Source organism: Phyllopteryx taeniolatus, chromosome 9 (genome assembly GCF_024500385.1).
Source record: "Phyllopteryx taeniolatus isolate TA_2022b chromosome 9, UOR_Ptae_1.2, whole genome shotgun sequence".
Lineage (NCBI taxonomy): Eukaryota > Metazoa > Chordata > Actinopteri > Syngnathiformes > Syngnathidae > Phyllopteryx > Phyllopteryx taeniolatus.
Genome location: NC_084510.1, coordinates 18,401,527 through 18,545,705, shown reverse-complemented (window position 1 = coordinate 18,545,705; position 144,179 = coordinate 18,401,527). Strand labels below are relative to the sequence as shown.

The 144,179-nt window shown below is 41.7% G+C and overlaps 3 protein-coding genes and 1 long non-coding RNA gene across 5 annotated transcripts in view; all 4 read left to right on the top strand.

The window, feature by feature from the left end:
• Positions 1-17,406, top strand: part of LOC133483404 (guanine nucleotide-binding protein G(i) subunit alpha-2-like) — a 64,551-nt gene extending 47,145 nt beyond the window's left edge. For both annotated transcript variants that reach the window (XM_061784589.1, XM_061784587.1), the window contains exons 5-11: positions 1,166-1,307; positions 4,003-4,163; positions 9,292-9,420; positions 10,792-10,921; positions 14,281-14,434; positions 16,339-16,535; positions 16,613-17,406. In XM_061784589.1, the coding sequence (XP_061640573.1) occupies positions 1,166-1,307; positions 4,003-4,163; positions 9,292-9,420; positions 10,792-10,921; positions 14,281-14,434; positions 16,339-16,529 (907 nt within the window). In that variant the 3' untranslated portion in view covers positions 16,530-16,535; positions 16,613-17,406. The remainder of the gene's footprint in view (positions 1-1,165; positions 1,308-4,002; positions 4,164-9,291; positions 9,421-10,791; positions 10,922-14,280; positions 14,435-16,338; positions 16,536-16,612) is intronic.
• Positions 17,407-22,594: 5,188 nt separating this feature from the next.
• On the top strand, positions 22,595-25,328 carry LOC133484065 (PAK4-inhibitor inka2-like). Its single transcript, XM_061786143.1, has 2 exons — positions 22,595-22,844; positions 24,148-25,328. Exons 1-2 carry the CDS (start codon positions 22,842-22,844, stop codon positions 25,126-25,128), a joined length of 984 nt encoding a protein of 327 aa, XP_061642127.1. The 5' UTR covers positions 22,595-22,841; the 3' UTR covers positions 25,129-25,328.
• Positions 25,329-33,546: 8,218 nt separating this feature from the next.
• On the top strand, positions 33,547-66,305 carry LOC133483073 (uncharacterized). The gene is made up of 3 exons (XR_009790007.1): positions 33,547-33,827; positions 64,483-64,683; positions 66,132-66,305. It is a non-coding gene; the product is annotated as an uncharacterized LOC133483073 (long non-coding RNA).
• A 9,433-nt stretch (positions 66,306-75,738) lies between these two features.
• Positions 75,739-140,889, top strand: col7a1 (collagen, type VII, alpha 1). Its single transcript, XM_061784845.1, has 119 exons — positions 75,739-76,108; positions 78,245-78,299; positions 79,295-79,367; positions 79,465-79,645; positions 79,745-79,901; positions 79,987-80,080; positions 80,151-80,309; positions 80,776-80,933; positions 81,185-81,314; positions 81,865-81,984; positions 82,950-83,105; positions 84,518-84,637; positions 84,713-84,862; positions 87,610-87,726; positions 88,368-88,514; positions 88,631-88,756; positions 88,848-88,994; positions 89,155-89,277; positions 91,795-92,061; positions 92,143-92,286; positions 92,399-92,530; positions 92,643-92,789; positions 92,884-93,009; positions 93,088-93,237; positions 93,999-94,135; positions 94,257-94,383; positions 94,470-94,613; positions 94,816-94,985; positions 95,064-95,105; positions 95,284-95,310; positions 95,393-95,437; positions 96,328-96,447; positions 96,516-96,587; positions 96,673-96,708; positions 96,784-96,837; positions 96,937-97,008; positions 98,051-98,164; positions 99,807-99,833; positions 99,933-99,986; positions 100,100-100,171; positions 100,950-101,009; positions 101,208-101,243; positions 101,324-101,368; positions 101,886-101,921; positions 102,006-102,050; positions 102,154-102,189; positions 102,324-102,359; positions 102,441-102,473; positions 102,550-102,621; positions 102,720-102,776; positions 102,980-103,015; positions 103,102-103,182; positions 104,293-104,328; positions 104,690-104,734; positions 104,840-104,911; positions 105,027-105,071; positions 105,159-105,194; positions 105,376-105,417; positions 106,346-106,426; positions 106,587-106,622; positions 106,720-106,755; positions 109,044-109,124; positions 109,235-109,270; positions 109,930-110,001; positions 110,098-110,142; positions 110,483-110,518; positions 110,800-110,835; positions 111,366-111,470; positions 111,961-112,026; positions 112,989-113,024; positions 113,097-113,132; positions 113,222-113,269; positions 113,353-113,388; positions 114,528-114,629; positions 114,706-114,915; positions 114,995-115,030; positions 115,194-115,238; positions 115,299-115,415; positions 115,511-115,582; positions 115,716-115,760; positions 117,271-117,306; positions 118,755-118,790; positions 119,262-119,306; positions 119,433-119,465; positions 119,570-119,632; positions 119,748-119,783; positions 120,232-120,312; positions 120,444-120,512; positions 124,308-124,343; positions 125,222-125,281; positions 125,368-125,412; positions 125,492-125,527; positions 127,037-127,072; positions 127,147-127,206; positions 127,307-127,432; positions 127,519-127,590; positions 127,671-127,706; positions 127,787-127,846; positions 127,936-127,980; positions 129,913-129,948; positions 130,077-130,112; positions 130,401-130,457; positions 130,554-130,625; positions 131,104-131,175; positions 131,310-131,345; positions 131,460-131,540; positions 133,242-133,295; positions 133,431-133,484; positions 133,560-133,622; positions 133,707-133,769; positions 133,854-133,970; positions 134,659-134,736; positions 135,575-135,628; positions 135,718-135,766; positions 137,283-137,474; positions 137,708-137,833; positions 138,517-138,675; positions 139,547-139,729; positions 139,807-140,889. The coding sequence occupies exons 1-119, from the start codon at positions 76,044-76,046 to the stop codon at positions 139,833-139,835; spliced, it is 9,441 nt and encodes a 3,146-aa protein (XP_061640829.1). The 5' UTR covers positions 75,739-76,043; the 3' UTR covers positions 139,836-140,889.
• Positions 140,890-144,179: the final 3,290 nt, after the last annotated feature.

Below are 144,179 nucleotides of genomic sequence, written 5' to 3'. Positions count from 1 at the left end.
AGAGACTCTTCTGGCAACTTCTCCAAGCAACATTGTTTTTGCTTAAAACAACACTGGTATCAAAACAGTGTTTAATAAGATTCAGCCAGAAACTTTCTCACCCATTTAGTTATTTTACCCATCGTTGATCAAGGTAATGTAGTCAGATGCCCATCCCCTGGGACAATAGCTTCCTATGATGATTACTTAGAATTCACAGATCTTTTGCTCATTTTCCAACTTCTGAGGACAAAGAAAGCACTGACATTCATTCATTCATCTTCCGTTCCGCTTATCTTCACTAGGGTCGCGGGCGTGCTGGAGCCTATCCCAGCTATCTCCGGGCAAGAGGCAGGGTACACCCTGAACTGGCCGCCACCCAATCGCAGGGCACATACAAACAAACAACCATTCACACTCACAGGCATACCTACGGGCAATTTAGAGTCTTCAATTAACCTACCCTGCAGGTTTTTGGGATGTGGGAGGAAACCGGAGTACCTGGAGAAAACCCACGCAGGCACGGGGAGAACATGCAAACTCCACACAGGCGGGGCCGGGGTTTGAATCCCGGTCCTCAGAACTTTGAGGCAGATTTGCTAACCAGTCGTCCACTGTGCCGCCGAGCGCACTGACATGTTTCCACTAACTTACAATGTCCTCAAAGTATCGCATTTAAGTTTTAACATTGACGTCACAGCTGCATAATTCATAATTTGATTAAGTCTAATTAGTCAATCAATTTTGACCTGCATCCATCAGACTATTCTCCATGAAAATAGACATGTATTTAAATTATCTGCTCAAAATATTAGCTTTATAATCCAAGGTTGTGGGCTCTTGATATGGAGTAAAACAAAGTAAGGTCACTTGCTTTCACTGCATTGAATATGGCAAAACGTGGCTTTATAAAACATGATGTTATTGGTTGTTTTAGCCTTGTTGTGTTTAACACGACACTGATTTGTTTATAAAAATCATCATAAAGTGGGTTTAAGATGTTGTAGGCATCAAACTTCTGGCATTTAATCTAATACCGCCACTTTTCATTGCCTTTTCGGAGTGTTAGAAAAATACATGATTATTTTAAATCTACATTTCATACAATAATGTTAACATTAAATTATATGCTTCCTTTTTCTTTTCTTTTTTTTTTTTTTACCTATCTTCTGGTTTTTGTTTACAGGATTATCCACGAGGATGGCTACTCAGAAGAGGAATGTAAGCAGTACAGGGCAGTTGTGTACAGCAACACCATCCAGTCAATCATGGCCATCGTCAAAGCCATGGCCAACCTCAAGATCGACTACGAGGAGGCTGCAAGGGCGGTAGGGCCAATCATTATTCAGTTTTGTATTATGGTTTTATAGCTGGCTTTTGGGAATATGACTACCTACTTTAAGTACCAGAGACCAGAGTAATGTGAGGCTGACCTGTTGCGTAATAAGAATGAGGCGTTAAATACATCTTCAGGGAACCTGCTCGAGTGCAGTAAAACTTAAATTTTCTGTCCAGCGATATAATCTTTTCTAATCGCCATCAAATCCGCTCTCTTGCATTCATCTTTAACACCCATATTGTACCCCATGGATTTTGTTCTGCGGAATTTACATAGCAACAATTCTCTCTCAAGGGAAATGTTACAGTCTCCACCAGGAAATCAAGTGTGAGCTGTAGATTCTTGAGACAGACTGCACGTTCTGTCCCTGCACATGTTCCTGTGCTGCTTTGAGAGGCTGTATAGGACAACCTTTCAACAGGTGACCACCCAGGGACATGATGGAAGAATGTAAAAATACACAGATAACTCAACAATAAATAAATAAAGGAGAAAATATATTGAACATGGACTGCTGCTGTGGCATGCTTTCACCTTTTTATGTTTTAATTCACCTGGAATGGTAAAACTGTAGTAAAACTTCCCATTTGATTTACACACTCACAATTTAGCATTGTAATAGAAAAAAAAACTTTCATTTATTCAAGCTTGTCATCCTAATTGATGACTGAACTGACATTTTGCGAGCAAATATTCACGCATCCACTGCATACATTGGGTCGCAAGGGCAGTAGCTTTAGTAGGGAAGCACAGACTTCCCTCTCCCCAGCCACTTTATCCAGCTCTTCCGGGGGATCCCGAGGCATTCTCAGGCCAGCCGGGAGATATAGTCTCTCCAGCGCGTCCTGGGTTGTCCCCGGGGTCTCCTCCCGGTGGAACATGGCGCGGAACACCTCTCCAGGGAGGCGTCCAGAAGGCATCCTAATCAGATGCCCGAGCCACCTCATCAGAATCCGAATCATCTTTATTTGCCAAGTATGTCCAAAAAACACACAAGGAATTTGTCTCCGGTAGTTGGAGCCTCTCTAGTATGACAACAGTCAATTGACAGGGAACACTTTTGAGACATAAAGACATTGATAAAAACAGTCACTGAGCAATAAAGGGTTGCTAGTTATCTGGTCCCCTCCCGGATGTCCGAGGGATCTTTGGTACCCCATACACCCGAGCTAATGCCACAGTGTGTCTCAGTTGTTTTAACCACGCATCAAGGTGCGAGGATCCAGCAGTGATCCACGGGCTAATTGAGATCGAGGCGCTGGGGATGACCACCCACGTCGTCTCTGCATTTGCAAAGTTTTGAAGAGTAAAAATGTTAATCATATTTGACTTTAAATTAAGTATAAAGTGGACATGTGGCAATATTAATAATTTAGCCACGGAGACCAATGATTTGTGACACACGTCAGTGACGTGATATCATCTGTCGTTGCGGTCTCCATTAAATTACGTCATCGAGGAGCGCTTTCTACAAACATTTGTCCTCCTTTCGCTTCGCTCCTCTGTCACTCTCCTTGACTCCTCGATGGAATTTATGGTGGGAGGCGCTAGCATGTAAACAGAGCAGTGAGGACATAGGAAGTTGCAAAAAGAGAAACAAGATGAGCCCACTGTGTTGGTGCCTGTTGACACAGGAAGTTTGTGGCTGAGTTTTTAATCACTACTTCCCTTTTTTGGTTCAATACAATACTTTACTGTAAGAACACATCAACCAACTTCATCCTGATTAGTTTGCCTATCAATTTGTTTTATGTATCTTACATGCTTAGCCCTGTAGTCCCATTTTTTGCACCAAGGATCAGTTTCATGTAAAGACATATTTTGATGGACCGGCTCAGAAACAAATAAAACCAAATGAATAAATATGCAGCTCACCATTGCCCTGTGAATTTAGTTGTTGTAATTACTGTAGTGCAAGCCCTGCACTTGTTTCTTTTCAACGAACAAGCCCCATCTTGGGGTAATATTTTTTTCTACTTTCAAAAAACTCCAGAGGCTTGTCTTTTAATGCCGGGTGCTTGGGCTCCATGTGTCGAAGCAGTTTTGATGGGGTCATTGCCTCATTTGTGAGCCTGTCGAGACATTATTCAGAGTAGGTTTGGTTTGGTGTGTCAACTAGTAGGTAGGACTGCCGATATTGTCCTTTTAAATATAGCTTTCTTTTTCTTGACAATTGCAGGCAATAATTTTATCTCCTTATTTGGCCTGTTTTCCTTTTTCAAGCTCTCCAAACAGGTTTGTTTCATTACTCGTTTTTGGTAGCTTGTGGACTTAGGTTTTCCCGTTTCATATGATTGAGGTGAGCTTTTTGACATAGACACAGGCACCGGCACCTGATTTTCAAAATCAAATTACTTTCAGACTCCGATAAACATCATCATATTTTTTGGTCAGTCTCTCTGTGCAGCCCAGTACCGGTCTGCAGCCCGGTAGTTGAGGACACCTGCGTTAGCCTACTCGCAGTGTGTTCAAGCTTTGTTTAAACTCATGAGGAAGCAAAGTGGATCCCATCGAGACAACAGTAGTAAAGCCCCCCTACATTCGCATTCTTGATTTGAAAAGCATCATTTGTCCTGTGTGATTGTGTTGCTTCATCGAGGTTGAGTCTCTTCATCCCAGAAAATGTGATCCTGCAATTCCTCAGTGATGATGTGATGTCTGATGTGTTTGTTTTGTGTTGTCAGGACGATGCCCGCCAACTGTTTGCCCTGTCTGCAGCCGCGGAGGAGCAGGGCATCTTGCCGGACGACTTGTCAAATGTCATCCAGCGACTGTGGGCCGACGGCGGTGTCCAGAGCTGCTTCACACGGGCCCGAGAGTATCAGCTCAATGACTCTGCTTCCTAGTGAGTGACCATCCATTTTCTATCACGCTTATCCTCATTAGAGTTGTGGGTGCACTGCGGCTAGAGGTAGAGGACACATATAGTCAAATAACCATTCACACCTATGGACAATTTAGTCTTTAATGAACCTAATATACAGTGGTGTGAACAAGTGTTTGCCCCCTTCCTGATTTTTTTGTTTGTTTGTTTTTGCCTGTTTGTTACACTTAAATGTTTCCATCCATTCGCTGTACCGTTAATCCTCACTAGGGTCGCGGGTGTGCTGGAGCCTATCCCGGCTGACTCTGGGCCAGAGGCAGGATACACCCTGAACTGGACGCCAGTCAATTGCAGGGCACATATAAACAAACAAACCATTCACACTCACAATAACACCTACGGGCAATTTAGAGTTTTCAGTTAACCTATCATGCATGTTTTGGGGATGTGGGAGGAAACCGGAGTCCCCAGAGAAAACCCACGCAGGCACGGGGATAACATGCAAACTCCACACAGGCGAGGCCGGATTTGAACCCGGGTCTTCAGAACTGTGTGGCAGATGCGCTGACCAGTCGACACCGTTCCGCCGAAATTGTTCTCATCGTGACACCGTGCCGCCTAAATTGTTCCCATCATGAAAAAAAAAATATTAGTCAGACAACACAAGTAATCAAAAAATCAAAAACATGACCCTCTGTGAAAAAGTGAGTTTCCCCGCCTCAAAACATAAAGTAACTGTGGTTAAGCATACCAGAGTTCAATTTCTCTAGCCACACCCAGGCCTGATACTGCCACACCTGTTCTCAGTCAAGAAATCACTTAAATAGGACATGCCTGACAAAATGAAGTGGACCAAAAAGATCCTCAAAAGCTAGACATCATGCTGTGATCTAAAGAAATTCATAATCAAATGAGGAGGACAGTAATTGAGCTCTATCAGTGTGGAAATGGTTATTAAAGCCATTTCTAAAGCTTTGGGACTCAAGCGAACCACAGTGAGAGCCATTATCCACAAATACCAAAAACATAGAACAGTGGTGAACCTTCCCAGGAGTGGCCGGCCGACCAAAATTACCCCTAGAACGCAGCGACGACTCAGAGGTCACAAAAGACCCCACAAGAACATCCAAAGAACTGTAGCCTCACTTGCCTCAATTGAGGTCAGTGTTCATGAATAAACCATAAGAAAGAGACTGGGCAAAAATGGCCTGCATGCCTGAGTTTCAAGACAAACCACTGCTGAACAAAAAGAACATTAAAGCTCATCTCAGTTTTGCCAGAAGACATCTTGATGACTTTTGGGGAAGTACTCTGTGGTTTGACTTGCTGTGATAAATGGAATCATGAATCATCTATCAAAAATTCCTGATTGAGAATGTCCGGCCTTCTGTTCGTGACCTCAAGCTGAAACGGACTTGGGTTCTGCAGCAGGACACTGATCCAAAAAACACCAGCAAGTCCACCTCTGAATGGCTGAAGAAAAATAAAATGAAGACTTTGGCATGGCCTAGTCAAAGTCCTGACCTGAATCCTGTTGAGATGATGTGGCCTGACCTTGCAAAGGCTGTTCATGCTTGAAAACCTGCAATGTGGCTGAATTACAGCAATTCTGCAAAGATGAGTGGGCCAAAATCTCTCCACAGCACTTTAAGAGACTCGTTGGCAGTTCTCGCAAAAATTTGATGGCAGTTGTTGCTGCTAAGTGTGTTGTTTTTCTCTCATAACAATAAAAAAAACTGGATTTTGTGTTTACTCGTGTTGTCTTTGACTAATATTAAAATGTGTTTGATGGGAATACATTCAAGTGTGACAAACATGCAAAAATATAAGAAATCAGAAAGGGAGCAAACACTTTTTCCACACCACTGTGAATGTGGGGGAAAAGTACCTGGAGAAACCCCACGCAAGCACGGGGAGAACACACAAACGACATACAGGAAGGCTGGAGCTGAAATTCGAACACCGATCCTCACAAGGGCAGACCTCCTAAACGCTACAGTCTAGACCATATGCAATATGATGCCATATGTTGGAGATATTCATTAAAAAGTCACACTATTAATTGGTTTTTACAATTGTATTTACATTGTGTGGCTTTTCAGAACATTTGCCCCTACTTCCGCTATCTTGTGCAGTAATACAGCCATCCTCAGCTCTACCTCAGTGACGCCCATCCATTATTGGAAGTGTAATAACGTCGCGCCTAAGGCAATAATAGTGAAAGGCTGCTAGTGATGAGAGATGCGCCGCTGCCTGAAATGGAGCAGAAAAAGGGGAATAAAAGGAACTCATCTTTTTTTCCCTTGCCCTGAGGAAGGATTTAACTGCACTCATCTCTGTTTAATACTCGAGGCCTGTGAAAATATTATGACTTCTTTGGAGCTAAAGCCGAGGAGACCTGAAAACACGTGTCCTCACATTTAGTAGCAAGGAAAGTGGACAAATGTTTCACTGTGGCTTCATAACAAGCCCACAGGGAGAGAGAGAGAGAGAATGGATCTGGTGTTGGATCATAACTTATATTGCAGCTCTGCAGGGAGCTGGAGAAGGCAAGCAAGGTGACGTTGACAGAGACCTTTCTGCTTTTTGAACAGATTCTGAAAATATGACCATCATATGAATTTTTGATTATCTTGGTTCTAGGGAAGGCTAATGTTAGCCTTTATTGTGACGAGAAAAAAAGGTCAACTCAATCTTAATGTTAGAACTTTTCCACGCTAAACCTGCAACCACTACAATATTGCTGTCACTATTTATTCACTATTCTTGACTGATTTGCTATTCTCTATTGGTACATCTAAATAAATGTGAATATTATGAAAACATCTTCAGTAGTTCAAAAGAAACTCTACATACAGAGAAATATTTCATTTTATTTTTTCACAATTTTAATGCAAAAAATCCCAAATTAGTTAAAAATGGGCCTTAAAAGTATTTTTCTGTGTTTAATGAATCTTTATAGTATGACTTTTTCAATAGAATTGCTTTAATGAAATGAATTAACCTTGCTGTATATGAGATTCAAGTGAAGATGATTTTTTTGTAAACAAATTTTAGTAATATCAAATGTTTGGCACAGAAATGAGTACTGCGTGTGTCTCCCTCATTTTAATGCTTAATCACCACGACGTGTCCTTGATCCTTGAAAAATAATGTCACTTTGATGGGAAAAAGTGTTGGGACATACCTTCTTATCATTTAAATGATCAATAAGGGATTACGCTATATACCCCTTTGTTCCCCTGAGTCTTAAGTCTTAATATTTTGGACAATTTATGCTACCAATTTTGTGGGAAGACCATTTTCAGTTCCATCATTGCTAACCCCCAGTGTATAAAGCGAGGTCTATAAATCCGCAAAGTTAGAATCAACGCAACTGGACTGTTCTTGTTTGTTGAAGACGTTTCACGTATAATCCAAAAGACTACTTCAGTCCAAATGTTGTTTATGCGGTGCAATGCAGTGAGGAGATCTCCACATCGAGGAGATGTAGCAACAGCAAGCTCATAGACGAGTGGCGCAGCGTCAAAGGCCGGTTCCGGACCCTCCAGAATCAGCGGTTCATTTCCATCTCAAGAAGAACAGGCCATTCCTTCAAAGACAACAATAAGAGAAGCCATCGATGTCAAACTGGAAAAGTCATCTCTAAACAGAGGAGGAGGTTTGAGACATTGTCTACATATAACAATGTCCTGGCAGCTCTCCCTCCAAAGATCGCCTCATTCAACGGGAAATGTGGCCCTAACGAGCTATTTTGCAACAAAACGTGTGAACAATGGATTAGTATGCAAGGCAGCCGTTTCACCAACCACACCAGGCAGCAAAAACAACCTATTGTTGACCGCCCTCAAGGAACACACCCGCGGAAGCATAAAAGGAAGACTCCACACCTAAAATTCTGCAACTGAACAAGGCTTTTGGATTAAAGTTGAAACGTCTTCCACAAACAACAACATGTCCAGTTGCCTTGATTCAGCCTTTGAGGATTACCATGACCTGGATGACCGAGAATCGACACAGACACAAGGTCTATAAAAAAAAACATGTTTTTATCATTTGTTGTCAATAGAACTTTCCTCCTCAACCCCATCAAACAGTAATGGACAAACATTCCCACAGATACGCCCCACGACATGTGACAGCATGCTTAGGAAAAAATTCCCACAGACACACTCAAATCTTCCAAGGAGAATGGAAGCTGTTACAACTGCTAACTCCTTCACTTCCTGTAAATGTAATGACCAAAAGTCCCAATAAACTGCCCACTTTTACTGTCAGCCTCTGTAACAGGATGTGCAGTTTGAACATTAACATGGCGCTTAAATAAATGTTTAGAAACTAACAGTTCTTCAAGATTAACTGCAAATGTGTTGTACTTAGAAGTTAAATTAAACTTAACTGTAACTGTACCTTAAAAAGCCGGTTCATGCTCGAAAACCCTCCAGTGTGGCTGAAATCAAACAATTCTGCAAAGATGAGTCGGCCAAAATTCCTCCACAGCGCTGTAAGAGACTCATTGCAAGTCATCACAAATGCTTGATTGCAGTTGCTGCTGCTAGGGGTGGCCCAACCAGTTAATAGGTTTCAGGGGCAATCACTTTTTTTCTCCCTTAATAATAAAAACCTTCATTTAAAAACTGCATTTAGTGTTTACTTGTGTTGTCTTTGACTAATATTTAAATTTGTTTCATGATGGGACACATTTAAGTAAGACAAACATGCAAAAAAATAAGAAATCAGGAACGGCGCAAAGACTTTCACACCACTGTATGTATACACGAATGAATATCCATTTTAAAAATCAAATGTTGCCTTTGAGCACAAAGGTTTGCCCACTCCAGCTTTAAACCATATTTCAACCTCTATTTGGGAGGTGTTGTGTAATCGGTACATGTAGATATGCAGTCCTGCAATTGGGTCATAAATTCGAACTGGACTGTTTGGTCGTCAGTGTTCTGCCAGTGTTGCTGCCCAGCCAGCATGAGCTCCTTTCAGTTTTTCTCAGGCCTGTGTGAGAGAGCACACGGGGCTTTTAACCTGAAGAAACCTTTCCCTCCATCCCAGAGCGCGCACACACCTCTCTTGAGTTGATGAATATTGAATCTCTTTATTTATTTATTTATTTATTTTTTGCACTCTCCTACCACAGCTATTTGAACGATTTGGAGAGGATAGCCAAGCCTGATTACATCCCCACACAGCAAGATGTGCTGCGAACCCGAGTCAAGACCACAGGCATTGTGGAAACACACTTCACCTTTAAAGACCTGCACTTCAAGTAATACTCCTCACGCCACACTATACACTTGTGTAGCATTTCATTTACATAATGCTCTTAAGTCACTCATTCACTCAGAAGGATGACCCCAGTAACAAAATAACGCAGTGGCGTGTGACATTGTTTACACTACGGAACTGGCTTCAGTAAAGATCATGTTCTCAAACACAAAGGGATGTTTTCTCTGTGCTAAAATGTTGATGGCCCGGCTACTTATTAAACAGTTTTTCTCACACCTATGAATGGCTTATATGCAAATGAAAAGAGATGTCTGGTTTGCAGTTAGTAGTCTGTTCACTTGAGTAATCCCAGAAAGTTATACACAATAAAATCCCCCATTGTGTCATCTCCACTCAATATGCTTTAATTTCTCAAGTAATTAAAACAAACAGACAACCTGCATCTCACGGGCCACAGCATTACATACACCATCACAAATTAATAAAATCTAATCCAGATGTATAAAAAAAATCTGCCTTTACACATAATAATGCTCAGGTTTTATTGTTTATTGTGGTTGTAGTTTACTGTGATGTAAACTGCACAGTTTTCCTCTCTCGTGCATCTAAATAAGAGGTTACCAAACCCCCTACAAGGGAGACATTTTTCCCTGGGACCACTGATCTAGACAACCAGAATATTAGAAACACCATCTGTGAGATTTGGTCCACACCGCTGCCAACTTGAAACCTCTCCAATATTGTCAATCAAAATGAAAATTTTGATGAACCCGACCCTACAAGGTGCTGGTTGACCTAAGTGTTGTGACCTGTGGCTGTATCTTCATTACACATGCATGACATTTGCACACTCTACCGGCAGGAGAACACAAACAAATAATTTTAGTCTTGTGTATCCCTATGTAATAATTAAGACTCATAATTCTGTCAGGATGTCTTATTTCGGAATGAGGACATAAAGCAGGTCCATGCAATGTTACTGTTTATCTTGGCTGAGGCTCTGCAAGGACACACACAGCTGAGCAGCTATAAAGCCTTCTAAAGTGTGTCAGTGTTATAATGAGTTGTGCTTACTCAGCCCAGAGCTCGTCTCTAACTAACCAAACTCTGCCCGTGAAAATGTCGTTTCATCAAACACCATCTCTGTCCTCACTTCACACCTTTTGCACAAAAGATTAGCACCCTGCATGCACACACCATCATGAATAAGTCAAATTGGTTTAAAAACTTACTGCCACAGCCTGTTTTAGGGTTGTTTTTTCCAAAGCAGCTTCTCACAGAAATCACAGAGCTGGCTGTGTTGACAATTCTGCAGAGGGAAACATGGAAGCCATGTTGTTTGGCCCCTCATGCCATCCTGTTTTTCCCCCAAAACACTTAAAGGTTGTGCGCGTGTATTGTGTGTTTGCAGGATGTTTGATGTTGGAGGCCAGCGCTCAGAAAGGAAGAAGTGGATCCACTGTTTTGAGGGCGTCACAGCCATCATCTTCTGTGTGGCCATGAGTGCCTACGACCTGGTCTTGGCTGAAGATGAGGAGATGGTGAGTTCACGACATTGGGAGCTCCAGTAGCACCCCAAGCGTCTGTTTTATTTATTACCCATAGGAAATAATGAAAATATACAGTGCTGTGAAAAAGTATTGGCCCCCTTCTCAAATTCTTACATTTTTTTGCAGTTTCCCTACTTTGTTTCAGATCATCATACAAATGTAAATATCAGACAAATATCACCCAAGTGAACTTAAAATGCTGTTTTTAAATGGTGATTTCATTTATTAAGTGGAAAAAAACAATTCAAAGTTACCTGGCCCTGTGTGAAAAGGTAATTACCTCCCTTGTTAAATCATGAATTAATTGTGGCTAATCCAAACGTTTGGTTAATTTGCGCTGATCACACCCACACCTGATTACCCCCAGACCTGTTCAATCAAGAAATTACTTAAACACAATCTGTCCTGTCAAAATCAAGTTGGACAAATAATCTAAAAAAGCTGCAACAAAACTGACACGATCCAAAGAAATTCCAGAACAAGCGAGAAATGAAGTAATTGACATCTGTCAGTCTGGAAAGGGTTACAAAAGGCATTTCTAAAGCTTAAGGAATCCAGAGAACCATCGGGAGAGCCATTATCCTCACATGGAGAAAACATGGAATTGTGGTGAACCTTCCCAGGAGTGGCCGGCCTACAACGATTACCCCAAGAGAACAGCAATGACTCATCCAGGAGGCCACAGAGGAACTCAGGACAACTTCTGAAGAACTGCAGGCCTCCCTTGCCTCAGTTAAGGCCAGTGTTCAGGACATAACAACAAGGAAGAGACCAGGCAAAAATAGCATCCAGAGTTCCAAGCCGAAAACCACTGCTGACCAAAAATAACATAAAGGCTTGTCTTAATTTTGCACACACACAAAAAAAAATCTGGGGAAAATATTACATGGACTGACGAGATGAAAGTTGAGCTTTTTTGAAGGGGTTTGTCTTGTTACATCTGGCGTAAATGTAGCACACCATTTCAGAAAAAGAACATCATACCAACAGTCAAACATGGTGGTGGTAGTGTGATGGTCTTGGGCTGCTTCTCCCATTCAGGACCTGGACAACTTGCTGTGATTGATGGAACCATGAATTCTGCTCTTTTAACAGAAAATCCTGTAGGAGAATGTTCAGCCATTAGTTTGTGACCTCAAGCTGAAGCGCACTTGGGTTCTGCAGCAGGATAATGATCCAAAACATACCAGCAAGTCAACTTTTGAAAATCTTAAAAAAACAAAATGAAGGTTTTGGAGTTGCCTAGTTAACGTCAAGGCTTGCTGCTGAGGATGGCCCAACCATTTATTTGGTTTAGGGGCCATTACTTTTTTCAAACAGGACCAGGTAACTTTTTTTATTTTTTTGTCCATAATGAATGAAATCACCATTTAAAAACTGTCTTTTAAGTTCACTTGGGTTATATTTGTCTTCTATTTAAATTTGTTGATAATCATAAACATTAAAGTGGGGAAACTACGCAAAAATACAAGAATTTGAAAAGGCGACCAATACTTTTTCGTTGTAATTCCAGGGGAACCTCTGCGGTCAAACACAATACATTAATTGATGGTGATCATCCTGTGTTATATTCACATTTAGATTAGTTTCAATTATATAAGATTTTTCCCATAGAAATGATGGCAATGGAATTCATCTTTTCCTGAGTTGCACTGTGACTGTCTCTCTTTAAAGACGCTCTAAAGTGAATTCAGAGAACATACATTATATGTGTTTGAAGATAATTGCAGAAAACGTGCAACGATTGAGAATTATGTGGTCCTCAATTTTGGAGCTGTAGTGTGAAACTGTTTTTCAACATTTAAGCTTTCCTTCTTCCTTTTTTGGGGGCGTGGTTAAAGCGGGGCCCGATGACACACTCGGGGTCTGTAGCGTTTAACGAAGTTGAGAGGGTTGCTCATAGTGTTGAATTAATACACAGTGCTTTTAAACAGTCTTAACTGTCATACAAGTGTAAAAGGTCAACTACTGTGTTATAAAGCTAAACAAAGGGTGGTAAAATGAAACTACTTACCTTTTTATGATGTGATGATTAATGAAGGCAAGTTGCTGTCATGCTTCACGCTCTAACATTCTTAATTATTGTTAGTAATATAATAAGTGTGTTCTTTTATTATTGAGACAAACTTGTCACTTTAGCCTTATTATACTGAGCAGCCAGGACTGCTGTTGCTTTCCTACATTTCAAAGTGATCCATTTCCTGTTTTATGGTCATTGTCTCACTGGTACCCTTCTGTAATGGCATCAGGAAAAAAAAGCACAATTGTGGAGTTAGTCCTTTAGATAACAGGTGTCAAACTGGTGGCCCGGGGGCCAGATCCGGCCCGCCACATCATTTTATGTGGCCCGCGAAAGCAAATACAAAATTGCTCATTGTGTTCTGGTGTAATACCTTTGAGATATTTGCAAGCATTTTTTTCGTTACCAATGCCCCTTTGAAAAGAAATTTAATAGTTGAAAAACATGTTTTTATAGGCTTCTGATTTCAAAACTGGTTATTCAGCAATGTGTTCCGTATACTGTATGTAATTACTGTATATGAGGTAATCTTTCATTTATATGGGTTCACAGTCGTAGCGGCCCTCCGAAGGAAGTCATAACTACAATGTGGCCCGTGACAAAAATGAGTTTGAGACCCCTGCTTTAGATCATGGGTGTCCAACTTGTTTTCATCGTTATAGCTGCCCTCAGGAGGCCACTTATGAAGTATACCTAGCGTTGTCGATATGCCAAAATTCACGGTTCGGTATGTACCTCAGTCTTAAATTCATGGTACAATAAGGGACAAAACAAACTGCTTATATTTTGTGTAAACAGGAACAGATTGAATGACATCTAAAATAAGACAGCTTAAATGTTTCTTTTTAGCAAAGTGGGGCATCAATACTTTATTAGGAAATGAACGATGCAGAAAAGTGATGCAATACTAGTGTTAGGATCTAACAATCGGGCTCATCATATTAGATTTTCTCTACATGTATGTGATTTGCTTCTCGCGAATTCACCTACAAGGGATTGGTGTTCTATCGGGTTGAGCTTCAGTTAGCCAGGCCATCGCCCTGTTTCATAGAAAAGGGGTGTGTTGACGCCTTATTTAGGGGGGTGTCAATTAATGCAGATTTTCACTATTTGCTGCAGGGGTCGCTCCTTGTTTTTTTTTTTTTTTTATAACGAGACGTTCTTCCTGAAAATGTTGGTCGCTTTACAAATTGTACTAAATTTATAAAGCTAAAAGTTTTGTACTAAGATGTTTCTGTCATATTTTCAATTTCTTTCATCCCAAGCCTTTTAGCAGGATTTCAAACTTGACTCCCCAATAACATCTCACCCTTGTGTGCATCCCGCCCAGAATCGGATGCACGAGAGCATGAAGCTGTTTGACTCCATCTGCAACAACAAGTGGTTCACAGAGACGTCCATCATCCTCTTCCTCAACAAGAAGGACCTGTTTCAGGAGAAGATCACCCAGAGCCCGCTGACCATCTGCTTCCCCGAGTACACCGGTATGGGAACAACACACACGCACATTGAATATGTCTGCTGCATAGAGGTGTTCCTAATATTTTGGTTAGCTACAGGATGGGAGCAAATGATTAGAAACGGCTCTTACTATGAGGCACTGCATTTCTACACCACTGCAAACTACAACCGCAGTAATATTATTAGTTCGACAAGTCCATTTTGTCAGTCAAAGGCAGGGTTCGCACTGCCCTTACGCCACCTCTCCCAGTGGCTAATTGAAACAGAATGTGGCGAAGCGAATATGGCCCACATTCGCCACACTGGCGAATCAGAATTGCCTGCGTCAAAACTCAAAAGCCCTTCCTGATAAAAGTTAAATTGAGCACGCTCATTCTGCCGTGCGTGAACTGTGTTAATGGTTTAGTTTCCCCCCCGCTTTGTAAAATGCTTCAATTTGCCATCCAGCCGCTGCTGGCTATAAGGAGTCAGGCTCACGGGCTTTCCCAGCTGCAGGGAGCGGCGCATCGGGGAAGACAAGACCCGATACCGCTTGGCGCCGAATTGCATGCATATTTATTACCGGGACGTACGTTTGAAGTGTGGATGGTCAATGTGTCCTGCAATTTACATCAGTTATCGCAGCTAGCTAGCTGCCTTCTTCATCAATGCACAAGCTGCTAATCCCACTTTGTTTGTCATGCTGAGCTGAATACAATGAATTACAAATCATGTTCAACCTATTTTTTATTGAAAACACTACAAAGACAAGGTATTTAATGTTCAAATTGATAAACTTTGTTTTTAGCAAATAATCACTAACTTAGAATTTTATGGCTGCAACACGTTCCAAAAAAACTGGGACAGGGTCATGTTTACCATTGTGTTACATCATCTTTTCTTTTAACAACTTTCAATAAACGTTTGGGAACTGAAGACACTAATTGTTGAAGCTTTGTAGGTGGAATTCTTTCCCATTCTTGCTTGATGTACAGCTTCAGCTGTTCAACAGTCCGGGGTCTCCGTTGTCGTATTTTACGCTTCATAATGCGCCACACATTTTCAATGGGAGACAGGTCTGGACTGCAGGCAGGCCAGTCTGGTAAAGAAAATTCTGTATAAAGTCTCTTAAGATCCTCCTTGAGGATTATCAAAAAACATCTCCACCGTTTTCCATTTTCCTTATGGACCCTTTCTCAGCTGAGTCTGGGGGAGAAGCGTAATACACCCTGAATTGCCAGGGCAGATATAGACAAACAATCATTCATAAATCATAAATAAATAAATAAATATCGAGTGCTTGAAATTGTTTAAATTGTGGACCCTGAATTTATAATCTAGGAAAGTTTAACTTTTTTAATGGAATTGTGGAAATAAATACTTTTCCATGATTATCAATTTTTTTCTGAAAGGGTCTGTATATAATAATCGTAAACTTTTTCAATCACTAATGCTTCTGATCCCACCTACCTTCAAAGAGGGTGTTTGCACAAAAATCTTAAATTTTTTAAAGTTCTTAAAAATGCCACAGGCACAACCTTGCTATATTTTCTTTGGAAAGCTTTGTTAGTAATTTGTCATTTGTTCTGCAATCGGTTTGAATCTCAGCTCCAGCCTTCCTGTGTGGCGTTTGTATGTTCCTCCGTGCTTGTGTGGGTTTTCTGTGGGTGGTCCGACTTCCTCACAGACTTCAAAAGCATGCATGTTAGGTTAATTAAAATGAGGGTGATTGGTTGTCGAGATGCGCCCTGCGATTGGCTGGTGACCAGTCCAGAGTGTACCCTGCCTCTCGCCTAGAGTCAGCTGGGATTGGCTCAGGTTTACTCCGTGACCATAATGAGGATAAGTGCTACCAAAAAATGTATATATTATTAGTGTGGTCCTCCACTTGGTTTGGTTATCCAAGCGTCAAAATAAAGCAGCTCAGTCTTCCCGTCATCCCCTTCAGGCCCCAACAAGTACGAAGAGGCGCAGGCGTACATCCAGACTAAATTCGAGGACCTGAACAAGAAGAAGGACACCAAGGAGATCTACCCCCACTTCACGTGTGCCACCGACACCAAGAACGTGCAGTTTGTGTTTGACGCCGTCACCGACGTCATCATCAAGAACAACCTGAAGGACTGCGGCCTCTTCTGAGTGCAGGTGAGAAGGGAGAGGAAGAACAAGCTCAGTGCTGAGCCAACACGTTGATGCAACTTTGTGTTTGTGTGCCTTATCAGGGAAGCGCCCGTGGAACTAAACACACATCCTGAACGACTGCACTGGCCAGCAACCATCTCGTTTTCAACCTGCAAGAGACTGCCAAGCCCAGCAGCTTTGCAGCACGTCCACTTGTTAACTCTCTTTGGGCTATGACCACAAAATGAGCATTTATTCTTGTTTATCTTCTATTTTTCTTCAACATTTTTTGTATGTAATTGCTTTCATTTTACTTTTAGAGTCCCATTATTCAATTTTTAATCACATCAAGCTTATTTTTAAAGAGATGAAGCACACGCATGGACTCCAGATATGATTCATATAGGATTATTTTTTTTAAATAATAATGTTTACATAGGTTCATCATCATCATTCATAGCTTGTATTCTGCATGACTCAACATGATGCTGTTAACTCTTATTAGTATTCTGCACAAATGATCTAACATTCCAACAGAATAAAAAGTATTAATAAAAAGCAGATGAGACCGCAAGGTTCTTTCTGATATTTAACCTTGTGTAGATTAATAATTTTCTGTCACTTTTTATACCATAGTAGCCGCATCATCGTGTGTCTGTGTGTGTGTGTCTGTGTGTGTGTGTGTGTGTGTGTGCGCGCCATGATTTCTGTTTATAACTCCTTTTTTCCTCCCCCATTCTGCCTTGCATCTATGAATATATATATATATAGTGAATATTAATGACACACAAATCTAATTCCGGAAAAAGTTTTTTTTTTTTTTTTCTTTTGGTAAATATTAAAAGTGCTTTAGAGTCAATATGATTTAATGTAAATAAAAGTAGAGTTCACTTGACCCTTGCGCCTTATTTCCCCCCCCCCTGACCGTATATATGTATGATTGCATTAGTATTATTGGTTGCTTATCTGGTGTATACAAATTGCTTGTTTATCATGCCAGGATGACCGTTAATAAATATTCCACAGGTTTTTCAATTTCTATTATAATTTGAAAGCAAATTGTATTAAAAGAGCACAAAGAGCTGATAAATATTGTGGATATAAATTGTACACACTCCTGTTCAGATAACGGGTTTTGTAATGTAAAATAAAAATTGATCACACCAAGTTAAATACTTTAAAAACTTTTTCCACCATTGTGGCCTATAACTTGTAAGCGTGGGGGGGGAAAAATAAAATTGAGAGGGCAAGTAAAAATGAACGGAGATAATGTGGTTGTGTCCTCTTAGCTGTATAAATGGGGGCGTGGTTGTTCAAAATTAACCAATCAAATCCCAGAAGAGGGTGTGGACACTTTTGCGACCCGATTATTTCATTCTTATGTGTGTATGATATATACATATATATATATATATATGTATGTATGTATTTATGTTTTTGACTTGGTATTATATGACAGCATTTATGTAAATTTAATTTTCCATGACAACCTAATTTATTGAGACATACTTTTGTCACATTAAGTGTAAAAAAATTTACACGTCCAACAGTGTTTTAGTTTTACATGCACAGTATGCACATGTTAAATTAAGTTTTCGTGGAGTTTTGCAATTTGTTTAATTTACTGGACCATGGAATGAAAACAAACAAAATTCCGAGCATGATTTATCCTCTTGGAGACCTGACTTTCCACAGGTTTCCTTGGGGCGTCACCTAGTGGACATGAGAAGTACGTGACCTAACTGCCAGCTCTGCCAGTGCCTTGACAATTCAGGGGTTCTCAAAAATGTTGAGGTCCAGAGAGAAACCTTTTCAAGCACGCCCTCTTAATCCTAACATCATTTAGGCATACAGTGGGTACGGAAAGTATTCAGAGCCCCTAAAATGTTATATTGCAGCCATGTGCTAAAATCATTTAAGTTCATTTTTCACTCATTAATGTACACACAGCACCCCATATTGACAGGAAAAAAACGGAATTGTTGTAATTTTTGCATATTTATTTAAAAAAAGAAAAACTGAAATATCACACAGCCATAGGTATTCAGAACCTTTGCTCAGTATTTAGTAGAAGCACCCTTTTGAGCTAATACAGCCATGAGTCTTTTTGAGCATGATGTAAAAAGTTTTTCACACCTGGATTTGGGGATCCTCTGCCATTCCTCCTTGCAGATCCTCTCCAGTTCTGTTAGGTTGGATGGTGAACATTGGTGGACAACCATTTTCAGGTCGCTCCAGAGATGCTCAATTGGGTTTAAGTCAGGGCTCTGGCTGGGCCATTCAAAAACAGTCACGGAGTTGTTCTGAAGCCACTCGTTGGTTATTTAGGTTGGATGGTGAACATTGGTGGACAACCATTTTCAGGTCGCTCCAGAGATGCTCAATTGGGTTTAAGTCAGGGCTCTGGCTGATCCATTCAAGAACAGTCACGGAGTTGTTCTGAAGCCACTCCTTGGTTATTTTCGCTGTGTGCTTAGTGTCATTGTCTTGCTGGAAGGTGAACCTTCGGCCCAGTCTGAGGTCTTGAGCGCTCTGGAGAAGGTTTTCTTCCAGGATATCCCTGTGGATAGGGTGGGTAGGGGGGTACCGCATTCATCTTTCTTTAGATTCCAACCAGTCGTCCTGTCTCTGCAGCTGAAAAACACCCCACTGCATGATGCTGCCACCACCATGCTTCACTGTTGGGACTGTATTGAGCAGTGCCTGGTTTTCTCCACACATACCACATAGAATTAAGGCCAAAAAGTTCTCATCAGACCAGAGAATCATATTTCTCACCATCTTGGAGTCCTTTTCTTTTTAGCAAACGCCACGCGGGCTTTCATGTGTCTTCCACTGAGGAGAGGCTTCCGTCGGGCCACTTTGCCGTAAAGCCCCGACTGGTGAAGGGCTGCAGTGATGGTTGACTTTCTAGAACTTTCTCCCAACTCCCGACTGCATCTCTGGAGCTCAGTCACGGTGATCTTTGTGTTGTTCTTCACCTCTCTCACCAAGGCTCTTCTCCCCCGATTGCTCAGCTTGGCCGGACGGCCAGCTCTGGGAAGGGTTCTGCTCGTCCCAAACGTCTTCCATTTAAGGATTATGGAGGCCACTGTGCTCTTAGGAACCTTAAGTGCAGCAGAATTTTTTTTGTAACCTTGACCAGATCTGTGCCTTGCCACAATTCTGTCTCTGAGCTCTTCAGGCAGTTCCTTTGCACTGTCTCCAGGGGGCGTTACAGTTCAACAGTTCCATTCACCTACTGCAACGTGGGACCAAAAAAGGCTTAAAACTATAACATTTCCCTTTTCCGGGGAAGCCAACAGTGAGATTGTTGCTGGTTCATATTGAATGAGATGAATTTTCATGATTAATTATCAGTGTCACGTAATATCCTTAATCCTCACTACCAGAAAGGCTGAAGTTATTATTATAATGTACGACTCCAATTCCAATGAAGTTGGGACGTTGTGTTAAACATAAATAAAAACAGAATACAATGATTTGCAAATCATGTTCAACCTATATTTAATTGAATACACTACAAAGACAAGATATTTAATGTTCAAACTGATCAACTTTATTGTTTTTAGCAAATAATCATTAACTTGAAATTTTATGGCTGCAACACGTTCCAAAAAAGCTGGGACAGGTGGCAAAAAAGACAGAGAAAGTTGAGCAATGCTCATCAAAGACCTGTTTGGAACATCCCACAGGTGAACAGGCTAATTGGGAACAGGTGGGTGCCATGGTTGGGTATAAAAGGAGCTTCCTTGGTATTGCTCAGTCATTCACAAGCAAAGATGGGGTGAGGTTCACCTCTTTGTGAACAAGTGCGTGAGAAAATAGTCCAACAGTTTAAGGACAATGTTCCTCAATGTACAATTGCAAGGAATTTAGGGATTTCATCCTCTACGGTCCATAATATCATCAAAAGGTTCAGAGAATCTGGAGAAATCATTGAATGTAAGCGGCAAGGCCGAAAACCAACATTGAATGCCCGTGACCTTCGATCCCTCGGGCGGCACTGCATCAAAAACCGACATCAATGTTTAAAGGATATCACCACATGGGCTCAGGAACACTTCAGAAAACCAATGTCAGTAAATACAGTTCAGCGCTTTTTTTTTTTTTTTTTTTTTTTGCTTGCATGGTTGCAATTGGGCTGTTTTGAGGGGGCAGCTCTGTCTCGATTGTAGGACTACTGGTCCTCAAAAGCGCATAGGTACGTCAGTCAACTGGTTCTCTGACCGTTGGTGGTCAACTGGTCCTCGTGTAGGAGTCAAAGAATCGTCGTAATTTACATCATTCAGGCATAGATTTTTATGAAATTTCATGTGTTAAATTTATAATATATAATAATTATCTACGCCGACCACAACAACCAACCAGCCAAGAACTAATAACACCTGCGAAGGATGGAACGATAACTTTTCAAGTCTTGTGGACAAGACCAACCCAGCATTGTGGAAACTCATTGAATGCCTCTAAAGTGAAGCTTCCACTGTGGCTGCAGTTATCTGCTCCAGGAGGAATGTTGCGTCCACCCAACCAAGCGTGTGAAGAGGAACGACACAGAACTTCAGATGCACCTCCACAACTTGGTAGTTGCCCTCGACGAAGGCAAGAAGACCGTTCCAGAGTTCCTCCGTGACATCAGTCACAACCTGCGTGTTGGAGAACCCAACATCTAGACCTGCTCTACATACAGTATATAGTGAGATTATATATAATTGTGATAAATCTGTGTATATATATATATATATATATATATATATATATTTGCTACATAATCACAATTGCTTTAGCAGCTGAATATTTCATGAATTGTCCAACTTGTGGACTTTTTCTTTAAATATTGAGGCCTTGTTAACGTAGTGAAATGAAAGCTGATTGCATCTACATTGGGACAGTCGTCGCAATGTAAATGAGGTGAATTTGTACGCTTGGCAGATAAGTGCAACACAAAAGGGACTGGCTGGCAATGTGATCATGTTCATGTTAGTGAGGGTCAAAGGTGATGCAGATGTGTTGCAGCTGGGACTATCTACTGATAGTGGTGCTTTTGTGCTCATGCTGCACTTGAATAATAGGCCAATGCGGCCCAAGTGTTCATCACATCAGCATAAAGAGTGAAGCGGTGAATAGCTTGTCAACGACGGTTAGGGATCAACATACCATTAAGGTGCAGATTAAGCATTTGTTTGGACTTGAATTTCAATGAGCCATCACCAGTGCAACTGACCCCCCCCCCCCCAAAAAAAAACCCAAAACAGGCCTGATGCACTTTATTACAATCTATTACAAGCGAATGTATAAAATCGTAGTCTGCAGCTACCCTTAAGTATACAGGTTTTATGTTGCCTTTATACACCACCGCAATGAATAATAATATTTAAAAAAAAAAAATCAAACAATATGACATTTAGCATTTTGGATTTTCAGACAGCCAGCATGTTGGAGTATGTTGGAGTCGTTGAATACTCCAGTGATCGTTGGTGTGCAGCGATACATCATCAGGTGTGTGTGTTTGTGTGCGGAAATGACCAGTTATTGGTCCAAAAATGTTAATTTCTTCACTCCAAATAATATATCTGTGTTCATCTATCTCCATAAGCAGAACAATTAAATGTTCTTCCACTAGATGGCAGAAGCAACAATTAAGCTGCGTATCCACCAGTTTCCATTCAAAGAACAGACGTGATGGCACGCACACACAAAGTACAATTGTGAGTAAATTAAGACGAGTTCGTTATTTGGAGGTTAGCTTGCAGTATTCATACTTTTTGAGACATGATTTGTTTGGTGGTGCGCTGTGAAATCTTTCTAATGTGAATTATCTATAATAATTATCAAATCATCTGCATAAAATGCCTGCATTTCATCTACCCAGTTTTTTTTCTCTCTCTCACTTTGTCGTATAACTACAGTTTAAAGTTAATATATGTGATTTATGTTTTTCATAATTTGAGAGGCGAAAGCTTGATAAATCACATTCAAGCGATCTGGTGTTCCCCTGATGGGACTATGCAAATGAGCTTCCAGCCCGCTGCGCACGGATTGGCTGTTTTGAGAGGGGGATTCTCCGATTGGCTGCTGGAACTTCGGCAGGCTGCGATTGGCCGCGCCGCAAAAGAGCCAAAAACGGGACGCGAGCTTCCTTTGGCTCACATCAGCAGCACATCTGCATCGCGCAGTCCGCCGAGCAGCTGGCGGCCACACCATCCGCGACACTCCTTTCCCAGTGCCACATGGCAGCATTTGTTCCACTTGGACCGCAGCGGAAGGAGGTGCCAACGTTTTAAACTGCAGCGTCGTTTGTGTTCTCCTACGCCAAGCGGAGGAAACGATATGGTAGGTTTCCTCCAACATCGAAATTCTGTGTATAACGTCAATGCAAAAGCGATGCTATTATTAATGGACTTTATTGGTTGGTCTAAATACTTTCCCATTTGTTTTTTGTTTGTTTGCCCGCCTCCCCACACCCACACCCACACCCACACACACACATTTCAAGTTCAATACCTCCTTTTATGATCACAGACTAGCCAAATAGTCTTCCACATTTACTTTTTGGCCCACATTTGCATCCCCAGCGTCAGCCTCCGCTCTCCCCCACACACGCACAGCATCACATGATCCTTCACACACTTGAAGTTGGAGGCATTCCAGCTCATCAGAGAAGTGTCCCTCGGAGAAAACCTTGCTTTTCAATTGGCCCGGTTCGTCACTGGTGACGTTCTTAAAGACACAGGAACCCTTTTTTGCGGAGTCACGTTTGATACGCTGCAGCTGTTTTCGCTTTGGAGACATGCAACACTGATTGTGTCTGGATTTCCCCTTGAATCGTTCCAGATTCAAAGTCGGTGAACGGACGCTGGCTTTGTGTTGAATGTTACTACCATTGACCTTCACATTAATAGAAAAGATGAGCAATTATATGCAGAAACTGGACCGTGTTACACTTTGCGGCAGCAAATTAAAAAATGTTGAAACGTTTCCAGACTGTTTCAACAGGTCCAATTAGGCCTAAATACAAGGCACGAAGAAGTGCCTGCCTATTTTTCCTTAGGCGAGGTCATATATACACACATTAAGAGGCAGTTATCCTCTGCCTTGTGCCACCGGCTCCCCCTCAACCAAAAACATCTTGCGTTGTCTCACAACACAGTAATAATACAATATCAGAGAGAGAGAGAGAGAGCGGAACAAGGTCTACTTTCATATCCTCACACTAAAACAAAAAAAAATGAAGTTATAATGAACACAGAGTACATTTTGTATGCAAAGGCACGTTTTTCTAACACTCAGCCACACCAACTATGGCGTTAAATCACACAGAGTAAAAAAACCATTTATTTTTACAGTGCTCACGCTCTGCCTGAAATGAGTCACTGACAACTAGAATGGGCTAACTCCGCTCCACTTTTGTGATTTAGCAGGAGAGTAATTTTAAATTTTATGACTGCTACTAAAAGTTCCGTGCAATAGTGGTCAAGGTCCAAACATCCGTCAAATCCATCAATATTTCATGGAAGGTGATAAAAAGCAATTTCTCTATTCGTTTCTGCACTTAAAAGTTATCCCACTTCTCAGTGACTCAAATACAAAGTCCCCCTGGGGCCACTGTCTAACAATGCATTTTGTCTCTCCTCAGCTGTGCCTCCGAGAGTCAGGCGAGTGTTTGAGGGAGCACATGCACTACATGATGAGGTCTCTCCAGGACCTGAAGCATCTGAGGAGGACGTGTCCCGCGGCCTGCAGACACGCTCGCCCTCCCACCAGCACCCAGCTCCCCGCCGTCGGCGTCGGCAGCCTCTCCGTAGCGCCGCTCGCCTGCCGGGGCAGAGATCAGCGCACGCGCCTTAGGATATCCAGCGCCAGCACGGCCAGCACCTACGACTCGGCCTGCTGCTTGGCTGCCCCTCTGGAGGAAGAGGAGGACGACGACGAGGACGACGGTCGCAGCAGTCGTCTGGGCCTCAACTCGCCCAGCAGCCACAAGAGTTTGGACTTGGACTCCGGGTACTCGGAGGCGTCATGGCAGGACGAGGGGGTGGTCCTCAGGAGGACGAGGAATGTGCGCGTGTCGTCCTCGGCCTGCCTCCGCACCAACAGGGCGGCGAACGGCCGCGTTCGGCCTAAATCGACGTCGGACGCTTGTCTGGAGAGGTGGACGTCCTTCGAGGCGGGCGACCCGGAGGACTGGGCCAACGCTTTGCTGACCAGAGGACGCAGCCGGCAACCTCTGGTTCTGGGAGACAACAGCTTTGCGGACCTCGTAAAGAACTGGATGGACCTACCCGATTGTCCCGAGCCCCCCGAGCCGAAATCCAAACCCAGACGCAGACTGGGAAGAAGCCTCTTGGGAAACATGCGGAGGAAGTTAGCCGGCTTGTCAAAGAGCGTGGAGGAGAGAGTGAGGATGAGGTCGGCGGACTCTCACCTCAGCAAAACCGCCAACGCGCCCAAGCGCCTCTCGTGTCCCGTCATCTCGTCCGAGCCGAGGGTCCCCTTTTTCCACCAGTCCCACTCGGCCATTCACGAGCTGGACACGGACTTTTACAACTTTGCTGCCCTCATGAAGTCGGGGAGCAGGCAGCCTATCATATGCAAGGACATCATTGGCTATGTCTGACACACAGAGTCACTTTATTTGTATTTGATGTCATGTTTCTCACATTTATATCACTGACTTGAAAGAATGAAGTCCTATTTAAATGATCTGCAGTCATATACAGTGAATGCTCCTATGCGAAGGACTGGAAGTCAATGTGTGCAGGGCTAGTTGAAGGAACAAACTGTACTGTTACACTGAAAATAAAATCGTAACGATGATCATTGCATAGTTTTTGTTTTTTTTGGGTTGTTTTTGTTTTATCCCTATCTCACAGTTTTCCAATTATGGAGTTTTCCCCAGGGAAGTTTGGTGGAGTAGTGGTTAGCATGTCCACATCGCAGCTCTGAGGCTCTGGTTTCAAATCTCTGGAGTTTGTAAACTCTGCCTGTGTGGCTGTGAGCGTGAGTGCTTGTTTGTCTATATGTGCCCTGTGATTAACTGCCGACCAGTCCTGGGTGCCTTTCTATACCACCGTAGTAGATTTAAAATAACATTTGATGAAAGTGGACGTATTCCGCTTAAATCCAAGAGCTTTCGCCGAAACAGATTTACCCTCACAGTCGAGAGGTTTAGGGCTCGAATCTTGGCTCGAGGCTTACCGTGTGGAATTTACCTATACTTGCGTGGGTTTTCCCTGGGTACTGCGACCTCCTCCCACATTCCAAAAACATGCTGGACCCTAAATTGTCCATAGGTGCGAATGAATGTGAGCGGTGCGTGCTCACCTGTGACCCAAATGAGGATAAGCTGTATAAAAAAATGGATGGCTGGACTGTCTCTGAATTTTAATGTTACACTACTTCTAAATTGTTAATTACTTTCACCCAAACCACTGATGGTGTTTAACAAGACAAAACAACAGAGGACACACAACTGATTTATGTTTTAAATACGCCTGCTTTCCATTGCACTTTTCTGCCTTTTCGACTTAAGCAATTACTATTATATTTTGTGTTTGACTAGTGACCAGTCCAAGGTGTACCCCACTTCTTGCCCAAAGTAAGCTGGGATATTATAATTCTTATTATAATTCTTATTTTACAGTTTGAAATATTTTAACTTATTAAAAAGTATTCTTTAGCACCAGTCACGCTCTCGCTGTTAAGAAATTGGATATCATATACAGACCTGTTCCAAAAAAATTAAAATATCATGGAAAAGTTTATTTCCATAATTCCATTCAAAAAGTTAAACTTTCATATATTATAGATTCAGGGCCCACAATTGAAACAATTTCAAGTATTTATTGGTTTATTTTTACATAATTTGGGCTTCTAGCTAAAAAAAGCCAAGAAATCAGTAATTAATAATAATAGTGTGAAGAAATCAGCCCAAATTTTGCAGGCCATAAATGTTTTAAACTGAGTGTCACACACTAATCATCTACTAAACTCAAAGCACCTGCACAGGCTTCCCCCCCAGGTGTCATTAAATTGCTTCAGTTTGGTTCAATTGTCTCAGTTGGGCTCAATATGGGGAAGACTGCAGACTTGACAACTGGCCAGAAGACCATCATTGATACCCTCCATAGGATGGGTAAGCCACAAATGTTCATGGCTAAGGAGGCTGGCGGTTCACAGAGTGCTGTGTCCAAGCATATCAATGGCAAGTCTAGTGGAAGGATAAAATGTGGCAGGAGAAGATGCAAGAACAAAAGAGATGACCGTGGGCTTCAGCTTGGGCTTATCAAATAGAGGAGATTCAAGAATCTAGCAGAGGTCCAGAAAGAGTGGAATGAGGCGGCAGTCACAGCTTCAAAAACCACCACAATCCGACGCACCCGGGAGATGGGCTACAACTGTCGGGTTCCTCGGATCAAGCCACTTCTGAGCCTGAGCCAACGTAGGAAGCGTCTCAACTGGGCCAAGGAAAAGAAGAACTGGACTGTTGGCCAGTGGTCCAAGGTCCTCTTTTCCGATGAAAATAAAGTGTGCCTTTCATGAGGGAATCAAGGTCCAAGGGTTTGGAGGAAGACTGGTGAAGAACAGAACCCATGCTGCTTGAGGTCCAGTGTGAAATATCCAGTCAGTCAGTCATGATTTGGGGTGCAATGTCCAGTGCAGGTGTTGCTAAACTCTGCTTTCTTAAATCCTGGTCACCGCAACAGTCTACCAGAATGTTTTAGAGGACTTGATGATTCCTTCTGCTGAGGATCTGTATGGAGATGCAGATTTCATCTTCCAATAGGACCTGGCCCCTGCCCATACTGCCAGAAGCACCAAAACCTGGTTTGATGCCCATGCCATCACAGTGCTTGACTGGCCAGCCAACTCGCTGTATCTCAACCCCATTGAGGATCTATGGGCTATTATCAAGAGGAAAACGAGGGGCACCAGACCCAAAAACAAAGAACTGACAGCAAGCGTCAAGGAAATCTGGGCTTCCATAACTCCCAAGTAATGCCATAGGCTGATTGCCTCAAAGCCACAGTGCATCGAGGCCGTGATTGAAGCACAAGAATTCACAACAAGTATTGAAGATTAACATATCATTTTTCAAGTACCATATTTCTGTTGATTTAATGTGACCCTAATTTTTTTTCTACAAAAACTGAGAAGTAAATGGTGATTTCTTCATAGTATTCAAATTTTTTTAAATTCCTGATTGTGTGCGTTTTATGAGCTGGAAGCCCAAATTATGTAAATATAAACAACAAACCTTTTACTTTTAGTTGAGCACAATATTTGGCTACTCGACCCAACTCTGAGTAAGCTTTAGAAAAAAAGGGTCTGACCCAACTTAATTAGTGCAGTAATACAATTTGGGGTGTGCTTTAGTTCTCGTATCCGTTTGGGAATTTCTGTTTTTCACTTAACAAAATCACTTAGTGCAACTTCAGCCCTGCCAGACAATGGGACTATTTACAGAGCTCGACAGACCGGCTGAGGTCATCTCCCGTGTGTATGTGCAGGGGGAGGTGAAAAGCGAAGAGGCATGCATCATGCTGACTTTATGGATGTCGCTCCACCTCATTTAACTCGTTCTTTATTTGACTCCGTGGCTTCACGTCGTACACGCACACACATGGCCTAATGGAAGGGGCGCGTGTGCGATTAGAGAGGAGGGACCGAGACAAGGGGGTGTTATACTCACCGAGATAAGCTAATGATCACTTCACCTTTGCTTTCCTTTGCCGTATTCACACGAATCCAGGCGAGAAAAATCAGCGGACAAGATGGAGATAAAGGGAGATTATTCCCATGCTCCCTACCTCACACATCATGTCATCATCCCATCACATTGTCTCATCGTCAAAACAAGGAAGAGAGATGTGTCTCTCTTATGTTGCTGCCTGGAATGTCACAGAAAAATAGAGCAAGCTCTTATCAGGACAAAGTTTTAATCTCCAGTTGAAGTGTGTGATAGTTGATAGATGATGATGATGATGATGATGATGATGGGGAAAATGGGAAAACTATGTGAAGTGAAATTGGGAGTAATGTGTCTGCTGCACATTCAGCAAGATCATTTCACTAATGGGGACGTATTATGGAAAATTGGCTTTTTAATTGATCGGATGCAAATAGTTGGGTCTCTTGAGTAACCCCCCCCCCCCCGCCCCCCCTTCCCAGCCATCAAGTGTGAAATTAAACTTGTAGAATTCAATGAACAGTTTGCGATTTAGGTCGTACTGAAATGTGGAGGTGTGCTTTACTACTGCCTTACATACAGGTTTAATTGGGAAGGTAAATTATTTTTAATACAGTTCTTGTGTTCTTGCGATGTCACAGATTGTGTACCTAATGTTGTGGCTGTCGCGTACGCGTGGACTGACCGTAATGTTTGCGACTGAGTGTTGGTTCAGGGTTTTGTCTTCAAAATGCAAATCTATTGAGCCAAATCTTTTAATTGGAAGGCTTTGAGGGTATTTGTTGTTGATTGATTCTCCTGGCTTCCATCTCATCACAGCAGATGTAATCATCCCGTGAGCACGCACACTGTTTGTTGAAACTCTGATTACAACTGCAACCAGAAAGTTATTTTCAGGATTAGTTCGCTCCCTATTCATCCTTAACACACTCAATGTGGCAGTTTAAGATGGGTGAATGTCCTTAGAAGTTCTCTCATTTCTCATCGACAGTTCAGTCAAAAACAAAACAAGGCGATACAGCATCTGCCTGAGATTGACTCCATACACATTACGCAACAGCATCTGTGAGAAAAAGATAAACATCTTCCGGACAGCTTACCGATATTGCTGGAAACTAAAGTTGACCACGTTTGAGGAATGATCGCTCAAATGACAGTTTTGACGTCATGCTGAACGAGAATCATGCGATGCGTTGTCTAACGAGTTATGCAAGACTTCCAAAAACAGAATGCACTCGATGGCTTCAGGCAGCACAGCGAGCGAGTGTGCAGCAAGTCTGCCTCACAGTCGAGATTCTTGGTTCGAACATCTCCTCAGGCACTCCTGTGTGGAGTTGGTGTGTTATCCCTGTGCTTGTGCGTTTTCTCCAAGTACTCTGGCTTTGACCCACATTCCCAAAACCTGTTGGGTCCATCACGTGAACGGGCATGTGCACACATAGACCCAAAGTGGTGCTCAAGCACCTGCCCTTTTGTCCTGGATGTCAAATGCATCCTTTTTGCTGCTGCCCATTTTTTTTCTTCTTCATTCATCAATATTTAAAAAAGATAACAATTACCCTCTGTGTCATTAATTCCACCCAAAGTTAGTTCCACCCAAAATAACCCATATACTGAAATAATTCACTCACAAATGTACTTACTGGGTTTGAAATCTGGGCCTGTTTAGTTGAACACCAAACGATTTGGCTGTTGTATGAATGGTAACAGTTAATTTTAATAGGTAACTTTCTGACCAATTAAGTGAAAATTTCCTGCAGCACAGCTGTCGAACTCCCACGGCACGTTAGTAGTGTGGCGTCATTGAGCCAGACCGTAAAACGCTGACATGCAGGAGTGCAGAACGTTTAGAGATTTTTTTCCCCCATCCAAGGATATTTAAAAAATGGATCATTATTTTCCCCTATAGTCAGTCAAGGAAATGTAGTTACAGTATATGCCCACAGGAACTCAGTCTGATGCATGTACATAAACATATGTGACCCCCTATTAGCCCAGCAGCTAGCAGAAGCTGAGACAGGAAGTGAACTGCGGGGGTTGTTTGGCCTGTTGGCTGACACAAAGATGAATGTTATTTTGATGGTGTGCCTTTTTCTGGAACCTTAATACCAGGACTCGAAAGATAAACAAGTAGATGGCACATAGGCATGCAGTATATACTCACTTCCTGCACTTGCCTGTTAAGATTTAAATTAAACTAGCAAAAGTAACCAAGCATTTCTTGCGATCATTCAATTGTTTGTGTTTGATGGTTCCTGTGATCCAAACAAAACAGCTTCTTCCCACTTTAAAGTGGACCTCATGGTTCATGGGAAGGATAACAGTGGAGATGACACACCACCAATATCCCAGGATATTTTTTTCTGTTTTGGTTCTCATGGTCAAACGGAGCCTCTGGGGTATCAACACACATCCTCTTCACAGTATGGCAGTGTAAACATTTGAAGCTAATTAAAGGATAGATGGATAATCTTGCAATATGTATACACAGTGGCCAAAACATTAGGTACAGCAGTCCAATACAAGAGGCATAAAATTCTTTCAAATTACTGGATTTGAAAATGATCCTAATATATAGTACAGTGGTGCTTGCAAGGTTTTCAAGATATGAGCTGTTATTCGGCCGATTTTTATTTTTTGCTTTGACCTGGGCGGCACGGTGTACAACTGGTTAGACCGTCTGCCTCACAGTTCTGAGGACTGGGGTTCAATCTCCGGCCCTGCCTGTGTGGAGTTTGCATGTTCTCTCCGTGCCCGCGTTGGTTTTCTCCAGGCACGCCGGTTTCCTCCCACATCCCCAAAACATGCATGGTAGGTTAATTGACAATTCTAAATTGCCCGTAGGTGTGAATGTGAGTGCAAATGGTTGTTTGTTTGTGTGTGCCCTGCGATTGGCTGGCAACCATTTCAGGGTGTACCCCGCCTCATGGCCGATGACAGCTGGGATAGGCTCCAGCACGCCTGCGACCCTAGTGAGAAGAAGCGGCTCAGAAAATGGATGGATGGATGGATGCTTTGACGTGCGTGCAAAAATTTGAGATGCGTGTCAGTGAACTCAACTCAACTCAACAAGCAGCAGTTCGGCAGATAGTGAACAATTCTACAAAAAAGAAGCTTCAAGATGTTTAATGCCACTCCCAGTTGAAGTTTATGGTAAAACTAAACATAGAACAAAGATAATTTCACTTTGTGTATTTAAAACAAGCACATATCCATGCATCCATCCATCCATCCATTTTCTGAGCCGCTTCTCCTCACTAGGGTCGTAACTTTGCCTTAAAGTCTGCTAACACGCTTAATGTTAACACACAATAGGAACTGTCATAGACGGGTTAACGAATAGCAATGTGTCTCTGTGTTATAACCTTTTAAGCAACTGATATTTGATCACAAACAGTGTAGCAACACACGTAGACTGACAATATAACAATACTCACAGGCATACATTCTTTATCCTCCGCGAAGAACAACCAGTATTACTGCGGCTTACTGAGGAGTTGCGATTGTCTCCATGTACAGTTTATCTTTTTGTTATTTGTGTTGTGTTCTTTTGTATTGTATTGCAACATAGGGTACTGAAATTTTGTGATCTGTACAATAAATGTTCTCAAAATTACATTATATCTTTGTTTTTATTTTTCATAGTTATTTTTTAAAATTGATTTAAAAAAAATCAATGTAACTTTGCTGGACCATATAACCCATTCAGAAATCCTTCCATTACAATTTCTACACTAATGCTGATATCGTGATCTTTACTGTTACCGTGAAGGGATTCAAATCACACTGAGTTGTGAATTTCACAGTCCAGCTTTTTGGAAGAAATGCCTGAAGAAGCAAAACACATCCAGAATGACTCATTTGATGCTTCCCGAGCTGAGGTCTGACCAGCAGTCGTGTAAGATGGCCGTTATGAGCTACCTTTTGGTCAAAATATGGCAAGTATATAAGTTATACATTTAATACAAAATATTACAGAATCATTATGCAGTGTTTGTCATGTACAAGTGCAACTTGCATCACTCTGTACTCCCCATACACATCCATTTCTACCTGAGTTTCTTAAGTCAGTCCACTCATATCAGTTGCCCATCTTAAAACATGAGAAAACATCCATCAGTGGGCGGAATGTGGTGCAAATATTTGTCACGTGTTCGTTCCGTGAGCACAATGCACCCACATGTGGGTGACTCTGCGTTCCGGGCCTGTGCACAGCTTCATCCGTGACACGTCTCTGCCTCTCTGTTGGCTAACAGGGAAGAAAAACCGCAGTAATGAGGATGGAAAAACAAAACAATTCTCCTCGGGCTATTTTTTTCCCCCCCCAGTTTCATGATTCAACTGTCTCAAACTGCAATTTTCCTTTTGCTGACTCAAAATAAAATGTTGTGTCTCTGCAGGTATTGTATTTATGGAGTGTGTTTTATCATTACAAGGCTCCGGCTTTAAAAAAAAAAAAAAAGGCAGTGCAGAACATAGTGATGTTTACAACAAACACCCTGAAGAATGGTTTCCAAACAACCCATTGCACCAAAGCCACATGTGGAGACAAAATGGATTCTTTCATGCCTTTGCTGTTGGAAGATGCGAGTGTAAAATGTCCATTCACCAACACGCAGTCGTGTGTGTGTGTGTGTGTTTGTGCTTACAATCTCACACACAAGCACACTCCAACAGCCCAGGTAAGTCAAACACACACTCTCTTTAGCAAACACAAATATTCACTACCTCAGGCATGTAAACATTGTCACCGAGTTTACTTTGACTCAAATAGTCAGAAGCGGTCACCATCCATAAAGCTGCAACTTTCTCCCCAGTGTCCTCATAAAAAGTTGCTCTCCACTCAGCACCATTTCTCACGATGTTGACCTTTACGGCACCACCAAGCTATGCAAGCTTTTTCCTGTGCAAATACTGCACTCAGCGGATGCATCACACACTCCAGCAGTGTGGGAGCGAGCGCTTGCCTGGCTCGTGCGCCAGAGATAAACCAGAGACCGCCACCAAGGCCGAACAAGCACGGCAGACAGCGGTAGATTGTTCCCTGGTGGAATAGTGTAAAAGAAAACAACCGAGAAGCCGAGCTCTTTAAAAATGTCTTCTGTTCTTCATAAAGAAAAAAAAAAAGCCCAGTTGTAAATGCTGGGTTGTGAAATGTTCCACTCCAGTCCTACAGGTGTCAGTAATGTGCAAGGGCTGCCTCATTCTGAACAACAGAGCGACAGTGTCGCCATGTCTTTCTGAGGCTGCATTTGAAGGCAGATGATGTCACAGGGTGACCCAATCTGAAGGCTCTTTCAAATGCTGCCTTAGTTTCCTTTTTTTTTTTTGCAGGCTGCATAACAACTAACATTCGCAAACCTTGCACTTATCTCAATATCCTTTGCGTGCCACACGCAAATATTAAAATAGCTATTGTGTTTCAATTGAACATCCCACGCCATGTTAGGCTCGACATCCTGGTTTGAATATGTGAATGTTTGTAATGCTAATATGTAGCCACCTAGCATTGGGATGTAAATGTGGGAAATGTAATGCAATCAGCAAATCTGCTGAAAGGGCGCAGCTCCTCAATTGGAACCTTTTTTCCTGATCATCTTCCTCCCCGGCCGATGTGTCCCCTGCCGGTATGTACAAGTTTTGTTCCGTTTGTTTGAGAGCGAATTGTGACTGAAATCATTCTGAGGTGAAAAAATAAACTGCTATTTGTTAGGTGGAAGTCTACGTCATCGTTCATGGAGAATGATGTAAGGCGTATATGAATGAACAGGGATTCTCCCATTCTGCATTCTACCCATGTTGGTAGAGGTCAGACATATTTCCTGGATCCGAATCCCACAATTTAATTGCTTCTTCCTTGGCCACACTCCTCCACAAACTTTCATGGAAATCAGTTAAATAATTCCCAAGTTACGCTCATGATAAAAACAGTTACGAGAAGTTGCAACAGACAGCAGTCGACTGTTTTTCAATTCTGGGGCAGGGAGCAACTGACAGCATGACTTAAAGAGAGGAAATAAATCCTGTAATAAAAAGTGGGAAATTAAAATGAAGTGCTGTTTGTTATCTATAAGGCTACTTCATGTTTCATGAAGAATGACATAATACATATGAACGTTTAGGGACTCTACCACCCTACAGTATATGTAGGTAGCGGTTGTAGGTTCGGAATCAATAAAGCCCTAGTTTGACGCTCCAATCAATCATTTCCTCATGTCCATAACAAAAAACTCCAGACGCTCCACTTAGTTTGATTCTCAGTTTGCTTCAAAATTAAAGCAATGGAACAAAGTTAGCCCAAAGTGACAAAAATGATTAATGAGGTTCATAGAATAGCAAAACGAGAGCGATCGTGAGAGAAATGGAGTGATAAAGAGGCAAAAAACAAAAAAAACCCATAAATAAATCAATAAAAACTGTGACAGACTCCACTCCACATATTTGTCAATATTATGAAGCCTTTAAAAAAATATTATGCCCTTTTCATAAGCTACACAAATGAATAAATTAAACTATTTACTTATTACTCACTGTAAACATAAATTATCAACATTCAATTAAGTAAATAATGTAAATAGCCTCTTTTTGTAAGAATAAACACCAATCACCTCTTAATATTAATTAACTTAAATTCCCACTGAGGTAATACATATTTCCTGGATGTGCATCCAAAACTGTCGTAGCTGGAAATCTGTCTGTCTACACTCAAACCTTGTTCCGTCTGACTGCGTTTCCAATAAAATATCTCTAATAATATAAATAACAGCGGAGGGCAGAGGGAGTAGAGCATACTCCCTGTTGCACAGAAAAAACTGTTCTGGCTTCAAAGGCACACAGATACTCTATTCTGCATGGTCAAGCAGCTGAACTGGACAGGCGAAAAGAAAAATCAGGAAACCAGTTGAGCAATTTCTGAGTTCGACTTATGATGAACGCAGTTCCGAAAAGTTACAGTCGATGTGACCTGCAGAATTATCTGGGGAAAACCGAAAGGACTCAATTCCGGGGCATGGAGGAATTACCATCATGACTCAGAGAGCGAAAAATTCATTTAACAAAAGTTTAAAAAAAAGAAAGAAAGAAAGAAAGAAAGAAAGAAAGAAATGCCCTTTGCAGGCTATTTTCATAGAGAATGATATACATAACCATATATTGTGTATATATTGTCTTTGAAGTGTATTCAATTGGTTGAAAAGGATTTGCGCATCATTGTGTTCTGTTTTTAATCTACATTTTACACGAGGTGCCATCTTAATTGGAATTGGGGTTAGTTTACTGTAGTTTGCAATGTGAGGAGGGATGGAAGGAAGAAAACATCTGTGGTGGATGATGCAATGCAATAGAGGAGCGGAGTGATGTCGGCTGCACATACGAGTGACCAAGAAGCCATTTGGGGAGGTGAGAATGACTAAAGAGTCACAGAGCGAGGCCTGTGCGTTCGCACAATCGCTCGTTGTGTCAGGCAGGAAGCTGAGGTCAGAGAGGCGACCTTGATAAGGTCACTTCCTGTGGAGCTCCTCAGCGTGATGTCCCGCTCGCAGCTCCGGCGGCGCACGAGACCCTCGGCACAATGGAGTCCTTCTCCTCTAGAAGATGCTCTCAAAGATCGCTGTCTCCTGCTTCCTCCCTCCCCTTTCTCATCCTCACTTCCTGTTTACATCCCCCGTCTCTTCCTCTCTATCGTACGCTATTTATGAAGCATTTGCATCTCAACTGGGTCTGTTGAGTACCCCCCACCTCGACAGATATTTGTCAGTAAAGACGAGCACGCTATTGCTTTGTCTGCTTTATGCGACGTTCTCACGCTGTGTCTGTCTATGGAACATTTGTAAGCATGTTTGACCACCTCTTGTCTTGATGAATGCCAGAGACGGCTGAGTATAAATACAAAAATGCTTAGATAAAAAAAAAAAAGAAAAAAAGTGAGGGTCACACATTCTAATCCATCTAATGATACCCTGCAGACTCTGTGTGTGCCCTCGCAGAGATTAATCTGCAAACAAGACAGAATGAGCAGAGTGTGGTGTGATTCTAAAAAATTAACCTCACTGTTAACCTTGTTTAAAGCATCTTGGATGGGTTTCACCAACGTGGCCTCAGTCCCGATATTAAAAGCAGATGTTCATGAGTCATAGTGATTAAGCTTAGTCTGAAACGCTTCCACCATTGTGTGGCAACGCATTAATAACTTCAAAGAGGTACCGCTGACAAAATACAATTGTTTAAACAGTTTTTTTTGTCATGGGACCAGCACTGGAAGATTTTCTGAGAAAGAAACGCATGGACTCCAAGCATAAAATATCATATAATATAACAACAAATTACTGCAATATGACCTAGATTTGAATGTTGTTGATGTTTTTTCTTTTTCTTTTCTTATTATTAAAATCCAAGCTACTGCTGTTACTGCTATAATATTTTTTTTTTTATTGTTTTAGGGTATATAGGAATAAGTGTGTATATATGAATATTTCTGACTTATTATTGTTATATTATCATATTAGAATACTATATTGATGTTATATAGGATTATGAGGAAGTAGAGACGGGAAGGAGTGAATAAGTTTTACTTCTTCCTACTCTTTCTCAAATCATTTTTGGTTCAAATCTTGTTTTGTTGTTCTGTTGCTTTTTATTTATTTTTTGTTTTGTTTTACATGTTCGAAATATAGAACTCAATTCAAAATATATAAATATATCGGACGGCACTCGGTTGTGTACACGCTCTCAATATGTGGCCCGCGGGATGCCTATTTGTGGCCCCTGAACTGTTATTCTTTCACTTGTCTCCATGCCAACGATATGCACACCGCCTGTGCAAAAACGCTCATTCATTGTTAAGAAAAGTATGTTTATCTCTAATGTCGGTACCTTAAAGAACCTGTAAATTGAATTCGGGGATTTGTTTGAAAATACATTATACATGTTTAAAAATCATTTATAAAAAAACATGCAAAGACTGAAAACTATGTAGTACAGTGGTGCTTTTAGATATGAATCTAATTTGTTCCGTTACAATGCTCGTAACTCAAAATACTTGTATCTCAAATCATCTTTCCATATTGAAATTAATGGAGATGCCATTAATCCGTTCCAGCCTCCCCTTAAAAAACAAAAATATAAGTTTGTTTTTTTAATAAGGCCGCTGTTGAGGCTGCTCGTTCTTTTTGGAATCTTTGTGCTGGCAAAACGTGGTTCTCGTAAGGTATGAATGCTGTACTCAGCTTTGTGTTTTTGTGTTTGGCAAAGGTAATGACTGGATGGAGTGCATTCAACAGTCAACATTAGATGTATTGGGACCAATACAAAAATTCTGCCTTTAAAAAGATATTTATGCTCCTAATGCTGATGGGACGCAGTAGCAATCAAAGCTTCAGTGAAGGTAAAAGCTTCTGGCTGGTAGCGAGGGCATCCTGCTCGTGGCCCCCTGTGTCAACAAGGCCCAGTGGAGGTGGGCTAGCGGGCACCAGATGGTCTGCTCTACAGCACCTGGACGACTGTTGATTTTAAACACAGCTGTCGGTCCTAAATGCTGCATGCATGACTGACCGACCACCGCTGATTGGGTCAAATATTAAACATTGAGTGTCCAACCCTACCTCAACATTTTTTATGCACGCCATGAACAGTGTGCACATTGTGGTACCTCTGGTACTACCAGTCGTTCTTTTGACATTTTGGGACCCACAGAAAGTGTCTGGCTGGGAGTTTAAAACCAAGCAGAATTTCATTACCTCCATCGTTGGCTCATTATTATGTCAGTCGTGAGTTGCAGCACAGCTGATTGGTTAGTAATGTCCCTCAATCTTCATATAAACATTCATCAGTCTGCTTGTCAAAAATGACAGTTTACGACCTTCAACACAAGTTTACAGTAACACCAAATATTTGTTTTTCCTTTAATGGCCTAACGTAATTACAGTTAATATAACTGTATTAGGGCAGCGCAGTGATGAAGTGGTTGGCACGTCTGCCTCACAGTCAATATGTCGTGGGTTTGAAAGCTGGCACAGCACTTCCTTTTTTTTTTTTTTTTTCTTCCTCCCACATCCCACAAACATCTATGTTAGCTTAACTGAAGTCTCTGAATTTGTCACGTACGTGGTTAGGGCGAAGGCGAGTAACGCAAGGCAAGAACATGGTGGACCCAATTGCAGGGAAGCACGGAGGCAAGGCAGGAGTGCGGGAGTCTCAAAATAATAATATTTAATCTTCAAAAAGGGAAAACTGAACAAAGTCCCACAACAAATCAAAGTAACAAAGAAACACTCGAATATCAAAAACTGGAAACAAACTATGACCTGTGAGTAAGACGTGGAATAGAAAGGGAAAATGACACCTGACAATGACATACCACAATGATAAAGACAACTGGCGACTATGACATGGCAAAGACATGTGACAACGACAATGAACTGAAAGAAACCAGGGAACTAAATACAAACAAATTGACGAGACAACGAGGAACACCTGGACAAGACACGAGTGGCTGGAGAGAGCTGATTGGTCGACACAAAGTAGACGAGAACAGGTGGACACAGCAACCTAATGAGCACACGACAAACATGGAACCCAGGAAAACATGGAACAAAACTAAACACAACCCAAACCAAAACACAGACCATGACAGAATTGCCCAAAAGTGCAAACGTGAGAATGAATAGTTGTTCCATTTGTTAATTGTGCCCTGCGATTGACTGGCGACCGGTGCAGGGTGTACCTAGCCTCTTGCCCAACATCAGCTGGAATAGGCTCCAGCTCACCAATGACATTACTGTGGTTATAGAAAATGGATGGGTGGATGCGTGGATTGATGGATAGCTAAACTACACTACTTGGCCATAAGGAATCTTTTTAAAGGATGCATAAGGCAAATCCCACCAGGAGGACTGAAAGCAAAATGTTTCAACCCACGTAGAGTTTTGCACACAATTCACAGTATCCATTGAAAGTTTCGATCAGTTTTGGATTGTTTCCAGTGTATGTGAACTGTTCAGTGTTGCACCACGCAGATATTATATAAACTCACCAATGTATGAAATACAGTGGCTATGAAAAGCTTACACACCCCTGTTCAAATGCCAGGTTTTTGTTTTATAAAACAATTTGATCAAGAGAAATAATTTCAAAACTTTTTCCACCACTTATGTGACATATAATCTGTAAAACACATTGATTTTTTTTTCTTTTCGGGAAGAGAAGTAAAACTAAACAACTGAGATAATGTGGTTGCACATTTATTCACATGCTTTTATAATGGGAAACGGGTGTGTTCAGAATTAACCAATCACAGCAATTCCAGCTCATGTTAAATAGGGGAGTCAGCCCGCACCTGCCACCATTAAAAGTTCCTCTGATTAACGCCAAATACATTTGAGATGTTCTAGTAGGGCTTCACGGTGGCCGACTGGATAGCACATCGGCTTCACTGTTCTGAGGTCAAGGGTTAAAATCCGGGCTCTGGCCTTCCTCTCGAGTTTTCCGGGTCTTCCGGTTTCCTTCCATGTTCTTCGCCTCTCGAAAGTAATTTTTTTTCAATTGAATACAGGTCTACATTAATAGTGGAAAAAGTCTTGAAATCCTTTATTTTAGTCGTGTGTCTACGGTTTACATCCACTGTTGATATGCATGTACTGTACAAGTCAAAGGATCTATGGAAACGCATCTCCCACGGCGATACCTTCTGTATCTGCTCACCTCAACCTTCAAGTGCACATTGTGACGGTGGTGCTATCAGACGGCATCAAAAGTAAGGGAACAAACAATGACATTTCACACACTGCTGTGTTAATAGGCAGATTCTTGCAAGTAGTGGCCACTCGCCATCTCCACTGGGTCACATGCTTGGCTATTGGGGCAGAGGTAAATAGAAAGAAGCACAAAGTACGTTAATTGGTCTCATCTGACTAAAGTAACTGATTAGACTTGTTGCTTAATTTAATGGAGCCTGACATTACTGTGACTGTCACATGATGAGTTGGAGACTGCATCATGTTTGTAATAAGAAAAAGATTGAGAAAATTGACACTGAAAAGTCTGGTCGTGCTATACAGGCTATATTATCTTCAAACATGTATACTGTATTTTGAAACAAATCTCTGAATTCACTTTACAGAGTCTTTAATTCAACGCTGAGTAGAGCCAAAATTGCATCTAGAAAGTCTGACTTTTGGGCTGTTTATTTTCATCATATTACTAGCGAATTAGCTTTAATGTCATTGGTCACAATATTTGTATATGCGTCGTAATCAAAGGGAAAAAAGCCACCAAACAAGTCCACGCATTATGACATTTTACGTAACACTGATGCGTGCCCCCGATGTTACTGTGGTTGCTGTGGTGACCTGCTTCTGTAGCCATATTGTGAGCACAACTTTTACATGTGACATCACAAGCTCGCCACACTGTGTGTAATTACTTTGTTGTGGAGTTCTGTCACCACGTTGGACCCTTGTGACTTGTCAGCAGCCACCCAACCCTCCCCCTAACACACTGATGCCCAGGGGCATTGAACAGGGGGGCAAAAGGGGCCAACTGTCCCGAGGCCCAGAGTCTTATCTTATCTTATCTGTGCTGCTGTTTCTCCTTCTACAAACTGGAATACAAACACTGAGCAAATGAGAGCAGATAAACCAAAAAGAGAACTCAACTGATGCTCTTGGATGCTTTTCAACTACGTGTAGCATTGCGAGGATGACTAATGTGCCTAATTTGAATTCCTGTGGAATTACAACAGCGGCAATACAGTGGCGCTGGATGTGCATGCATGAATTGAATTAAAATGGATCGATCTAGTTCCAGCTGCATTGGTAGCTTTTGGTTGTCATCTTAAGTGATCAAATTAGTCTTTATGATGAAAAACTCTATCAAACAAAAGCTTCAATCTAAGGTTGGAAGTAATGGAGCCCAACCCCTCTGATGGGTGAGTTTTCTTCTCAAATATAGAGTAGAAAGAACTCCTAAAACAGTGGCAAGGGATTCCATACATTATTATTATTGAGATTTAAGTTTCAGCTCATCCAAACAGAATGCAACTAAAACCCACCAATACCATACTTGAGGTTTACGGTTTACGCACGTCTAAACATCTAAAAGTGATTTACCGTGTCTTGATGGTTCCACTGGTGGGAACAGCGCAGAGATGCAAACAGGAAAACCTCAAGTTAAACCAATGCAGTCGACAGAGGCCACATCTATGAGGGTTGACTCCTTCTTATAAGGATAGAAAAGATAACTGGTTATTCCAAGCTAACCATGATGACGCACTGTGCCATGCTAAACATGATTACGTGCGCAGTTGGGTCGAGCTATGGCTATAGTTCAATGAAGACATCAAATTGGACAGCTACCATTGTTCCAGTGTACATGCACGAGAGAGAAATCACATGATCGTAATTAGTGATGCCCCCCTCCAATGCCACAGCTGGCCATATGTCCGCTTTTAGCCTCTTGACTATTAAGAATGAAAAGGGCCTACTATTTCCTGGAATATGCTCGCAAGCTTGCAAGTGGCAAACATGTTAGCACGGGAACAATAATTCTATGTTATTTGGCATGGGCTTTCCTTTGTATTTTGTATGAAAGCAGTCACGGCTTCAGTTAATTGTACTACTTAGTACATAGCTGTCAAACCCAAGGCCCGGGGGCCAGACGCAGCCGGCCACATCATTTTATGTGGCCCGCGAAAGCAAATCATGCTCGTCCACATCTGTAATTTTTGCTAAAATCTGTACACAAATTCCAAATTGTCATAATAATAAACAACAATGTTGAGATATTGCATTTTTCTGTTACCAAACCCTTCTTCTACAGTAACTTAAACAATGCTTGAACAATCTATTATCCTTGTCTTCTGATTTTAAAACTAGTTATCCCTCAATTTGTTGTGTAATGGTAATAATATCATTTGGTGATTAAACATTTATGTGGTTTCACTGTTCTAATGGCCCTCTGAGGGAAATCATAACTACAATGCGGCCTGCGACAAAAATGAGTTTGACACCTCTGACTTAGTAAAACCTTTTTGGTGTCTATGTGGTGCATCAACAGACCATCTTAGGCCAGCCACACACCGAGTGACAGAAACTTGCTGCAATTCAATATTTGAATCACAGGTGAACGGCATCGCAACGTCACAGATGTAACGGCCAATCAAAAGTGCACATGACCTTTCGCAACAAAAATAGGTTTCTGTGTATGAAGCCATATCCAGCTAGCCCCTGCCAAGCCAAACAAATGAAGTATCTACAATATCTATGGCTTTAATCCAATCTCATCATATCTCCGTTCCGCTTCTTTCAAAATTTGACTTCTGACGAAATTATTCACATTAATTGTTCAGCTAAAAATTTCAATGATCCAAGAATAAAACAAGTTAAACATCGACAAGACATCAGGATCGATCATCACATGGCCTTCCTGGCAAATTTCAAAAATTGATTTGTTCAGCTCGCACAGGAGTTATGCCTTTGCTCGATCAGATAATTAGATGTGTGACAATTTCAGTAAATGTCTGGGACAGCGACCATTGATTCCAACACAAAGTGCCATGGTCAGTAAGTTGCGGGTGTTACACTTCACACTCCCGGTCGCGGTCCCCTACACACAGTTTGTTTTACCGAAGCTGGTTAATTCTGTTATTGACTTCAACCACCCACCCTGCGGGAACCTTACACACGGGATATAGGGACATAAAGTAGCTGGTGTACGGTCAGTGTGAAAGAAGCTACAGTCTTGGTAAACTTGACTGTTTTAATCCACTCATTTACGTAATGCAGTGGAACCTCTAATGCTGATCACAATCCCCGTGTTTCCTCTTGGGACCATCACACCAAACAACAAACACAAAGCTGCCTGCAAGAAAATATTCACTAGGCCTTAAGATAACTCCAAATGGTCTGCTCATTTTGGCCTCTGACAGCTAAATTACATATGGACTATATGCATTACGCTGTCATTGTCCTCAAATTCCTGCCACCGATGTAAAGATGAAATATTTAGAGTCTTAAAATGATTGCCATTTTAGAAACCTTTGCCAGAGATGCTGACTGTACTATAGAGCCATGACAATGCAGTCTCACATTGAATACATTCATAGTTGGATGTTTTTCCACCAATGTATGCACAAACCTGCAGCAACACACAATAGTGGCCACAACATAAAATGCAAAAAATACAAATAAAGAAGAAATCTTTTGATCATTCAAAAATGTTTCAGATGAAATTTCTATCTATTTGAAGTGGACTAAATGTCAATTTTCTACAAATTAGTATTAGTACCAAATTCAATAACATTCCTCACACTATATATATATATATATATATATATAATTCTATTTTCAATAGAAAACAGTTTTTCAGTAACATTTTGACGTACATAACTGTCATACAAGTGTGAAAAGGAGCTAGGACAGAGATACGTATGCTTTCATCCCCCTTTGCAAAAATTCTAATTTCATGGCCTATGGTCATCATCAGATTTTTCCTGTTTGGCTTGCCATCACTGTTACCCTTCTGTGATGCTACCTGAGATCTTAGATGAAGTTTCATGTGATCAGATTCATGACAATGGCTTGAGCTCTGGATTTATGGATTTTAGGAGCGTATTTTCTCAAAACCCAATGTAGCACTATGGGGGGCACAAGCCAGTGCAAACTGTAGGCCGGTCCCAAGCCCGGATAAATGCAGAGGGTTGCGTCAGGAAGGGCATCCGGCTTAAAACTTTGCCAAACTTTGCGTTCATCCAAAGAATTCCATACCGGATCGGTCGTGGCCCGCGTTAACAACGTCCGCCACCGGCGTCCTGCAGGTTGACTGGCTTGTGCCCCCCATAGGGCTGCATTGGACTTGAGAGGTTTGTGTTTTATTGCCAGTTGTGAGTTTCTAAGCCTCTGGGGTGCATTCCATCATGCACAAAAATGGAATGGAGATGTTTTCTCACTGGATGCCTTACTTCACTCATTGTGTCTCAGTGTCTCAATGTACATATCCTGTGAGATGATAGGCTTGTTCAAATTAAAAGCAGGCATCTCATAGGTGCGGCACTTTATGACCAGCTCATCAGTCTGTCATGCACTTTGCATGTGTGGCTACTGCCATACTGCACTTGGTTAGTTGAAACATCTGGTTTGGGGTGATACTCTTTGGTCTTTAATGGTCTCTGCGAGAGGCCACATCAATGGCAGGGATGATAAATCTGAACAAGGAGAAGACCAGTAAAACAGTTTGCAGGGCTGCCATGGGCCGGGGGACAGGAAGCGTAGCTCCTCTTGACCCCTTTGACTCCTGAGCGAATTGCACCCTCCATTTTCACGGTGTGACGCCCACATGTTGCAGACAACCGGATGTATGCCGATAACCTGGTAAAAAACTGGAAGATTTATTTAATTTATGTACAGATGACAATATTGTCAAAATGATTCCTGTTTACAAAGACCTGAAGAAACAGCAGAAGATACTGATAGAAGCATGCCAGCACAGTAGTTGGTGATGTGTTCCCTAACAAATCATCATTTGAATTAGGGCTGCACAATATTTTGTCTGAGCATCGTCATCGCAATGTACGTGTGCGCAAAAGTCACATTACAGGGTCTGCTGTGATGTTGGTGTACTGTAATATACAGTGAATAAACTGTAATATTAAAAGTGACCAGCAGAGGGATCTGTTTGGACATGCTCCAAAGATTTAAAGACTGTACACCTGTTGTATTTCCTATTTCGCTCTTCAGAATGAAACTAGGCAGGCACGCGGCAGCTGCGTGAGTGTGGGACGTGTGTTCGGGGACACTGCGTAAATGGGAGTCAATGTGTTCTTTTGTAATACAGTACATAATTGTAAAAATGGATTACGAGGAAAATTATTTGCATCAGAATGCTTTCGTTAAAACACTGTACGATCACACTGTGATAAAATGGAATTTCTTTTGTTTTGTAATACAAGAGGACATAACTTATTTTCATATAGTCAGCCAGAGATGTGAGGAATGCAAAGTTATCAATATCCTTTCACCATCGTCATACTGTGTTGCGTGTTTTTGTTTGACATTAAGGACAAAAGCCCTGTTTTTGTTTTAATTCCTCATTTTAAAAAACACCATTCAAGCAACAAGTTTTTCCTCATGTTTTTGAGATTGTAGGGGGAAAGCTGCAGCTGGCTACTAGTGTGGACTAAATGGGTGACAACAATGAGAAAATGAAATGCCCGTATTTTGAAGGTAATTGCCCATCAGCAACATATTGAAAAAAAAAAAGAACTATAAACTATTTGAACCGGTGAACTTAGTTCAAAATTTTGAATTATCAATTATGAACTGGGCCTCACAGTTCTGAGGACCGGGGTTCAATCCCCTGTGTGGAGTTTGCATGTTCTCCCTGTGCATGCGTGGGCCTCATCAAGGATGGCCTCATCAAGGACGGTGACGAGTCTGCATATCGACAGGAAGCGGAGCGGCTGGAGCTGTGGTGCGGCCGACACAACCTGGAGCTGAACACGTTCAAGACTGTAGAGATGATCGTGGACTTCAGGAGGCATCCTTCTCCACAGCTGCCCCTCACGTTGTCCAGCTGCCTTGTGTCAACCGTCGAGACCTTCAAGTTCCTGGGAATTACAATCTCCCAGGACCTGAAGTGGGCGACCAACATCAACTCCGTCCTCAAAAAGGCCCAGCAGAGGATGTACTTCCTGCGGCTTCTGAGAAAGCACGGCCTGCCACAGGAGCTGCTGAGTCAGATCTACACAGCGGTCATCGAATCAGTCCTGTGTTCTTCCATCACAGTCTGGTTTGGTGCTGCTACAAAAAAGGACAAACTCCGACTGCAACGGACAATCAAAACTGCTGAAAGCATTGTTGGTACCCCCCTACCCACCCTTGAGGACTTGCACGCTGCCAGAATTAAGACAAGAGCGTGCAAAATCCTCTCGGACCCTCCCCACCCCGGTCACCAGCTCTTCCAGCTCCTTCCCTCAGGTAGGCGCTACCGATCAATGCAAACTAGAACTAGTAGACATTCCAACAGCTTCTTCCCTCTTGCAATCTACTTATTAAACAGCTAACCTATAATTCCATTACAACAAGCTGGCAATTTTTTGACTTGAGTTCGTTGTCACATTTCTGTGGGGCCAATTATGTATTACTCGTGCACTCACTGTAGTTGTCTCGCCGTGCTGCACTACTTGCATATCTGTTGTTTACCAATACTGGCCACTCATGCCAGAGTAGCATCTGCTCCATTTGCACACTGATTGAGGAGTATCTGCAACATTTGCACAATCAACATTGTCCCAGATTATCGCGCTACTAGTCACTTTAAACTGCAAACTCCTTGAAGTCTCAGTGCCCTTTGCACAATGGTCATTGCACCGGACTATTGCAATATTAGCCATTCGAACTGCTCTAAGTGCTAGAGGACTCTGCATCTTTTTGCACAATTGTTTTTTGTCAATGTCTTTATGTCTCCAAGGTGTTCTGTAAATTGACTGTCTGTTGTACTAGAGCGGCTCCAACTACCGGAGACAAATTCCTTGTGTGTTTTGGACATACTTGGCAAATAAAGATGATTCTGATTCTGATTCTGATTCTCCGGGTACTCCGGTTTCTTCCCACATCCCAAAACATGCGTGGTAGGTTAATTGACAACTTTAAATTGCCCATAGGTGTGAACGTGAGTGCGAATGGTTGTTTGTTTGTCTGTGCCCTGCGATTGGCTGGCAACCAGTTCAGGGTGTACCCCGCCTCCTGCCCGATGATAGCTGGGATAGGCTCCAGCACGCCCGCGAACCTAGTGAGGTGAAGCGGCTCAGAAAATGGATGGATGGAATTATGAACTGAATTAGTTCATTTTTGGAATGATGAACTAAACTTTAAACTAGTTCATGTAGGAAATGAACTAACACTGATCCTGTATTAATTCACATCACAATATATGTCGCAATGTCATTTTTTTTCCAATATTTTACAGCCCTAATTTGAATACTCTTCATTGGCATAATGTGAATGTAGACTTTGCTAAACACAGAAGCTATGCTGTAAATATACGCTGGCGAAACGTTACTGTTTTAACTGTGACTTACTTTTGCAATACCAGACTAAACACTTAATTTCTTTGAAACAGTTTTTAAATGTTTAGTCAGGTGTTTAGAACGGTGTCACACTCCATTACACTTTGATAAGTAAAACAAATAAATAAATCTCATGAATTGCTATGGACATTTACTAGAAGAGGCATTTACATTTGATAAGATAATAATGTTTGTCTTTGTCTTTCCGCATGGTGAAGCAGCATGTGGCTCATTATCCAAGGTATTCTAACACAGAAACTATAAACGATTGCATATTTGTGATCATGAGGTGGCTCAGCGTTTAGTATAAGTCTACCGTGTCTTCTTTCTTGCAAGAAATAAACTAGAAAGACAACTCTTGGTGGTTCAGATAAACCATCGTTCGTTCCTCACACGACAACACAACACGAGTACAACTTGGATTAGCAATTTAAAAGCAAATATTGTTACGCGAAAGGATAGGCAATTCAAGTGTTGACTCCTATTTTATTACAAAGTGGGCCCTGTCTTATGTATACACAAGGTGTGCAAACCTTCAGATCTTCAAAAAGAACATTGCACTTTCTTGAGGCGAAACCAAGATATTCAGATCTTAAATTGGAAGTCAAACGATGGAATTTGCCACTACTCATGCATTGCAATATTTACTAGCACCCAATACAGAACAAAACTACTATAATGTCCCTCAATTTTGTCACAGTGCACTAGTATAACATTAGGTGGACCCACGTTCCAACAAGGGAGATGAATTTAAAAAAAGTTGCCTTGTTTTTAAATGCTTTTATATGTGGTACTTTTAATCATGTAAAGCACATTGGGTTACCTTGTGTATGAAATGTGCTATAAAAATACAGTTTCCTTGCCTTGACTTGTTTACAGTGTCATATACTGTATGCATTTAACATGCTGTTGTTGTTGTTTGCAGTGTAGTGGTGAGCTGTTCTTAATATTTTGGTTGGCTTGTTTTGCTACGAGTTGGAAAATATTAAACTCTCTGTATGAAGCAATGCAATTTCACATCACTGCAAACTGCAACCATAAAAATAAACAAATTACACAATGTCTTCATTAATAGTGCCAATCAAAGCGATGCAGTGCTCATATTTGATAATCGCCTAATATTGTGGCTAGTGAGTGGTACATTCAGTCTGTGTCCTGTTTATGGCAGCCAGTGTTCGCCTGAAGTCTGCCATTAAACAAAACAGCCTTGTTAAGACCAGTCAAAGAATTGGTTTTACAACAGTGCAGCACAATGAGAGCCAACAGTTGTACATGCAACTTCTCAATTAGTGCTGAGCAGATGTCATGGTAGCTGGGATAAGATCAATAAGGGTCATCCATGACAGACCGCTCCTCTGTGGAGCTGTACAATGCGACCATCGGGGGCTTGAACTGCTAATAATTTCGGAGTGCCGTGTGGCAATGTTGAGAGTCAAAAACAAAGGGCTTCTCACAAAGACAAAGGGGACTCCGTTACAGCTAAAAGGTGCCTGCAGCCGGTGACCTCGTACGCCTCCAGAAGTGTCCTCTCTGTGGGGTTCACCCACTGTCCACCACCCCTGCAGGAAATGTGATGCTGCAGCCAAACAAAACGCACAATTTGAGTCTATATAAGGAGAAAGGCGGCGAGGCAATGGGAGCAGTTAATTTCGACGAGTCCTCCCTATGGGCAGACGTTTACAGCAACTTGTCCAAACATTTGCAAGGGAGACGTGGAAAGGCTTCACTTTCTCGACAAGAGCCATATATGGAGCATGTGGACTTATCAGCTGTGGCTTATCAGGACATTTTGGATGTCGGACATTTGAGTACCATTAAATTTAGTTTAGTAAAATCAAACAAAGTAAAAATATGAATTTGCGAGCCACGTTATACAAACGCTCAACACAACCAGTTCCTCTGTTTGTGTCCAGCAACAGCTTAAGCTTCAGATCGCTTCCTAACAGACTCGTTCTGAAATCGATCAGTTTTACATCACAATCATGAAGTCTGTGTGAATATTGAGAAGGTTTATTTTGAGATTATCTGCCCTTGCGGTTGCACCACAAGATAATCACTCAGCATAATCTTTTAGAGAGATCTGAGAATCAGGCTTGTGTATCCTGCTTAAGCTACATTGGAAAGTGCATGAAGAAAAGTCTTTTTAAAATGTAGTCACAGGAGAAAATGCTTCCGCTCACACTTAAATTAAATCTAGCCTCAATTTAATTAGCAGTGTGTTTGCTGCCTTCCCCCCCGAATGATTAAGTTTTTGATTGACTTGTTCATTCTGCACTCTTTGTGAAACCCACTTTGCCACGATCTTCTGGGAAGCAAGCCCCTACATCCCCTGTAAAGCAGTGTCCTGTTTCAGCATTTCCATGTGTTCTCACACCTGAGGTGTGAGCGTTTGGTGCTGGGAGGTAATCACCTTCACACTGCAGGCCCTGTCCAATCTAGATAATTGGCAGCAGACTGCATGCTGCAGAGGTGGAGCTGAGCTTGCTTCCCCTCTCACGTCTTCATTAGAGGATAGTCCAGGCCGAGGCGGTGTACGGTAATGCTGTTTGCTAAGTCAATGCAAATTACAACCCTGCACCTTTAACGCCAACTAAAGCTGCGAGGAGCTATAATCAGGCCCTCACACCCTTGCACCCCGGCCGGGTGCTGGGGTACTGGCAGTTTGAGGTCCTAGCAGGTTGAGGTATTAGCACGCTGAAGTAAGCAAATTTCCCTCTGGCAGTAGGTTGGACACCACGCTGTAGGACAAGTGCAAAGGTATGGCCCATAATGAGTAAATGTGGGCAACACAAAAATGCAAGATGACCCGCAAATGCCCCCCAGGCCATATGTTTCACACCACTGCTGCATGCAAAAGTATGACCCATGCAAATGTTGGAAAAAGGTCTGGCCGCACAAAATGAGAGGACCGGCTGCAGATGGCGCCTTTCGTTGTCAGAAGCGCAAAGCTGCATCAAAGTTTATATTGAAAAAATGCGGGCCACACAAAAAATGGGGGATGGCCCCCAAATGCCCCCCTCGCCATAGGTAGGACACCACTGCTGTTGGGCAATTGCAAAGCCTTCTCAAAGGTTACAAACAAAAATGGGGGCATTTGGTTGTACAAATGGTTCAGGCAGTGGCAAGAGTTTTTTTTTTTCCCCTTTCCAAGTGAAAAAGGAATATGTGACCAATGGATAGGGAAAGTCTATCGACAGGGGAAGAAACGTGGTCAGCTGTGGGTGCCTAGCAAGCATTCCAAACTCTTTGCTGATCACTTCGAACCGGCGTGTTTTGAGATACACAGGTGTAGTGAGGCAGAGGCTGAAACCAGCTGGGGTGCCAACTATTTTTCCTACGGCCATCGGGACCTCAACCGCCAGCAAGAGAACTAAATCTCGCCGCCGCCGTGCCATGGCGCAGACAAGAGGTGAGGATTTTCTTGTATATCCCTATGACTCTAGTATGGTTATTATGCACTGGGCAGTAGGAAAAAAGCTCAAACGTATGCTTTGACGATGCCAAGTTCAGTTGGGTGCACCTGTATGTCGAAGTCCTCCTCCTCATATTCCAACATGTTGCTCGTGTGTTGTATTTGTCAATTGCAACGCCACTTCCGGTAGCTCTTACGGTGAATAGAGTAACCGCACACCGGTATCTCGAGCTTCAGGTATCTTCGGGGAGTGCTCAATACGTGTAATAAAAACCTGACTCTTGGTTTGACAATTACAGATTCTGACATGAATATACAGTACATGGGAATATTTGTTAGATCATAGTTATTAAAATGTTATCCCTTTACAAAAAAAAAATGGGGGATTTTTATGAGCGATGTCCTGATCCAACGATCCCATACTGATATTGCAGCCTTGAGTTTTGGCCGATATCGATAATCATACATATTTATTTTGTCGTATGGAATTTTAGAAAAGGCTTGATCAAGTGCTATTACACAGAGAACAATAATGTAGTATGAACAATAATGTAAGTATGAGAATAACTGACCCATTTATTATTGAACAATGGGTTACATAAAGTAACTTTAAACATAGGAATGTAGTACAATTGTATAAAATAAATGAAAATTACATTAGAAAATCCTGAAAAATAACTTCAATAAAACCAGTGATAACTAAAATATATCTTTAAATAGCAACATAACCACTTAAAATAAGCACAGTCCACATTTGAATAGATTAAAAGTAAAATAAATTAGAAAACCATGAAGAATTCTTATGTAGGAGTGGTAAAATTGCAGATCATTGATCCAGTCTGGTCCGATACTGTTTTTTTTTGTTTTTTGATTTTGACATTGGACTGATTTCTGGATTGGATCAGGACACCCCTAATTTTAATGACAATGTGCAGACTGCCAACACAATTGAAAAGGAACTTCCATCAGAAAATGGGTATGATCAAAATCTTGATGAGAAGATGCGTGGAAGCAAACATATCTCTAAACTAACTGCAGGTAAAATTATATGACTGCTTTTTAAAATTTGTATGCCTCTCAAAAGGTTTCACATACCAATGAAAACTTTGTCAAATCAATCCATGCTTGTACACACAAGAAAAACAATGGCAAATGTAATGCCAAGCCAGTAGTTGGCAATGTTACATTGGCATCAGCGTACGTGTCAGATGGTGCCATGGTGAATATCAGGTATTCCCTTGTGCATATGGCACCATCACTTTGGACGAAAATAATAATGGTGTTATTTTCAAAAACGATCTTTTGAATTTTGAAATGTTTGTATGAACTGTTGTCATGTAGATTAACAACCAAAATGGCAGCTTTATTTGCCTGAAAAAACTACAAGCTTCTGCCTCTAGATATGTTTGGCTTGGCTTTCCCCCTGCTTTCATACTCTATAGTCACGCTAGACTCCATCTTCTAACTTTATCGTCCTATCGTGCGTCCACAGCGAGTCCTAAAGAGAATCTATAAATCAGGAAGTACAATTACTAAATAACTCCCAGATGTGATCCAGGTGCAGCTGGCCCACACCTCATTACAGGTGTTACATAAAGGTGCTATATTGCACTGTGCAGCAGTCTCACCACCCATGGCGTCCAGGTGCATCGAGGGGCGCCACCAGAACCGATTGCGCAGTGATGTACCGTCAGGTTTGCACGGGGCTGATGAGATTAGCATGATAGAAAGATGCCTTGGTGAGATAAAGAGGGAGAATGAAAATAGGAAGTGAGGTGAAAAAAACCAAAAAAACAATGGTAGAGCGCTGCACTTTGGACGAGACCCATGTCTTTTCTATTGATGTGTTATTTATAGACGGGGGCATTTAATGGAGTACAAACTTCTGCCCTGCCTCATATAGTCATCACTAAGTATTACATAATAGAATCGTGTTTGGCTGTTTGTAGTGGCTTGAGTCAGTGATTCCCAATTGTATTCCATCCACATATGCCATCAAGAACAATTACACACTCTTCCAGTCCTGCCAGTGCGTCATCATTATGTCAGTGCTGTCTACACTTTTTGTGACATTCTTGTTTGGCGCGAGGCAGCATGGTGGTCGACTTGTTAGCACATCTGCCTCAAAGTTTTGATGACCCGGGTTCAAATCCGGCCTCACCAGTGCGGAGTTTGCATGTTCTCCCCGTGGCTGTGTGGGTTTTCTCCAGGTACTCCGGTTTCCTCCCACATCGTGGTCTATGTGCCCCACGATTGGCTGGCGATCAGTTCAGGGTGTACCCCGCCTATCACTCTGAGTCAGCTGGGATTGGCTCCAGCATGCCCGCGACCCTAGTGAGGATAAGCGGTACGGAAAATGGATGGATGGATGGGTTTGGAGTGAGATTTTTCTAATGTAAAATATGTGCCTTGGCTGGAAAAAATTTGAGAAACACTGCGTCGTCATGGTCATTTTGTCCTTGGGTCATACCAATGCTAGTTAAGTTATATTCACAATTTTTTGATTCATGCTATAAACAAACATGCAATGGAACTATTCAAGTTGAATGCGTCTAAGGGTGTGCAATTACAAATGAAATCAACATTTTAGGGAAAATATGCCTTTGTAGTCCGTTGCCCAAAATTTCAAGCATCAAATGTAAAATTGCATTAGCTTTTCTTTGGCTTTTTGTGACACCAAAGGAAGGACCAACCAGCGGTTTTAAGAGATTATGGACTTAAAGAGAGGAATGTATACATGGGTTTGACACATTGGGAGCAGTAGGACTTGTGTCACCATATGAATTGCCGCGTTAAGGGCAGGTTTTACAGTATGCGTGTCTGACCCTCAACTAAGTTATATTTAAATCAGTGCAAACAAACATCAATGAAAACATAACTTCTTGGCGGAGGTATGCCCTGGGACAGTGAAATGTTGGACCGCAGAGCCGTTTTGAAGGTCCAGTGTGTTCTGTTTTGTCGTGTCTCCCTCCAAAGTTTTTAATCAGCGGGCCTTTGCCAAGGCAAACAACCCAATGTGAACCCAAGTGGAGGTTGTGATGCTCATATATAGACTTGGTGAGGCTCTACAGATGCAGGGAGGACATTCTCTCCCTACATACTGTAGGGTCATAGGCACACACACTGAAACTGTCCAGGAATGTTCTTTGGCAGCGTCTTTCTTCTTGGAAGAAAATATGATTTAAAAACAACAAAGAAACACACACTAAACCATAGGTGATTGTGACATACATGGAAAAGTTTTCTTTCCCTTTTCATCGCCTTCAGCACATTTGCTCTGCCTCCAGTGGTTCCTTCCGTCCTCAGTGGCTTGTTGCACGTTTTGCGACATGGGTGTTTTGTGAGAAGTGTGTTTAATTAAAACCTGGCATGGTGGGAAAAGCAGAGATGTTTTGATTGATTTAAATGCTAATGAAGGCGGATGCTGTGCCTACCCACGTCTGCTTGCAGAAACAGCTCATGCCAGGTTGCTAGGTTACCTGCACCTGGAAGGTAAGATGAGGCCTGGCCCATCAACGCAGTCGGACAAAGGCGAAGAAGTGGGCCAAGCAGGAAAGAAGAGGATTAGCGATAGAGAAACTTAATGCTTCGAGGCAAAGATGCGGAATTCTCAATTTGGAAAGCATCAATTTATTCATTTTCTATGGCACTTGTCCTCTTTAGATGAGCTGGAGCCAATCCCAGCTGACTTTGGGCGAGAGGCACCATGGACTTGTCGCCAGTCAATTGCAGGGCACAAAAAGACAAACAACTAGTCACATGCGCATACACTCTGACGAACAATTTAGTCTTCAATACAGCAAACGTTTTGCTAAATGAGGGAGGAAATCCACGCAAGCACAGACAGAACATGCAAACTCTACATGGTAAGAGCAGCGATTCGAACAGTGGCAGATGGTCATTAGAGGGTGCTAGGGCGCGCCCCCCCCCCCCCCCCCCCCCACATATATTGAATACATATATTGATGATAAAATGCTAATATTTTTAATATGTATATCTATGTTTAGATAAGCAAAGTAAATAGTATATTAAAAGGCGCAGTCTCAGTTACGGGGTCTATTTCTGTATTTAACACACACATAAGGCGCACCGTATTATTGGGCACAGGCATGGTAAAATATACGCTAGCTTAAAGCATACGATAGCATGCATGCACGCTAAAACATACGCTAGCATGCATGCTAGCGTATGTTTTTAAAAAGGCAGCGGGAGCAAAACTGAGTTCGGTTGTACTTTATTGAAGTATTTAACAATGTACTCACATTATTTTTGGATCAATCCTCATCCACAAATCCATCAAAGTCCTCATCTTCTGTATCCGAAATGAACAGCTTGGCAAGTTCTCCATCAAACACGCCGGGTTCCCTCTCGTCATTGTCGGAGTCAGTCTCTTTGCCGGGGGGCTGTTCAGCAAGGATGCCGGCTTTCGCAAAAGCTCGGACAACAAGACGGACTCGGGCCACCTCGCCTTGTTTCCGCGTCTTCTTGACTTGGCGAAGCTCGACTTCATGCTTCCTCCACTTGCGAACCATGGATTCGTTGATTTTGAGTTCTCGCGCGGCTGCTCGATTCCCGTGTTCCTCCGCGTAACTGACAACTTGCAGTTTAAACTGTGCTTTGTAAGCGTGTCTCTTCGTAGGTGCCATTTTCGGGGGTCCTTAGCCAAACAGATGTTGTTTTGCACAATGCACACCCCTTTAGCGTCCTCCTTCACGTGCACGCTTCCCCCTTTACGTCCGCATGCTGTACTCAGTCACGTCCGCCTTTCCTCTATATAAGCAGACTGTCGGCAGGAAATGCTCCCAGTCAGTCAAGCGGAGCGCTCATCACACAACAACGTTTATAGATGTTTGAACGCTGTGCACACATAAGCCACCCCGTTCATTTTGGAGAAAATTTAAGACTTTTAAGTGCGTCTTATGGTCGTGAAAATACGATAGTTAATTTTGCGTAAAGTTGTTTCGTTCATCTCTGTTGTCTGAGGGTTAAGGTTAGGGTTTCAAACCCAGAACCTCAAAACTGTGGCAGACATCCTAATCACTATACACCATGCTGCCCAATTTCAAAATATTTGATTTAAAAAGAAAAAAAAAACACTTTATCAGGCAATTAATCATATTTGGTTAATTAAGTGAATGTTTGAGATGATAAAACCAGTTAATTAATACTAAAATTAGTTATAAAAATGTATCAGAAAGTACAATTCAGTTCAAATTCAAACATATATTGCACATGTACAAGGAGAATATGTGTTCATATTTTTTTTTCATTAATTTTGGGGTCTTATAACATTAAACACAGTATAATGCATTATAATGAAATGTAATCACAATTCAAAAATTATGAAAAATGTTACAAACTGTTTATTTTTTTAAAATGTTGCAATGTATTTCATTACATTTACATGTTTATACTATGAATTATTTTAAATATTTTAGTGACAGGCTGCTCGTTAACATTTGCCCAGAATGCATTACGAGGATTTAAAAACAGAGATTGCGCGTGAACTTGATGCAAATGGATGAGATTAAAAAAATGTCTAATATTAGAGCATATTGCAGATAGCTTCATTTCCATGCATTGCTTGCAGTGTGGGGGGTCCCAGCCCTGGCACACTTCCTTTGACCTGAGGGTTATCACCATGGTAATCCCGGCTTTACAGCCCATGTGAGGGATGATTGAGGCTACCGGCTTGATATACCTGCACTTTCTGAAGCAGCTGCTCCGTCCTGCATGGTGGTCGATGAGAACTGTTATTGGTCTCCTTGAAATGACTGGTAAATGTGTGTTTCTTAATGGCAAATTGATAAAAAATGCAGTGTGTACGCACAAATGCAGTTTAGGAATGCATGTTCTTCTCATGGGAAGTGAACCCCTTAGGTCTTCGCAATGCAAACAAGGAAGTATTGAAGAATGCATCCTTGTTCCTGCATGTGCACATGCCCAACATGTGTTTTTCTGCACCCTGCACTCGGCACAAAGCCTGTTTGGGTTGAGTCCAGGGTCACTAGGCTTTCTCTTGACACTTTTATACACTCAACAGATGAGCGTCTGCTCGCACGGCGACACGTAGACGATAACTTCCTCCCCTTGAGTGTTTAAAAGAGAGTGTGAGTGTGTGTGTCGCATGCTGTATTTACGTTTGGGCCCCCGCTAGTCCGTCTCACTGGGACTGCTCGGGCACAGCGTGGCTGGCATGGACCTCCTCCATCCAGCCATGACTCCCGTGTGTTGACATTTGTAAAGCCAAATAGTGAAACATGAACCCTGAGTGAGGAGAAGCAGGGGAGAAAATATGTACTTGTAAAACTGCACAAATAATGAAGGAAACAGGATTCAACTCCAGAGGGAGATGAGCTCGCAGGCTGCTATCTCCCTGAAGGTCTTCCTCTGCTTGCGTGCGCAGGCTGCTCTCAGTCGGATTTTGGCTTAAATCATGTGTTGGAGGAAATCTGTTTCCAATATGAGAGCTTCCTGTGAATGCAAGAAACGGCCCTCCGCTCGAAGCATGCAAGGCATCGCTGTGCAGTTACTGCGCCTCCTTTTGCCTCCCTTTCTACTGGTGACACTGCAGAACCATTAGGAACCCACCACTACGCTTTACTCAGCAACATGGTCTGCAGATGAAATTAGTAAACTTTCTGCTAAAGTTGGGGGGGGAAAAAAGTTGTGGAAGGTCCTATTTCTTCTTGTTTGTCCAACCACACCGTGGTTAGCAGTAGTTTCTGCAACCAGCAGCATGAGCTCTGACAAGAACAGGGCAGTAAAATGTGAAAAGCTAACAACCAACTCCTGTCGGAACATACAAAAATGTAGATAGAATGTAAGATTTGTGACGTTTCATTGTGACTCAAACAGCGAAAAGCTAATTATTGTGTCTGCTTTATCACAGTTGTGTAGTTCTGCCATCCCACAAACCTCTCGTCCTTTCGCCTGGCAAAAAGGAACTCAACTGTCTCTCGCTGGCATACATACAATATAAACTATATTTTGAGAACGTTAGTCTTTTTGAAAACACAGCAATGCACTCACAGCTTCATGTTTGAAGTCGGTTCACATTTACAACTGAAATGTGTGCAGTAAAATAGAAACACAGGCAGGAAAGAGAGGAAGGGAACGTTGTCCAAACGTGACCAGCTCAGTACTCCCCTGGAAGCGGCTGCCTGATCCGCTGCTGATCCAAACCAACATTGCGCCGCTGTATCCTGAATCCCGGTTGAGATTTAAAAAGCAGCAGCTGTAACACAATATTTCCCAGGGGAGGCACTTTCCTCGTACCCACCGCATACCACAACATCCTCAGCCGAGGGATGTGACAGGCTGCACTTTAAATCAGCCGATCCAATACTTACACTCTCTAATTTGCTTCACTGGCCAGGATTTGCCTTCTGAAGTTGAGGTCGGATAATTTGACCGTTTTACATTCGAAATAAGATTAGACAATATATGACACTTTTATCGTTTTCCCTGTGTTCCCGATGTGTTATGCTTTGACGGTTATTATAGGAGCTTACAGTCGGAGGCAGATTTGAAATGCTGGTACTACTGATTAGTTCAACAAATCTTTGCCATCAGGCCACAACTGGTTGATGCCTTACCTCAAATATTAGATGATCTACTAGGGAGGAATTGGAGGAGTGAAGTGGGGTGGGTTTGGGGGGCCAGGGGGGGGTTCTCTGTCTGGGCTCAACAAGCATCAGAACAGTCCTTTCCAAACAATGCTCACATTTTCTCAACAATGGTCGCTTTTATGTATCCTTTATGACATACAGCACTTTGTAAGGCAGTTAACCTTTTGAGTCAGGGCCCCCGGGGGGCCCGCAGGACCTGCCTTCATCTGGCCCCCACATTCAAATGCATTCACTGTCTCACTAATGGAAGGCATCACGTTTGTCATTGTCTCTTCTCTTAGTCTTAATGAGTAAATAAGGCCCAGTTCGGACCAAGGCACTCACAGGCCACTTCATTAGGTACACCTGCTTGAGCTCGTCTGCGTTTACTAGGATAAGAATGCTCAGCATTGATTTGGCAGGCTGTGGATTTGGTAGCTGGGCCTTAATACACCGCTATCACGTCGCAGTTATAGAGACCTTGACAAACGCAACAAAAAAAATAAATAAAATGCATCACACTCTCCATGCAGTGATGCTGATTATTAAATGTGTTAATCTGTGCCGACCGCTAGAGGTGTGTTTCCCACCAATCAGAGAGAGGAAAAATGCAGACGTTGTGGGCCAGCTCTGAGGTGAATCTGAAATCTTGTTGGTTAAAGAAACAGCCCCATTGCTAGTTTAAGTTAAATTAGCCAGCAAACCTCATTCTGAAGGCCCTGGGCAAATTAGATTCACATGGCAACACAGAGAGGTTAAAATCTGATTGGGGAAAAAAAAAATCAAACATCCACTGGAAGCTGTGCAGCCAAACGAAATGAAGACAATGGTCTGTTAGGAATAAATTACAATTAATTACAAAGACACAACGTGAATATGATCCAGAAAGCTTGTTCAGAGGAAGGTACATGCACACTAATGCTTCAGACGTCTGTTATACTTTGATTTTTACGGTGGTGGTGGAGAAAATACCTTTAGGCCACCGTCATCATTCATTCATTCGTTTGTGGTCTGCTGTCCTTTGCGGCTGCACTGTGTCCATCGGAATTGTTTATATGCTGCGCTGTATGGTTCCATTTCCATGTTGACTTGTTTGAAACCGAGAGATCAAGGTTACACTGGGTGATTTTAAAGGCATGTTATATTGCCAGGGTGTAAACCTAGAGTCTTGTTTGAGTGCAATGGCCCCGTTAAGACTGTTGCTTTCCTCCTTGGCTCATTAGGCCCGTGGAGATCAGCCAGGTGTGAACACTAGGGGAGCGGGAGCGGTCACTGCTGTGGTGTGCTGCGTGGAATAACTTGACACGCAGTGGAAGGCGAGCGTGGACGTGCTTGATCACTCGCTATGAGGACCGATTTACATTCGGCTACTGTCATTGCCATAAAACGTGCTGCGAGTGGAGAGATTTCAGCATTCAACATATGGAAAAATTAGCTCTCGGGAGACTGTCAACCGTTCACTTTTTCCATCAGAGCTGAGATTTTCCATACACGTGTGTGTGTGTGTGTGTGTGTGTGTGTGTGTGTGTAACAGGAATCCTCATGATCATTCCTATTCACACAGGTCATGCGGCCATCTGGATGCTGCTCTGAACACATTAGGTTAGGCAGTGTGGAGTAACAAAATACAGCAGCAGATGAGGAGCTTTTAGAAGGAGTGATCATTTGTCTGATTCAGGTATAAGGAAGAGAAACCTAACGTGCACACATCGGTACATCGTGTGTATCGTGTGACCTAAATTATTCAGGGTTTTTGACTTTTTGAAAGCATCCCACCATCAGTCTTATGGAAAGCCATTTGAAAATGTATTTAATAGCTTCCATATCCATCTTAAATTCTATATTGTACTAGTATACGTTTTGTCCTCACTAGTTGGGTTACATTTACACGATGTTCCCGGTAGCCATCGGAGCCCCTTTCAGGCCACCGTGGACAAAACAGCATGACTGTGAGACAAGGATGGGATTAGCAAAGATGACAAGCCGTGGATTGGCGTGGATGCCTGGTGAAATGTTTAAATTGTCAAAACATTGGCCATGGCAGTCATGGTGCGGATGAGTAAAATAAGGGTGAATTCAACTACACCCGGCAGCACGTAATAGTAGTGAGCCGAGAAACATTTGTATTCACACTCGCTACCTACCGACATCGATACTGTGGCAAACCTGTTTATAAAGCTTAATGTTGAATGTGTGTGTGTGTGTGTGTGTGTGTGTGTGTGTGTGTGTGTGTGTGTGTGTGTAAGAGAGAGAGAGAGAGAGAGACGCCTGCGCAGGTGAAGTCTGTATGTGAATAACGGGCTCTTTTGCATGTTTTGCTGTTAGAGACAAATCAGTGAATTAGTTGACAGTAAACTCTTGGTATCAAACATTTATTGAGCAGCACTATACATGCTCTCCCCCTTGCGCTGATGCCGACTCTGGAGACGGAAACGTGAGGGATCCCATCAGAACGTGACATGCCAGGAGAAAACTTATAGGCATCTATGGTAAACCCATGGCCGAAACATAGCGTTCCCTTGAGCCTCCTGGACTCAGTAGGCCGGTTCTCCCAGGGCACATCACTGATACCATTATAGCGATCGTGAGAAAACTTACCAAGACTTGGATATGGAGGGAAAAAAATGGCCAAAATCCCATGGCGGACAAGGTTTCTGGCAAATGGGGCTGCCGTGGCCGCTCCGAACAACGTGGAAGTGTAGCCTTAGACAAGTTTAGCATCCTAGTAGAACAAATGTGTCTTTCTAGTTATGTTTTTTTCCCCCCACTACTACTACTCCTTCCATTACTGGATGACATTTCTGCAAACTAGTATGACAACTTTAATATACTAGTAGGACAACTACTTGTGAGGCAAAACTTTGCACTAGTTGACATCTTAGCACTACGAGTACCAGCCTACTAATGAAATGCGAGATGATAACTAGTAGAATATGATGTCACTCACAGTACTAGTAGCACACAGTTGTCAACTTGTGCAGTTATGCCTCAATAGTAACGTAGTTGTCCAACTACAATCCCAAAGTTGTCCTACTAGTGAGAACAAAAAGTGTATTAGTACATAGACAATAAGCTGGATATCAAGAGTATCAAATAGACAGCTGTATGGAAAGGATGCTACTAGTGTGTGACACATGCCTACTATTTGGGACTAGTAGTGTTACTAGTGCATCACAGTTTACTGTGAGGTTTAATTGCATACTAGTAGGACAAAAGTGGTAATAGTAGCAAAAAACAAACTATATTTGTAAAACAATTGTGTGCTGAGTTGTCTTAATAGTGAGGACAAAAAGTGAAGTAGCACATGGACCTTAAGGTAGATATCAAGGATCATAATTAAATGCTCACACGGCTTTCCATACAGTTTTGCCTGACACTGATGGCTGCCGATGCGAGGAGGGTGTTGATTGACGGCTAATGAAAACCAGGTGAGTATCAATCAAGCGAGCCGGTCCCGACACAAGGTCATCAGGCCTTGGCCGAAGAGGTCGCCCCCACCTCAGGGGGGCCGATGGGGGCAGACAGGGCTGAAACTCCAGGAGTCGGTTTCCAATTAAGTCACAGCGCCACGTGTCCGAAGGATATAAGAACAATCGTCTGCTCTTTCCTCACATCAAACTCCTCATCCATCTTTTCTTATGAAGCTCGGAGGAATCAAAGAAGCCTCGTGTCTCTAACAATCGTGATCGACTGACTCGCTCACCCTCACTTTTTCCACATCTATCAATCACTCTTTTATCAGCCGGGGATACTCTTTATCTGTGAACCAAAATACACACACTCATAAATTTTTGTCTTTCAGCCCATTTAACGGCAATGCAATCTGATACAATAACGGCTTTATGGTTTTTTGTGGTCTATCCTGGGCAGTGGCCAATGTTGGGAAGATTACGTTGATATTGTAGTTGGTTACAATTACAAGTTACCCTTTTGAAAATGTGATCGTATTATGACTACTTCAATTACTGTCTCAAAGTAATGTAACTAATTACATTTGATTACATTTTGGTTATTTAATTTTGAAGGAATGCATGAACAGGACCCTTGAATGTTTCCTCTAAAAAAAGAAAAATCTTAGATCATTATTTTGGAAATAATCACATACTTATTCATTACACAAATAAAAAAACAGATACAAAACTGTAATAAGTGTGTTTGTTGTATTATACATGTGTATATAATATAATATACATATACATACATTCTACATACATGTGGAACACCACCATACCATACCATATTGACCTAATGACAAATCTGTACAATATAGACAATAATGCTTCTTATATAGAAAGACTGTTCATATGTCAATGTTTTTTTTTTATGTGTTCCGAAGTGTAACTATGAGTCTACGTTGTCAAACTCTCAGAAAAACTAATTGGTTACACCACAAGGTGGTGCTTTAAGGTCATAGTTGAAAATATATGTCATGTTGGAGACTGCAGCACAGTGGGACATGACCAGAGAGAGCCAATCACAACCGTAGGCTTTAAAAGGAGGAAGTGTTATGGGAAAAAAAATAAAAAATCTGGGCTTTTACAGCTATTTTTCAAATTTAACTAAAATTGTAATCATGGAAATTTGTAAAAGCCACTTTAACTACACGTTTTCTTCCATTAATTTAATGAATTACAATGACATAAATTCTGTAATTAAATTACATAGTTACATGTAATCAGATACTCCACAACACCGGCAGTGGCGTCGTGCAATGGCACAAAATTTCCACAGAAGAAAAAAAATTGAAGTTACAATGGTTGTCAATGCATCCATTTTATATGCAGCTTGTCCTTATTAGGGTCGCGGGTGGGCTGGAGCGTATCCCGGCTGACTTTTAGCAAGAGGCGGGGGGGAGGGGGACCATCGACTGGTTGCCAGTCAATCGCAGGGCATATATAAAGTAAATTAATAACTGTTCACACTCACATACAAAGCTAAGGACATTTTAGACTCTTAATGAACCTAACAGGCATGTTTTAAGCATGTGGGAGGAAACCGGAGTACCCGGAGAAGATCCACACAAGCACAGGGAGAACAAGCAAAATCCACGCAGGAGGGCTTGAGCTGAGATTTGAACCAAGAACCTTTCAACTATTATTAGGCAGATGTGCTAACTGCTATAACAAGGTGCCACCAACTAATAGTAATAATAATAATAAGAAGTCAGAGTTGGACTGGGTATCTAGCCTCAGTCACCTTGCTTGAAACAATGAGTCCAATTGGAAAAAAATATATTCAGCATCGTATTCCATAAAAACAAGCAGACATGACAGTTATTTGGGACTTTCCCCCCCACAAGGCTTCTGACAATATTAAAGCATTGCCTTGGCAGAACTCGTAATTCAAATTCACTCAGACGATTTTGATTTCAAGTATCACTCAGAGTCTGTGCAGTAAAAAGAACTTTATGATTCATTTAGCAATACAGCATGTTTATTTTCATCGTTGTAGTGTTTGGAAGTGTGGACCAGAACTGCATCACATTGAGGAGGATTATTATTTTCTTTAGTGTATTAGGCAAGAATAAAATAATAGAAACGTCTTTCAGTATGATATAGTACACAGAGTGTAGTTCTCCAGATCTGAAAGTGACAGTCACAAAATATATATATTTTTTTAAATGAATACTTTTGTGACAATTAAAGGAAGGCAGGACAATTAAAACCGGTTGACCTTGTTGATTATGATCTTTGTTGGATCCTGCTTTTGCATTGGATCTCATTAGATTGTGGGGGAGTCCCCAATGATGTACTGTATCTACTGTATCTAGTGGAATTTTCCAGAAATTAAACATTTCAGCAAGGACTGTTTCTTAACTTTGAGATATAAAGAGAAAGAAGTAGGTATAATTATACTAATGGAATTTAACTGACTTTAATGGAAGTGCCAAATAAATCTTTTTAACAACTGCAAAGTCTTTGGCCACCTTACCGCACCTAGAGAAGGAACATATGCTGACTCTGCTGCTTTCGTATTAATCATTAAAGTGTTGATAATTCAGTGTTGACCTCAATGAACCCAGAGACCCAAACGCCAGAATTGGCTCCAGGGATGGTGGCTGGAGAAGTCTTGCATGTGTACGTGCGTGCGAGTGTGTGTGTGTGTGTGTTTGTGCCTGTGCCTGTGCGTACATGTGTTTATGTGTGTGTGAGACTGGAAGCACCGCAGAGAAATGGAACCGTTTGTCATCTATGCCGTGCAGCAGACAGCCAGGCAGACCTCTTTCAGGGTGTGATGGCGAGGAGATGTGCAGGATGGAGGAGTGAGCGAGATGTGCACGAGGAGTTGAAGCACGGTTTCCTGTGTGTACTGCACTTCCTGTGTGTTTCGAGCCAGGGCCTGTTTCCTGTGCGTGATGGGTGCCAGGCCCCCGCAACCCGACACATAGACAACACACACCAATGTGAGGAACAGACCAGGCAGATGGTACAAACATCAGGACATTTTCACTGGTTTCTATATACACACTCATATCCATGTTACACTTCACAGGCACAACTCTTTCTCCACTTCTTTCTTTTTTTGTGCAAAAGAAGACCCCTGTCAGCTTCAGACACATCAGATCTATCTGGTGCGCTAACACTATATGGATACAAGTCCTCAGACATCTCTTTAAAATTAGTCAGGTGATTACTGTGCCCCAGCGCACAACGCAGGTTCCATGGGAAGCTTGGATGAGTTTAGTCTGGAAAAAGAAGAAGAAGAAGAATGCAAGCCCATCAAATACTTTTTTGGGATGAACTCGAACCGACATTGTGAGCATCAGTACCATCCGATGTCACAAATGTCTGTCTAAATTAGTGATTCCCAATCACTGTGCTGTGAGAGATCATAAGGCGTGACGCTGGAAATTATCCAGTTTCACTGAATTTGTCCGAAAATTATTTCCCCTAAATAATGTATCTTTGTTCACCTATCTATGCCTGCAACGTATAGGGACAGGCAGAACATTGAAATGCTTTTCTACTGTATGGCAGAAGGTACAACTAATCTGTGTATCCACCTGTTGTCGTCCATACAACAAAATAAAATGGCCCATATTTCAGACTGAGTAAGTAAATTTGCGAGAAATTTATTTGAAAAAAAATGGCATGATAATGTCATCCATACTGATAATTGATCATTTCCAATGGCAAGACCTGACAATCTGTCATGGCACACTATGTTGTTCCACGGCACAGTGGTTTCTAATTACTGTACTACATGTTATGCGTCTAATTGTAGTACTTGTGTCCTTCAGTGTTTTGTGATCTAGCACTTCTGCTATGTTTGACGAAGACGTTGGTCATATTGTGTTAGTGCACATGTGCTTGGACAAGTGTTTGTGTCTGCATGTGAGGATTAGTGCAGGAGCGTGAGAGGGTGACAAAAAGTCACTCAAGAAAACAGAGCATGTTTGCCAAGTAAGCAGAGCGGATTTAGACTCACAAGCTAGACAAACAAGAGCAGATGGAAGGCCACGCTTAGAGAGAAAGGGAGGAAGGAATACACTGAACATGACAGAGTTCAGACAAGTATGGACAGACACACTGAAACTGTGACGCAGCAAGTGGCTCCACCTGGAATTCCCAAACTCTGTGAGGAGTGTCTGCACATGTACAAAACGAGTTATGCTTTGTAATTGAACAGACATCACTTAGCGATACCGCCGCAGGGCCTCCCTCCAAACATACAGTATTAGTACGTTATTGTTGATGCACTGTCACACTGATATTGACTTGCAATCTTAAAAGGGCTTTCTGTACTCTGTAATCAGATCATATACATATACTTTTCAAATCCAAATGACCATTCGCACTGCACACATTCAGCCGTGGTCACCAATCAATGTACTGTACATCTTCTCTCCAGCACTGTCCACCAGATGGAGAAGAGCTTCCATTGAAGGAAATGTCCATCATGTTGAGTCCATGTATCCAGTTCATACAGCCCATTCAACAGACGTGAAAGGCCTGCATGCAGGGCTTCTTTGAAATTATGTACTGAAAAGACCAGGCTGGAGTCCATTCAGTGCATCCTCGAAGACAGAATAGAGCTCTCATCCTTGATGTGAAAAGCCTTTCGTATTTGGTGCATTTCTTTCTATAGAGCTTTATTTATCAGCGTATTGAAAGACGCACATCTCAATGTCTATTTATTTCCTCTTCCTTTTCACTGATAAAAGCGCAGCGGCAGCTCGGTTATCAGTTGTATGTTTAAGCGCTATAAACATGCGGCATAATGATGCATTAATAACCCAGACTGGGAGGCCAAGGGCAAGCCATTAAGCTCCATTTATTTGTCGTGTCACAAACTGACAGGTCTGAACATGGAGGTGGAAACTGGGTGAAAGCATCAAGGCTGGAAAGTGAAAACATTGCAAATGTATGCGGTAGTCTTTCAACAGTGGAAAACATTTTACTACTGAGTAAAAATAACCTAAACTCCACCAAATATTGATATTATTCACCTGAATTACCGATCCATTGAAATCATTTTAAGTATCTGTGAATCTGATATCAAACACACACACAAAAAAAAGTATTTGTCCGATGAGATTAGTTTCCTTTTTTTTTTGCATTCAAAAGGTCATGGGACTGAGCTTTTCCAATGAGTTACCAAAAATGTGTCATTCCCTTTAAGAAGCTTAATCCCCACAGACTAAACTAATCTTTGACATCTATAGACCCCTGTTTAGTAATTCTTATTGTTCTTTGTACGAATCTTTAAATTGTTTGAACAGTCATTAATATGATGGTACGATTGCAAAAGGTTGAGCCTGTGCCCCTGTGTAATAACTTATTACCAAACCAAACATTTGCTGCCATTTAAAAAAAAAAAAAAAAAACACTTCGAAAATTCTAAACTCAGATGGTGGCAACATTGTCGTGTGGCTCCCTCTGCTAGTGAAGATGTGCAGCTCAAAGGAGAAATCAAACCGGTTTCGGTATTTTATTTGTATTTATAGTGTATAATTTCATTTTTAGTAGTTAACCAATACCAAGTACCGCGGATATGAAAAGTCTACACACCCCTTTTCAAATGCCAGATTTTTGTGATGTAAAAAAAAATATGAGAACAAGATCAATCGTTTCATAACTTCCACCTTTAATGTGAGCTACCAACTGTACAACTCAACTGAAAAAAAAATTTGAGAGGGAAAGTGAAAATAAACTATTCATATAATGCGGCTGCACAAGTGCGCACCCTCTTATAATTTCAAAGTGGCTGTGTTCACAATTCCGTCACCAACCCGGAAAACAGGTCGGCGGACTTCCTGTGTTTTGTTACGATAAGTAGCATAATTAAGGGTTGATGACTTGATGGCTGTGAAGCCAAACTTGCTCAATTTTGTTTTTGTCTTCGGACAAAAGTTTAATACATGAATATAATGGATTCATACAAATGTGTATGCAAACACGAACGAAGCGACAACCTTTGGTAGACATCTTGTGTAAAACAAAAGACATTGTAGACGTTTAAAGTTTCTACGGATGCTTTGTCCTGGTTTGTTCGCCATTTACCTGAGCCGGAAGGAAGTGCTTCGACCTGTTTTGCCGAATACGGCTTGTTTTTTTTGTTTTTTGCTACTACCAGTGGCTACTATTCAAAATTCACGTGTGCAAGCCTGTGTTCCAGCTGCAGAAAAACAACTAGGTATATATGTATATTTTAAATTACTTTTTATTTTCAGTGTACGTAAATGTAAGGGTGCAAAAACTGCCGTATCTTGATTTTCATGGAAGCGCAAGGCACGCTGTTTGTTTGTCAAATTGGCAGACTGTCTGCGACAAGCAACGACGGGTGTGTCCTTTGACATGCGCCAGGTGCATGTGAAAATTTGGTGGCAGAAAGTCGGGCTAAACGTAGGCTTGCCACGTCTAAGTCTGGCGCAATAACTCTGTGACATTCTTCTGTCAAAATGTATAAGGGATGACGAATTGTAGTACAATTAATATCTAGTTTGAACTCTATTTGAAATTACTCAGGTTTTTTTTTTTTTTTTTGGGAGTGGGGGGGTCTTTCAATTTAAAAAAAAAAAAACCTTGCACCTTGGGAAACTCCTGTTCTTAAATGTTGTGCAAGTGTAAAACGAAGTTAACCAGTGTGAAAACATAATAGCAAAAACAGTCTCATGTTTTTAACATCCCATGTCGCAAATCCTGTGAGGGCCAAAGTAAGTGTTATAAAAACATTTTTTTAAATGAAAGAATAAGGACATGCATGTATAGTTAAACCTTTAATGCTCACTGCTCTTTTAAAGTCCATGGCGGTCTTATGTGAAATGCTGACTTGACTTTGTTCCTAACATCTTTTGTAAGTATTGCTAGTATTGCAAAAGTATCCAACTTTTAAGCTTCTATAATGTCATGAAAACAATGTGTACTTCTACTGAACAACACTAGATGCCATCAAGGAGTTTTGATTATTTGCTGTTTTAGTCACAACATTTTGATGTGTACTTCTACTGAACAACACTAGATGGCATCAAGGAGTTTTGATTATTTGCTGTTTTAGTCACAACATTTTGATGTGTACTTCTACTGAACAACACTAGATGGCATCAAGGAGTTTTGATTATTTGCTGTTTTAGTCACAACAATTTGAGACAGATTAGAAAAGATGAAAGCATTATGTCTATGACTAAAGTCTCAGTCATCTGTCTGAGGCTTAACAAGATGATTAGTCACTCTATGCTACACTTCATATTCCATCCATTCACAAATCCTCTCTAGATTACATGTTTTTGTTGTTCATTCTCATGGCAAACAACTCCAGGGATTATGTGTGTCTTGCTGCGAAACCTGACTGCAACATTTGATACAGTAGACCACAGTAGCCTCGTGGCCCAGTTACAGTACTCTGTGGGCATTAGTTGTAGTGCGCTGGAGTGGTTTAGATCCTATCTGGCAAACGGAACTACTGTATATGAGCGAACCTTGGTAGTTCTGAGTCTTGCTCGGCTCCGTTGCCCTACGGACTTCCACATGGTTCGATTTTGAGGCCACTCCTCTTTTCTTTGTTTTTGCTGCCCTTTGGTTCGATCCTGAGAAAGCATCGGTTTTCCTTTCACTGTTATGCTGACAACAGACAGATTCATGCCCCTCTGAAAACGAAAGATGCTTTCTCAGTAAAACCTCCGGTATTATGTCTCAAAGACGTTAAAGCCTGGACGGCCTTGAACTTTATAATTTTAATGAAAAGAAAACTGAAGTGACAGTGTTTTGTCGAAGTGGCTCTTATAAATCCTCACTTGTTGACTTGTGCCCTTTGACACAATACGCAAAGCCAGTAGTCTCGAACTTGAGTTTTAAAATGGACAATGCTTTAAAATTGGATCGGCAAATTGGCGCAGTAGTAAAAATCTGCTTCTTTTACATTTGGCACCTGGCAAAAGTAAAACCTTTTCTTGCACAAGAGCACTTAGACACTATAATCGATGCATACGAGCACTTTTCCTTTGCTGAGATAATACAGCCACCTCACAGGTGTGGCATATCAATATGCTGATTAAACAGCATGATTATTGCACAGGTGTGCCTTAGGCTGCCCAGAATAAAAGGCCACTCTAAAACGTGCAGTTTTATTGCACTGCACAATGCCACACATTTCACAAGTTTAGAGGGAGCGTGCGATTGGCATGCTGACTGCACAGCTGTTGTCTGTGATTTGATTGTTCATTTCTCTACCTTAAGCCGTCTCCAAAGGTGTTTCAGAGAATTTGGTGGTGCATCAAGCAGGCCTCACAACTCTAGACCACTTGTAATCATACAAGCCCAGGACCTCCTCATCTTGTATCTTCATCTCCAAGATCGTCAGAGAGCAGCCAGCCAGACAGTTGCTGCAGCAATTGCTTTGCGTAGCCAAATTATTTCTGCACAAACTGTCAGAAACCATCTCAGGGTTGCTCATCTGCATACTCGTCTTCCCTGTCGGGTTCCTAACCTTACTGTAGTTCGTCATCGTGACCGACTGAAGTGGGCGAATGCTCACATTTGATGGCGTCTGGCACTTTGGGGAAGTGTTTTCTTCATAGATGATTCCCGGTTTCCACTGTACAAGGCAGAAAGCGTGTATGGCGTCGTGTGGGTGGGCTGTTTGCTGATGTAAACCTTAGAGTGGTCCATGGTGGCGGTGGAGGCATATTTTATGGACAATAAACTCAAGTGCATTTTATTGACAGCATTGTGAATGCACAGCGATACCGATCCTGAGACCCATTATTGGGCTATTCATCTACGACCATCAACGCATTTCGCAGCATGATGATGTACAGCCCCATGTTCCAATGATATATTCTGTACACAATTGCCGGAAACTGACATCATCCCAGTTCTGGCGCTGCCAGCATATTCACTGGAGATGTCACTCATTAAGCATATTTGTTATGCGCTGGAGCGGCGTATACGACAGCATGTTGCAGTTCCTGCCATTAATCAGCAACTTTGCACTGTAATTGAAGAGGAGTGGACCAACATTCCATAGGCTACAATCAACAACCCGATCAACTCCAAGGTCGCACCTCTGCTAGTAAAGACACATGGCTCTCAAGTTAGAAAGGCATTAAAGAGGATGAAAAATGGAAAGGCAGTTGGTCCTGATGACATTCCTGTGGAGGTATGGAAGCATCTAGGAGAGGTGGCTGTGGAGTTTTTGACCAGCTTGTTCAATAGAATTCTAGCGCGTGAGAAGATGCCTGAGGATTGGAGGAAAAGTGTGCTGGTGCCCATTTTTAAGAACAAGGGTGATGTGGGAACTATAGAGGAATAAAGTTGATGAGCCACACAATGAAGTTATGGGAAAGAGTAGAGGAGGCTAGACTCAGGACAGAAGTGAGTATTTGCGAGCAACAGTATGGTTTCATGCCTAGAAAGAGTACCACAGATGCATTATTTGCCTTGAGGATGTTGATGGAAAAGTACAGAGAAGGTCAGAAGGAGCTACATTATGTCTTTGTAGATCTAGCAGGTGGAGGAACAGTTAGAAAGATGGAGGCATGCACTGGAAAGCAGAGGAATGAAGATTAGACAGACAGAATATATGTGCATGAATGAGAGGGGTGGTGGGGGAAGAGTGAAGCTACAGGGAGAAGCGATGGCAAGGGTGGAGGACTTTAAATACTTGGGGTCAAGTGTCCAGAGCAATGGTGAGTGTGGTCAGGAAGTGAAGAAACGGGTCCAAGCAGGTTGGAACGGGTGGAGGAAGGTGTCAGGTGTGTTATGTGACAGAAGAGTCTCTGCTAGGGTGAAGGGCAAAGTTTATAAAACAGTGGTGAGGCCAGCCATGATGTACGGATTAGAGACAGTGGCACTGAAGAGACAACAGGAAGCAGAGCTGGAGGTGGCGGAAATGAAGATGTTGAGGTTCACTCTCGGAGTGACCAGGTTGGATAAAATTAGAAATGAGCTCATCAGAGGGACAGCCAAGTTTTGGAGACAAAGTTAGAGAGAGCAGATTTCGATGGTTTGGACACGTCCAGAGGAGAAATAGTGAGTATATTGGTAGAAGAATGATGAGGATGGAGCTGCCAGGCAAGAGAGCTAGAGGAAGACCAAAGAGAAGGTTGATGGATGTCGTGAGGGAAGACATGAGGGCAGTTGGTGTTCGAGAGGAGAATGCAGGAGATAGGCTCTCATGGAAAAGGATGACACGCTGTGGCGACCCCTAAAGGGACAAGCCGAAAGGAAAAGAAGTTATACCTATATTATGGGTGCAAATTAGTATTTTGAGACCACACATTTGCATTTTATCTGCATGTTATATTTATATCGTGGTCAGAAATATTACAGGAGTACTTTTTTATTTTTAAGCTTTTTGAATGTATGAAAAAGGCTGCTGCACATCCGCAAACACACAGGCATAATGTGACCTTTAAAAAACAAAAAAAGAGCGTGGCAGCTCTCGCTGTCAGTCACCGTGCTTTAAAGCCTGTTGTTATAAAGAGTTATGAGCGGCCTGTAAAGGTAACGTGTGTATTATCCTGGATGGCCAAAATTCCAGTGAAAGCAGAGCCACACAAATGTGTTTTACTTCTGTACATCTGCAAGTAGTGTTGACAGTACTATACAAACACATTCTGTCACTCTTAAATATTTTATTCCCATTTTTCTTTCTAGAATCAATGTTGACTCTTTACCAGCAGCGCTATTAGTGAAGAAAAGAACGTCCCTCCCCCAAGTGGTGAATCATCACAGACACAGAGAGCCACACAACATCAGTGTGTTCAGACACGCTAGCTCTAGCGCACTGTTTTTGGTAGATCTCTATTAATGTCAGATGCTGCCTTCTCATTGTTTCCACTGAAGGTCAACAGGGACGCACTGCAAAAAAACACTTTACACAAGTTTAAGTGCAGCAATAAATCATCATTTGTTATGTACTTATCATCTTACCTACAGTGTCACCATTGTGTGTATACATTGCCAAAGTGGAATGTCGTTAGTATCGAGGTATATATTTGTATTATCATACTGGCATGTTCAGACAGCAATTTGGGATGAATGAATGAAAACATGAAGTCTGACAAGGAAGAATAGCTTTTTAACATAGTGCAGCAACTGTCAACACACCGGACTGATGCCAGCTGAGGACTTACTAAACCCATCATGTCTGCACACCTCATCAAGTCATTGCTTTTCTAAAGGCCAAGGTGTTTCAAATTTAAATGTGATTTAAAATGATACAAGCGATAATTACCTACTTTGACCTCAGGAAGTTTTTGTAACATAATGTATTTAAATGACATTTGCGTCACAAAATGAATGGGCCATGTATGTACAAATGTATCAAAGTAAATAAGTAGTATTAGTAGAAAATTAGTAGTAGCAAATTATTAAATTATCTGTCCTGCATAAACCCAGTTAACACCTCATGCAGCATAAAACATTATCATTAAACACATTTGCATAAATGGATGAGAGGGGGCAGTTTCATCATGACTCAAATGGGAAAATTGAAATGAAATGAAAATGAACAGCCCAAAAATCAGGAAAAAAGAAATATTGAAAAACAGTTTAACGCTATATCTCCACAACACACAGTACATAGTTGCCAGTCTTTGCACATTTTCAGCAAAAAAAAAAAAATCCAAAACAATCAGTGATTTCACTTTGCGGCATCGTGGCCGACTGGTTAGCACATCACAGTTCTGAGGACCGGGGTTCAAATCCGGCCTTGCCTGTGTGGAGTTTGCATGTTCTCCTCGTGCCTGCATGGGTTTTCTCCGGGTACTCCGGTTTCCTCCCACATCCCAAAAACATTGATTGAAGACTCTAAATAGGTGTGAAGGTGAGTGTGAATGTTTGTTTGTTTATATGTGCCCTGCGATTGGCTGGCGACCAGTTCAGGGTGTACCCCGCCTCTCGCCCAAAGATAGCTGGGATAGGCTCCAGCACGCCCGTGACCCTAGTGAGGATAAGCGGTACAGAAAATGGATGGATGGATGATTTCACTTTACAGGGAATTTAAAGCAATGTAGTATGTGTGTGTCGACTTGTGTGCTTATTTTATGGTTTAAGTCCACAACTGTGCTGTGCTGACATTTTGTCGTGCGTGCATGCTGTTCAGTTCTTGTAACTTTTGACTTTTAGTAGTCTATTTCCAAATGTCTGACCGTAAGGTTTTTGGAATGTGAAGATTCCACTGTGATACGCTCAGGTCATCCAGCATCAATTGTCAGTTGTCAGCTACACAAAATAAAGAAAACATAATTCTTTTGCAATTAGAATGAATAAAAACATTTCACATGCTTGCTTACCTGCAGATTTTTTTGTTTGAAGTAACACATTAAAAACAGTGGAACTTTAAGGGCACGGCAAGGCCGATAAAATGTGAAAAATGGTTTGGACAGACAAGTGACTCTCATTGGAATCTCATGCAGGGTAGAAAAGGATAATGACAGAGTGAAAGTTGACTGTCATCACGGACAAAAGGTCAAAGAGTCAAATTGTTGTATGTGCCAACCTTTTAGTTTTCATAACTGATCATGGCCTATCTTTTACTTTGTCCAAATGTCATCGTTGTTTTACTTTAACTCAACTATATTACAGGCTTCTTTTGTGTCTGTTTTCCACTCTTTTTCACTCAGCTACTGTCATGGAGGAAGGCAACTGTGTGACTGAAGTTATTCATCAGGACAGACAGTATTTAGAGATCAAAATGTAAAGCCCCATAGCTCCACAACGGTCCAGCTGTACAAGAGAGAACTTGCAGCTCCATGGTGAGAAAACATCTCGGCATCATTGTCTCCCTATGGCAGAAACATCTAAGGTCCATTGAACTTAAGGATAGCATTATGAAAACAACTGCTAAGCTGCGTGACAAACAACATGAAGTTGCCAGTCTGCACTTTAACATTGATAGAAGGAAATCCATTCACGGAAACATCTGTTTATCAAGTGGAAATGAAAATGACTTTAGAATACAAAACCACCACAGGATGACGCATAGCTTCACCTTAATGAATGCAGTACACACAAACATGTGACTCATTCCCTTTTCATGGGTCTGCCAGTGAACGGTGGTGCAGTCAATATTGGACCACCTTCATCAAAACATGCAACCACGGTGTTCTTTACATTCAGTAGAGCGATAGAATGTACTGAAGATGCTAAATTGTGGTTTGAAGACGGAATGTTGTGTGCAAAGAGAAGATTGAAGTCGATCCTCCCATGCTCTTTATGCAGCCTCATAAAGAATCGTCTGGGAAACATGAGGGCTGCAACATGGCTTTTAGAAGAACTCCATCCACATCTGCCGCACACTGATTTCTTCAGGCCCCTCTCAGTCTGCCTGTGTAGCTGTTTACTCCTTTGGAAGATTATAACCTCACAGTTTTATTGAATCTGTTTGGGAAAGGTACTGATTTATGTTGACGATCATTTTGTAGGCTGTCATTTGTGGTGCTGATGTCATCGCACCTTATTGAATTATAGCCTGTGGGAAGGTGGGCACTGGGGATGGCTGCTTCTTGACAATTTTGTATAATTAGTCAAAGTTCTGAGCAAATAGGTGTCAGACAAGTCTAGTAAATTCACTGTTATAAGTCACCGTAGTATATTGACTGACATGAGATCAAGATGCCCCAGCTGCAGATCCCCTGTGGCATAGGGATATTGCCCCCCTCTCCGGGAAGCTGCCCTCTCTTTCAGTGTGTATGTGTCTCTGGTTTGTGCCTGCATGAGTACAATTCACATGAATTGGACTCATTATGGGACTTCAAAGTAACTGTTTGCACCGATTACAGGGTCAAAAATGTACAGCCACTATTACATTTTGGATACCACCCACATGATAAGAAGCCATTGTATCCCTGAAGGTGCATTACTGTATTCCTTTCTTGGGAGCGTGGGATGGTTTAGATACAGAATCACTTTTCATGGAATACATGTACTTTGCTTGTACTTAACAGATCCTAACGGAGGAAGCCAGTTTGCTCCAGTTTCATGTGTTCCAAAAGCTCCTGCACATGGGGCAGGGAGGGACAAGAGGCAAAGAGAAGGAGGATGACTTGAGATAGGAGAAAAATCAGTAGTCCCCTTTAGGCATCCGAACAAGTCTGAACTGTTCTCCTGCTGCCCCTGATGTTGCTGCTTGTGTTGAGACCACACCAGGCAAGGCTGTCCCAGTAACCAGGGAAAAAAGATTTTGCAGTCTTGATGCTCTTCTGCAGGGATGCAGGCTAGCAGCTGTTGAGCTCCACAAGTGTTGCATGATACTTTGTGACACACGGGAGCCCAGAGCCGTGGAGCACTGCAGACACTGATCTGGGAGCGTAGGCTGGATATGCTACAGGTGGAGAGGCGAGGAGCAGCAGGTTGTAGCGCAATATACGGAGCAGAGGACCACAGGTGAGGCATTACAACGAGAATCTGAACTGTATTGATCTGATGAGAAGATGCATTGTGGTCATGTATGAATAGCAAGCTGCTCAGGATATCCATTCATCCATTTTCCAAGCCGCTTCTCCTCACAAGGGTTGCGGGCGTGCTGGAGCCTATCCCAGCTATCTTCGGGCAGGAGGCGGGGTACACCCTGAACTGGTTGCCAGCCAATCGCAGGGCACACATAAACAAACAACCATTCGCACTCACATTTACACCTAGGGGCAATTTAGAGACTACAATTAACCTACCATGCATGTTTTTGGGATGTGGGAGGAAACCGGAGTGCCCGGAGAAAACCCACACAGGCACGGGGAGAACATGCAAACTCCACACAGGCGGGGCCGGGGATTGAACCCCAGTCCTCAGAACTGTGAGGCAGACGCTCTAACCAGTCCTAGAACCGTGCCGTGCTCAGGATATATTTACTGTAAATGAGGCTATTTAATTCTGTTGGCGTTTGGAAGGTTTAAAGTTGCTCTGCATGTACACGCTTGCAACAATAACTCTTGGTCTTCTTATAGAACAATTTGAAATAATACAGAGTATAGTTTTTGGCCACTTAACGTGTCTAACAGATGCTTAACATTTCACATGATTGGGGTTTAGGCATTTAAAAAGCTTGATTAAAATCTGCAAACTTTCAGCTTCTTAGTTAAAGTTGCACAGGAAGATGAGGAATGTACAAATGTAACAGCTGAATTGATTTAGTGCAAGCGCATTTGGGTCCTTTGCACACCATGATTGGGAAAATGAATATCATCCCTCCGTTTCCTCCTACGCGTTTGTGTTCTGATTGTTTGCAATTGTGTGTTCACCATCTGACAGTATTCACGTCTTTGTTGTGGCCTGGCACATACGAGACAGAAATTCCGCCATGTCTGCGGTGTCGAAACAATGTCTCTCAAAACCTTTAATAGCAGTGATGACACTTGTTCTCCTCTTCCCAGTCTCACCTTCACGCACCTCTCTCTCTCTTGCTCATCATCATCTCTTTGTTTTCTCCATTGCTGTGGACATGCTTGCTTAGGTTTTTGGCAGTGGAGTTCTCTGGACCCATCTCAAATCCATCATCTCTGAAGGATTTTTTTTGTAAGTGTGATGCATTTAAGAGCTGCTGGGACAATTTTACATTTTTGCGGGCATACTGTATGTTGGAACTTTGAAATGGGTGCGTCTTAACATGCTCAAATAACTCTTCGCCTTCCTTCATTCATGTTATAGCATAAGAAGGGCAACACATTTCAGGTTGTTTCAGTCCATCTGGCTTTTTAAATAGTGTTGTGCAATAGTTCTGCTAATAGGAGGCTCCAACCAGATTTGGGGTTGCAGAGGATGTTTAGTTTGGATTAGGAATTGACTAATTTATGTGGAATGTGAACCCTACAGTAGGGTGTTCTATTTTTGATAACATAAAAACTTTATTTGAGAGTTTTTAGGGAATTTATTGTGTCCATGCAGAGAAAGTCGAGCATAAATTCTGTAAAAAAAACCAAAACAAAAAAAACAAAACTAAATGATGTATGTTAATGGCACTTTCACCATTTCAAAACAGATTCAATGTGAGTGGAGAACAAAGTGTTTGGCTTGTTAGGGATAGGTATATTTCTTTTAAAAATATTTTGACTTTTTTAAAAATTACAATCAAAGCAAAGCTCATGGACAAAAATAAGTGATTTCGAAACCATGCCATGGAATGACCTGAAGATCGTAGCACTTGCTAAACATCAAATCAGATGTTGATGCTGCTCACAGCCCACAGAAGGCATTTCACAAAATAAAGGGATTAGTATGATATGCTGTATGTATAAATCAGCGCAATAATCCTTTCATTTCTTTCCATGGGATTTTGGCTCAGCGACAGCATGTCACATCAATCACACGCTACAGTATACGAGAGCATTGTTATTTCTGGTTTCTGTGATCGTTCTTACTTGCCCCTAAATCACCACTTTATGATCCTGAAGCCCCTGGAAATTGTTTCCGGGGTGTGCTTTTTTCTTAAACTCCACAATGAAGCTTCATCTCTTTCTTTATGCTCTTGGATAAAGTTGGATGTCACAGTCAAGGCTTTTATACACATGTGCTTTGTTCCATTCTCAGGTGGGCTCATGTGGGTTTGGTCATCCTTTGGAGAGAAAAAAAAAAGAAAATTCAGGTGGGGACTAAAGAGGAATGTCTTCAATTAAGACTTGCAGCACCTTTAAATATGCTGTCATAAAAAAAAGTTGTCTTCTGAGATAGAGCATTGGTGAGGGACGACAACAGGAAAAACAGAATTTTTTTAGGTGGACATTTTACAGCTCAGGTGTTTTTTATAATTACAACTGGTATGTTAAAACCTTTCAGCTCTCAACTGTTGGAAAGACACGTAAGTGGCATGATGGGTTTAATATATTTTATTTAAATTTTAGACATATAGTTCGCGAACTAGATCATGGGCTGACGTTGTTTTATAATGGAACAATAAAATCACAGTGTAAACATTTCATGAAAACAGCAAAGGTTAGGAGTTAACCAAAAATAATTTCATTTCTTCTTTCATTTCTTTCTTTGCAACACTGATTAGTAATAATGACCTTTTGACTTTCATTAAAGTCTGCAGCTCCCAGCCAGTAAGTTTTGCACATAATGACCGTATTTTCACCAATTTATATTTTTGTTTTACCTTTGCAAAAACCCAGTGGACTCTTTTACAATGTTTTTAGAGACTGCTAATGTATAGCATATTGTGAGGTGTGAAGGATGAATCACAAAGGTAAAACCAGCTATTTTATCTTGTTGTCAGTCTTTATGCCGATGAGCCTTCAAGCCTTACATCAAATGAAACTGTCCATTTATATCCAAATGTTACTCAGTTATGTATGACTATTTTGTATTGAGAGTGACTGATGGCGTAGTGGTTCACTTGCCTGACCTCCATGGCAGTGTGGGTTCATTTCCCACTAAGTGACAGTGTCAGTGCAAAATATTTTCGATCTCTATATTGTGACTGACCTTTCGCCCTACGGTGGTGTGCATGGGCTAGAACTCCCTGCGACTAAGAACAAGATCAGGCTGTACTTAAACAATAAATGGATGCTAGTCTTGCAATGTCTTGTTATTAACATTTCATCACAACATTTTATATCCACTTGTTCTGTGTGTTCCCAGGTTGTAAAGATGAGGCGCTGGATTTTCACTGTGTCGCTGCTGCTGTCACTCTTGACACACACTGAAGCTCAGGGTGAACATTTGCTCTTTGAATTAACTATAAAGTCTTCATCTATCATATGTCTTTATGTTTTCTCCATCTGTGTATATATGGATTGTCCATTTTATAGGCCGGTGTAATAATGTGCAAGTAGCAGACATTGTTTTTCTGGTGGATGGATCTTCCAGTATTGGGAAAGCTAACTTCCTGCAGGTGAAGGGCTTTGTAGCCGGAATCATCAAACCCTTTGCAAGCTCTGTCAGTGAGAGAGGAATTCGCTTTGGGGCGATACAGTACAGTGACACCTCCAGGTAACTGATGACACTGAATTTCACTACTTTACTGCAAATAAGAGAACAGTTTGCCCAAGTAGCACAGTCATGTTTTAATTTGTCCTGCTGTAAATCCAGGGTAGAGTTCACCTTGACAACTTACCTAAATGGCACAGAGCTAGTCAAGGCTGTGCAGAATCTCAACTACAAGGGTGGAAATACACGCACCGGCGCTGGTCTCAAGTTTGTCGCTGATAATTTCTTCAACCCCACATACAGCCGGGATGTCCCAAAGGTGTGAGAACAAGCGATTTACTGAAATTTCAAAGCTACATACCTGCATTTTTCACTAGCCCTCTAATGTTTCTTTAAATTGCCAGATCACTATCTTGATCACGGACGGGAAGTCTCAGGACAGCGTGCAGGAACCAGCGCAGAAGCTGCGCAGTCTTGGGGTGCACATCTTTGCAGTTGGTAGGCATCTCAGGTGCAGTTTGAGTTCTGTCAAAGACCGTCTGTGATTCCATCCGCATCTTTGTGTCAGGTATCAAGAGCGCAGACAGCGAGGAACTGTCAGAGATTTCCTCCAAGCCTAGCAGCGATTTCACCTCCTTTGTCGGTGACTTCAAACTGCTCAACACTCTTCTTCCACTTGTGAACCCCCGGGTGTGCTCCAAAGCAGGCGGAGTCTATGCAAGTGAGGGTATGTATGTACAGTAACAAAAACAAATTTACTACTTGCACCAAAGTATTGGGGCACCTGACCTTTGCACAGGGAAGGAAGTGAAAATTGAAGAAAATATGGAGTTGGTCCCCCTATGCAGCTTCCACTCTTCTGTGAAGACTTTCTGCAAGATTTTGGACCTGGCTCACAATCCCTGTTGTAGTTCAAGCCAAAAGCCCTTTATGGAGTTTAATGTCAGGACTTCAGTTTTTCCACACCAAACTCGTCCAAGCATGCCGTCTTTTGAAATACTAAAGGCCTTTCCCATACACACAATCCTCTAAAAGGCTTTGGTAAGATGAGCGATAGAGCTACTGTAGTTCTTTGCCTGTTTGGTTAGTAAGTGTGTCTCAATACCTTCGTCCACATAGTGACCCACAGCTTAGTATGTTTGCTGTCCAGGACTGCTCAGTGTAAAACAACCGCCCCTCTCCTCTCTTCTTAGAGGCGTATTCCAGTCCAGCCAACATTCAGTTCACAGGCGTGACGTCTGATTCACTAAGGTTCCGCTGGAATTCTGCAGGCGGGCCCTTGAGGGGCTATGTCGTCCAGTATGTGCCCCTCTCTGGCCAGGGTCAACCTATCACAACAGAACTGCGGCAGGTAAGTCCAGATCGTTAGGGATAGATGGAGCATTTATTTTTGGCAGGTGGGTGGCCACAGCTTTGGCATGACTGAGACCGAAGTTGCTAATTATAGTAGTCAGTTGTGCTCTATGAGGAACACATTCATCCAGGCTGAGTATCAACATGCCCCAATGGTTCTGTCTTTATTATGCAGATGCTGTTAAGGTTGTAATTTGGCAATCTGAAATTCCCTTTGTTCTTTCTTTGCAAAAACACCTCTTCCTGCAGGAGACACTGTCTGCCAGTCAGAGAAGCTTCACTGCACGAGCTCTCAGGTCGGGAACAGACTACCTAGTGACTGTCATTGCTCAATACCCCAACAGTGTCGGAGAATCAGTTTCCGCTAATCAACAAACCAGTAAGTAACAAAGGGATGTTCTAGTTAATAAATGTCTAAATGTCTATTTAATTACTCACGTCAGGAAATATGAACCCCTATCACAGTCCCAGGCTCACAATGACACCGGCCGAGAGCAGTCTAAGGAGCCGTTTACGCGATAACAGTATTGATCTGGAAGACTTTGAAAATGTCACTGTTATTTAATTCTTACGTGTAAGCATTGAAAAACAAAAGACGTACAGTACATGTAAGTTGGGTGTAGGCATGCAGAAGTATTACATTAATGGTGGCCCACAGCAATGTTGTTGTTTATGCTAATAACACAAAGAGTACATTTACTGCACAGCTAATGTGTCCAACAGAGTCCCATTTTTGACAAGACCTGCACTTTTTCTTTCCAAATACTACTACTAACTGAGCAATCACAGTACAGGGTTTTGTACCATGTTTGCAGGTCTATGAAACAGAGTTGTCATCTTTTTTTTTTTTACTTTTTAAACCAATTTGACTCGGTCGTTTGTCATGAAAACATACCCTAATCTGCAAAATGAATGTCTTTTATAATTAGAGTCCTTGCCTGGGATCTCAGGTCTTCATTTGATCCAAGCAGGCTTCTTCACTCTCTTTCTGGGCTGGGATCAGCCTTCATCTCCTGTCCAGGGATACCAACTGACCTATGGACGAAGAGGTCAGGCACACACCTTGGCTTACAGTATTCCTTGTATCTTAATACGTTCCCCCCCTCCCCCCATTTATTATTATTTTTTTTAATCCCAATTCTTCTTAACACAGTATATTGGATGTCATAAACTGCACCATCTTTGCTTTACAGTGAGGCTAGTTAGCTTGGTGGATATTGACATACTGATTTGTCATAAAAGCCTGCCAAAGCAGAATGAAGAACTGCAGTGGAAATGAGCAGGAAAATAAGCAACTGTACTTAATAACTTGCTGGTGGCAAGCTTCGAAACAAGTTGAGAATGTACTCGAGTTAAAACAGACGAAGAAGAACATAAGCTCACTTTACAACCTGCTGCCCTGAGGGCTTAGCTGTCAGTCAGACTTTTATTGCCGAAACATTACCCAAAATAGCAAACAGATTTTTTTTTTATCACTCTTTAAGATTAACTATACAGTGAAAATTAAGCCATTGGATTGTCAGTTATTTTCCCTGAAATTCCTGGGCGTGTCGTAGGTCATAGCAGTTTAAATGTCAAGCTGCGTATGCCATGATTCAAGCGAGTGAGGAGTGGCCCCTGAGGGCTGATACAAAGTGTTTGTTTAACTGAACATGTGGCAGGAGTGCCAGTCTCACACGGAGCTCCTCGACTTGAATAGCTCTGCTGCTGTTTGTGCGGGACAATTGTCAAAGATAATGTATAATCTTCGAGACAGACAGACACGCCACCGTCACAACATTAGCTACATTTGCACATTTTCAATTCAGTGTGAATGGAGCACTTTTTTTCCATCGCGTGTTCATGATGAAGAGTGAATAAAGAGAGAGTGAATCATCTGCTGCTGTAATAAAAAACACATTTGATTAGGGAATTCTTTGTACTATATACAAACAACATGCAGTATGTGTGATTGCTATTAGCCCCCAACTTATGTATTTTGTTTCTTTGCATTGCTTTTTATCCGGAAGAGTAGGTCAGCCATCTGGCCAGGTATTGGTGGAGTCGCTATCTGCAGACTCCACATCTGTCAACCTGGAGTCACTTCAACCTGACACGGAATACGTCATTAGTCTCTACCCTCTATTCCCCCGAAACTCTGCGTCTCCAGCCACTCTCAATGCCCGCACACGTGAGTACCCCACATGGCCCATAACTGACTTACAATTACCAGGTACAGCAGCACAAGATAGAGTATATTGGACGTAAATCAAAACATTGTATCAAACACCTGCTTTTACAAAGATTATAATGCTTGATTTTGTTTGTTGGTGAACTGAACTGGTGAGGTTTTTGCTCACATTTTACGTAACTTTTTTTTTTCATTTCAAACTCCGACCACCACATAGGTACATATTTTAAGATTAACATCTTAACATCTCCTTGATGGTGTCACTCAGAACTATTTAGTGAGTCTTTTATTACCCTTTGTAAAGACAACATTTTCCATGCTGCTTTTTTATTGGATCTCATTTATTATGCTGGCACAACTATTGTTAGTCACTTGTTGTAAATACAGTAGTTGGGATGCACAGATATGGATACCAGTATAGGTGCCGAGACTACGTCTGCACTCTGACTCAAAAGAGTGCAGATACTACAACACTGAGACGACTTTACCAGGCTGACATACTGTATACAGTACCCTCCAGCTGGGCGGGTGGAGGAGAAGCCAAGTCAGCTGTGTGGAGATACTTTCAGGAAAATAGGGATAACAACACTTTGTTAGCCGACTACAAATTATGCTTTGCAAAATGGATGATGAACTCCACTCGGGTGGCGACGGAGGCGGCTGCCCCGTGAGTTTGGGGCCGTCCAGCAAGCAACGATGCCAAGCCAGTCACACTCACGTCACAAAACCGTGACAGACAACGCGCTGTGGAGTTGTGCGTCGACCACTTTGAGTAAAAAGAAGTAAGCGATGGTGTTATAAAGGGTGACTTTGGTTTTATTTTAAAACTTTTGTTATTCTCAAGAAGCAATTTTGTATTTCTTTTTACTCACTTTGATTTGTTCCTACTTGGATACATCAGACCAGAAACTATGTTCTTCTTCATCTCTTAGTATCTTATCTATGTACTCCTTTTACATAGTTACATAATCCAACTGATGTGCCTTGTGTTACAGGGTACTTTTCAGTGAAATACTGCATGTGGGAACACTTTAAAAAAAAAAAAAAAAGTTTTTTTCTCTTAAATGTGTTGTATTTGAGTAAAACATATGATCAAGAAAAGTTTGCATTTGATTAAAATTTGCAACAAAATGCAACATTTGATTAAAATAAAACTTTTTCATCACAGTTGTGAGACAAAGGCATTATCAAGTATCGGGACTTGGTATCAGCGAGTACTCAAATGTAAGGACTTGCACTCGGTCTGTAAAAAAGTGGGCTCTGTGCATCCCTAATGTACAGTACATTAGCTATACAGTATAGGATATATGCATATTTGCATTGTTACTGTATAGACACACTCAATACTGTGCACTTAACAGGGACAATATGTTTATTCTGCTGTGTGTGTGGTGTTGTACTGCATGTGTCAGTGCGCCTCGAGGCAGTGCAGCAGTTATCAGTGGAGACTGAGTCAGAGAGCAGCGTTCATGTGCTGTGGAGAGGCGCCAGCGGTGCGCTGGCCTACCGTCTGGCATGGGGATCAGTCACAGGTCAGGACAGCAGCAAGGAAATCAACATGACGCGTGACGTGCTCCAAATCTTACTTACTTTTCTCTTTACAAAAGGTCAAGATGTTGAAACTGTAGAGCTCGCAGGAGACAGCGAGACATACACGTTATCTCAACTTCAGCCAGACACCGAGTACATCCTCACTGTGATTCCACTCTATCAGGGCAATGTTGAGGGACCCAGGGAAACAGCCAGATTCAAGATAGGTAAGTTGAAGTACTTTTACCTCAACACCAAACGTGAAACTCTTCTTTATATGTCAAGCTCAAACATAGAATGTCAGGCTACTTTACTGTAAGTGGGTTAAGAAGGAAACCAAAGGTGACAGACAGCGGAAGATGGAAAACATCCCTGTTTGTTCGATTGCTTTGGAAAAACTACGTTACACATTCATTCTGTTGACGAAACATTTCTACACCTACGGTCATTACATATGCACACCATCTGCCTCGTGTGACTAATGTCCATATGGTATCCTGTCTTGATTTTGTCTAAAGGCTGAGTCACTGATTGTCCTTGCTCCTGCTTCCAAAGAAGGAATTGTTCACAACACTCACATAATGTTACAGACATACTCTCTATCTCTAGCCCAGTTTCTGTGGGGGTTAGAAAAGTTGCCCACTGTTTTTCCATCGTGTGCTTGCTGCCTTTACTGCTGTTAAAAGCAGCATATTGTGTATATACAAACAATATAATAATAGAATTGTCAAGATTGGGTTTTCATTGTGTTGGTATGGAGGCAAAATGTGGAGGGTCCAGAAGCGGGAGGCAAGGCACGAGTGCAGCAGTTTCAAAAAGGTATTTACTCTCAAAAACAAAAAAGGCAAAAAAGGATCATGGAACACTTAACACTAAATTAGTTGAATTCCATTCAGTTGTAAAATCACCTGCTAATCTCCTACTTTCAATTCCTTTTGTCCATGCTAAAGAAACTCAATAATTCTGCTGCGTCCACAAACAGCACAGCCTCCTTGACTGTTGGGTAACTCCACAACCACTTTACAACTGAATGGAATATCAATGAGGGAGTTTCCACCCAATGACTCTGGCGGACGGACAATGGCCTCTCGGCCGGGTGGCTTAACGGCTCATCCCCTCAATGCCCTGAAAATGTTACTGTACCAAAAATAGCATGATCCAAACTCCACAGACTTGTTTTGTATTCCTCAGATTTAACACTGCAGCCATGCCGCTCTCTCTCTCTCTGCGCAGTGTTCTGTGCACAATAGACAATAGATATAACCGCCATGACATGGCCGCCACGTCAATGCCCCACATTCAACATGGCCACCACGTAGGCAAGGGAGATACATCTTTTGGAATTGGATCTAGTCATATTATATATCTGTGACCCGGAAATATGTCAGTCCCATTCTCTACCTGCATTGCGCCACAGCGCCATTAAACAACAGCGGGCAATTCTGGAACTAACAGACTTTGGCAACAGCAATTTAAGTGACAAAAGGAAACTATTTTTGGACACATTGTTCAGTCCCGACGGTCCGTTTGATCCGATATCCATTGTATCGGGGTCCGTTTTTTAAGGGTTCCACTGTGCAAGCAAACTGACGAGACAACAAGAAGCAGCTGGACAAGACACGAGTGGCTGGAAGGAGCTGATTGGTAGACACGAGAGACAGGGCTGATGAGAACAGGTGGAAACAAAAACCTGATGAGCAAGACAAGACAATAACATTGCCATGGGACACAGGAAAAAGATGACAAAACAAAAACTAAAGCAAATCAAAACAAAGTCAACAAAAACAAAATGACAAAAATGTGTTTTCTAAGATCATCTTGGTCGCTTCCCTCTTTGGAACTATTAAGAGTCTTGATGGGTTGGGTTAAATGGATCACACTTTCTTTGATTGAACATTTTTTTTATTTTATTTTGTTTTTGTCTACTCAGTTGCGCAAGGCCAAAGACAAATATTCTTGGATCCAATAACTAACAATAAATCCCTTAATCTAAAGATAAATAGGACCCAATCCTAAAATTCTAGGGCAAGTGAAAAAGTAAAAAAAACATTGTCAATGCTCGTCCTTCATCAGCAGATCCCATGAATGTGTAAAGTACCTTAATATGGTTAAACCCGTAGCTGCTCACTTTTTTGTATCAAAATCATCACCAAATATCTAAATCAGTTGACATCCTGTGAACGTAATTTTATTATTTTTTTAAATTAATGATTATTTATTATGGCAGCACGGGGGAAGCCCATGGCTAGCCCATCTGGCTCACAGTTCTGAGGATCGGGCTTCAAATCTGTGGCCTGTGTGGCGTTTGGATCCCAAAAACATGCATGGTAGTTTGATTGAAGACTCTGTTTGTTTATATGTGCCCTGCGAGTGGCTGGCGACCAGTTCAGGGTGTACCCCGCCTCACGCCCGAAGATAGCTGGGATAGGCTCCAGCCGGCCCGCGACCCTTGTGAGGATGAAGCAGTACAGAAAATGGATGGATTATTTATTATTATTGGATTATTTTAAATATTTAATTACAAAATACACACCCAAGCAAATTGCATTCCATTTTAATGTTCTAACTGTTAAACTATGAACAACTTTCAAAACAATAGAATATGTGTAATTTTGTTGTAAGCAATGAAAGACTGGATTTGCATCCTTCCATTTGATTTTTCATCAGAATGTACGCGACTCGTTTGCCTACCCGACAGAACCTCCTCACAAACTTCATTCAGTACACCTGCAGTCTTGAGACTCAAACAGAGCTTTTTCAGTACGGACTGACCGGTATAGAGGTATATTTGTCACTATGAAATCTGTAGCAGGAAAGTGAACAGAGTGTAAATTGAATTTCAGTAAATACAATTAACAATGAGTGTGGCTTTCTCATCATTATTAGTGAATCATTGGCCATTACAGGTGATGGAATAATACCAGCGATGCTACAAGTGGCACTGTACATATTCAATAACTGATGTTTTCTTCAGAGCGCCAGCTGCAACAAGTCCTCAATGCAGCCATCACCAGCCCCTCCTCCATCCGCCTCACCTGGAGAATCATTCCCTCGTCTCAGGGGTACCGCCTGGAGTGGCGGGCGGGTGAAGGTCCGTTGTTGATTGGTCACACGCAGTAAAGTCGTTTGAATATCGGATTTGTTATATACTCACAGGACATTTAATTAGGTACATTTTCATATTCTAATTGGGATCCAATCCAGATGCATACAAATATTCAGACTTTCCAGAATAATAACCTAATTAAACATAATTAAAAGTAATTCAGGCGGCATGGTGGACGACTGGTTAGAGCGTCTGCCTCACAAATCTGAGGACCGGGGTTCAATCCCTGGGCCCGCCTGTGTGGAGTTTGCATGTTCTCCGCGTGCCTGCGTGGGTTTTCTCCTGGTACTCCGGTTTCCTCCCACATCCCAAAAACATGCGTGGTAGTTTGATTGAAGACTCTCAATTGCCCGTAGGTCTGAATGTGAGTGCGAATGGTTGTTTGTTTATGTGTGCCCTGCAATTGGCTGGCAACCAGTGCAGGGTGTACCCCGCCTCCTGCCCGAAGATAGCTGGGATAGGCTCCAGCACTCCTGCGAGCCTTGTGAGGATAAGCGGCTCAGATAATGGATGGATGGAAAAGTAATTCAACTGCATATTAATGATATGCTAGTATTACATGCTACTTGGTTATACCTCTTTTTAGAACAGCGTGTACATTCCAAAAACTGCTCATCTGTCTCCAGGTGGCCGTCCACAGACCTTGTCTTTACCCAGGAGCACCAGCAAATACGAGCTTACTGGGCTTCAACCCAACACAGAATACCTTATCACCCTGTACACGCTGTTTGAGGGTCGTGAGGAGGCCACTCTGATCTCCACCACATCCCGAGGTTAGTGACAGTCAGCTCATCACTTATTTAATGCCAAAATTACTTTTAATTGGTGGGTTAAATTCCGCAAAGTTCTGGATGGGGTTTTATTAACAGTTCTAATGCTGGAATTACAGAAGTGCAGCCAGTGGGGAGGGTGTCCAACCTGAGAGTCTTGGAGTATTTAGGCAGTACGGTCAGACTTGGCTGGACTGGTGTATCTGGGGCCACACAGTACCGCATCATTATCCAAAGCCCTGAGGGTACACTGATTTATTGTCAATTTCAATAATTATATGTTGTTTAGTGTCTGGATAAAATGTTTTAAAGCTCCACTGTTTCTTATCCTGTTAGTGGGATTACAAAATGTTCAGATTCTCCCCGGTAATCAGACGACTCTTGACCTCCGAGACCTGATCGGGGGAGTTTCCTACGATGTGAGTGTCACACCACTGGCGGGAGACAATGAAGGCGAGCCAGTCAGCGTCTTTGTCAGACCAGGTGGGTCATGTTGTGACATGCATACCTTCAGTCCTTTCATAAATTGTCACTCCTTTGCATTGCTGTTTCTTATGAACCTTCCCTTTTCTTCCAAGGAGCTAAAAATCAAATTAGTGGTTCCCAACCCTTTTCTGTTTGCCTGGTGCGTATTTCATTTCAGAGCAAGGCATTAGCAGAGTGTCAAACCTCAGAGTGGCACAGGCAAACAGCCGGAGAATTCGAATAGCCTGGACAGGTGTCAATGGAGCGACAGGTTACAGGATTACATGGAGACAAGGCAATAGTAAGTGTTAATTAATGAAATGTACACTGCCTGACTATAGCTTAATACGGCAAGCGTTTATTCATGGCTTGGATTGCTGAATGGGCCCATTTTCTTAAGTTTACTTGGCACTAGACATGTTGGTATTGTAGCGTATATGGGTTACATAAAAATGTAATTAATTTAGAAGAAAAGAATAAGCCAGAAGCGACGCTTGCATTACTTCCGGTTTAGCGTAATTTTAAGTTTAATTGGTAAACTCAAATAAATTTTATCTAGCAAAGGGGCACCACGTCACTTTTTATGTGGATAACTTTTAGGGAAAGTGATGAGAAACCTTTTTATCAGTCTCGTAATCGGTATGAAATTTTGAGTTCTCGATGACGGAGGGCGGCACGGTGGTCGACTGGTTAAAGCGTCTGCCTCACAGTTCTGAGGACCAGGGTTCAATCCCCGGCCCCCCCTGTGTGGAGTTTGCATGTTCTCCGGGCACTCCGGTTTCCTCCCACATCCCAAAAACATGCATGGTAGGTTAATTGACGACTCTAAATTGCCCGTAGGTGTGAATGTGAGTGCGAATGGTTGTTTGTTTGTATGTGCCCTGGGATTGGCTGGCGACCAGTTCAGGGTGTACCCCGCCTCCTGCCCGAAGATAGCTGGGATAGGCTCCAGCACGCCCGCGACCCTAGTAAGGTGAAGCGGCTCAGAAAATGGATGGATGGATAGATGACAGAGGTTTACTTAAACTCGGAACACACATAAAATACGACCAAGAGTGGAATTTTATAGCATATTTCATGATATCTACAAGGGATCTAGAGGGAAACACACAAAGGGGTCTAACTAAAGAAAGAAAATAACACAAATAATGATAAAAAGAAGGAAAATAGGCACACGAAAAGAGAAATAGAACATCGTGTGTTGGACTAAAGTTGGGAACGTGAGTGCTTGCTGCATCCAGTGCGGAGAGAGAGAGAGAGAGAGAGAGAGAACAAAGTTGAGATTTTGTCTGAAGCGAGTAATTTCAGTACTTTGCGTCTCAGAAGCAAGGAGACTGAAGGGGAGGGCTGGCCGTTGGCCACCCCGGCTGACAAGCTGCCAGCAAGACAAGAGGAGAGGGGGGAAAAAACACAAGCGAGAGAAAACACATGAGCGCCAGGAGTAAGGCGAAGAGGGACGGAAAAGACCACACCCATCATCTTGAATCTTGTCTACAAATTTGATAAACTGGGTTTAAAATCATATATTAATATGAAATAACCTCAACTTGGTACTCTCTTTACTCAGTGCTCAAGCACATGGAATGTTTATAATTTAGTTTTGGCAAATCAACTGCTTATGATTCAAATCACATTTCATGCAGCTTGGAGTCCAATCAAGACAAACAATTCTCAAAATCTCACAGCTGCGTTTGTAAAGTTGACACACTTACACAGACATCAAAGGCATACATTTGGAATAGTTCAGCAGAGTTTGTGAAATATCAAAACAGACATTTACCCTTGGTTAAACATCAAATGAGAGTTACACCCCCCCCCCCCCCCCGCGCACCCCCCACTCCCTGGTATGACTGCAGTTCCTCTCGACACCAGCGGGTGTCGCCTTGTCCCAGCAATTTTTCCTGTTCACAGACAGGTGGTCCGGTGGAAACATCTGGCCTTTGATGCTTGGGAGTTCAGACTTCGAGGGTCGATGTGAATTAGTTTAGAGCCCACGAGGCGTCTCCTTGGGGGCAGTCTCACAGCAGGGCCGCTTGGAAGAATGCAGTTGATCAAGGTGGGGGAGGGGGGTTCTGGCAACTGGGTCTGAGTCACTACAGTATGGACTCGTCAATGCTCATGAACCTCCAGAGTCCAATTGTTATGTGATCAAGAAAAGGTGCCTTGTACCCACCAAACACTGAGACGATCTCTTTCCGACAACGTTTCTTTCGTGAGACTGTTGTGTGATAAATTCATCACTCTTCTTCCATTTTTATGGTTTTCTTTTAATTTTTGATTATCATTTACAGTATTTACTGTTTTAGTAGATTCAACCAAATTGAGTTGTGTTCTCTGCTTGGTTAGAGCAAACAATTTGACACTTCTGAAACAGATGAACATACAGTATTTTCCAAGATATTAAGCAGTTCAGAAATAAAAAAATAATGCAAGGCTCTGACCTGTACAGTTGTGACTTGTGTTGCGTTGGTTGTGTGAAATACGTAGTTGCTGCCGACTGCTCTGCAGGGATGGGAAAATGCTTAATAAAATGCTGTTGTATATAATTCATGTAACAAATAAATCCATCCATCCATCCATCCATTTTGTCCTCCTCATTATAGTCGCGGGTGAGCTTGATCCTCTGACTTTGGGCAACAGGCAGGGCCCACTCTGGACTGGTTGCCAGTCACTTGCAGAAATAATTAGCCTTTAAATCGCAGTATCACAGTATGATTCTTGTTACTCTTAAAATACTTGAAGTGGGATTTTTTTCATATTCCTTCGTGACAGATGTTTTCTTTTTATGTGTCTGTTTTCCTGTTGTTTTGTGCATCAGGTGGAGAGCTGTCTCGTGATGTGGGGCCAGAAGCCTCTGTCTTTACGATAGACGGCCTGCAGCCCGATGAGGCACTGGTGTTCGGTGTGGCGGCCATAGTAAACGGCCGTGTCGGGGAGGCCTTGACGCTGTCCTCTCGGACTAACCCACATAGTGGGACGGTTTATGGCCTTCGCGTAGTCGACGTCTCACCTCATAGGCTACGCCTAGAATGGTCACCCTCCTTAAGGGCAACTGGCTATAAGATCAGATGGCGCAGTGATGATGGTAAGAGACTGTTTGAGCAAGAAACATATAGCACTCCAAATAAATACAAAATATTTTTGTTTTGTTTGTGATTTGACGCAGGAGTGGAAACAACTCGGAATGTCGCAGCTGATGTCTCTTCCTTCACCATCGACAGCCTCCAGTCAGACACTATTTACAGCGTGTTTGTGTCTGCTCTGAGTGGCTCTCGAGAGGGAAGTCCCGGGTCCCTTAGTGTCAGAACAGGTGCTAAACTGCATTTAAATTTACAGTATGTTGCGCTGTATTACAGGTGGGTTGTAGACATGAATACACATGTAAAAAAGATTTGAAATACCTTCACTGTGTGATGCCGCAGAACCCGATCAGTCGTCTGTCGGCACGGTGACGTCGCTCCAAGTCCAGGAGAACCCAGGGGAGGTTGTCAGAGTGTCTTGGGTTGGCGTACAAGGAGCAACGGCCTATCGGGTGTCATGGAAAAGAGCAGATGGTTGGTCTTGCACTCACTGAGTTCACAGTTTCCTTTGCTTTTTAATACAGTAAATCAGAGCTCTGTGACAAATATTTAGGTGTCCAGTCTCTAACTCACTGTTTGGCTGTAGGTGGCGAGGAGACAAGTCAGTTGGTGGGTGGGGACGTGACCGTCGTAGATTTGGATCGACTGGATCCCGGAGCCCAGTATGTGGTGAAGGTCATGGCTTTAATTCAGAGCCGTGAAGGAACGCCAGTGTCTGTCCGAGTCACCACGCGTAAGTTCTGTTTAAAGTGCAGCTGCTATATACAGTTCACTGGCGTTTCCTCTTGAGCCTTACCCTTCCTAATTTGCTGAATCTCTGCTTGAAGCTGTTGCAACTTCCCTCCCAACCACACAATTAAGAGTAGCAGAGGTTACTCAGAATTCTGTGCGGCTGAGCTGGCAGCCCTTACCAGGGGTCCGAGGGTATTTTCTGCGCTGGAGAAAGGAAACGGGTTTGGCATCACTGTTTTTGTCGATTCGCTGGTACGCTCGCTTGTGCAGTCCACTGATTGTAACCTGACATTTTTTAGACCGGGGTCCAGGCTTATCCGTCACACTGCCTGATTCTTCCAGTTCATACCAGGTGACTGGGCTTCGTCTGGGCCATCAGTACCGCTTTAGCATACAGCCCACTTTTGAAAGTGGACTGGGAAGAGAGAGCTTTGCCACTGAACGCACTGGTAAGGCTTAAACATGTACTTTTTCATATACAGTACTTAGTATGGCCTTTCGATATACATTGGGTACACATCGACAATGTAATCAGATTAAATTGTTTAATCGTGAAGTTCATGTTCCCCAACATTCTCCCTGTTAATCAAAAGACCTTGTGTATTGCACTCTTCAAGATGCTTGATTTAACTTCTCCTCTACCATACATGGAATAAAATGACAAAGCCAATATAGTCCACTGCACACTTGGTGTTTCCCTGTGTTTATTATGGATATGTTGAATATTTTGCATCACTGATGGTGTAGTGGTACATTTGCCTGAATGCGGTGGGGCAGCATGGGTTCAGTTCCCACTCAGTGGTGGTGCGAATGGTTGTCCATGTCTATATGTGCCCTGCGACTGACTGGCGACGAGTTCAGGGTGTAGTCCGGCTTTCGCCCGAAGTCAGCTGGGCTCCTGCACTCCGCGCCTCCCTACATGATAAGCGGGGCTGAGAATGGATGTATGGATGGATGCCTGAAACTACACTACACTACAGCTACCAAAATCCATACTGTACCACTTTTTGCCATCCTTCTATCAGCAATAAAGTATCGAAAGGACAGAGCTAGACATACAATTCATTCTTCTGACTGGTTAACAGAGAACTGATGTTCCTGTGTGACAATGTCACAGAAAGAACACGACACAAAAGTGTGTGTTCTTGCTTAATGCCCTCCACTCCTTTAGAATTGAGAGTAGTTATATGGAAACTTTCTGTGTCCACAGTGTGTCTCGGTGGACGTCTGGATGTGGTCTTTCTCGTGCCCGCATCTACTGATCGGACTAACCTTGCCGGACCTCTGCGCGCTCTTCTCACAAGTGCAGTTGGTTCATTCAACACTATTGGAGTGCGCGACTCACAGGTACAAAAACTAAACAGATAAAAAAAACACTATCAAATCATGCATTAAACAGATCTTCTGGTGTCTTTATTTTCTGATGATGAACAGTTTATGTCGATGTTTTGTTTTCTGCTCGTGGCAGGTGGGGGTTATTGTGTATGGTTATAGACCCAAAATCTGGTTCCAACTCAATCGTCACAGCAGATTAGACACCCTGCTCCAAGAAATCCAGTCAACACCCTTCGGTGAAAGTCCTGGAAACAACATTGGTCAGTTTTTAAGAAAAAAAGAAAATCTGCAAGAACATTTTCATAGAGTTGTTGGTCACTTGGATGTGGTCTATTTTCCTCTGCAGGCCAGGCAGTGAATTTCGCCACACAGTATCTTCTGACCACCACCGCTGGAAGGAGGCCAAGGGTACCCGGGGTTGTTGTCATCATTGCTGACAAAAAATCTGTGGACAACCTCACACTTGCAGCTTCAAACCTCCGAGCAACAGGTGAGAATTGAGCAATCATAATTCAAAGTTGATTTATAGTTGAGACACGGTGATTTTCTGTTGAGCATGTTTGTAAAGTGGTGTAGCTGCACCACTACAAATTTGATGTATTGTTTGACAAGTGTTGTGGACATGAACATGTCGCATACTTTGTGATTAGCTTCCATTCATAAAAATCATGTGTTTTGGGGGTGTTCTGCAGGCGTGACCGTGTTGGCAGTCGGCGTAGGTCAGGCAAATACCGAGGAACTGCGGCAAGCAGTGACAGACGGCAGCACACAGAACATTCTTTATGTGCGCGATGCCTCCCAGTTGGACGCGCTACATACTGATCTGGCAGACTTGCTTTGCGGTATTGCCATAATACCAGGGGTGGGAATTTCTCTTAATTCATCGTAGTTGTGTGTATTTTAACTCACATTATCTTTAGCCTGGTGTTTGTGTGTTTAGGGAATCCCAGGTCCAGAACCGTGTAGTGTTCAGTGTCCACAGGTGAGTCATCTTCAGTTTGAGATTTTATTACAGCATTTGTCATTACAATCATAAGCTCGGCTGCCTTGTATTACAAATTGAGCAAACAGAACATTGTAGGACTTTCAGACAAACCCTAGAGGGTTTTGTTCCTTCTCTGTGTTCCTCATGACTTGAGTTCTTGTTTTTGTTTTAATAGGGAGAGAAAGGAGATCGTGGAGAGAAGGTGAAGTCCAGTTTCTTTTTTTCAGCATCTTGTTATACTTTGTTTTTCATCTTTATGCACCATTATTTGTTATATTCCTCAGGGTGAGAGAGGCAGAGACGGTGTCGATGGGCGGCAAGGAGACCCTGTAAGTCATTGGCCAACATTAACTGTTAACATTCACATGGCACAACATTAAGTTCTGTATCCCGCCTCTTCCATATTGTAAACCAAAATATTAGAAACAGCTCTCAGTATGATGATGCATAAGCACTGCTTAAGGTAAGCCATTTTAAATATAAACAAAAAAAATTCCAGAGGGAGACTGCTAAAACGCGGCAGCCAAAATGTGCCACCGTACTGTCTTTTCGGTTCAATAGATATTTTTCACATGATCAAATTGGACTTTTCATATGTTGGACTATTATTTCAGAATAGTACAAGGAGTACCGATTTGATTCTGATTTGGAAGTCACTCGTTACTATCAATATGAACAGCGAATGGGGATTTAGAGTCGAGCCCCAGTTATTACTACAGTGGACCCCGTATTTCGCGGGGGATAGGGACCAGGCCGGACCTCCAGTAGCGAAAATCTGCAGATAATTGACGCCCATTATAATTGCATAGGGAAAAAAAGTTTTTTTTTTTTTTTTTATTAAACCGCCAAAATTCTGGAATTAGCGGGGATAAACCACCAAAAAGCGCTTTCCGGGTTGGTTAAAAAAAATAAAATAAAATAAAAATCCTCTAAAGTCCATAGTATTTGTTTAATAATATAGAATATTAGTGAGTGCTATTTTTGTTATTTAAAAAAAAAAACACATTACAAAATTCTTTAAGGATTTGTTTGGGAGGCTGAAATGGAATAGCATTTCAGTTGATTTCAATACCATACGAGTGTTTTGAGTTAACACGCATGGTCACAGAAAATATTAAACTCGTATCTTAAGGCACTACTGTGAGGTTATGTTTCCCACCAACAAAGTGTCTTTGTATGTGTGCATGTGCATTTGCATGCGCGTGTGTTTGTGTCGTAGGGTCGGGATGGTTTTCCCGGAAGAGAAGGTCCGAGGGGTCCTGAAGGGCGTCCAGGTCTACCAGGGCCTGCCGTCCCTATTGAACCCTCATTGGGGGCAAAAGGCGATAAGGGGGAGAGAGTGAGTAGACCTAAAACATATTCAGTATCTTGCCAATCTGGACTGATCTAACCACTAAATGTTTTTAGGGTTTTCCCGGTATTGATGGAAATCCAGGTCTACCAGGGAGACCAGGTCCCCCGGGAAATACAGGACTTCCTGTAAGCAGAGGAACCAGAATAAGAAATCTAGTCATTCAGCACATGATGTTCTATCAAAGTGATAATGATTTGTCATGTTATGTAGGGTTCACAGGGTCTACTTGGTGTCACAGGAAGCCAAGTAAGTCATCCTCAACTCAAAGATGCTTTCTACTGCTACAAAGCATTATTCCAAACATATTTTCTGCCGCTTTAGGGTGAACCCGGTGTGACAGGGTCACAAGGACCAAAGGGAGATAGAGGAGAAAGGGTGAGCTGCGTTATGATCCCTCCAACTCAAATAAAAGAGATGTGCATGTGAAAACTGTGTGAGAATCTGTTCCTGGTACGTACCTTATTCATGTTTTAGGGAGAGCCAGGATCTACATCGGGAGGAGGTTTTCCAGGGAGGAAGGGAGAACCAGGCATCCTAGGAATACCTGTAAGACGAAATCACACATGAATGTTTTACAGTCAATATATGGGTCATTTTCATATAATTTGATAATAAAGTTATTGATTATTAAAGATTTTGGTCATTCACAGTCAAAGAAATCCTTATTGACAGAGCAAATGGTGGTGGCCCATTGAAATACACTTTTTATAACGGTAAAGACAAAAGAACATAATGGTAAAGGCATAAACAGCTTCATAAAAATCATGTTAGTTGCACAATTTACGCGTTGCCTTTCAATCACTGCGGATACAAGTGCATAAATGATCCTAACAACTCATTAAACCCATTACACTCTTGTCTTGATACAATCGTAATAACGGTAAAGGCATGCAATAGTTCTCACAAATTCATACATATTCATTCATATCTCAGAAACAACACAGTTTATTTTGCTGTCTGCTATTGTGTGAATGCAAAAGGTCTGCCTCATCCTGGCACTTCAGCTCACAGATCCCTCAGCAACAGCATAATGAGGCTTTTTCCAGTGGCATTTATGGTAAAGACAGCTTGGGTGACAAAGAATGACCATTTATAAAAGAACCAAAACTCTGAACTCTGAAGACACTAAGATGCATTTGTGTTAGTTTTCTTGGAAAAGGCATATTAAGCAACAGGAGAAAAATCCTATCTATCCAAAACATGTAACTAGCATCTTCAGAAAACATGTTGTAAATCTTCATTTCAGACACCGAATGGTAAAGATATTTTGGCATTGAAAGTTTTAAAAATATTATTTTTACTAAACAATGATGACCTTTTGATGGATAACAACTGCTAATAATTCAAATATTTTATTTTCAAAAGGAAATTCAGTGGGCTGTGTATTTATCGTTTTTGATTGTTATATGAAAATAACCAATATCCATATGTCTATCGAGACCAAATCAACTGGTTTCACATTCATATGAATTGATCTCAACTTTAACTACACCGCAGGTTATAGAAGGAAATATGCAAATCAGTATTACATTTGGTTAAGCTGTGGCCGAAGATCAAATGAAATGACATTTGAATACTGCCAATTCAGGGGACCCCCGGTCGGCCAGGCAGCGACGGTGCTAAAGGTACCTCAGGACAACCAGGTATACCAGGGCAGGATGGTCGCCCAGGGCTACCAGGAACGCCAGGACTCTCCATCAAGGTTTGGACCTCACTCTTTGTTCCATCTCGTTCATTGTTCACAAGTCAAAACAAAAGCTTATGAATGCATGATGTAAAATTTCTATACACACTTTAAAATACACTAGCCACAATAAATACACCCGCCAACAGAATCTGATGAGATCCAGTACAAGAGCTGTATCAAAAACTGCATTATACCTTATTCAAGCATTATTTTGTGCATTATCCATCCATCCATCCATTTTCTGAGCCGCTTCTCCTCACTAGGGTCGCGGGCGTGCTGGAGCCTATCCCAGCTGTCATCGGGCAGGAGGCGGGGTACACCCTGAACTGGTTGCCAGCCAATCGCAGGGCACATACAAACAAACAACCATTTGCACTCACATTCACACCGACGGGCAATTTAGAGTCGTCAATTAACCTACCATGCATGTTTTTTGGGATGTGGGAGCCAACTGGAGTGCCCGGAGAAAACCCACGCAGGCACGGGGAGAACATGCAAACTCCACACAGGCGGGGACGGGGATTGAACCCCAGTCCTCAGAACTGTGAGGCAGACGTTCTAACCAGTTGTCCACCGTGGTGCCTATTTTGTGGATTATATTTAACTAAATGACTGTGGCAAAATATTGGAAACACCTCTCAGAATGATGTATCCTGTAGTCCTTCTCTTTTCTTTTTTGCACCAATGGGAAATGTAGTCGTTAGTAAACCTTCATGTTTTTAAGACTGTACTCACAGAGAACCCACAAAAGGCAGAAACCATTGCTAAAAATTTACATTAATTACCATTTTTAAATTTACACTTATAATTAGATGTGTTTTAATGCTTCTGAAGACCTTAAGATGAGATTTAATTGTCCTCATTATTGCACCTATCAAATCATTTGTCTCGTTCTTCATTGCCTGGCCTGGGATAATGTTTTGGATCCAAATGGTCAAACGTTTCTCTGTCTTTATGTTTAGAAAAAACAACAACATTTTCCTCCTAATGTGATCATGATAATGAAGACAAACATGAGAAAATAATAGGAGTTTTATTAGTTGTTCTACAAATTTGTATTTAAAGTTATGGAGAGAGAGTATTAAGGACCCTTGGCATGCTTGGATGCACAGTAAACACTTGACAGCTGTGCAGGCACTTAAAAACGAGCTTGCAGGATGCTATTTCACAGTAGCACACATGGTGGTAGCATTGAGCCGCAATACATTGTATAACTTTGTTCTCCAAATATTCTACTGTATTTAGATTATATACAGTATATGCATGAAATAACCATCCATCCATCCACCCATCCATCCATGCCATTAAACTGAGTGTTTTTTCTTTTTTTCATTCAAACTCCAGCAAACCAACATTAAAGTCAGTCAACAGTTTGACCATTGTTTTTTAATTTGGAGAATTGTCCATCCGTTTTCAATACCGCTTATCCTGTTCAGGGTCGCAGGGTACCTATCCTAGCTGTCTTCGGGTGAAAGGCAAACCACACACTGGACTGGTAGTCAGTCAGTCGCAAGGCACATAGACACAGACTCAGAAATATGTTAGATTCTGGTTAGGGTACAAGTTACAAGTCATGTAAATGAAACATCCACCTCTTAACCTTTATGAGAGTCCAGCCTGACAACAATGTTCAGCTTTCTTCTCTCTCCCTCTGCAGGGAGACAAGGGCAGCTCTGGAGAGAGGGTGAGTCACCCCATTGCCATCTTGTCTTCTACTTGCAGAGATATCCTGAGGAACCTGCATGCATAATGACTCTAAACTCTTATCTCTCTGTGCTGCTAGGGACCTCCAGGAGTTGGCAGCGGGGTGGCCATAGCTGGCGAGAAGGGCTCCCCAGTAAGCACAGTCAATCACTGTGCAATGTGCTGACACACTTAGTTAGCAAATGGATTCTGCATGCATGTGGGGTGTTGGTACTTTGCATTCACTAATTGCCTTTTTATAATCAGGGTTCTCCAGGAGCTCCAGGAGTGCAAGGTCCTAGAGGGCTGTCTGGATCACAGGGGACGAAAGGGGACAAGGCAGGTTGATTTACTGTATAAGTAACGGAGTCACAGTCACTGAGACATTGGAGTATTAAGTTGTCATCACTTTGCTGCAATCAACACTTTTAACACATACGTTTCTCATTGAAAAACTGTAATTGGAAAATGTAGTTCAGAAAATGATTGATGTAGGCTACTGTACATTACAAGATAGTTTAGAATTTGAACATGTTGTAATCATGATCATATACATATTATGTCATTGAAACGTTTCCTCAATTATGTTAAATATGCTTTTAAAGCTATAATGGCGTCATATTCGACATATTGTACAGTCCTTCCAAATGATACTTAACCAACAGAGCTACATACAATAAAGTACACCTTGCACCTCACTTGCACTATTGATAATACTTCAAATTGAAATCTGTTGATGGGAAATGATTGGACCAATCAGTGGCTAGAGCAGAGGTCACCACCGTGGTGCCTGTGGGCACCAGGTGGCCCCCAAGGACCACAAGAGCTCCCCAGTGATAGGGCACTGTGATTTCCTCGGAATGTCGTGTAAGTGATCGTTTGAAAATGTAAACACTTGCCGAGATAAGTGTTTCATATTGATATTTTGTTACAATAAGGTAAGAAAAGCCCAAGGTAATAATGTAATGTTAAATGGATAAAAACGTACGTATCCCCACCTCTATGTCGACAAGTGAGTTATTCATTCTCAAAAGATAATGTTTTCTCAGTTCTTCTTCAGCAACTGTCCTCTACTAATGAGTCTTTCAATATGCGTTCCCTGCTTCTCGTTTTACAGGGTGACAGTGCTGTTGGGCTGCCCGGACTACCAGGCAGGCCGGGCGATCCTGGTGACAGGGTGGGTCAGCCTAACAAACAGCTCGCTCAATATTGATGTCCCATGGCTACATAAAGGTTTGACAGTCTCAGAGGAAGAATACATGGGAGTTCTCAAGCTTTTTAGTTGAACTTATTTAATCTTCAAACACGTGGGTGAACAGCCTTTGTGGGCGATTGAATGCCTGCACACATTTAAGAGTCTTGTTATGTCCTTCAGGGTCCTCGTGGGCCCCCAGGAGAAATTGGCAGTAAGGTACGATAAAGGTATGAAAAATGAGATGCGCTGTAACATTTAATGAGAAGGCTGACCTCTATCATGCTCTGTTCCAATAGGGTGATCGAGGCCAGTCGGGTGAGCCTGGATCGCAGGGAGACCGGGTAAGTGGAGATATGAGCAGGAATCAATCAAGCGTGTAGTGGCTTATGTTATTCATGCAGTATATAGTGTCCCTTTAAAAACAAATCAATAGACTTTCACATAAACTTTTCACCTTTGCTACTCCAAAAATCAAAACAGACGTTGCAGTGTATTTTGTGTGGTTGTATGAACACAGTCTACAGACATTCACATTTAGAAAATTGATTTTCAAAGTTTACAACAAAGGACGCAAAAATGAAGTGGAAGATGATGATAAGCATGAATTGACTATCTTGGCCAGACTATGGCCCACATAAATGTCTATTTTCAACACACAAAGATTTTGTCTGTGTGAAATTATATTCATAGCTGCCCAAATTTAGAGGAGCGCTTTGTGTGACAGGCAATTTATGCCTCTTTTGCATGCAAAAAATACAGTTGGATTAAATTGAAATGATGATATTTTTATGCTACATGGAGAGATTGGTGATGCTGTACCAGAACCTTTTGCATCAACTCTGCATTTGTTTCTTCCAGGGAGAAAGAGGACTTGTTGGTGAAACAGGAGAGAGAGTAAGCATAATGCTGTTTATAACAATAGTTTAGTCTATGATTTCCAAGTGTTCATATTGTTTTATTTTCTGAATGTCTTCCTAGGGGGACCTAGGAAAGCAAGGAGCCCCAGGACCACCGGGGTTGAGGGTGACTAACTGGTCGCCACGTACCTTAACGGCATCACCCTTTTAGTTTCATAAGTCGACTTTTACTGGGAGTCTCGTGTCTAAGTCTTTCCATTTGTCCTCAGGGTTCCCCAGGGCCCAGTGGAGCGGCAGGAGAAAAGGTGAGACTGATTCAATTAGGAGTAATCATACGCGATGGGTCGGGTCAGGTAGAACGTGATTCTACTGCAGAATGTCTCATAATCCCATGTAATGAGTCTCCCAGCAAAAGATTCAAGAACTTGTGTGTTCTCAGGGAAGTGAAGGTGCACGAGGCGAACCAGGGCGAAGTGTGAGTTGTCTGAAAAGTAATGAGTAGAATAATTAATAGTTTCATAGATCCTTGAATTTACTGTGTATTAAAATCCTCCAGGTTCCCGGTCCCATAGGAAAGAAAGGGGAACAGGTAAGTTATATCATCTCATACAATCATCAATTTTACCTTGAAACCCTGAGAACTCTACTTTGCTCGTCTTCCCCAGGGAGAGCCGGGGCTGCCTGGTTTTGAGGGGCCCAAAGGAACAAAGGGAGACCCAGGACAGAGAGGGGAGAAAGTCAGTAACAATGCAGTGCTAATGCCTGGAGTTAAGAGAATAAGCACTCAGAACCAGGAAGTATCCCAATGACACATCCTTTGTTCTAACCTTAAAAGGGATCTCCGGGGTCAGGCTTGGGCACAAGTGGAGCTAAAGGAGAGCGAGGAGAGGCAGTGAGTGAAAGACAGCCGTCATCATAACATCACTCTGGAGATTTCTGTTTCATCTACTCGCTCTTCTGCCCGCATCACGATTACACAGCCTGTGAAATATTCCTGAAAATATCTTCTATTATTCATTCCGTGTTCCCTTGTGCCATATTTCAGTCGTGCCCCAAACCACCAATGCATAAAACATGTGCTCTCTTTGTCCTCAGGGAACTCCAGGTATCAGCGGCAGGCCGGGTGCCAAGGTGAAGAGCCTATTGTGCTTCATTTGGCTTTTCTGCTTTATTTGTAATTATCTCCTTGCCAAATTGATCTTGAAATTGCCCCTTAGGGAAACCCGGGTGAACCGGGAGAGAGTGGAGAGGACGGGCGGCCGGGAATCCCAGGGAAACTTGGTCTTCCTGGGAAACAGGTGACTTTTTATCAGGCCCGGCGCGCATCGACCGATGCGGCCGAACCCAACTGACTAGTTCCTCTGCTTGTCGCCGCCATGGTTTTGCACACAAAACATCCCGACAGCTCGTGTCCTGTATTTAAATGAAAAGTTTTGCGCTTTTTTTTTTTTTTTGTAGAAGAGGCAAACAAACATTACTGAGGTATATTATATAAATCGATCACGCCGATAATTTGGGGAAAGCCAGCAACTGCATAAAAGCCATATTTTGTTTTATTTAACGTTCCCAGAGTTGGTAGCCTGAGTGCAAAACTAAAAAATCACCGTCCATACGGGGGAATACTGAACGTACTATTTTTTTTTCCCTTTGAGTATTCTGCATTGGTACAGCTTGGCAGCGGCCGGCTGGTTCTCGCTTGGTATGTGGAAACGTATTTTTTTTTGTAAAAGATCAACAACATACAACATCGAATTTTTGAGTGGCCGTTACATCTGTGATGATGCAATGCCATTCACCTGCAATTCAAATTTTTAAATTCCAGTAAAACTATTGCCTGATGATTGGCAACTCATGAAAACCAGTTGCACAACCCTGCACAATGCGTGACTGTTCAGTAGCATTCGGTTGTGCCCATCTGTGAACATGCGGCGGGCTTTACAGAAGTGATGTGGTTTTCACATTGTAAGATCATATAGACTGAAAGTGTCCCATCAGATTACTCAAAACGCAGCACTTGTTGCTGTCAGAACCTTGGTTGCATATTTGCATTATATCTGTGGTTTGCAAAGGTATGTTGTGATGTATTCACTAGCCTGACACTCTTCTTCGTGCCAGCACGGCATCAGCATCTCTAAGCAGCCACAGACAATTTCTAAGGGAATTGCAATGTAAATGTAAATTAGATTTGGGAAAAGAGACATCTGCCTCGACAAATAAATAATTTCTCAGCAAATACTGTCTACTGTCTAATGTGAGAAGCTGAGAATGCTCTTATAGGTAATACATTATCTCCTATTTATATGTGAGAGAAACAAGCCAATGTGCGTATGTGCTTCTTGCAGTCACTTGAGTGTTTTTTAGTTTTATCCATGTTAAAAAGTCAAGTATTATTCATGCTTGTTTTACAGGGAGAACGAGGGGAGAAGGGGGATGAAGGCACCCCTGTAAGTTTGAGCTCTGATTCTCTTGATATCTGTTACGTTTGCTTTTCTCATGGTCTGTTCTAATGTAAAGAAGTTGAACTCTAATCATGGTGATAATCTAGTAGAAGTCATTGCCACAGTCTCCATGTGACTTGTATCTATTCTATCTGCATTGGCATTTCTAGCTAATAGCTAGCTAGATAGCTAGTACCGGTATTAGCTATCTAGCTATTAGCTTATGTATCACACACGTAATAGAGCACGGCATCGATTGCAATGACACAGCATTTGATTCAAATTGGAGACAATAATGACCTCCATTCTCATAATCTTCAGCACGCTGAAGCGTCTCAATGTTGTTTGTTACCGTATCTTCCCTCAGGGGGAATCAGGACTTCCGGGGAAGCCCGGAGAACGAGGAGTGAGGGTATGAAGTTTCTTTGACTCATACGGTTATGAATTTAGGCTTTAAATATATTGAATTTCACATTGTTGCATGGCTATATTTTCTTTTGTATGGTTTCACCCTCAGGGACTCACTGGACAGTCAGGGCGGTCTGGAGAGAAGGGAGACGTCGGAGAGCCAGGGGAGCCAGGGCGAAATGTGAGGTCCACATTTTTGCAGCTTCACGCAGACAGCTTTTAAATAAGTTGGCATGCCTTTCCACAGGGGCAAGGTCAGCTGCTTAGCATCTTTATTGGTCTGTATTTGTTTACAGGGCAGCCCTGGACTCACAGGGCCCAGAGGAGAGAAGGGACTACAGGTTTGTCCTCATCGAGTTTCATGTCATTTACATACACTGACACATGTAGTTGAATACAGACAGACAAATTTCATTGTCTTCTTTAAGGGACTTCAAGGACCTCCAGGGCCACCAGGGAAACTGGTATGTCACATTCCATACCTCTGTGTTTTCATCAATACAAACTAACATTTGTTTTACAAAATTGATTGCAATTGCATATTTTAATGATTTCATGATTGCATATTTTAATGATTTTTTTCGGATGTCCCCAACAAATTGGTTCTTAAACTGCTTGTAAAGATCTCTGTATGTTCCTCCACAGGCTGACATTCAGGGCCAGTTGAAAGGCGAGAGAGGGGAGAAGGTGTGTAAAAAGATTTGATGTTTGCTGTGCTTTCAGTTACATTGCATATTTAAACACTGTTGTTATTTTAATCATTTGAAAAAAGAGAGAGAAAAGGGAGAAAAAAAATACATCACCATGTTGTCACTATTATAGATTTAATTCATGACCTCAGTCAAATTAAGGTTATCAGGAATCTCAATTTGACCCTGACATGATTCAAACGGGGTGCGTGTCAGATGTTCTGCCTTTTCATCTCAGACCTGATCTTTCTGTGGCATTGAAAAGTGCTCCCCATGCATGTATGGGTTGTCTCTGGGTTTCCTGGCTCCCTCCTACAGTTAGGTTAATTGTAGATTCTAAACTGCCTTTTGATGTGAGTGGATGTGAATGGTTGTTTGACGTTATATGGCCTGTGATTGACTGGCGATCAGTCCAGGACGTACCCCGCCTCTCGCCCACATCCAGCTGGCTCCATCTCATTCTGAACAGGATTATTGGTTGAAAATGGATTAATGAATGGATTATTTAAATGTGTTGCCTTCTGATCTGGAGTCAGACCATTGCCCCACAGGGTCTTCTCTCTTAGTAAAATACAGCCAAGTTGACAGTTGCCATCCTTAACTTTAAATTGGACAGCTTGTCATGCTTGAGGACCACTTTGAAGCACTCATAGAATATGTGGCAATATGGATAAAACTGGCAACATAATTTTCAACGTGACCCAAGAAATCCTTCACCTGCTGACAGCTGCTTTTGTAGATGTGATATGTAGAGAAAAACATCAAGGAATTCTCTCTGAGGAGTCTGACCAATGTCACACGCTTTCATCGGGAATGCTTTTGAAGCAGCCATCATCACCTTGTCATGTGAAAAGTACAAATTGACCGCATACAATTCTTTACTGTGTGGCCCAACTAAGTGTTGATGCTACTGGTGTGTTTGTCAGGGCAACACAGGAAATCCAGGCGCGAACGGCAGCAACGGTCAGAAAGGTGAAGCCGGAAATCCTGGAGCTGTAGGCCCAAGAGTGAGTCTGCCTCCTACTTGCAGTTTATAAACGCTTCCATGAGCTCCTGATCGCGTCTGTGTATGCATCAGTATGCACAGTAAACTTCTTTCCTGTTGATTTGTTATGCATGGCTGATAAACCTGTATGACTTCTTGTTCCCTCGCTGCTCTCTGCGAAGGGTCCTGAGGGACAACGTGGGCCTGCAGGCTCCAGAGTGAGTTTGCTTTCTGTCACTGCAACTCTACTTATAAATTTGTCTGTACAAAAATATAGTCCTTGTTGTGCTTACTTATATTTATCCTCTTTTTCAGGGTGACAGTGGAGAAAGAGGAACGCCTGGAGAGAAGGTTTGAAATGCGACGATCGAACTGAGCCTAACTCGACTTCTTATAACCTTAATTTTGTTAACATAGACACTATCCATAAACAGATTGGGATACACCAATGTACTATGTATGCATGTACTATGCATTAATGCGTCCCCCTACCACCTCCCGGCTTTTAAAAAAAGAAAAAAAAAAAGGTTAGCACATCTGCCTCACAGTTCTGAGGTTGGGGGTTAGAATCCAGGCGCTGGCATTTCTGTGTGGAGTTTGCATATTCGCCCTTTGCGTGGGTTTCTCCGGGTACTCCGGTTTCCTCCCACATTCCAAAAATTTGCTTCTCATCTTCAGTGAAAATTCTAAATTGTCCAAAGGTGTGAAAGTATAAGTGTGAATTGTTGGTGTCCTTGGATGGTGACCAATTGCTGTGTGATAGTCAGGTGCTATAGTTTGAACACAGATTTTGGAAAATACATCAAATATCTGTCTCTAGTAGTCATTGTTGGAGATACCATGATCAGAACATGTCCTATTGTGATGGGCACGTAACGAGACATCAGACAGCCAGGATCTGCGGCGGGAAAGAGTTTGGACAGTTTATCTCTTGAGTAGTGCAGACGATTGGGAACTTCAAATTGAATTCAGCCATGGTATATACACAAACTGTTCCAAACTATGTTGCCACATATCTCTAGAAGGCCTTTAAATCCTTTTGTCATTTTAGTTTTATCCCATGATATTTGCTTTAAGTCTCCTCTCATATTGTAAATCACAGATGCACGTTTTTTTCTCTACCTATATATCTGACGCAATTTAAGGTAATGTGAGCTGGGTAAATCGTGGTTATTGTCAAATAAGATAAACACGTCAAAGAGAATATTGAACCATTTCTATGCCAGTATTGAAATGTATTCTCAAACCCACAGTTTGAAAAAAAAGGGGTTATTTGCGCCTGAGAAATACCTGCTATACTGATTTAAATCAAAATGTCTCCTAAACTTCAAGCATAATCCTAAATGAGGTTTAACATGTGTTTGTTAACTGTATACTACAGTTGTATGCTAGAGATTATGTGAGTGTTGGCAGTGGGTTAGATTATGGTTCCATATACAGTAAACCCAGTGTGGTCCCTGCTTATTCTCATATGTATGTGTAAATCTAATTAATTCACTTTTCCATGTTAGCAGCTGAATAAGGAAGGGGAAAATATGCGGATCATCAGATACACATAAAGAACCCTAGAAAAGTGTAATTTTCACTGTATTAATGGGACCTGCGACCTCCCAAAACAATCTGTAGAATTTCCCCAAATCTTGTCTTGTTTTTGTCCAAATTTACCATCTTGTATTCCTAGCTATATGAACATATTGCATTCTATTTTGAATGGAAATTAGGACTAATCTGCGTCTGTGTGGCCAGTTGGGAAAAGTAGGCTCTTAGATAGTCTGATAGGTGTCTGAAGTTTTCTAGCATTAAAATAGTTTTGGTGTTAATACTGTTGAGTTGGAAATGTACAAAAGCAATACATCCGCATATTGTGTCATCTTATGAGCTTTGCCACTATGGGGATATATCAATAGCCTCTTCTGCTCTAAGGGCTATAGCAAAGGTTTCGACCGCCAGATCGAAATGGTGAACCAAAGGCACATTTTTCAAAAACAGAAAACAGGTGATGCCATTCAAGAGAATCAAATGCTTTTTCGGCATCTATGGAGATCACCACTTCTGTAACCTCCTCAAATGCAGAGTGCGAAGTGTACCAAATATTGAATAATCTATGCATATTATAAAATGACTACCTGGAATGAAGCCTGTTTGTTCCGGATTGATGACTGTTGAAACTGCACTGTCCATAAAGGAGGCTAATATTTCTGTGAGAATTTTATAGAGACAGTTTAAAAAGCTTATTGGACAGGATGAGCTGCATAATAAAGGGTCTTTGTCTTTTCTGAGCAGTACTGAAATTATGGCCTGAGTTTGTGGTAGTTGCTGTTTAAAAAAAAAAAAATAATAATAATAATAATCATGTTACAACTGGCTAAGTATTGATGCGAGCTCATCAGCAAATTTCGTGTATGTCTCAATTGAAAACCCATCCGGCCCACTGGCCTTGCCGCTCTGCATTGATTTGATTGCCCGCATTACTTATGTTTGCTGTTATCTCTCTATCTATCTGTAAACTGTCGTCTGGGGGTGATTGTTGGAATCGCCAGCCTGTCCAAGAATGTAATAATATTCGACAGGTTATCTGGTGGCTCAGACCTGTAGAGAGTCTATATTTGGCTCTAATTTTAACTTCTCTATATAATCAGGGAGAAAGGGGAGCCTCCGGGTTGGATGGTCGTCCTGGTCTGGATGGTAAACCAGGTGTTGCCGGTCCACCTGGTCAGAGGGTACTGGAGCTCCAAACCCAACAAACATGCTGTATGTTGAACATTATCCAAGGTAGAACATGTCCACCGCTAATACTTTTTGTGTGCTTCTTTCTATCTTTAATTTTCAGGGTGATCCTGGGAAATCAGGCGACCCTGGAAGAGATGTGAGTTTATCATTATTACAGCATATTATATTGTATACATGAATAGCAGAAATTTTCAAAAACACTTTTAGGTACATCTTGTTCTTATCGCTCTTTAGATTCATTGCGTTAAGTCATTTGGCCTAGCCTGAAACAGGCTTGCACTTCTAATGTGCATCTTCTAATGTGCATCCTACAGAGCTGTTCACTTGAAGTATTCTGCTGACAAGGGGGGAAATTATCTCCCGGTCAGTTTTCTTTGATGGGATACTGTCACATTAAAAGGGCCATTTTCATAATTTCTCTTCAAGCATATAACTGGTCATTTTATAGTTGTGAGATTAAGTTCTTTCTACGAATAGATGCATGCAATAGCTGTAGCACAAGGTTCCTGTTTCTTCTTCTGTGTACGCTGTCCCATTTAAATTCTTGCAAATTTAGATCATTAGCTTGACATCTGAAAATAATATAATTCAATCTTTCCTGCTATTTGCTGCAACAACACCAGCCAAAGATAGACCCGCACAGTCTGATTGGATCCAATACAAGAGCTGTACTGTATTATTTAATTCTGATTGTACTGTGCAACCAAGTTTTGTAATTTGTATTAATATCTCTCCTTTTAACTGAAAGTGTATTAGATTGATGAAATGAGCCTAAAATACTGAAACTGCCCCCAGGGTTTGGCAGGACTTCGAGGTGAACAGGGTCTCCGAGGGACTGTAGGCGCTCCAGGTACTCCAGGGACACCCGTGAGTACACATCCACACTTAGAGGCAATATAGACGCACGTATATGCTATACATTTGTTTACTAGTGAATACATGTGGTTTTGTGGTTTGTTTCAGGGCAAAGCAGGAGAAGACGGCAAACCTGGGCTTCCTGGCAAAATGGTAATACTGTAAATAGGATTCCACCTTGCAAATGAGTCTATGGTTTAGATTATGTTCAATATCAAAAGTCAGAAAACAGTCTCAGATAAGTACAAATGTGCTTATCGTCTTTAGCATTGTTGAGTTGGTAATAGCATTGATGTGCACTTTCCTAAGAAGCATGCGTGCTGCTGGTCAGAAGCAGTGCAGACTTTTATTTCAGGCTTGACTGCATAATGGCTGCCCTGAATGAGTCTGTAAAGTGGCGCCACTAAATTATCTGAGTGCTCCTACTGCAAAACTGGCCATCATTCAGTTCCCCCCTGTGGAGTTGATAATGCAGTTTGTTTTGATTACACAGGCTGAGGATGGTTTGCCAGGAGAGGATGGGCGAAAGGTTTGTGTTCCATTCTATGATCATTTCACACAGACTGGCGTTTCTTTTATTGTTGTTGATTTTTTTCACATGAACAATAATATTGTAAAAATAGTGGGTGAGGAATGCCCAGTCTAAGTGGACAAACTTTGTGAAAACCACAGTTATAAAATATTCAAACCAAAACGTGCACACGCTTTCGTAAGATTCCAAACATTTACTGAAGGTGCGAATATTCTGAATGATATGTGCGTGAGTGTGTGTTTCTTTTGGATGCTGACGCTTCTTTATTTAATCCACAGGGTGATAGAGGAGACGCCGGAGCTACTGGACGAGATGTCAGTTTTGCCAGATCTCAGTTACATCATCATTCTTCTCAAGTGTCTCTGATGTCACTTTGGTTTTACATTGTGTCCCTCTCTGTCTCCACCTGCCTCCAACCCACTTCCTTTATTGATTACGGCTTACTTTACTTTATTGTGTGACATAAACCCCCTCAACCTCCGTTTTCCTTTCTCGTCATCACCTCCTGCCTCAGTTATGGTTTGTTCTTACATTGAGAGTACCTTCATACTTTGGCTCAGTGCTGCATCAGTTGATGTCACAGCATTGGCTACGATATGTCTCATTCTATCTTCTCATGATCAAACTTACCCTGTAGGAGGGAGTCACTTCTGAGAGGAATCTAGAGCAGTGCCAAATGTCAGACCTCTTTTTTCATGTGCAAATTCCTATTAATGATCTGCAGAACATGAGTGGAGGGGTGGCACTGGCCACCTGCTTTGATGTTATAGTTTAGTTTCCACTATAGGCTGTAAGGAAGTAAGCCAGTGGGAGAGGCTTAGTTGGGTAATAATTTATTTTTCAGGGCCGTGACGGGCAAAAAGGAGAGCGGGGTCTCACTGGGCCTACAGGCCCTGCTGGCCCCTCGGGATCTACTGGACTGCCTGGCAGCATAGGTCCTCCTGGACAGGTGGGACTGACAGAAACATTTTTACTATATACTACTTAGGATGAGGATAATATCCTTCGTGGTTGGCATCATAGTGTTAATGATGAGAGTCAAACAATCTAACTAATGTTATTCTGCAATAAACAATGTAAAAGGCTAAGCATTATTCTGGGCTGTAAGAGCATCACCATTTCTTAATGGATTCAAAGTTTGTCAAAGGACAAAATGTGTGTCTTGTTCGGGACAGGTGAGCTATTATATCTCTCAGGTTAAACAATAATTGGTTCCAAAATATTTGCCTTTTTATGACAGAAGATTAGAGGCAAGATAATGGCCAACTAAGAAATGTCACGGTATTGATGGAAGATCGTAGCACTTTATATATATATATATATATAAATCATATGCAATGATATGCTCTGAGTACAGTTTCTCAGTATTTGCACACAATATCGAAGTAAATGTCAAGTTCCCAATGTCATTACTAATCTATACACTGCACGTCGATCAGGTTGTGTACGTCAAAGGAGTTGAAGCAGCACCGATCCCAGGCCCCCAAGGCCCCCCAGGAACACCTGTGAGTTGGCACGAAATTGCATTTCAACTTTGGTAATAACACTCTTAAAATGCTGATTGCAAATTAACAAACACACCTCACTGCTTTTACTGCAATGTGGTGTGTGAGGAACAATGTGGACCCCTTAGGGCTACAGCGAAGACAGTCATTATGTGGTAAACAATTGTTCACTGTAGCCTTAATCTTTTATTGTCGACAGACATGCAGGGTGTGGTTTTGTGTGAGCGTTTCTCTCTGTAGTCATCTCTTGTGTGGTCGTGTTATCCCCAGCCGCATCACCCTCCCACATGTAACTGCAGTGATGTGTATTTTATCTAATCGGTCTCTGTATGCGCTTGCTTCCTTCCCACAGTCTTATCTGCTCATGTTCGTTTCCCTCCACACTGGAGACAGCCAAGGCTGGGGGAGTTATATTATGCTGTCCTATTCTCTCTCGGAACACCTCAAGGGAATCTTGTAAAAAATGCATAGGTGTTCACTTGGTGTTCACTTTTTCAAGGGCAAACCGTTTAGATTTGGTAATCAAAAGTCGCTCTGACCTCACATCCCATCTTTTTTTTTTTTCCAGAACACAAAACCTCAGGAAAGCCTCGAGCGAATTTGATTAAATCTGGCACAAATATCCACTTAAGCTAATTAGAATTTGGTGGTCAAAGATCACTTTGACCTCACAAAGCTTCTTTTGGATGTATTTCAAGAATTCACGCACTGATTAGGAGAGAATTTTACAGAAACATTATAGTGTAACACTTTGAAATGATGAAGCAATATCATTTTATATCTAGTCTATAAGTGACATCATGATTTTTTTTTCATAACGTGCACAAGGTACACAATTATTTGACTTTTTTTCTAATATGCTCAAAGGTACCACATACATTACGGTGCCTCCATTGATAAGGACCTAAAGTGCATTAGGCTAATCATAACCCCATAATTCTCATTCTCCTCTTGTCCTTCAGGGTGTACCGGGGTTTCCTGGAGCTGTGGGTGCTCGGGTAAGTTGTCCTTATTTGCCCTCAACCAGTGGTCACTATAGTTTAGCTTTGACGTAAAAATTTTTGTTCCAGGGTGAGCGAGGTCCTCCTGGTCTAAAAGGTGAAACTGTAAGTTCAGCTTCTTCGTCTGTAACACTAAACGTGTGATTTTAGTGAGTTTGTTTCTTGTGTTGATCCTGTGGTGCTTCTCTTTCTAGGGGGACCCAGGAGAGGACGGAGCACCTGGCAAACCTGGAACTGCAGTGGTAACACATCCACATTTGTATTTAAATTAGTCTGCGGTGTGTCTGCAATATTCTGGTAAATTTTCCTTTGTTTCAATTAACAGGATGTACAGAGGGCACTGGCCAATCTCGGAATTCAGGTATGTGAACTAATTGTTACGGAGATCTATTTTGCCTGTATCCAGTTTTCTTCCCCAATCCAAAATCAGGCATGCTTGCTTAGTTCAAATGAGACAGAAGGTAATCTTGTTCAGAGTTGCACCCCCCCAACCCCCAAGTCAGTAAGGTTAGCGCTATTAATTACACCATTTTCACCTCTCCAGGAGACCAGAACAAACATGTAAAGGACATAACATAAACATGTAAGTAAGTCAGACAATAAAATTCAGTAGAATAATTCCATTTCCATCCAGCCATTTTATAATCCCGTTCAGTGTTGCGAGTGGGCTGAGGCCCATCCAATACAAACAGCCAGTCACACTCATATTCACACCTATGGACAAAATATCTTAATTAACCTAACATGCATGTTTTGGGAACAGGGAGTTGAAACCAGAGATCCTGGAGAAAACCCATGGAAGCACAGGGAGACCTTGCAAATTCTTCATGAAGACTGAAATGGGATTCAAACCCAGAACCTTTGACTGAGACAGACCTTCTAACCACATGTACCACTATACTGCCCATTAAAAAAACAATTACGGTGGCTCACTTGCAGCAACTATGAAATATTATACTTTTATTTATGTGTGAAAATAAATTACAGTCATAATATAACATCTGTTGAGCAGGGCTTTGTCATGTCAAACAGAATATGTGTGTAATAAACCTCTTCAATCCCATTAAATTGGGTTAGCTGAGTTTTAATGGTCAATAAGAAAATGAAAAATGGGATACACAGGATGCACAGTGATTGAACTAAGCTTGTTGCCATGGACCAAAATTGGTCATTGATGAGCGTCATAACTCACATATCTTTTTCATTAAACACAACCTGCTGTTATTCTTAACATCACACACAAAATCACTTTCTGTGAGCAAAACGGTATTATTCTGAGCTTCTTCCCCAATAGTCTGCTCAAAATGCGCTTTTAAACCACTCCGCCGCCTTAAATTGTTTCTGAACTCAGCAGCAGAAAAATTGCACAAAGGAAACTGATTACAAGTAATTTTCAAGCTGCTGAAATGGAATGCAATGGACTGGTTGAAATCATTTCACAGTCCAGCACCTGTAGCAGACGCTCTCATGGCCTTTTGTGTTGTTCTGCTGTCGATACAGGTGTCTGACCTGAAGGCGGTTGTGGACGGCAAGAACACCGCCATGACTTCTGAAAAAGGAGACAGAGGTGAAGCCGGTCTGAGAGGAGCATCTGGTGCAGATGTAAGTACAACTCGGATAATGATAAATTACCAAGTGAGATTCTAGAAAATGTTTATTTTTATCCATCTAACACCAGGGGTCACGTGGCTTTCCGGGGGACAGAGGGCCAAAGGGGGAACAAGGCGAGAGAGGTCTGATAGGAACACCTGGGCCTCCAGGGAGAGCCATTGGAGAGCTAGGGCCAGTGGGACCTCCAGGACCAGCGGGAGAGCCAGGAAAGCCAGGAATTCCAGGTGTGCCGGGGCGAGCTGGAGAACTCGGAGAGGCTGGGAGACCAGGGGAGAAGGTAAGGAAGAACACTGTGTATAAGGACTTTTTTATTGTACTGAAGGTGATTCTTCTAATATCCCACATTTCTGTTTCAGGGTGACAGAGGAGAGAAGGGAGATAGAGGTGATACTGTGAGTGGAGTAAATTGATAGATCTGACTTCCATGCAACATCACACTCCAGGGAGTCAGAGTGACTGTTTATATGATATGACATAAAAATTGATTGTATTTAAATTACAAAATTTCCCTTTAAAATCTCACCAGTAAGTTGACAATGTTTTTTTCCTCATCAGGGTAAACTGGGGCTTACGGGGCTGCCTGGTCCATCGGGTCAAAAGGTGACGTATTTGTCGATGCAACACTGAAGAACAACTCGATAGCCATTTTTTCCATAACAGGGCGAATCTGCTGACTCAGTACTAATTGGTGCACCTGGCACCAGAGGCCCTCCTGGACTTGTAGGACCTAAAGGAGACTCTGGTGCTCCTGGGCCACCAGGAGCCAAAGGTGACCGGGTAAGATTTACATGCAATAGAATGAAATATCCTGTCACGCTGTGCCACATTTCATCGTGGCTTGTCTCTAATTGCTGCATCATCGGGACTCACAGGGATATGAAGGACCCCGTGGTGATAAAGGAGGCAGAGGCGAGTCTGGGGAGAAGGGACATCATGGCGCACAGGTGAGCTGCATTCCATGTTTAATTCTTATTTTGAGACATTTTTCAGTGCAACATTCAACCGCTTGTCTATTGTTACACTGTAATCAATAAATATGATTTTTTTTTAGGAGTGATCTATGTGTTTTCATTTCAGGGAACAGCAGGAGAACCTGGTAAACCTGGTCAGGATGGTAAACCGGTAAGTATTGGCGGAGATCTACCTTAATTTCTCGTGTATAATGAGAAACCCAGAAAATTGTCAAAAGTCAACAGTGTGCATTATACATGGAAATGGAAAAAACATTCACATTTGATAAATGTATGCCGCATCTAGTGGTTAGGAAAAAGTTGTGCACTTTCATTCCAAAATGCCACTGCCACCTAGAGGTTACGAGAAAGGTGTACACTTTCATTGTAATATGCCACCGCTACCTAGTGGTTATAAAAAAGGTGTAGCCTACACTTTCATTCTAATATGACAGGGGTACGCACGGCAGTGCTTAACTTCAGAATAATTATTTGACAAAATGTTAACAAAATACAGATAATACTTCATGTTTTGATCATATGGGTAGAAGCAAAATCATGCATTGTAAAAATGCATTATACATGGGTAGAAGGCTTTTCCAGAATTTTTAGGTCAACTTTGGGGGTGCGCATTATACACGAGAAATGACGGAAATTATTTTTTTGTTTTGGTTTGGTTTTTGTTTTCACACGACAGCAGACCTACATTTTTATTTACGTTAAGAACAAAAATGTAATTTATTGTTCATAAATAGCCTTTGAAAACATGTACAGTATAACATACAGTATTTTTATACATAACTACACTATGCTTACATGTTCAAAGTGCCTTTTGGAGCACCCTGTTAAGAAACTAACAACATGACAACTAGTGCATCAATAAATAGAGTAAAATCAAAGTATCACAATTACACAAAATATGGCCACAAAATTTTACTTTTATCTTGTTGGCACTGATTTCCTCTTTTTGGGAAAGTCTCTTACCAAATATATTCCATGTACAAATAAATTTACCATTACCCTTCTGACACATCCGTGTTAAAATGTTATTTCCCAAATAAAAGAAAGATAAGTAACATATTTCACTGTACACAGGGTTCATATGTCACAATGGAGTTCCCCGTCATAGTCTATCACTAACTTACACTAACGCAGAAGTAAAATCCAATTTGCAGCGAATACAGTATTTGTATGAAAACCCATGAATAACAAAAACAATCAAATGAAAAACCGTAAGTTGCATATCGGTACCATCATAAAAAAAGGACACCCTGTAATATTTTGTTACCTGTCTGCAAACCATCCATAATGAATTCGCGACCCACTTTTGGGTCCCGACCTGCCAAGTTAAGAATCACTGCACTCAAGCATAGCATCATTTTGACTGCTGACTCTAGTGCAATGGTGTTCCCATTAAAGCAATAAATTACCATAATACCATAGAAAATGATTGCTGCATTTGCTTTTATTATATTGTCTCCTTTTAAAAATCTGTGTTAACTCATAAAAAAAGAGAATTGTACTTTCCTTGTTTCCACTCTAAAACCTGTCTGAAACCAATGGACGCATCAAGGTCTCATACCACTCGAATGACAACTCCAAATTCAACTACAGTATGTTTGCCAAGCTCCGAAAGTCATATCTTAACAGCCTATGTTTTCATTCCCTCTGTGCTGGAGTAGGGTCTAATGGGGCTGGCTGGTCCTCGAGGCCTACCGGTGAGTAAACCCAGTGAAGAGACTAAGCCTTAGGCGTGATCTGCTGCGTTCAACATGACACTGGAGCTCGCTTTTCCTTGACTAGGACTGAAGCTTATGAGACACATTGAAGATGCATGGCAAACAGCTCACTGTCAAATTTCCTGTTCCACCTCTTTCCACCTTCTGGTGTTTGTCCTCTACCTACTGGTACCCGTCTCCTGTCTTGTCGAAGCATCTGTCTTTCATCCTCTCCAGGGCCGACTTTTTTGTTGTTGTTGTTTTTAACCGCTGGCTCGTTTATTTGAGCTCTGGAGTCCAGTGAGTTTGTTGACTTGATAATACGACATTCAAATTCAATGAAAACACTAAAATAAAGTCAAATATCATGTACTATAGATTTGCAATATTAAATTATAACAAATAATGAAATCATAAAAATTGTCCTGTTACCTATTGACATTTAAATACATCATGATGTATTATTGACCTTGTAGTCAATATTGTATTGATCATGGATATGTGTAATTAGGTGTTGGGGACAATAACAATCAAGGACATAACATTGGGGATTGAGACAGTATGCCAGTACTCAAAATAATATATTTGCTGTCATGGCTTTTTTTTAGGCTGTTTTATCAGCAGCCCTAGCTGGGCTCTTTTTTGTTTAATCCCTTACTCTCGATACCAATTTTACCACTTGGATGATTGGGTGCAAATGAAGTTGCAAGATTTTCCATCTATAAAATGTGACTTTGTAGCCTCCCTGGGCAATCTGGACATGGTAATTGAGTGAGCCATGCACATCATGTTCCTCGCAGACAGATGTCACCACTTCAATCTTTCCATTTGTATTGGAAGTAGCTCAGAAAGTGACAGGTTCTTCTTGAAATATTAATACAGACCACTGCTCCCAAAGGCATTGGTGTCCAACTCACCTATGTTGAAGTTTGATTTATTTTGTGTGTGTGTGTTTTAAATATGTAAAACACCACAGATTTTATTGGAGGAGATGAAATGGAAGTCCGCTCACATCCAGACTTACAAAATTCTTGCCAGGATTCTGTGTGGGTTTGGGGCTGTTGCTTCAATTTGGGAGCAGTCCAAATAGTGTTGTTGTCACTTGGCTCTGCTAATTGTGCATGCAGCTGAGCTAGCTCTTGGCTTTTCCCCTGTTGCAGCACTCCAAAGCTTATCCATGAGTTTGTTTGTTGACATTGTTCATCTTCTGTGTTAGCTCGCATGTTATACTGTAAGTCAGATATGTGTATAACTTAAATAATTACCATTAAACTGTTTTTTTGCTAGTGTATTACATGTTGTACCCAATCATACATCTCTTGAGAAATGGCTCTACCGCTTGCAAGGTTAAAGATCTGTTCTGATTTTATTAGCCGTCTTAGTCAGTCAGTTATTGTTCAGTATTTCATGTTGCACACAATATCTTCTTGACTTCTTTACACTCATAGGGAAACCCAGGAGAACCTGGCATCAGGGGGTTAACTGTAAGAATGACACACACGCACACACAAAAACCAACACTTAATGTCTGTGGAGATTCTTAGACATCCAAGGCAACTGGACTCGTTGTTTGTTGAACACATTTCAACTTTAATCCAAAAGGCTTCTTCAGTTTTAAATGTTAAGTCTATAGTCTCCTTACATTTGCCTCTCGAGGGTTTGTCCCGTGGGAGGGTCACAATAGGGTTGTTGTCGTTGCCCGGCATGATTGGTGAATGACTGGTTAAATCCCGCATACCAATCGTAGATGAACAACCGGTAAATATGCTGGACTGTATTGTGACCACCCCAGGGGACACACCCTCCAGAGGCAGACTCCACACTTCAAATTTAGATCTGAAGAAGCCTTTTGGATTAAAGGTGAAACATATTCAAGGAACAGAAAGAAATCAGTTGCCTCGATTCAACCTTTGCGAACCAACATTTAATGTGTTTACAATTTATGTTTCTATCAGGGCTCCATAGGTCCAAATGGACTTCCTGGTCCACCAGGTGTGAAGGTGAGATCACTTCGTTTTCTTTTCTTTTGGCTGCTTGAATTGCAAACAATATTTGTGCTCTGAAATGATATTTATTTTATTTCCTACTGAGCAAAGTCATAAAATGATGTGAAATGTGTTTCACAGGGTAGTCAAGGAGAACCAGGTGTTGGTGTTCAGGTAAAGCACTAATATTTTTCTTTTTCGGCGATTTAGTTTCAATATCCCCGTGGCATCCACATAACAATCCAGAGTTCTAGTGAGAGTTATCTGCTTCCTTGCAGGGTCCTCCTGGTGCCCAAGGCAGCACAGGACTGCCAGGAAACCCAGGTCCTCCAGGAGCCGTAGTAAGTGTTTCCTATCAACGACCCTGTCACTCCAAGTAAAATGCCCGCATCTTTCCTCATGAAATTCTCTGAAAATCTCATTTTGTCATACTGCTGTATTTATTTCCTCCTGCAGGGTCCACAGGGGCCTCCAGGCTTGTCAGGGCAGGTGGTAAGTATGCTACTGCACTGTGGAATTTAGTGATGACATAATGTACTGCTTTGAAGCCTTTCTGAGTAATTAGACATACTGTAAAAGCCATAAATAATGTTCTTGTATCAAGGTTGGTTTAATTTCCCAGCTAATCTCACAGCATGAATTACAGTGATAATACATTTACGATGTGTGACTGCTACAATTTATTTTTTTAACTAGTGCACGGATTGCACCGCTAAATAGGATTCTTGGTTAATAAAATCCACTTTTTTCTGCTAACCAAAATCAAAGCACATTTTACTTTATGAACAACTCAGTCATTTCTAGTCTGAAGATACAGATTAAGTGCCAATACATTTTTTTTCAGGTTAGTTCCTGTGGTGTAGATGAAGTCAGAATTGTATTTAATTTTTTCATGTAGATGTGACTTTTCTAAATGACTGAAATATGTGGCACCTCTCAGGGAGAAGCAGGAAAACCTGGGGTACCTGGAAGAGACGGAGTGTCTGGAAAAGATGGATTACCTGGATTGCCAGGGAAGCAGGTTTGTTTGTTTGCGTGCGCGTGCATGTGTGCATCGCAGTGTTTTCTTGTGTTGCACTGTGTATGTGTGCTTGTGTCATTTATACACTGTGTTTTCCTCAATCTTCTAACTTTTTCTAACTCGTTCCTCAGGGCATTGTTGGGCCTCCAGGTCAGCCAGGCTTTAAGGGAGAGCAGGGAGACAGTGGTCCACCAGGGAAGGTGAGAATGTGTTGCAATAGTTTGTGCTGCCAGGTTATATTGGGCAAGATCCAAGCGACATGATGATTTACCACCTGAAGTCATAAAATAGCACCCATGCAGTGCTGTTGTTGCGATCCTGCAGAGATCGTTTTGATTTGATGCACAGCGCTTCGTGGGCTTTCATTTGGCGGCCTTTGGCCGAGCTGCTGCTATTTGTCCAATTGATGATGATGATGATGATGATGATGATGACGACGATGAGTCAATCCTCTATTTTCTTTATAAGTTCCCAAGGTTCAGCTATACTGTGTTGTGCACAAAGTACTTGTCTTGCCATTAAATTTTCTGATAAGCTGCATACAGAGTGCAGGGCCGCCCGCATTCAGTCTCTTGATACAGGATACTGCAGCTTGACATGCATGACAGTTTGACTTTAGACAGACAGACATTTTTTATGCCTGAAATTTGGTTATGTCCAATATTTTTTCTAGTTATTACATTATTTAAACACCACACTGCCAATCACTACTGAAATCAGTGATGCTGCTTTCCTGAAATGTTTACAAATAATTATAATAATTCAAACACCATCTGTTTGCCATGCAAATTCTAAGATTGAATAAGAATAGCACACTTTTTATTACTGTAGGTTTCATTATTATCCCTGATTATTCATCATGTTTGTACAACCAATAGGTTTTTTTTGTTTTGTTTTTTACCCATCATATATTTTTATTTATTTTAAATCAGGATTTAGTGGGACTAGAGGTTTTGTTAATAGTCAACATTACTTGGTAGCACCTTTGGCAAGTGTATTACTTCACACTGTTTAGTGAGGCAAAGTCACATATTGCTAAAATGAAATTCCACCAGATAACTGTGACCCCAATCCCATTAATGTCCCAGTAATGTGTTACCGCTATAAGCTGTCGTAGGTAATGCATCTCTCCCACTCAGGACCGAGTATGGTGGGGTCCATGCTTGTCTGGCATCCTGCTGCCCTCCAACACTCCACCAATTACTAGTGGGAAGTAAACCTTTTGAGGTGGCACTGGCCGTTAAGACATAACCAGAATATCTGGCTACCTCTCAGCAGGCTGTAGTGTTTGAATATGTAAAGTTAAACTATTTAATCTGCTTCAGAGCTCAAACAATTCCCACCAGTGTACTATATTGTGCATTCAGCTCTGTGGTTTTGTTTGTTTTTCATTTACTTGCTGCATCCAAAAACAAACAGATGAGCCATGAATGTGAAGTTCAGCTTCAGCCTTGCCGCCGTTCATGGATAATTTGCCCTGCCACTAATGAGGATTTCTAGATGGCCTATAGAAAGTTGGATAGTGTCACAAGCTGCCTTGCATTGTGATGCCAAAAGACAAATCTTACGGCAGATGCCATACAAACAATACATCTGGTGGCTCTGAAAGTCTTTTCCCCTGACAAACATGTCAATTTCTCTCCCACCGGGCACAATCTCTTGCCTGCTAATGTCCTAAGTACGACTCTTCGGTATTGCAGTTAACCTGCAAAGCACATTACATACCACCTTCACTCAGCCACAATTCTTCGCACTGTTTTGCCTTTGAAATTAAAAGCTGACTCTGGAGAATGGTCGCCTTGATCTGCTTTTCACATTCTGCATTTAAATGGCTGCAGACAGCTTTTGGGAAATTGGATTGAGCCTGTTTTAATTCTGTCATCAAGCTGAGTAAAATTGACAGTCAAGGTCACCAACGTTGACATATATCGTACAACAAGTCTGCAGAAATTTACTTTAGCATTCTCCATTCTTGTGTTTGTATTAGGCTTGACATTAATCAGTATAAAATCAGCACCTGCCCGCATCATTTATCCACTAACCATGTATTTCTTTCAACGTGAGGAAGTGTGTTAGCTGCATGCATCTAGTTGTAAAATGACTCACACCAAAGTATTATACAGTCATCATTTTCTCAAAGGCTGGAGTGATTGATTCCCCTCTGCGTGAGCCACAAGCCATCAAACATCAGAGCCTGCAGCATTGCCGCACAGACACACGAGCCAACTTGAGAGCACTTTGGCAGACTTTGTGATGCATGCAGTGGCACATAATTGATGTTAATTCACAACTGCAGGGTTTTCTGAGGCCTTCAATATGAAATGACTTGCTTGCTTGCTAGAACTTGTAAAAAGTTTGTGTCTGTCAGTTTAGCATTCATTTTCACCCCGGAGTGCAATGCAAATCAGTAGGCATCAGTAGTATGCAATTGTTATGGGCTTCACTTGTATAGCACTTTTCTACCTTTAGGATACTCAAAGCGCTTTAATACTGTTTCCTCATTCACCTACTGATGATGCAGCATCAGGAGCAACTGGGGGTTCAGTGGACACGTGGACACGGTCACAGGGGCCGAAGATTAAACATACAACCTTTGGGGTTTGACCTCTGCCACCTGAGCCATAACCCCCCCCACCACCCTTATTGTCACAAGTTGTAAGGGGAACCATCTCTTTATTATTTTTTGGGACCCTTTTGTTAGAGTAGCACTCTATGTACAGTACAAAGAAGGAGGAGCTAGCTGCACTGCTTTTTGTGCATTGGTAAACAGAAGGCACAAAAGGCTTGTTTTTCTTCAAGCAGCCACATGCTAGGAGAAACAACACTGAATACTGGCTGCCCTCCAGTTTTATCCTTTGCCAGATCAAAGTTATCATCAGTACATCACTCCCAAAAACATTGTTTCAGATACAGTGTGCCTTTTTAGAAAGAATGAAGATGACAATTTTAGGCAAATACAGTAGATACTACAGATGATTGTTGTTTAACTTCTTGTTGGCTTGCATGGACAGCTACTTTTAAAACTCATGGGTGTCAAACTCATTTTTGTCAGTAGTTTTGCTTTCCCTCAGTGGGCCGTTAAAAAGTAAAAGCCATATACTGTAAATGTATGGTCACCTCATTGTATTGTTATATACAAGTGTACTTTTGTTCGGGCTGGTAATATCTGCTAAAAATGAAAAAAAAAAAAATGCAATTTTGGTTCAGATTTTCTGCAGATTAAAAAAAAAAATAGACCCATTCAGAAAGAAAAATTAAATATACACACTTGATTTACTGTAGTAGGCCACATACAGTAAAGTTGGGCTGGATTTTTCAACCGGGCCTTAAGTTTAACACCTGTGCTCTATCTGTAATGCTATTCACCAGCCACAATATCAAGGACACATGCGCAATCATTATACTGAGAGGTTTAACATTGTGTTTATCCTATCTAGCTATTGTATATAGGTTGGGTATAGTTATACAGTGAGTTGAGATTTGTCATAGTTTATATTCCAGTTTAATTCACTATCAGTCTTTCCCCTTGTTTGTGCTGCTGACTTGACCCGTGACAAGAGTGTTGAGTGGCCTCCCCGCAGATGAGCACCTCAGGCTCAGCACCTTGGACGGAGTTGCCAGGCAGTTCAACAGTTTGATAAATTACCTGCGACACCCATTTCACAACCGTGTACATCCACTTCTTTCACCCAAACACGCAGCAGATACTATTTGGAGAACATACAGCCGGTTTTCTGGTCCTGCCATCAGGTTTTGCAATGTTTTTTTTTTTTTTTAAGTGCAAAAGCTTTCACATACTACTGTACTAAACTAGCTTGAAATTCCCAAGATCAGAACATACAATGCCAGGTTGATTCTTTCAAGTTGAACCAACATAGCATTCCAACTATGAACAAGTAAAACTCAATAATCATATTAGCACAAACACACTCTAAGTAGGTAGCAGGTAATTATTATTATATTGGGTTTTCCACTTTTTTTGTTCTCTCTACCAGGCTATGGCAGGACTTCCTGGTGTCAAAGGAGAGAAGGTGAGACAGTTTTGCTAGTTGGCTGAATATTATTTCTGCCCAACCGTACTACAGCTAAAAACTGTCAATTAGGGTTGGGCATTGAGAATCGAGAACCGATTGGAACCGGGACTAACGTTCCGGTTCTCCCGGAATCGTTCAAATTTTAAAATTTCGGTTCCCAGTTTCGATGCCTACAGTTCGTCGACCATGAAGAAGAGTGGTGAAAACCGACGAAGAAGAACACGCGCGAAGAATTAGGACAAAATTCACGTAAACGTTTCACAGTATCACAAACACTAACCTTGTGTCTCATCGGTGGGTAGGGAAAAAGGAATCAACATTTGGCGTTTGGTTCCATTAATTTCGTTTTCAAATGTACGTACCCTTCAAAATAAAAGGCTACAGGCTGAAAACAGGAAGTCAAGTTAAAACTTGCACGTAAAAAAAACATTTGACGTGGTAAAACAGTCCCAAATAACTATTTAAACAATGCTATATTTAACTTTTAGCTGAAACATAATTTAATGAATATTAAGTCAATTGGGTTAGTTCCACACACATTGCCTTTTAGTTCATAGGTTTGATATTGATACTGGTTATAAAGAACCCTGAGTCAAATATTCATTTTAGTCCATGCTGTGGGCTGCTAAGAAAATGGATGTTCACAATTTGAACGCCCTTTATTTAAACCATGCAAACGTTTTTGACCCAGCCCCCTAAAAGAATCGGAATCGAGAATCGTTTGGAACCGGAATCTAAATGAGGAACCGTAATCGGGACCGAAATTGCTCAAATTAAAACGATGCCCAACCCTTCTGTCCATTGATTTGGATTTGTAAAACATTAAATGAATAGGTTAGAGTCTGTCAAAAATGTAACTCTTTCTTGCAATTCAGGGTGTTCCAGGACAAACTTTGCCAGGAATTCCAGGTGAGCGAGGCCTACCTGGTGAAAAGGTGAGCGTGAGCACCTCGTCTTTGCCAGAGAGTGAGGGCACCGTGAACAAATGCCCTTTTCTAAACTGGTTACTGGTGTCTTTTAGGGTGGCCGGGGAGACAGAGGTGTTGCTGGCATCAGGGGCGAACGAGTGAGTGGGATCGTATGCAGGGTATCTTATAAGTGACATTGTTCACTGGCATAACAGCAGGATCTGTTGTCATCATTAGGGCGAGGTTGGTGAAGCGGGATCGACGGGAGAAAACGTGAGTGTCTATTGTCCTTCTTGTTTTCCACACGTTTGTTGTTTGTTTCTACTATGAGTAACCTAACTTACCAGTTTTCCGAGATACGAACCATTGTTCGGCTGATTTTTATTTTTTATTTTTTTGTGCTTTGACTTGCGAAGGGGGGGGGGGGGCAAAGCAGTAGACGGGGCTTGAGTAGTGTCCTTCGCGAACAACTCGATCAGACAAAGGGATCTTTTGAGTGAACATACTGAATGGAATCACTTCAGGAACGGATTAATTATTTTCTCAGTTCAGTTGAGCTTAGCAGTGATCATGTGCCACAGGAGAAACTCCCCTACAAACGGCGTCACTTGCGAGGCAGGGACGGACGGTGGCTGAGCGTGGACGGGCCGTCAACAAGCCGGCGGTCTCCGGGGTGTCCCGGTTATGATGGTCCTTCAAAATACTGTATGTTTACGTGAAACCTGTTTGTGTTGCAAAGAAGAAAGGGGACTGCTTCCCTAGAGAACTGTGGCAAAACAACTGATCGCGCGGTCACATACTGTAAGGGCCTTTTTACACTGCACATAGCAAAGTGCAATGTGCTGTCGATGAACCCATTCATTATGTATGTGCTGCCGCGGTGCACCGACGGAACTCCCTGTCGTGCCGCTTGTTGGCACAGGGGGCGGGATTTTGAAAAATGTTCCATTTGGGTGCAGTGCCGCCACGACGTCAGACAGTGCATCCAATAGGACGGGTTGCAAAGTGAAAAGCTCATGATATTTTGGCAGTGTTGTAGGCTACAGTGAAAAAAGCACAGAGAAACTTGGAGAAACCTGAACTATACTTCAAAGTGGTCTCCATATAGCTGGGGCTCACAGAAGAGCCTGACCTAGCCGAGGTCCTGCCGTACATTTACAATCAGAATATTTTTCTTGCTGCCGCTTGTCGTCTCTTCAACCTCCTCCTCATCCTCTTCAGTAAAAGTTAACCCTGGGCTATTCGTTGTAAAGGCGACAAATCAATAATGCAGAGTTGCAGTCTACTTTCCGTCAAGACAAAGGGGAAAATGCACAGGGCCGTCCTGTTTGGTCGCTTAGCAACCAGCTACAATTATCACAAGGTTGTGCGAGGCCGGCGTCCTGCGCCCTACCAATATACAATATCATAGAATACTAATTTTATTGTAAAAAAAAAGAAAAAAAAAAGTGCCAACATTTTGTTGGATTTTTCTGGGAACGCTGGAACAGATTAATGGCATTTCCATTGATTTCAATGGAGAAATATCATTTGAGGTATGAGTGTTTTGAGTTACAAGCAGGGCCAGGGAACAAATTCATCTCTTATCTCATGACACCACCGTACGATGAAAAGAATGCTCCTGTCTTGCTACTAAAGCATGATTTGTAACAGTAAAAAATATTCCCAGATGACAACAAATATGATAAGTTATTTATTTGCAGCTTTCTTTTTCCATTTGTTTTACTGGAATCCTTGATAGTGCTACTCAAGTCCATATATTTGATTTTGCTTGTCACTCAGGGGAAGCAAGGTCCACCTGGGCTAAAAGGAGATAAGGTGTGTTATTTTTTATTTTTTTCCTCAAAAATCCGTGTTGTCCGGGTGGAAATCGTGAGACATTTGTCCTGCAGGGAGAAAGGGGCATCGGAATGTTAGGTCCTGCAGGTAACGTTGGACCGCAGGGTTTAAAGGTGAGTAAAAACATGGAACATACACTATTGGTACTAGAAACACCAGCCATTTGGTTTTCAGAAGCATTCCGCAACACTGCCACTGTCTGTTAACTGTAAGGGAGATCAAGGTCTTCCTGGTCCAGCTGGTCTTCCGGGGCTGCAGGGGAAGTCCGGGCATAGTGGGCCTCCTGGTCTGAGAGGAGAAAATGGGGAACCAGGACGTCCTGGGCCACCGGGAGAGAGGGTTAGTAGAGTGTTACACAAGATTGTGTATTTTACATTTTTTTATGACTTTATTATCACTGTAAACTGACAAATTTTCATTTTAAGGGTCTCCAAGGATTTCTGGGCCGGGTGGGAAATACCGGACCTCCTGGTCCTGTTGGACCTCCTGGACAAGCTGTGAGTTTAGATCACATTTTAGTTGGACTTAACTAGAAAGAAAGAAAAAGTTCAGCCTTAAAAAAAAAATTGTTTTTCAGGGTTCTTCTGCTGTAGACGGGGCCAAAGGAGACAAGGTAACAATTATCCAACATACTGTAAGTACTGTCTATACCAATGAGGTTTATAAGAACATCCATATTATCTATTTAACCAGGGTGAAAATGGACTTGGCGTGACAGGGCCAAGAGGAGAGAGGGGAGAACCAGGAACCAGAGTAAGATCTCTGCCATCCACATGAAAAACTGCCTCACATTCATACACAATGATGTGTTTGAGGATCCTCATTTTTTGGTCATGTTTTAGGGTGAAGAAGGTCGCCCGGGCTTGGCTGGAGAGAGGGGGCTCACGGTGAGTACATTAGTTGTTTCTATTATGTCATTACTGGTAATTCCCAGAGCAAGTGCAGGGATTCCTAAGATGTTTAATGTAGGAATACAGCACATTGGAACATGTAAGGTTGAATAGAATCCAAGGACGCTGATCCAGTGTCACTGGAAATTTGATTTACTGTATCCATATTGTGAAACTGTCACCATCATGAAGCATTGTGCAAGCAATGTTTTAAGTAACATTTGAATTCCTAGCTGTCATACAAATGATAATTGTATAACCTACCAACAATAAATAGTGAGCCTTTATTTTGATGACAGACATTAAAAAATTAGGTAAATTAGAGCTTTCAAGGTGAGTCGCTTCACATACAGACTACATACAGCTCACTTGGGAGTTCGCAGTGTATCTTTCATTCTTCTTTTGTTATTATTTGTTTCCAGTATTATTGGTATTGTTGCTTTAGCGACAGGAAAGAGACGTGCGTGCCACTTTCCTACTTTGAAAGAAGTTATATTTCCAGTTTATGGTTCTATCATCACACTTTGCCATCACTGGAAAAACACAAATAATCAAAAAACAAACATCTTATGAAACATCATGTTTGATGGCACTTCGAAGTATTAGATGTTTTTTTGTTGTTGTGTTTTTTTTTTTTTTTTTTTTAAATGTTGTTTGAATTCTGTATTGTAGAAACACATGGGCTATTGGATTTGTAGTTCTTTGCAATACAGCTTTGTTAGTGACAAATTGCACAGTTAACTATTATATATGAGGTCACAACCTGAAAAGGTATAAGTAGAGTTACATTTTATCAACCCATGTACACTGATAAGTCAAATTGTGCAACATTATAAACCCGATAGAACAGGCCCACTGGCGTTTCCCGTTACATTAGACATGAGTTCCATGTGCACCTTGAGTGATTAGCTGTTTTCATGTATTTGTTTTTACCCAGTCTCTGGTGTTTCCTCACTGCAAATTGCAAATTGTTAACAGTAACACTTCCTCTGAGTGTGCATACTTGTGTTGTGTGAGAGATGGTGTGTGTGTGTGTGTGTGTGTGCATGTGTTTATGTGGGCGGGTAGCATTGGGCTTTGTTTCAATCATTTGTTTCATGAATAATAACAATACGGTGCTAATACTGTATATATGTTATGAAATAAGTAATAAATACATCCAGGCTTCAACAAATAGCTGCATGAGTTCACTTTGGCATGTGTAATGTGTAACCCTGAGATAATCTCAAATCATCAAAATAGCCTTGAATTTGATTTTAGGTAATGTTTTCTCAAGACGTGATGAAATATACAAATTATACAGAGCAACTGCCCTAAAACAGCCATGGTGAACTCAGTAAAATAGAGACTAGAAAAGAAAAATAAATCTATTAATATTAACAATCATCCTAATTTGCTTTAACTGTTCAATTAATATTTAAAAATATAGGTATGTGCAATTAATATTGCATTTATGTAATAAAACATTTACTGGTAATTTAAATTTGAGGCACCCAGTGATGTAAAACAGCAAGTGTCTGACTGTTATGCCAATATACTTCAGTTTAACATAAATAAACTACCGTACTCCGATGTTTTGTATTCCTTATGAAGCTATGATTTGAAATATGCCGCTTTATTTTTTTCGATTTACCACCAGACACAATAGGTGTGTTTGCACAACGTATAGGTAATGGGATCTGTTCCATCTTGAATTTGACACAGTATCGGATCAGAAAGGAAATCGCTCCCTCACTGCTGTGACAGAATCGAGAAAGATCGAAGACTTGTTGCGATGAAATATCTACTGTATATTTTGCCATGAAAAAAGCTACTATTCGAGCTTTTGGAAGCAGCCCTTTTCTCCCCATTGTCATGAGAACAGACTTAATGATGATTTTCATTGTGAAGCTCTTTATAATTGTGTGTGTGTGTATTTCCATCCATCAGGGTCCACCAGGGGTGCGTGGTGCTCACGGAGAGAAGGTGAATACTAATGACAGTCCTTTTCCCATTTGTTCATGTCATCAAGCGAGCATCATCGCATAAGCTTTCTGCTCATGTGAATTAAATTCCATTTACGTTTTGCTCTTTTTGTCGTTGTTTGTTTTCAGGGAGATATTGGCCTGCAAGGGGACAAAGGAGAGAAGGTGTGCGCATGTTAAAATCTAATAAGCTCCACTGCAGTGGTCTGCCCGTCGCTCTCCCGCAGTGGTTCAATATGCATAAATGCAAACACTTTGGGGGGAAAAAAAGAGAACATAAGACAAACTGTGACAGACAGCTTCAGGAGCTTTACGCTGCGTAGTTAATAGAGTTTATGAATACACTTAGTGCTAATGTAGTGTAAGTCCATTTGTGACACGTTGCAAATGATCAGTGATATCTTGATGTTATGACTGTAAGTCTAATGTTTTTTGCAATATATTCCAACACAGGGGGACACCAAGCTGATTGGGGGACCTCCTGGAGAAAAGGGCAACAGAGGAGAACAAGTCAGTGAATCACACAATGTCACATCACTGACCAAAATGTTTTCTTATTGTTAAATCCAACTCTTTGTAAACTACTTCATCGTCCTTCTATTTTAGGGTGACAGAGGGCCCAAAGGTGTGCAAGGAGAAAAAGGAGCAAAGGGTCAAGAGGGACCACCAGGGGAGCAGGTAAGTGTGTCAACTTTAGCTGCAAAAGAACGGCAAGATATTTTTGTCAATTTATCAGCTCATCCACCCACAATTGATTGTTCAATAAACACATAAGAATGGTGTGGAAAATCCAGCATGTGCTTTATTGTGACGTATGAACATTTTTTGCATTGGTTATTCTTCACAGATAAGAATATTCGTTCATTTCAATATTTTGAAGATGCGTTAAGAAGTGACAGGCCATCTACTGAAAGTCTACATCGTTAGGGCCAGACATAAATGAGAATTATATTCTTCTTACTGCTCTTTTACAATCATTAAGTGTTGATTCAAAAGTTACTTTGGATTTGTGTAACATCATTTCGTACTGTACTCTCTCATGAAATGAACAAAATTAGAATCGACTCAACTCGGTGAACACATTCAGTCAATAAAAGTGACACGCATTGCATTTGATATCTGTCACCTGACTTTCCCCCAATGCATTGATCATCAGGGGCTGAGGGGAGAGCCCGGGGAACGAGGATCCACCGGATTCCATGGTGCTCGCGGTCCTGGTGGACAGAAGGCAAGCAGCGGCGCTCTGCATGAATAGTCATTATAATTAAATCTGCATAGGAATTAATAGCAAAGCCAGATAGTCGTTGGTGCAGATCATCATCTCTCTGCTCTAATTACTGTAATTGTGACTTCACTCTGCAGGGAGAAGCAGGTCAGGCCGGTGTGCCTGGTGAAGCGGTCTGTTTCCTTGCATCCAAATATATTTCAAATTCTTCATTGTCTATGTTTGGCTTGGCTGTGCCAAGTGAGCAGAACAATGGATGAGCGTGTGTGTTGTGTTTCTTCGCCCAGGGTTTGCCAGGAAAAGACGGACTGCTCGGGCGCAAAGGTGACAAAGGAGAGATCGGCATCGTCGGGATGAGAGGAATTAAGGTAGTTTTACAGAGTACAGTATGTGCTTTCAACCTAAAACATCTTTCAGGGGTGGATGATGCTACTAATAACTGCATAACAGCATGAAATTGATTAGACTGAAGATGATGAATATACATTTTACCGAACAGAATATCTACAAATGATTAAAACAAAGTTTCATAGAACATGTTTGGGTCAAGAAGGACCAATTAAATCTGGTTGAGAATCAGTGCAGCTACAGGATTTGTTTTCCCCTTTTGTTGGCATTGCAAATCATTTTTCAGATTTTCCTTGCTATTTCCTCTTGAATAATGCAAAATGTGCCAGTGTCTCATTTGTAAACCAGAAGTTCCCATGGTGAACAAAAAAAGAAACTTGATTGGTTTTTTTTTTGCGACGCGTTAGCAAGGGAGCCCACCCAGACTCAGCTCCAGATCTTTGTTCACCCCAGCAGTTTACATGGTCTGGATACTGTGTATCATGCGGCTCTGAGGTTCCTCGCCTACTTCAAATCTGTCACCTGTCACTGTTCGTTGTATGAGCTTGTTGGATTGTCCTCTTTGCCTACACGTCGATTAAAATATTGGTATACTCTTGTTGATAAGACAAGGCAAATGTATTTACTGTATATAGCACATTTCATACACAAAGTAACTCAGTGTGCCTCACAAGCTTAAAAGCAATTCAAAACAAAGAGCAAAAAGACAAAAACATAGTACAGAAAATGAAAAAACAGCTTTAAAAAAGTTTTGTAAATGTTTTGTAAAAGTAAATGTTTGATTTTTATGGTTTATAATTGTGATCAAATTCTGACAAAAATGTACTTAATTTAAATAGTTTTACTCATGTTTTTCAGTATGTACAGTATGGCTGTATGTCTCTGTAACTTAACAGTGTCGTTGTCTTGGCCATTTTTCATCTTAATTACCTTTTTCAATTAAGGCTAAATAAAAAAAAATTAAATGTACAGGAAAGCATACATTGAATATTTTCAATTAAAAACTAGTAAAATATTTTTTTTAGGCAAGTGCATAACTCTGCATCTGCGCTCTACTCAGTCTACTCTCGTTTTAAAAGAATTGTTAGACCTCAACAAATCAAAGACACAAGTATGATGTAAAAGCAAGGTGGCAGACGAAGCGCATGTGCCAACAATTTTGGAACCAGGACACGTCTCTAAAAAATGGCCACACGAAATGTTACTTCTAAACAGCAGAACAATGTGAATTACAGATACAAGAAACTGAGCACAATCTGGGCTCCATGTTATCAGGAAAGTATAAGAAGCCCAAGAAATGCACTCAATTCTTGCCTTCGCTGTATCATTTTAAAAGCATCCATAGTGTGAAATGCATGGTATCGTCTGTACATTAAAGTGTAATTTGATATAATAACTGTATGCCATTGTAAGGGGATTCACTGTAAATTGTCTGTATCGCTCAGTCTCCTGCTGCTCTTTTGCCACTTTTATCTATAAGTTCCCCCTCAAATAACTATTATCATGTACAATTGTCGGGTCCATTTGCTTTGTGGGACTTGCTACAGAGGCTAGTGTGTGTGTATGTGTGTGTTTATATGTGTGAAAGTGCATTAATCTGGGTGGCAGTTGAAAGGACTGATGGTCTGTGGATGGACCGCTGGGGTCCATTTTTCTCTCCTTTGTTACTCAAAAGTCTCTCACTGTGTTTCTCACTATGATGAACTTGTGTGCGTTTCTAGGGCGACCGGGGATCCAAGGGGCTTTGTGGAGGCGATGGACCCAAAGGAGAGAAGGTGAGGCGTGAGCAGAGGAGGAAGAAAAACCACAACAACATTCTCTGTCTTTTCTTTATAACTTCAATGGTCAAAGAGGTTGGAACTTGCTTACTTTTCTTAAATGTGTTTGTGTGTGTGTGTGTGTGTAATCAGGGGGATAATGGATTTCATGGGCGACCAGGCCTACCAGGAAGAAAAGGAGATCAGGTATGGCAAATAGCAAAGAAGGTATCATAGGTTTTATTGACTCTGATGGTGGCACAAATGTGGTTTTGTTTACAGGGGGATGTCGGCCCCTCTGGAGCCCCAGGGATCCCAGGAAAAGAGGGCCTAGTCGGTCCCAAGGTGGGTTCAGTGATCTGATAAAGTATAGAAGTGTTTTATTAAATGTTCAGTAACACTGCATTGTCTTTGTCTTTGTCTTTGTAGGGGGACCGCGGCTTTGATGGGATCGAGGGCGCTAAAGGAACACAGGGCGACAAAGGCGAAAGGGTGAGGCGTGAACGCGCCAGCCTAAAAGTTATGTTAACGTAACGACAAGACATACATCATTCAGTGTGCCTGTGAAACATGTAGGGGACGCCCGGTGTCCCTGGCCCTCCTGGGTCTAGAGGGCCGGATGGAGCACCTGGACTGACAGGCCCCCAGGGAACGGGTGGTGCGAAAGGCCCTGAAGGCCTCCAGGGACAGAAGGTGATGAGACACAGCTTTATTTCTAAACTAGACAAAACAGGCATGATCAGATTGAGAATGAAAACTAGCCGCATGTATTGCAATATGATACAGTATTTGCAAAAGAAAGTAACCCATTTTGTTTGTGCTTAAGGGTTTGTTGTGGCACACATACACCTCCTTGAGTGAGTTTGGTGTGTTGTCATGTCGTGTATTGCTGTGCCATGATTGACAGTTTGACGAGCCCTGACTTTGACCCGCTTGTCTCTTCATCATCAAGCTCATAAATAAAAAGGCTCCTGACAGGAGAGTGATATCTCTCTTATGATTGCACTTACTTTCACAGTGAGAAGCGAGTTGTTCTTTCTTTTTAGTAGCATGGTGTTGAACTTCCTGTAGAAATAACGTGTAGCTCACTAAATCTACAGAGTGCTATTAGTATTATCGTTATATACAGGTATTTGTTTGCAACTCTTGAGAAAATCTGGCATCTATAGACCAATGTGAGAATGTCTGAACACATTACTGTATGTATATTTAATGTATTCATGTATGGCACAGCTATGAATCTATGCTTTCGATCCGAAATATGGATATTACTTCTGGATAATGTGGGCTCTTCATGGAGGCTTGACTTGAAGAGCTACAATACATACTGCTATTGTGTCAACAGTCGTCGTTTTGTGTTCTTTTGCATTTTCTGTATTAGGGAGAGAGAGGGCCTGCAGGTCCCGCCATGGTGGGTCCACGTGGTGTTCCCGGGATCCCAGGGGAACGTGGCGAGTCGGTTTGTGTTTACGCCTTCTCTGTTTACGGTTTTCTTCAGTTATGACTTTCTAATCCAAGCCCAACAAACTGGATAAACCACCTGCTATAGCAGTATTTCAAAGAAAGGACCCTATTTTTCAGGGATGTCAAATTAATTTTAGATCATGGCCCACATTCACCCCAATTTAATCTCAAGAGGTCCGGCCCAGTATATCTATATCTATTTATGCTATAAATAATGACAATTCAATATTTTTTAGGCTCAATTGGACACCCTGACGGGACGGTTCAGGCCCACGGGCCATATGTTTGACACCCCTGCCCTATTTGATATGTGGCACAAAATGGCTTTTGAAAATTATTCATATCCTCGACAATCTTCTGCACCATTCTAATCAACTATCTAGTTCATTTGAATCAGCTATCTATTTAATATTGGTTATGCATAAATAACTTTGAGCATGGGGCTTTTACGCCCCCCCCCCCCCCAAAAAAAAAAAAATATATATATATATATATATATATATAAATTCATTTGAACTCCAAATTTGTCCACAGTATGAATCATTCTGTATGTTTTTGGGATTGCAACCTAAAAGCAGTTATCGCAGTCATCTACTGCTTCTGTGAGCTGCCCTGCTTCAGTATTCATGTGTGTCTGCGACATTTGTGTGCCTCTAATCCGGTTTATAGGCAATTACATGATATTATATCAGCTCTATTTCAAATTATGAATAGGCTTTATGCTGAATTAACCTTTCGCTTTGACTTTGCATTTAGTTGAATGTCTAATGAATTCATGTGCTTGCGGGCATCTCAGTGGGTTGTGGACGTCCTAATACTTGTCCATGTTGTAGGGGGAGATGGGCCCAGATGGAGCCAAGGGAGAAAGAGGAGAGCCAGGCATGACGGTCAGTACTTGAGCCCAGGGCTCATTCTGGAGACACTAACATAATACTCAAAATGTTTGTGACACCTTGTTTTCTTATTTGTGATTCAGGAGACCGAGGTCAGAGAGTATGTACGCACGGAGATGAGTCAGCACTGTGGTAAGTGTTGGATGCAGTTTGCATTGCTAATTCATAGGTGCGCTGTCCCCAAATTGAACTTCAGCTAAGATGGGCGCATATGACTCACTGCCCCAGCTTATGAAAAGAAAAAAAATGTTACTGAACTACAGCAATGTCACAACTCTGTGAACTGACCTTCTTTGTTGTTGTTGTTGTTGTTGTTTTGCTATCTTCTGGTCCTGCGTCCTGTCCATCTGTCTAACGCACAGCATGTGGAGGTGAGTGAGCCGTTGGACCGCATAGGGAAGGATAGACAGACAGGCTGTGATTCAGCATGAGTCATATAGCACATATGCTGTGGCAGGCTCTGCATTGATAGCAGGCGGTGTAGTGTAATGTGCGCACATCTGAACTCCTTCAAATGCATCTCAACTTTCGGTCCAAAAAGTGATTGGTGACGACACAACATTAGTTTAATATTGAAACTTTCTTAAAATATCAGTTTGGGCCCATGTAGAGATTTCAAATACTCTTAACAGCTAGTGTGAGAGTAAATCAACTTAATTACATCCATCCATCCTTTTTCTTTACCACTTATCCTCATTAGGTTATAGGTTAGTTGGAGCCTATGCCAGCTGGCGAGAGGCGGGGTTACACCCTGAACTGGTTGTCAGCCAATCACAAGGCTAATTAGAACATATTGCAAATAAAACAGTAATATGTTCTGCACACACAAAAATGCAGAGCAAAATGTGGTAGATTACGTGCTAAAAAACCCGATTGATAGTCCAATCTTGTATACTGTAATTAGATGATACAATACTAATAAACCATGGTTGACATTGTGTGGCCATTTTATTTTATTTTTTTCCATTAACAGGGTGCCTGAAATACATAAATACAATGCGATTAAAAACGATTTTTATAACTACTGACTATATCGCCCAAGTCTGATCAATATAGTTCACCAATTGCTTTTATATTGAGACTTTGTGGACACACTTGTGTTAAATAATATAGTACATATGTAAAAAGTAAAAAAAAAAAAAGTGCTATGAGATATTCTTTAATAATATGATGCTTCATTTTGATTGACTTGTAACAGAGGTATTTAACTTAATTATTGTTTCGTGTGTAACTGTGCAGCATTATACCGTAATATTCCGTTTTGGCAAAATGAAAGATGCTTTGTTGTCAAATATCAAATGCATTCATAATTAATTCAGACAATATGTAAAATTAGTTCACAGCAAAAACATATCCCTTGCATGGAGATGCATGCCTCACAATAAACATGGTAGTTAATCAATATGCATTTGTCCTGAGAATGGGCCCGAATCAATCATTTCAGCCATAATTTATTTATTGCCACGCACACGGTGATAGAGTGGTTAATAATGTAGATCCATGAAGCTTGCAAAGCCATTGTATGTCATGGTCACTATGTTGGATGCCCCTGGTGTCTGTTTCACGTGTCAGAACGGGGGAATGACTTTTGTGGTGACTTTGGGTTTGTTGGTTCACTTTATTAGCTTCTGTCCTTGTCTTTGCTAACATTGTGCCCACTTGGCCACTCTTACCTCTTCCACATGTGGAAACGCTTACTCCCTCCCTCTCTCCCTTCTGTCTGCCCTCCTGCGGTGGCTCCTTTCCTCCTCCGTGTCCTGTGTAGCTCTCTCAGCGTCAGGCCCTGTCACTCGCTCCCAGCCCATGGCACCACAGCAACTCGCGGCCCTGAAGGCTGAGGGTGAGTGCGTCCGTCCGTCCGTCTGTCCGTCACCCCGCTTGTTGGCCTCTGTGTCTGTTTGTCTGTGCCTTCACTGTTGAACTGAATGATTGGTGGTTTTCTTACCAAGAAAACTGAGGACTCCATTTCTGGACTCCTCTTTGGTGGAAATAGTAGGGTATATTTCCAGGCGTGCACAGATACGTTCACTTTCTGTCATTTGGATGTGTAACATGTTGCCACTCGTCTTGCAGGCCGCGAGCTGCGCGTGGTGATGAACACCAACGACCCCGATTACGAGCACATCTACTCCATCGAGAACTACGACGACCCCTTAGATGAGCTGCTGTATTTCCCTCCTGCTGACAATCACACTGACGGTATTGGACTTGGCCTGGAGCACTTCATTTCTGAAAGACAAATTGTTCAGGAGATGACTTTTATGAGCAAATTATCATCCTCTCGCATTCAACTGCTCTTCAGCAGAGTAGCCAAGGTTCTAAATAACTAAATTGTCAAAGTTAGGCTGAGAGAAAAAAAACAATGATACTAAACCATAAGTAGTCAGATAATTAAATGTCCAATGGCAACACAGCACAAAACAAAATCAGGAAAACATCAGTTTTGCTAGAAAGCTTTCTGTACACGAAATAGAATGGAAGTAATGAGGGTTGAAACATTTTTATTTTTTAAAGTTTCAAATTTAAGCCTTTCAAATGTGAATATTTTCTACTTCATTTAGTCCTACATTAAAGCAGACAAATTATTTGTGTTTTAAGCAAAAAAGAAGAAAAAAAAACTTTCATCAACATCAGCCTTGAAAACTGACAAACATTTTTCCCTATTTTTGACATGTTTTGAATCAAGCACTAACCCAGTCATTCCTAATTTGAAATCTGAAAATCCTCTCAGGTTCACCAAAAACATAAATCACAACCATGATCAGAACATGAGCGTAAGATCAATTGTGTTTTGGAAGTTGTGGGGGAGCATTTTTCAGCCATGCCCAGAGTTGTTGTAACCACTCACACACTGATCCCTGCTGCCATTTGTGTTTCCACAGGGGAGGCTGACCGACAGGAGTTAGAGAAAATGGTTAAGGTTGAAGCAAAAAAAACACCCAATGTATTGAGAGCTGGTGGGGAGAGAGGTGGCAAAGCTCCAGCTCTGAAACCACCCAAGCCCAGAACAGTCAGGTCTCTGAAAAAAGCCCAAGGCAAAGGTACGTAATCTGTTTGGGGAGTCATAACGGTGGGGTTAGAATTTCTCTGTCATGTTTAAGGTGCTTTTTGATCAAGTAAAACACACATTACAAACAAAGGCGTTAAGACACCAACCAATTAATTAATAAATTGGGAATTGATTGAAAAGAGGACAGTTTTGGCTAACTCTAAGCTTTTTAGTTTGGGAAAGGTCCTTTTCTGTTCCAGCACGACTGTGCCTCAACGCACATAATGAGGAACAAGTTGCATAAATTCATTTTTTTGTCTGCCTTTTGGATGAAAGAACACGGTCACAACCCATCAAACAACTTTTGGGATGAGCAGAAATTGCGAGAGAGGCACTCTCTCAATTTTCCACAAAGTCAACATCTTGTTCCAAGTTTTACAGAAGACTGGATGCTATAGTAGCTGCACAGGGGTGCTGAATTTCATATTTCCTTCTTTTCCATGTACAGTGGTACCTGTAACTACGAGTTCAAGTTACAAGCCATCATTTGGTCAATTTTTTTTTTTTCTTTGTGTTGCTAGCCCAAATCTTTGTTACGAGTGAGCTTCAGATACACAGTGAAAAAAATGTTGTTATGTAACCAAATCTTCATACACTTATCTTTGGTATATCCCCGCTTATTCAAGAATTTTGGGGGTTAAAAAAAATATATATATTTTTTTTTTTACTATGCAATTACAATGGCCGTCAATTATTTGCTGATTTTTGCTGTTCGCGGTCGGGCCTTTTCACAAAAACGGCAGGTTTAACAATTAACTTGGTTTGATCCCAGTTTATCACCGAGGTCAGGGGTGCTTACTTTACGTTCAGCTCCCTCTTTAATGCTCTCTCTCCCTTTTTCTTCATCTCAACATGCACTTCAGCTCCAGCAGAAGCGTGCCTCCTGCCAATGGAGGAGGGCAGCTGCGTGCGTTTCACTTTGCGTTGGTACTTTAACAGCCACGTCCAGGCATGCAGGCCCTTCATCTACAGCGGCTGCGGAGGAAACGACAACCGCTTCCTCTACTTGGAGGAGTGTGAGGAGGTGTGCCTTGGCAAGGTTCAAGGTAGACACACACACACACACACACACACACACATTGTCATTGCGCGAAGGGTATTGAACGTTTGAACTGTTCTTCAGGGTCTCCCTTGCTGCAAACAGCCCGGTGATGGTGACCAAGTCCTTCTCTGCACAGGAACGTCGGCCTCTCTATAGCTTTTAAATCATTCTCTTGTTACATATCAACGGTAAATATTTGTTTTTCTTTATTTATTATTATTTCCCCACTGAACCACACTTGATACTTTAGCATTATCCTTCTAAATGCATGCACAAAACATCCCGACATGGTGCTTATTAATTTAAAAGGCAACTGTGTTTATTAACAAAGTATTCATACTGAAGATAAGCTTAGTATTGTTTGTAGAACTTTTTATCGCTGTTTAGCAGTTCCATGTCGGGCAGTGACTCCCAGCCACTGTGCTGCGGCACATTAATATTCCTGTGGGAAATTATAAAATCACTTAATTGGCCCAAAAATTCATCTATTCATCTATCATCCACCGTATAGTGACAGGCTGAACAATTACATGCTTGTCTACTAGATAATAAAAGGTGTGTCCACTTTTTTGCCTTTCATACAAGAGAATAATAGCTCTTTGTTGAACTAAACAGGCCACATTTCACACTTAGTAAGTACATTTGTGAGTAAAAAGAGATTAGATTCTCATTATTTCGGCATATGTTCTTTCTATGACATGTTTTGTTTGGTAGTGTGCCATGAGAATTTTCAAATGTAAACTATGTGCCTTGACTCAATGGTTGGGAAACACTGCTGATGTAAAGTAATAACAACAAGGAATTTGTATCTTAAATTATAATACAATATTCCCTCAGGAAATAACAGTATTGTTACTATTGAATCCTTTTACAACTTCTGAACCCCATGAAATGGTTTATTGTGGGGGGAAAAAATTGTGACCAAAGGGTCTCAGCTTGAATATCCCAAACGAAAATACCGCTCAACAGTCCATCACTATATAATCATGTCTTCACAACCAATGGTTACACTTGAAGATGAAGGCATTTTATTTTTGTATGTTTTTGTCATTTGGGGAAAGTGTGTTTCTATGCGTGGATGCATGTTTACTCACCAGAAATTAATTATACAGAAAGTAAAAGTATGTGGTTTTCCATTTTGAATAAACTTGAGTGTAAACAGTTTCCTGGTGTGTGTGAACATCAATTATAACATTACAGAGATGGCCTGGATGTATCAAATGATATGTCAATGTCATCTGTGGCCACACAAGAAAAATCATTTGTGCGTGTGTGCATGTGACCAATCAGGATGTTCCATTTTCATCAGTATATTTCATTAATGAGAGTATTTTCTGCTTGTTGGCCATGACTGCTCGGCCTTGCTTTTCCATGCTGTCTGCCCTCGCTTGATTTCCCCTGGTGGGAGCATTCAGTGACTCCACATCCACTTGAGCACACTTCTTCAGCTGACTTCATTTCTAAAGTCAGCACACTATCAAAGTCAGCAGTGTGACAGCTGAAACAAGCCAAACACACTTGTGGCGAACACCTGCTACCACTTGTTAATTGTCAGAAGTGGACGCTATCAATTTGGCTGAGGAATGTTTGAGTTAATTGCAGAGCATCCAAATGGCCTTAGTCTGTATAAAAATTAATGCATTGCAAACTTTAAGTGTTGTAACTAAGAATATTCTTCCAGCATCAGATGTCCCCCCCCCCCCCATTATGCCACAATCACGTCATGCTGCCTCCACACACACACGTACATACACGTGCCAAGATTGTTTGTCTGCTATGGAGGATGATTTTTGTAAAAACAGCCTTGCTTTTATTTATTGGTATTTTTCATATTCTGTATTTAGCTAGAGTTCATACCTTCCTCTTGTGTTAGATTAGAGAGATCATTGTCCGTAGTATATGTAAAATAGCAAGGATTGTGATTCTTAGCTGCTTCATCCTAAATAATCAATTGTCAAAAATGCAAGTTTTCACAAACCTTAAACAATTTGGTTATTTTTTTGGGACTCAGCCTTACTAAAATTTGTATGTATAGCCATTACATTGACAAATACAATACATAAACTAGCAATAGACAAAAAATACATTTTCAGTCCTGACGATGAACCTTGCTTTTGTCAAAAATATTTTTGTTAAATCAAGAATTTGAACACTTGCATCTCCAAGAACATCCTTGTGATGACACATTCTCTTGTCATAAGTAGAATGGCATCTCTAGTTTGATCGCTTTATTTGAAAGGGCTGTAACACCAGTGGACCAGCCAGGACACTGCTCAGGCACTTCACAGAGTATGTACTGTAGCTCATTGGTTTAAAAATACCAGCAGTCACTGATGTCAGGAGAGTGTAAGCGAGTTGTAAATCACATGTGGGTTGTGTCAATGGAGCGACTTTCACTCGTGCAGCTGTAATAACTTTCATTAATATCGTAATTTCTCTCTCTTTGAGTGTTTGGGTCAGTCAAGGTTATCCCGAGCAGAGTGAAAGTGTGCAAATGTTGGCTACTGAATTGTAATTTAATACAATTTAAGTGATCTTCCGATCCTATTGGTTATTGTAATTCTCAATGAAAGTCAAAGCCAGGCCTTAATATGGAGATTATGGACCTCTGCATAGAAAATGGAAATCACATTCAGATCTTCAAATTAAGTGGTCAGAAAAAGAAATACTCAGGTACAGATACCTGAAAATTCAACTTCAAGGCAGAGCTTGTAATGTTTAAAAAAAATATATATTTTTTTGTCAGTATTGTTAAAACTATCCGTGTGACCTGACATTAGTAAAATAATCTGTGGGGGGAAAAATCTGCCCTCTCTGGCCCCATCTTGTACCTCTGATTAAATTTAAAGAAACCAGTGCACCTGAGGAAAAGTAACCAATAAGAGACAGAAGGTGACAAGGTGTTAAATCTATTTTCCATGCATATCCCTGCAGCCTCATGCTGACATGTTACCTTAAGCTTCAGGAGCTTTGCTAAAACTATGGCAGAATATCAACCTCCGGGGGGAAAAAAAGCCCATCCTTGTTTGCCAACAACTGGGCATATAAGACTATACAGCAGAAACATTAAAAGAAGGAACTAGATCGAAACAAAATGAGGGCGACCACATGAGTTATCTTTAAAGGTGGAGGAAGTTCAGGCAGCTGAGAGGGTTCAGAAGTGACGCAGAATGAGCAACATTTCTGCTCGCCAGGTAAGTTTAACTACTTTTTATTTGTAATTGATTGTTCATTTTAAAACATAAAATTTCAAACCCATATAACATTTAGTGTAGTAGTAACACTCCATTTCAAATAAATCAGGCTACCAACATAGTAGCCCTGGCTAACGTTTGCGTGTTTGCAGTGCTAATGCTAGCTTAGTATTGCTAGTGCTGCTATTTTGTTGAAGCTGGGCATGGGTTGTCTGTGACTATTTACCTCGACTACGCACTTTCACAAACAGGAGCCATTATGGACGGTCATGTTTGAGAACCATGCTGGCTTTGGTCCGAGAATGTGTGTGGGGGGGGGAATTAGTGAAGTAAGGCTACATTCACATCTTGCTAACAGTTTTAACACCGCAAACTCCCCGTAGGTACAGTAAAAAAGTATTTTATACATCATTACTTCCCACCACCTTTTTTTTTCAATAATGGTGGGCACTGGTCCTCAGTAATAATAATAATACCCCATCAAACATGGCAGTTATTATCGTGCAGATAAAATGCACTTTTGCAGATCTTTAAGTTTATTGCATCTTGTCTGCAAGTAGAGGTCATGCATGGTAGTAGCTGGTGGTGCTCTCTAAGTGTGTGAGAGAGAACTTCTATTGCGTACATGTGTTTGTGTAAGAGTTACTGTACTACTTCTTCCTCCTGTGTGACCTTGACTGTTTAATGCCTCAAGGTGATTGGTTGGCCACAGATGCGTGACTAGAAGCTTACCAAGAGGCCAGCCAAAATCTCTCTCTCGCTCTCTTTCCCTCCCACTCGCTACCCACTTGCCTCCACGAGTACAAAGGCTGTTGCTATAGCGATGAAATGTGCTCTGTCTCACTTTTAGCCTCTCACTTCTATTAGCATATGATCCGCCTCACTTCCATCTTTCTTTCCAACCCGCTCGTCAAGTCATTTTTACTTTGTGTGTGTCCTGTCGAGGCTCGTAGGCGCTCGTGGCTACATCCCGTATGTGAGTGCATCCCAGGAGAGATAGGATTATTATTATAAAGCTTGTCTGTGCTGTTGGCAGCACATTCCCCGATCCCCCATGTTATGTTTGATCTCCCATACAGCAGATGCCCTTTACTTGTGCGCCAAGCTCAGCATTTGTACATCCTATTGATCCGAGCAGCCGCGCTAACCTCTGGGCTCCTAGAGGAACTTTCAACCGCACTTTCAACAGGCCCAAGCACAGTCAGTACACGTCCGAGTTGTACTACATAAGTGTTACATGGGACTCAAGAGAGAACAGAA

Coding starts and splice junctions, on each gene's coding strand:
- col7a1 (XM_061784845.1), top strand. CDS start 76,044: ATGCTACAGGTGGAGAGGCGAGGAGCAGCAGGTTGTAGCGCAATATAC. Junction 93,010..93,087: donor GCGCTGGAGAAAGGAAACGG/GTTTGGCATCAC, acceptor GACATTTTTTAG/ACCGGGGTCCAGGCTTATCC. Junction 115,761..117,270: donor CTGGTCAGGATGGTAAACCG/GTAAGTATTGGC, acceptor GTGCTGGAGTAG/GGTCTAATGGGGCTGGCTGG.